This window comes from Dendrobates tinctorius, unplaced genomic scaffold (assembly GCF_039654945.1).
Source record: "Dendrobates tinctorius isolate UK_male_01 unplaced genomic scaffold, ASM3965494v1 ptg000145l, whole genome shotgun sequence".
In the NCBI taxonomy this organism is placed as follows: Eukaryota; Metazoa; Chordata; class Amphibia; order Anura; family Dendrobatidae; genus Dendrobates; species Dendrobates tinctorius.
The window spans coordinates 11,950,871-12,093,983 of record NW_027361812.1 but is presented as its reverse complement, the minus strand read 5'-3'; the positions used below and the strand labels follow the sequence as shown (position 1 = coordinate 12,093,983).

The 143,113-nt window shown below is 46.2% G+C and overlaps 1 protein-coding gene across 1 annotated transcript; it reads right to left on the bottom strand.

Moving 5' to 3' along the window:
• Window positions 1-21,768: 21,768 nt before the first annotated feature.
• On the bottom strand, window positions 21,769-134,571 carry ESPL1 (extra spindle pole bodies like 1, separase). Its single transcript, XM_073546193.1, has 31 exons — window positions 134,503-134,571; window positions 133,554-133,639; window positions 130,335-131,408; window positions 129,121-129,225; window positions 127,656-127,776; window positions 127,166-127,302; window positions 126,088-126,281; window positions 125,501-125,743; window positions 125,004-125,148; window positions 124,544-124,697; window positions 124,299-124,438; window positions 124,055-124,189; window positions 115,561-115,680; window positions 114,872-115,043; window positions 94,757-94,885; window positions 94,502-94,658; window positions 85,753-85,862; window positions 50,828-51,807; window positions 50,334-50,703; window positions 46,615-46,782; window positions 46,282-46,495; window positions 43,759-43,934; window positions 43,551-43,678; window positions 41,283-41,405; window positions 39,772-39,927; window positions 36,311-36,481; window positions 28,857-28,961; window positions 28,477-28,592; window positions 24,749-24,832; window positions 24,511-24,675; window positions 21,769-22,454 (listed from the first exon to the last, which is right to left on the bottom strand). Exons 2-31 carry the CDS (start codon window positions 133,632-133,634, stop codon window positions 22,253-22,255), a joined length of 6,375 nt encoding a protein of 2,124 aa, XP_073402294.1. The 5' UTR covers window positions 133,635-133,639; window positions 134,503-134,571; the 3' UTR covers window positions 21,769-22,252.
• Window positions 134,572-143,113: the final 8,542 nt, after the last annotated feature.

Below are 143,113 nucleotides of genomic sequence, written 5' to 3'. Positions count from 1 at the left end.
GTGGGGGCATCGTGCTGTGTGGCTTGAGCTATAGAGCATTGTACGTTGTAGGGGCATTGTACTGTGTGGCTGGGGGGACGTCCTACATTGCGGCAGTGTACTGTGTGTGGCTGGGGCTGTGGGGTAATCGTACATTGTGGGGGCATTGTACTGTGTGGCTGGAGCTGTGGGGGCATCATATATTGTGTGTGGCTGGGGCTGCTGGGGGCATCCTACTTTGCGGCAGTGTACTGTGTGTGGGGACATCGTACTGTGTGACTTGGGCTGTGGGGGCATTGTACTGTGTGTGGCTGGAGTTGTGGGGACATCATAAATTGTTGGAGCATTGTACTGTTTGGCTGGAGCTGTGGGGGCATCGTACCATGTGGGGCTATGGAGTAGGCATACATTGTGGGGGCATTGTACTGTGTATGGCTGGGGCTGTGGGGGCATCCTACTGTGTATGGCTGGGGTGTGGGGGCATCCTACTTTGTGGCAGTGTACGGTATGTGGGGACATGGTTACTGTGTGGCTTGGGCTGTGGGGGCATTGAGCTGTGGGGGGCATCATATATTGTGGGGGCATTGTACTGTGTGTGGCTGGAGCTGTGGCGGTATCATATTGTGGGGGCATTGTACTGTGGCTGGTGCTGTGGCGGCATCATATATTGTGTGTGGCTGGGGCTGTGAGTTAATCGTACATTGTGGGGGCATTGTGCTGTGTGTGGATGGGGCTGTAGAGTATTGTATGTTGTGGGGGCATCGTACTGTGTGGCTGGGGCTGTGGGGTAATCGTACTGTGTGTGGCTGAGGCTGAGGGGGCTTCGTACATTGTGGTGGCATTGTAATGTGGGAGGGCTGTGGGGGAATCATACTGTGTGTTGCTTGGGCTGTGGGGTCATCGTACATTGTGGGGGCTTTGTACTGTGTGGCTGGGGCTGTGAGGGCATCGTATTGTTTGTGGCTGGGGTTTTGGGGGCATCGTACATTGTGGGGGCATTGTGCTGTGGGGGCATCGTGCTGTGTGGCTTGAGCTATAGAGCATTGTACGTTGTAGGGGCATTGTACTGTGTGGCTGGGGGGGACATCCTACATTGCGGCAGTGTACTGTGTGTGGCTGGGGCTGTGGGGTAATCGTACATTGTGGGGGCATTGTGCTGTGTGTGGATGGGGCTGTAGAGTATTGTATGCTGTGGGGGCATCGTACTGTGTGGCTGGGGCTGTGGGGTAATCGTACTGTTTGTGGCTGAGGCTGTGGGGGCTTCGTACATTGTGGTGGCATTGTAATGTGGGAGGGCTGTGGGGGAATCATACTGTGTGTTGCTTGGGCTGTGGGGTCATCGTACATTGTGGGGGCTTTGTACTGTGTGTGGCTGGGGCTGTGAGGGCATCGTATTGTTTGTGGCTGGGGTTTTGGGGGCATCGTACATTGTGGGGGCATTGTGCTGTGGGGGCATCGTGCTGTGTGGCTTGAGCTATAGAGCATTGTACGTTGTAGGGGCATTGTACTGTGTGGCTGGGGGGGACATCCTACGTTGCGGCAGTGTACTGTGTGTGGCTGGGGCTGTGGGGTAATCGTACATTGTGGGGGCATTGTACTGTGTGGGGCTGTGGGGGCATCCTACGTTGTGGCATTGTACTGTGTGTGGGGGGGCATTGTGCTGTGTGGTTGGTACTGTGGGGGCATCCTACATTGTGGTATTGTACTGTGGGGGCATCCTACATTGTGGTATTGTACTGTGGGGGCATCCTACATTTGTGCATTGAACTGTATGTGGGGACATCGTGCTGTGGTGCGGTTGGAGCTGTGGGGGCATCCTACATTGGGGCATTGTACTGTGTGTGGCTGGGGCTGTGGGGTAATCGTACATTGTGGGGGCATTGTACTGTGTGTGGCTGGGGCTGTGGGGGCATCCTACGTTGTGGCATTGTACTGTGTGTGGGGGGGCATTGTGCTGTGTGGTTGGGACTGTGGGGGCATCCTACATTGTGGTATTGTACTGTGGGGGCATCCTACATTTGTGCATTGAACTGTATGTGGGGACATCGTGCTGTGGTGCGGTTGGAGCTGTGGGGGAATCCTACATTGGGGCATTGTACTGTGTGTGGCTAGGGCTGTGGGGTAATCGTACATTGTGGGGGCATTGCACTGTGTGCGGCTGGGGCTGTGGGGGTATCCTACATTGGGGCATTATACTGTATGTGGGGGCATCGTACTGTGTGTGGCTGGGGCTGTGGGGTAATCGTACATTGTGGGGGCATCGTGCTGTGTGTAGCTGGGGCTGTGGGGGCATCCTACATTGGGGCATTGTACTGTATGTGGGGGCATTGTACTGTGTGTGTGGCTGGGGCTGTCGGGTAATTGTACAGTGTGGGGGCATCGTGCTGTGTGTAGCTGGGGCTGTGGGGGCATCCTACATTGGGGCATTGTACTGTATGTGGGGGCATTGTACTGTGTGTGTGGCTGGGGCTGTCGGGTAATTGTACCGTGTGAGGGCATCGTGCTGTGTGTAGCTGGGGCTGTGGGGGCATCCTACATTGGGGCATTGTACTGTATGTGGGGGCATTGTACTGTGTGTGACTGGGGCTGTCGGGTAATCGTACATTGTGGGGGCATCGTGCTGGGTGTGGGGGCATCCTACGTTGTGGCATTGTACTGTGTGTGGGGGTATCGTACTGTGTGTATCTGGGGATGTAGAGCATTGTATGTTGTGGTGGCATTGTACTGTGTAGGAGGGCTGTGGAGACATCTTACTGTGTGTAACTGTTTTTCAAGGTACAATGGCTGAATAACAGGAGCACATGATTTATATATTTTATAAAAAGCAGTGAATTATATGGAGCTGATTCTCTGCTACAAGTAAGGAAGCGAGTGACAATCCCTATCATAACATGTAGCAGCGAGTCAGTACAACAGTCACAGACTCGTGTGGCCCCTTGGGAAAATAAATTGGCCACCGCTGGTGTAAAGAATACTAAAATCTCACTATGAGGGGATACTGGATCTTATAACGATGCTTCCATGTATGAATAGAGAACTTGTTTTCATCAGACGACCCCTTTATCACCTATCCAAGGTGATCGGTGTCCATCAGCTGGGACCTGCACTGATCGGCAGAATGGGGCACACTTATCTCTGTAAGGCCGCGCTCACACTGGCAAATCGGATAAGTGCAATTTGCTAAAAAAAAATTGGATTGCTCTTGGTCCAATGTTATAATGAGGCTGTGCAGATCTGTGCGTTTTTTTTCTCCGCTGTATTTAGCATGCTACGATTTCACTCTGAATTGTGATGGGTGTCACAAAAAATTCAGGTGCCATATGGACCATCAGGATATGGACCATCTTTATATGGACCACCAGTATGGCATCAGATTTTTACAGATATGTTACTGCGAAGAAACCAGATTATATCTTAATAACCCAGATGACAATGTTTAGCAATCCAAGAAGAATTGACTCTTTATCTGTATGTTGGCATTTGGATTTAAGTGTTGATTTCAGGTTGTCAAGAAAACAGAATTTTGTTTGTGTAAACATCAGGAAAACAGAGCCTATATCTCTATAAGGTTCAGTATAAGACCATGATAACAGATTGACTAATACAAAGTTTTATGCAAATTAGTAAGAAAAATTATTTTTATTGAAATACAAAATAGAGCCAAAATCCCAAAAATTGCATACAATAAACCCCATACAAAAAAGATAAACCAGACGGACCAAGATGATCAAGTCAGGGAACATAAGGGGCGTTATAAAAATAATTATAATAGCCCATAGTTCCACTGAGACGGGTAAAAGTAATCAGTCCGAAAGAGAAAAGGCATTAATTAGTAAAAATGGGGTCCTCCTGGTTAACGGTGCTGTCGGTGGCTGATATGATGGGTATGTTTTAACTCCGTCCATGATTATTTTACCGGGCTATGTGCAATAGGTGAATAAATACCTTTTTCATTCTATCACTCCACTTTGGTTACTTAGGAGTACTATATCGCCACATGACTTTATTAACTGGGGTCTAGAGAATTTTTTGTCATTATATAACACACCTTCCTTGCCAGCCTGTATTGAGGGACTTATATGTAACTTACCCTTATGTGCCATTGACTACACTGCACAGGTTCTTTTTTTGTATCCAGTGATATGACATTGTTTCCCTTCATCTGATTTTATTAGCGCCTTTACTTGTCCTGCTCTCAGTATTGTCTTGAAAAATAACTTTATTTATCTATGTAGCTTTGGACTCAGTTTCCCCTTTTTCTCATTGATTATTAAAAATGTAGAGAACAAGTTGAGGGAGAGGGTGACAAAAAAGTACTGAAGTGAAAGCTGCTCCTATGTGAACAGAGGAGACAGTCTCTTTATCATAATGTAAAACACTTCAAAAAATGGCCCCCACTAACCCCAAATAGTCAATGCTAATTAAGCCAATCAACAACTGAAAATAACAACCTGTAAAGAAAGGACTGATTGCATACCCATAGTGTAATGTCCGCCAGCCACGCCGAGGCCCCGACGTACGTTTCGCTTGTACTGCTTCCTCGGGGGGGGCAGTGTGTTCCAATGCCAGGTAGTTGCTTTAAATATCCCTTCCAGATCGAATGGACCAATCAGTCAGCCGCCCAGATTATGAATGATAATGCGCCGCGTCCAGTCAGCGCATGGATGCGAAATGTCCAGCCCCACTACGTCACCTCCAGCGTCAGGAACAAAGTTCCGATGACGTCAATGACACGCGGTGTCCCGGATAGACGCCACAGGGGGTGGAGCCATACTGGGAAGATCGCAGACATGCGCAGGCGCAGCGCTCACATAAGGGCATAAGGATAGCGGTGGCCATGACATCAGGGCTGCATCTAGTGTCGAGGACGTTGCATCCTTGAAGACTATTCTCCGCCATTTTAGAATGAAACATGCCTGTGACCCCGACTTCCTAAGGGTACGGAGAATGATCGTATTCATGGTGGGATTACGGGGGGAGATTTAAAGAAAAAACTCCCAATTAGAGTGTAGGTGGATAATTAAACTGGGTACTATGACCCCTATGGGTCTTAATGAAAAACTTAGTTTTTCATCTTATTTATAATGAGTTCCTGAGTAGTGGTTCAATTCTCTGGTTTACTGTTGGAATCATTCCCCCTGGTGTTTATTTTATTACATGATTTTAATTGTGTGTTCTTTTGTGTATTTTTCATACTTTTTAGTAACTGGATATTGCATTTGTTGGGCGTTCTACTTCCTTTTTGGATTGATGGCCCTCATCTCCCTATCTACCTTTTTGGTGGTCTTTTTTATATGCTATATCTTCCCAAAGCAATATTCAAGACATGGACCCACTACTGCATGGACTGGAATTATGCATCATTGTACTTATATATTTGATCTATTTAATATATTATTGTTGCTTATTTATATCTGATTATGTATTTTCTAACTAGTCTGTGCAGTGCTAATTTGAATTAGGGCTTTACACTCATTATTGCCACTTTTTGATGGGTTTTGATGAAACTTTATTTCTTTCCAACTGTTCTATGGAGAAATTAGAATTGTGGGCACCCCCTTTTTTTTCAATCTTAACCTGCTATATGATTAGATTCTATAACAGTGGGTTGATTTCCACATCAATCATGGCCACCGCTATCCTTATGCCCTTATGTGAGCCCTGCGCATGTCTGCGATCTTCCCGGTATGGCTCTGCCCCCTGTGGCGTCTATCCAGGACGCCGCGTGTCATTGACGTCATCGGAACCTTTGTTCCCGACACACGGCATTCCTGACACCGGAGGTGGCGTAGTGGGGTTGGGCATTGCGCATCCATGCGCTGACTGGACGCGGCGCATTATCATTCATTATCTGGGCGGCTGACTGATAGGTCCATTCGATCTGGGAGGGATATTTAAAGCAACTACCTGGCATTGGAACACACTGCCCCCCGAGGAAGCGGTACAAGTGTAACGTACGTCAGAGCCTCGGCGTGACTGATGGACATTACACTATGGGTATGCAATCAGTCCTTTCTTTACAGGTTCTTATTTTCAATTGTTGATTGGCTTAATTAGCATTGACTATTTGGGGTTAGTGGGGGCCATTTTTTTTGAAGTGTTTTACATTATAAGAGACTGTCTCCTCTGTTCACATAGGAGCAGCTTTCACTTCAGTACTTTTTTGTCCCCCTCTCCCTCAACTTTTTCTCTACATTTTTACTAATTAATGCCTTTTCTCTTTTGAAATGATTACTTTTACCCGTCTCAGTGGAACGATGGGCTATCATGATAATTATTTTTATAACGCCCCTTATGTTCCCTGACTTGATCATCTTGGTCTGTCTTGTCACACCATATTTGCATCATTATCTACCTGTTTTTTATCTTTTTTGTATGGTGTTTATTATATGCACTTTTTTGGATTTTGGCTCTATTTTGTATTTCAATAAAAAGAATTGTTCTTACTAATTTGCTTAAAACTTTGAGTCAGTATGTTATCATGGTCTTATACTGAACCTTATAGAGATATAGGCTCTCTCTGTTTTCCTGATGTTTGCATATGTTTCATAAAGGGTATCTCATTGCTCTAATATGTTCTCAATGCTAATCTTTAATTCTGGATATGTTCTCTTTTGTTTGTGTAAGCCTGGAATATTCACTAGTAAGATGATATTTGATATAGCATAGTGGGCTCTTATCCTTGATGAATAGTGTCTAGCCCAGATAGTTTGTTGATTTTTTAAAACAGTGGAGGAAAATCTATGCAAACAGATTACATAATCAAACAAGGCAACTTGGTCGTCACCATTCTTCTCCTTAACTGTGAGGGCGGACTGAAGGACACTGGGTAAATCTAAAAATAGGTTGCATACCTTTTGTATAAAGAAATTCAGAGACAGAGAGCGACACAGCCGTACATTCTGCAAAAACATCCAAAGAACCAGAGACAGGACAGCAGTCATGTTAACTCATGGCACCATCACGAGGGACACGGATCTATCGTTCTATAGGAAACAACCTAGGGGTTTTTGGCCCCGGTTGGAAGGATACCGATCTGCTCCATTGACCATCGCTAAACCATGGAAACGTTTGGAGAAAGCCAGGATTGGGACCCGCTGGTCGCCAGGTTCCATGGAGATGTTCGGATAAGCCAGGTGGTGACTCTCATGTCAACTGGCTTTGGACCTTGTATGGACTCAATGGATGGTCATCTTCCTACGCGTATTGTTACCCCCTCTCTGTGTGTGTGTGTACCACACATGGGGTAGCTGACCCTGGGAGCTCTGACGTTACATCTGCCATTATCCCAGCGGGTCAGCGGAAGGGTGAGACCATGTGCAACATCTTGGGGAATTTTGCTGAGACTGTTCTATGTGTTATCTGCCTGTTTTGTGGTTCAATAAATTATTGCCAGGCTGTTTTACCCTCACCCTATGTTGTCTGAGTAGCGTTATGCCCACGTTAATGGGAGAGCGGGAGTTGGACTGGGCGATCCCTGGTCCATGCGGTTCCGGCTAGTGGACTTGGGCGTCCGACGACCCCCTGTTTCCCCACAATTACAATTCTGTAAGATGTGAAACTAAATGATCCTGTAAAAGATTAATAGCTGCTGAGTAAAACAAAGATTGTTTCTCACTTGTCATCCGTAGTTAATCGTCCAACTGTCCTGGATGAGAATGGGACCGATAATACACTAGTGTGAATGAGTCCTTAGAACTGAGCGGCACAGTACATGCTCAGTCTGATCTCCATTCTTGCTCTATGGGGCTGCAGAGAGCTATTCTTCCAGCAGCTCATAGAATCGTAGAGTTGGAAGGGACCTCCTGGGCCATCTGGTCCAACCCCCCTGCTCAAAGCAGGATTCGCTCCATTGACTCTGTTTTGTAGCGGGGATATAAAGTCCCAATTTTGCCAATCGGTGCAGGTCCCAGCCTTCGCACACTCACTGATCAGCATGTTATCACCTGTCCCATAGGTGATAACTTATTTTCACTGCACGACCCCTTTTAAAGGACTTTGTTAGCACAGAATGATTATTCAAAGCAAGCACAGGTGCTTGGTGCACCCTTGTGGGCCAGACATTTGAATGGGTTGTCCACTACTAGGGCAACCCCTTAAACTAAATGTTCTGGCCCGGTAAAATCATAAACCAAATAGTGGTTTACCCCCACATATGGGGTATCAGCGTACCCTTGGGAAAATAAAAATTGGGGGTGAAAAGATCATATTTGTGGAAAAAATGATTTTTCAATGGTACGGCTGTACGTAATAAAGTTCTGTGAAGCCCTTGGGGGTTCAAAGTGCTCACCACATATCTAGATAAGTTCCTTGGGGGGTCTAGTTTCCAAAATGGGGTCACTTGGGGGGGGGTTTCCACTGATTAGGCACATCAGGAGCTCTCCAAATGTGGCATGGCGTCCGATCTGAATTCCAGCCAATTTTGCATTGAAGAAGTCAAACGGTGCTCCTTCCCTTCCGAGCTCTGCCATGCGCCCAAACAGTGGTTTCCCCCCCCACATATCAGGTATCAGGCTACTCAGGACAAATTGCACAATAACTTTTCCAGTCTAATTTCTCCTGTTACCCTTGGTAAAATAAAAAAAATTGAACCTGAAGTAATTTTTTTTGTGAAAAAAAAGTTAAATGTTCATTTTTTTTTTTTTTTTTTAAACATTCAAAAAATTCCTGTGAAGCACCTGAAGGGTTAATAAACTTCTTGAATCTGATTGTGAACACCATGAGGGGTGCAGTTTTTAGAATGGTGACACTTTTGGGTATTTTCTATCATATAGACCCCTGAAAATGGCTTCAAATGTGATGTGGTCCCTAAAAATAAAATGGTGTTGTAAAAATGAGAAATCGCTGGTCAACCTTTAACCCTTATAACTTCCTAACAAAAAAAAATTTAGGTTCCCAAATTGTGCTGATGTAAAGTAAATATGTGGCAAATGTTACTTATGCCATATCTGTGATTTAAGAGCATAAAAATTCAAAGTTGGAAAATTGTGAAATTTTCAATGTTTTCGCCAAATTTCCGTTTTTTTAACAAACGCAAGTTATATGAATGAAATTTTACCACTAACATGAAGTACAATATATCACGAGAAAACGTTGTCAGAATCACTGGGATCCATGTAAGCGTTCCAGCGTTATTACCTCATAAAGGGACAGTGGTCAGAATTGTAAAAATTGGCCCGGGCATTAACATGCAAGCCACCTTTGGGAGTAAAGGGGTTAATGGAGCTAGTGGAAGTCTGCTTCACTCGGCAGTGCTTGTTCCAATCACTGGTTCCTTTTCCACTCTCGTGATTCCTTCTGGACCTCTCGATAGATGCAGCGTGGGGAGCAGCAGCTGGCAGGAGACTCCTATCCATTTCCCTTCAGACTTGTGACTGCCTCGCACACCCTCCATACCGTTAGGTCCATATATATTTGGATAGAGACAACATTTTTCTACTTTTGATTCTAGACATTATCACAATGAATTTTAAACAAAACAATTCAGATGCAGTTGAAGTTCAGACTTTCAGCTTTCATTTGAGGGTATCCACATTAAAATTGGATGAAGGATTTAGAAGTTTCAGCTCCTTAACATGTGCCACCCTGTTTTTAAAGGAACCAAAAGTAATTGGACAGATTAAATAATTGTAAATAAAATGTTCATTTCTAGTATATGGTTGAAAACCCTTTGTTGGCAATGACTGCCTGAAGTCTTGAACTCATGAACATCACCAGACACTGTTTCCTCCTTTTTGATGCTCTGCCAGGCCTTCACTGTGGTGGTTTTCAGTTGCTGTTTGTTTGTGGGCCTTTCTGTCTGAAATTTAGTCTTTAACAAGTGAAATGCATGCTCAATTGGGTTGAGATCAGGTGACTGACTTGGCCATTCAAGAATATTCCACTTCTTTGCTTTAATAAACTCCTGGGTTGCTTTGGTTTTATGTTTTGGGTCATTGTCCTCCTGTAGTATGAAACGACGACCAATCAGTTTGGCTGCATTTGGCTGGATCTGAGCACACAGTATGGCTCTGAATACCTCAGACTTCATTCGGCTGCTTCTGTCCTGTGTCACACCATCAATAAACACTAGTGACCCAGTGCCACTGGCAGCCATGCATGCCCAAGCCATCACACTGCCTCTGCCGTGTTTTACAGATGATGTGGTATGCTTTGGATCATGAGCTGTACCACGTCTTCGCCATACTTTTCTCTCTCCATCATTCTGGTAGAGGTTGATCTTGGTTTCATATGTCCAAAGAATGTTCTTCCAGAACTGTGCTGGCTTTTTTAGATGTTTTTTTAGCAAAGTCCAGTCTAGCCTTTTGATTCTTGATGCTTATGAGTGGCTTGCACCGTGCAGTGAACCCTCTGTATTTACTTTCATGCAGTCTTCTCTTTATGGTAGATTTGGATATTGATACGCCTACCTCCTCGAGAGTGTTGTTCACTTGGTTGGCTGTTGTGAAGGGGTTTCTCTTCATCATGGAGATTATTCTGCGATTATCCACCACTGTTGTCTTCCGTGGGCGCCCATGTCTTTTTGCATTGATGCGTTCACCAGTGCTTGCTTTCTTTCTCAGGATGTACCAAACTCTAGATTTTGCCACTCCTAATGTTGTAGCAATTTCTCGGATGGATTATTTCTGTTTTTGCAGCTTAAGGATGGCTTGTTTCACCTGCATGGAGAGCTCCTTTGACCGCATGTTTCCTTCACAGCAAAACCTTCCAAATGGAAGCACCACACATCAAATCAACTCCAGGACTTTTATCTGCTTAACTGAGAATGACATAACGAAGGGATTGCCCACACCTGTCCATGAAATAGCCTTGGAGTCAATTGTCCAATTACTTTTGGTCCCTTTAAAAACAGGGTGGCACATGTTAAGGAGCTGAAACTCCTAAACCCTTCATCCAATTTGAATGTGGATACCCTCAAATAAAAGCTGAAAGTCTGAACTTCAACTGCATCTGAATTGTTTTGTTTAAAATTCATTGTGGTAATGTCTAGAACCAAAATTAGAAAAATGTTGTCTCTGTCCAAATATATATGGACCTAACTGTAGGTGCCTCCCTCTACTAATGTACCTATACCCGACATTGCCATTTCTGTGTGTGGTTCCACTATTACTCCCCAGCAACAGGCCCGCTGTCTTGGGGTCATACTTGATTCCGAGCTTTCCTTTGCCCCCCACATTCGATCACTGGCTCGCTCTTGTCATCTGCACCTCAAAAACATTTCTAGAATTCGACCTTTTCTTACCTTTGACTCTGCAAAAACTCTTACTGTTTCTTATTCATTCTCGTCTCGACTATTGTAACTCTCTTCTAATCGGTCTCCCTCTTACCAAACTCTCCCCCCTCCAATCTGTCTTGAATGCTGCAGCCAGGATCATATTCCTCACCAATCGTTACACCGATGCCTCTACCTTGTGCCAGTCATTACACTGGCTACCCATCCACTCCAGAATTCAGTATAAACTTATTACCCTCACTCACAAAGCCCTCCATGGCTCAGCACCACCCTACATCTCCTCCCTTGTTTCAGTATACCACCCTACCCGCGCCCTCCGTTCTGCTGATGACCTGAGGTTAGCATCCTCAATAGTCAGAACCTCCCACTCCCGTCTCCAAGACTTTACACGTGCCACGCCAATTCTTTGGAATGCACTTCCCAGGTCAATACGATTAGTCCCCAATCCCCACAATTTTAAGCGTGTCCTGAAAACGCATTTATTCAGACTGGCCTATCGCCTCAACACATTAACCTAATCTATCCCTGTGTGGCAGAGCCAAAAGTTTTACCATAACCAGGTTCCCCGCATCATGTTCCCACATGCTTTATGCATCCATTAGCCCTCTGTGTCCGTACTGTCACACACCTAACATTATGGCTGGTCCATACAATCAGGGCAACTGTTACCACCCACCTTTCGTGTCTACCTCTTTCCTCATAGACTGTAAGCTTGCGAGCAGGGCCCTCATTCCTCTTGGTATTTGCTATAATCTACTGTATGTGATTATTGTTATGCTGTAATGTCTATTGTCTGTACAAATCCCCTCTGAAATGTAAAGTGCTGCGGAATATGTCGGCGCTATAAAAATAAAATGTATTATTATTATTATTAGGTGAGGACGCTCACCAAATTGCCTCCATCAGTCCCAGTTGATCTGTGCAAGGTGCACTTTCTTTCCCTTTCTTAATAGATACCTTTAAGGCTATGGTCAGAATTTTATATCAGTAGTTGTGTGTTTCTATTGTTATGGTAAATATTTATTCTTTGCTTATTATTTTAGACAATTAAATCTACCTATATATCTGTGATAATTTTGTATTTTAGTAATGGCTTTAAAAGTGTTATTCATAAAAGCAATAGAAGGCATAGGAAGCTGGGTACAACTAGATTGAAAGGAAATTTGTCAGAATCCATAATTTACAACCTTGTTTTTTCCAACTAAAATACTTTCTGACTTAGGTAATGTAAAAATCCATTCCCCCTTTCCTTATCTCTGTGGTTGTACTAAAGACTTGTGACTGGGCATCTGAGAACCAGACAAAAATTGTACACTGACAGACACCGGCTGTGTGTTATTTTCTTGCCTCCGATTCACCTATTTAATTTGAACCAATAATGGCATATTGGAGATCATTTGGATCTCAACCCAAATTAGCTCTTCTTGGAAGGGACTATCACGACACTATTAGGGTGCGTGCACACGTTGCGGAATCTGCTGCAGAATTTTCCGCGAAGATTTGTATAAATCCGCAGGTCAAAAGACCTGCGGTTTATCTGTGGATTTATTGCGGATTAGCTTGCGGTTTTCCCCTGTGGTTTGACACCTGTCATGGAGCAGATGCCAAATCGCTGCGGAATCCGCACAAAGAAGTGACATGCTGCGGATTTAAAACCGCGTGGAAAATTCCGCACCGTGGTCACTGTGTTTTTCATTTTACATAGACTAAAAGGGTACTGTACAAAGTAGTAGAAACTGCTGCGGATCCGCAGGGCAAAATCCGCTGCGGATCCGCAACGTGTGCACACACCCTTAGGGTGTGTGCACGTTGCGGATTCTGCTGCAGATCCGCAGCATTCTCATGCGGTGTACAGTACCATATCAATGTACATGCTGCGATAAATTCTGCATGGAAACACAGCGGTTTATTTTCCACAGCATGTCAATTCTTTGTGCGGGTTCCGCAGCGTTTTTACACCTATTCCTTTATAGGAATCCGCAGGTGTAAAAACGCAGGCCAAATCCACACAAAATCCGCAAATCATTTTACCTGTGTAGTCTGCAGATTTTGCGCTGAAAAATCCGCAACGTGTGCACATACCCTTATACTTTTCCTCTGATTGTTTCTCTCCTGGTTTTGGCTTCTACATAATGAGGTAAATTACTGAGCAAATCCTGAAGGTGTGACCATGGCCTAAGACCGTCAAACTTATTAGATAACTGTCAAATCTATACTGGTGCTTCTCACAAAATTAGAATATCATCAAAAAGTTCATTTATTTCAGTTCTTCCATACAAAAAGTGAAACTCCTATATTATATAGAATCATTGCACACAGAGTGATCTATTTCACGTGATTATTTCTGTTAATGTTGATGATTTTGGCTTACAGCCAATGAAAACCCAAAAGTCATTATCTCAGTAAATTAGAATAATTAACAAAAACACCCGCAAAGGCTTCCTAAGCGTTTAAAAAGGTCCCTTAGTCTGTTTCAGTAGGCCCCATGTCATGATTGTGGTGTGCGGAACCACTGTGCCACGGCCTGCTTAGAGCCTGGAGGGGCGTGACTAAGCGATCACTTGACTATTCACTAGAGCCTCTGATGGTGAGGTTAGACTTGACTCCCGATGAACGCCAGGTGCCACTCCAGGGCAGGCCAACGGTCGCGCAGCAGCTGGACCCGAAGGACAGACTGGATGGAGCAGCAGGCAGAGCTTGTATCAGAGTACAGCTGGCCAAGTTCATATCAGAGTACAGCAAACAGAGTTTTGTGTCAGAGACAGAGTTTTTGCCAGAGTGCAGCAGGCAGGATTTTCTTCAGAGTGCAGCAAGCGGGATTTGCATGAGTACTACGGGCAGGATTTGTACTTAGTGTTCAACAGGCAGGACTAGCACTGGTATGCGACCTTACACAACATAGACTGAAACAGGAAGGTTGCTCAGGCACCTCCCCAGTGGAGAGGAAGCAATATATACATAATGCCTCAAAACCATTGGCTAGGGAGGAAATAGCAAGTGCATGCGCTGGCCCTTTAAGTGGGCAGGAGTGTGCCCGCACATCCCCTTGGAACATGGCCAGAGACCTGGCTGGAAGTGCTGCTGGGAGCATGCAAAGCAGGAGGAAGCGAGGGACCGACTGCAGAGCGAGTGAATGAACTGACACGCCAGGAAGCCGGCGTGGTGCTAACGCACCACAATCATGGGTGAGATGCTTAGCCTGTTTCACACATCAGCTTTTTGGGGTCAGTCAAAATCCACCAATTTTTTAAAAAAGCGGATCCGCCCTTTTTTCCCATTGAATTACATTAGTGGCGGATTTTGGCAGATGGTCGTCCGTTACATCCGCCATTCGGTGGATCCGCCAGATTTCTGGCGGATCTTGTCTGAGGTGGACGGACTTTAACTTTTTTTGTCTGCGTCAAAATGGCGGATCTGCCGCCGTCCGCCATTTGCTAGAATGGCAGCCTATGGGCGGTGGATCCGCCATTTTGCGGAATCCGCTTTTTCGCACTGAGCATGCTCAGAAGAATTGATACTTTTCCAGACAGTCCAAAAACTATATAAGGTGGGCTAATTACTCATTGGGCCCAGACATCCAGCACCAAAAGAGAAAAGAGACACAGCCGGCCACCACAAGCCACCAAGTCAGGACCAAGAGGCCTGCCAGTGCCAGCACCAACAGCCTGCCAGCAAATGGGCCTGCAACTGGGAGAATAACCTATTTGTGTGGGGCATGTCTGTGTGTGTCTGGCTCGCCTGCCTGTGTGTGTGTGTTGCCTACCTGTGTGTGGTCTGCTTGCGTGTGTGTGTGTGTGTGTGTGGCCTGCCAGTGTTCCTGCATGTCTGTGGTTTTTTTATTCTGCCTTATTATTTTCATACTTTACTTGTTTTTCTAAATGTGGTGTTGCATGTGTACTGCATTTTCTTTTCATACTACTGTAATTTTATTTTAATATTTCCAACTGTGCTGTGATTGTGTGTATTGTATGTGGTGTGACTGTGTAGCATGTGTTCAGCCATGTTTTTTTTGTTTTTCATGTACTGTAGATGTATTTAAAAGAGTAGAGTAGCTCCTACTTGTTAAAAAAAAAATTAAAAACAAAAAAAAATAAAAACATCCAAAAACTGTCCATAGTATTTAAAAATAAGGTCACTTTTGAAGTGTGGGTATACATGCAGTACAAATAACAGGGTTTTTTTTTTTTTTTTGTTTTTTTTAAAGGGGAACAGGAGGTGTAGGGTTGGGAAGGTTGCGCATTGCGCATGTCAACATTCAACGTTAACCGTTAAAGAGGAGGGGGAAACAGTCAAGTAACATAGTAACAGTTATTAAGGTTGAAGGACGACAATAACCCGGTAGCATATTTAAAACTGCCTTCGACCGTTCCTAAACCAATAATCATTAATAGGGGAACTAGGCAACGTTGTCCCCTATCCCAAGCCCTAGTCGCTATGGTAATGGAACCTTTGGCGCAAAAGATACATTTACACCCTAATATCTCAGGTCAAACTATTGGTAAACAGGAATACAAGGTCAGTCTGTTTGCCGACGACCTCCTTTTAACTCTGACAATCCCCCATGTATCTCTGCCTAATCTTATAAGTACACTTAAGGCCCTTTTACATTTAGCGATGCACCAGCGATCCAACCCGGTCAGGATCGCTGGTGCATCGCTAAATGATCGCTAGTGAGCTTTCATACAGAAAGATCTCACAGCGATGCAGCGCACGATACTTACCATTCACACACAGCGATCCTGCGTCCTCCCGCCCGCGTCCACGCGTCGCTGGACGTCACAGCAGGAAGCGCCCGACGAGAAATGGAGCCGGACATTCTCGCGTGATCAGCAGCGGGGGAGCCGGTCGTTGGTAAGTATCACACATAGCGATATCACTAGCAATATCGCTATAACGTCACAAAACCAGTGACGTTTTAGCGATATTGCTAGCGATATCGCTTAGTGTAAAACCCCCTTTAGACCTTTAAACCTGAAATTTCCTCAAAATGTTTATGTTGATAAATCAGAAATTATGTTCCTGAACACCCCTTCGGATGAACAAGCCTCAATAATAAAGAACTTCCGTTTCCGACCCACGAAGCGATATATCACCTACCTAGTAAAAAATCTTACGCCATCCAAATCTACTCTATTTAAGCATAACTATACCCCCTACTTCAAAAACTAACAATCCCTATCAAAATGGCCCTCTCCGTCTCTCTCGTTCCTGGGAAGAGTGCACTCGATAAAAATGGTCTCATTGCCTCAATTTCTATATTTATTCCGATCTCTACCCATCCCAATATCTCTACTGACCTTCAAAACGATAAATTCACACATTACACGTTTTATCTGGAACAATAAAAAACCTCATATCTCCTAGCAAATACTGTTCAGACACAAAAGATGGAGGAGCTTCGCTGCCGAACTTCACTCTTTACTATAAGGCGGCCCAGATTGCCCAGCTGGCAGGGGTTAACGCAGAACACCACGCGCCCATCTGGCCACAAATACAAAACTCCCATATAGCACCATACTCCTTGGAAAGCTTAATTTGGGACCTTTGCCAAAAGATCTAGCTCTGCATTTGCCATACACTTTTCATTCTCTACATGTCTGGAGAGCAAATAGATTCCAATTTGCATTACCACCCCTCTCCACTTCTAAACCTGTTTAACAATCCCATGTTCCCACCAGGAGTTACCTCCAGGAATCACGCATGGTGGCAACAGAATAAATTAACCATACTGGAAAGTCTATCTACTCACTTTAAACTAACGTCAAAACAAGAGTTCATCACAAAATATCAAGTACCAAGATCGGAAGCTTTCAGACTGGAGCAAATGTTGCATTTTTTACAAAATCTAACAGCAAACTCTACGAATACAAAGCCCACAACTTAACGAATTAAAATGTCTATATGACCCATTGGGTAACGGCCTTATATCTCATCAATATTCCAAATTTAACCAACCTAGAGATTGCTTGAAACTGAAGTCTATGGAGCAATGGGAAGCAGATCTACAAATCTCCCTCACACCACAAAGGTGGTACAAGTGCTACGAAAATATTGTGAAGCGTAGCAATCAAATTTCGCTTACCGAGACATCCCTTAAATTGTTCCATAGCATCCACTATGTACCTAGCTTTTTACACAACATCTACCACAAAATCCCAGGCAACTGTTTTAGGGGGTGTAATGATAGCGGGGACATGCTCCACACATGGTCGACTTGTCCGATAGTGAAATCTCTCTGGAAGGATGTGGTCAAATTAATGAATACAGCCCTAAATAGGAAATTATTTTAATCACGGTCGATATTACTGCTGGGGGACAGACCAGTCACTGCCAATAATAAGACTTGTCACCTTATTGATTATATTACTATGGCAACCAGGAACCACATAGCTAGCAGTTGGAAAACTAAGACGCTTTCAAAAACGCAGGTGAAAAGAAGGGTTAATTTGATAATGCTGTATGAAAAAATAGAAGCCATTAGATCCGATACTTTCCAAGGTGTATGGGAACCTTGGATCCAGGCATTCAATGGTGAGGACCTCTCAAGGACGATATCTTATCTATATAGTTTATCGACAAGGTAGTTACTGTCTATATTTGTATACTCTGAACCGCTTATGCTAGTATTTCACGTCGACTAATCTTATATTATTGACACTCAATGTATACCCCCCCTCTTAACCTAATTTGGTTATGTTAAAACTGTTTAGCAATTCTTTCAAACTAAGACGAAGCCAAGGATACTATATAGGTTTCCCATGCTTTTTCTTTAATATTTCCCCCTGTGAGGGGATCCTTGTACGCTAATGTGAATGTATGTCATGTTAAATGAGGTTTCTTTTCAATAAAAACGTTGAAACTAAAAACCAAACTGTACTTTACTCTCCCTGGGTCCAGCTACATCTGTCATGGTCAAACACAACAAGAAAACACAAAATGACAAATTAGCAAAAATACTCTGCAGTAAAAAAAATATGACTAATCAGCAAGTGCTGGATAACAAATACAGGGTATTTAGTCTATACATTTTTTGCAAAAACTGTATAGCAAGCTGCTCCACCACGTCACGGTAACCCTTCACGGAGCAGTCCCTATCTAATGTATTTAAAACCCAAACATGAGAACAGTGTCTAAATGAACAGGATACAGACAGGCGCCTCCTAGTATATGGGCTTGTGGTGCAAGACAGCTCATTTATGTGCATGTCCCACAAGAGAGGGGTGGGGTCTCCCAAATGATGCCAAGCAAGGAAAAAACGGATTAAAAACATATGTGACATGCATAAGTGTGAACAAGTCGGTCAGACACTGTTCACGCCACCCACTGGCTGAAGCCAAACTGTACTTTACTCTCCCTGTGTCCAGCTACATGGTCAGCAGCTCTTACATCACATTGACAGCGCTGCAGCTAATGACTGAGCTCAGTGGTGACAACTAGGCCAGAGCCACCGAGCTCAGATATTGCCGATGCTGCTGTCTATGTGACGTCAGAGCTCCCGACAATAGAAGGTATAACGTTTATTATGTGAGGTTTTTTTCACCTTGGGGAGTGTTCTTCTAGCAGGTCTCTCCACTCAAAATTACAAGTGAGAGAGTACAGTCATGGCCAAAAGTTTTGAGAATGACACAAATATATTTTCACATGATCTGCTGCCCTCTGGTTTTTATGTGTGTTTGTCAGATGTTTTTATCACATACAGAAATATAATTGCAATCATATTAGGAGTAGCAAAAGGTTATATTGACAGTTAGAATGAGTTTGCAGCAAGTCAATATTTGCAGTGTTGACCCTTCTTCAGGACCTCAGCAATTCTCCCTGGCATGCTCTCAATCAACTTCTGGATCAAATCCTGACTGATAGCAGTCCATTCTTGCAAAATCAATGCTTTTATTTTGTCTGAATGTGAAGGTTTTTGTTTGTCCACCCGTCTCTTGATGATTGACCACAAGTTCTCAATGGGATTAAGATCTGGGGAGGTTCCAGGCCATGGTCCCAAAATCTCTATGTTTTGTTCCCTGAGCCATTTAGTTATCACCTTTGCTTTATGGCAAGGTGCTCCATCATGTTGAAAAAGGCATTGTTGATCGCCAAACTGCTCTTGGACGGTTGGGAGAAGTTGCTCTTGGAGGACATTCTGGTACTATTCTTTATTCATGGCTGTGTTTTTAGGCAAGACTGAGAGAGAGCCCATTCCCTTGGCTGAGAAGCCACCCCACACATGAATGGTTTCAGGATGCTTGACAGTTGGCATGAGACAAGACTGGTGGTAGCGCTCACCTGGTCTTCTCCGAATAAGCCGTTTTCCAGATGTCCCAAACAATCGAAAAGGGGATTCAGAGAAAATGACTTTACTCCAGTCCTCAGCAGTCCACTCCCTGTACCTCTTGCAGAATATCAGTCTGTCCATGATGTTTTTCCTGGAGAGAAGTGGCTTCTTTGCTGCCCTCCTTGAGACCAGGCCTTGCTCCAAGAGTCTCCGCCTCACAGTGCGTGCAGATGCACTCACACCTGCCCGCTGCCATTCCTGAGCAAGCTCTGCACTACTGGTAGCCCGATCCCGCAGCTGAAACACTTTTAAGAGACGGTCCTGGCGCTTGCTGGTCTTTCTTGGGTGCCCTGGAGCCTTTTTGGCAACAAGGGAACCTCTCTCCTTGAAGTTCTTGATGATGCGATAGATTGTTGACTGAGGTGCAATCTTTCTAGCTGCGATACTCTTCCCTGTTAGGCCATTTTTGTGCAGTGCAATGATGACTGCACGTGTTTCTTTAGAGATAACCATGGTTAACAGAAGAGAAACAATGATGCCAAGCACCAGCCTCCTTTTAAAGTGTCCAGTGGTGTCATTCTTACTTAATCATGACAGATTAATCTCCAGCCCTGTCCTCATCAACACCCACACCCGTGTTAATGGAGCAAACACTGAAACGATGTTAGCTGGTCCTTTTAAGGCAGGGCTGCAATGATGTTGAAATGTGTTTTGGGGGATAAAGTTCATTTTCTAGGCAAATATTGACTTTGCAAGTAATTGCTGTTAAGCTGATCACTCTTTATAACATTCTGGAGTATATGCAAATTGCCATTAGAAAAAATGAAGCAGTAGACTTTGTAAAAATTAATATTTGTGTCATTCTCAAAACTTTTGGCCATGACTGTAGAGAAGGGGAGCAGCTGGAGAGCACATTCCAGCTTCTTACTAAGGGCCCCGTCATACATAGCGAGATCGCTGCTGAGTCACAAGTTTTGTGACCAACAGCGATCTCACCAGCGAGATCGCTGTGTGCGATAGCGATCAGCCCCCCTGCCGGTATCGCTGATCACTGCAAGAAACCTCTGGACAATCTTTTCGTCGCTTATTTCTCGCTGGCCAGCACGCATCGCTGCGTGTGACAGGCAGGAGACCAGCGATCAGCTGGTAACTAACGTACACATAGTGTACCCAAGGGACGCGCGTCCCTTGGATACCCTATGTGTACGTTAGTTACCAGCGAGTTCCAGGTGCTGCCACCTCACGCTGGGGACCAGGAACCCGCGGAGTGTGTACCTGCCGCCGCACGCTGGGGACCAGGAGGCAGCAGGACGCTGCCAGGAGAGGCCGGGGATGCAGGCGCGTCCTCTGCTGGTGGAGGACTGGAACAGCAGGCACACTTGTCCGCTGCTCCCGGGCTCGCTCCTCACCTCGGCGTCGACGTGCTGATCACTGGTGAAGCTGTCTGTGTGACAGCTCACCAGCGATCATATAGCGACTTACCAGCGATCCTGACACGCTGATATCGTTGTCGGGATCGCTGGTAAGTCGCTATGTGTGACTCCAGCTTAAGAGACCGGCTGTGAGCGCCAAGATGGGCCACAGATTTCCTCCATCTGCCTGTAAGTTCAACAGCCAGAGCACAGAGACTTCGGGGCTCCTTGCGATGCAATTTTATTCTACAGCGCAGCCACAAACAGGTGCATTGGCTGTCATTAATGGGGTTGTCCAGTCTAGTGGTAAAACACTGCAGTTACTCTGAATCCTTACTGCGTGCACACTGCACACTGTCAAGATTCTCTGGTGTTGCCGGTGAGAGTGGGTAGTCGCACGACAGATGCCATATGCACATGTATGTCCATATTCTGAATAGAGATGTTTAGACTTGTTCTAAATAAGTGAATTGAGGGAAGCAGAGCAGATCAAACGGAAGTTTGGTAGACGTATGCAAATCGCACAGTCGCGGTCACATGATCGCCTGCCCCCTGCCAGCCAATAATCGGAGAATCTCGACAGCGTGCTCATGCTGTAATCCAGTCAGAATGACCGAAGACTTATGAAAGGACCAGACAATGCCTTTAACTGAAAACTACCATTTAATAACTTTTTTCAGAAGCATATAAGGGGCTATTATGTACTGCTGACCAGAGGGTGGTTGGATCCTGAGACCCCCAAAAGTCAAAACACCTCTGGAGTATACAGGTGCTACATAAGCTGTATCATTTGTATATTTTTTGTAGCTGTCTGATCATCCAAAGCTAGACTAGATGCAGAGTCCAGAATACTGAAAGTGAGAACAAAGCATAAGAAATAAATACAAAAGAACATCTTTATTATGCAAGTTAATACATTTTCATGAACAATTTCATCCATTACAAATATCTTTAAGTCACACTCATTTTAAATCTTTTATAATGTTGTAGCCCATTGAACATGCTGCAGATGGACAAGGGTCTGGGCCCCGAGACCACGAACCCTGCACAGCTGTGTACGGACCCATAGACTTACTATTAAGTCCGTACAACACAGAGCAGTCCATTGTGTGATCAGTGAGGGTCTCAGAATGCAGACCCCGCCCATCTACAGCACAATTAACAGGCTACAACTAAAAAAAAAAAAACCCTTAAAATTATACTTTAAATTCTAAAAATGAAACCACATACATAATGTTTCAATACATAAAAGAGCCCGTGTGGGTGCAAAAATACTGTACATCCCGCCAAGTAATAAATATCTGAGCTTAAATAAACACGCGACTGATTGTAAGCGACCGCTGCATGGAGTGGTGGGGGGAGTTATTGCAGGGCCACGGGTAATCCATAAGCGACAGGAGCTGCACCAATCATGTACTTCAACTTTGGAGCCTGGCGAGACTTGTATAAGTGTTTCAGAAGTGTGGCGCCAGGCCCGGCCTTCAACCATCCCTGCAAGAAAGCCACCGTGTAGCGGTCAATCTCTCGGTCTGTGACGTCCCACAAGTTCCCGACAACCAGAGGGCTGTGAAAAAAAGAAAAGAAAAAAAAAACACATAAGAACTGAATACGCAATCATTCTAAGGAGAGTCCTTTTCCCCCCCTGAAAAAATTACTAGGTATTTGCAATCTGCTAGTATAAAATGGTAAAATAGGGGGGGACATAATGAGGCTGTTAGGTGCTGCTCGCTTCCCCCATCGGGAGATGCCAATGACGTGGTGTCTCCCACAATCCTGCTGTGAAGTGGACGATCAGTCACCTCCCAATGTGTGAAGTACGCCAAAAAAGCCTTCAAGAGCGGGTATGTTATAGCACGGTTCTGCACATTAGCGGTATTGCTGCTTGTGGGGTGGTTTTAACTACGTAGATATATGGTCCCTCCTGTTCCAGGGTTGCATCCAATTTTCTGCACCCTGTTCACTCTCTATATTGGCTGCTGACAGCCCATATATCACTCATGAGCACTGCAGTCAGTCCCTGGCCTCAAGGGTTATACAGCACGAGAACAGCAATTGACTGCAGCGGTCACGCAAGGTATACAGGTGATGACATCTGCAGGCAGTTTACCCCAGAGCCCACTGGCAAGAGTTGGGGGGGGCACATAGCCGTAAAACATTGACTAGATATTATGTTCTCCAGTATTGGGGTGATGTGTAATTAGCCTTAAGTCCCCGTCTATCCTTAGTCAGGTCCCATCCTCTAGCTGAAGAATGAGGGGTACCAGCAAGACAGACATTCCGGGCCCCGTTTCTACACAGCCATTTCTTTCAAAATCTTTTAGGCAGTGTTGTAAATCTTGTTTATTCGTTTCTATGTATCTATGTAATTTGTAGAGTTATGTTCCCTTCAAAGAAATATATCAATCACGTTAGGGCATGCCCCTAAGACATGCCACAATTTCAGCCCCCTTCACTGTGAAGACTATGGAGGTCCCACAGTTAAATTTACACCCAACCAACCTTAAAACAGTAAAAAAAAATATATATATATTATATATACAGAACAGTAAGGTGTGAAGAATCCTTAATCCCCCACTGATCACTGGAGGTCTGACCGCTGGGACTCCCACAGATCCTGAGAATGGGTCTCCAATATGCCCCGCTAAAATGCCGGCCGTGCATGTGAACACTGCTCTGGCGTCTCCGACAGTCCAATACACAAATCTAATGGAGCGATTCGCAGCCTCATTCGTGGGATTGAAAGTTAATGGATTCCAGCGTCAGGATCTTCAGATAAAAACGCTTTTGATTAGTTATTTAAAATCACATCCTCCATATAAGGATATCTGGCAGACGCGTTTCAGGCTGGCATGTTTAGTCATTGCAATGCATTAAAGACACCAGTCTGAAATGAGTTTGAGAGATTTCCCTACACAGGGGATGATAGCTAATAAGATCTTCAGGTATAATACTTGACGCTTCCTTTTCCTCTCCTTGTTTCTCCTGCAGTAACGCTCGTCTCCGTGCCTCGGCCCTTCATATGGGTGAGCTGATTTTTTTTCCTTTTTTGTTCATTCTTGGTATTGGCGTTTGTCCCAGAGGTGAATGAATAGATAAATTTACCTATGGAGATTTTTTTTTTTTGCATGCATTTTTGCTTTCCATAAAAAAGAAAAAAAAAAATATTGCAGTTTGGCTTTTAGGGACATTGTTTTCCTGCACATTCAACTTCGACATGGTCTGTGGTCATAAATCAAGCTGAGGTCGATCTCAGACAAAGACTTACAAACTCTATATGACCGGTAGAATGAGCTCACTGACCGATTCTCAGTTTAACCATTCTGCAGCCAGCAATAGACCATGCAGTAGAGCGGCTAGAGAAAGCCAACCATGAAAATTTTTTAATGAAACCAAATTACGAAAATTTTCAGCCAAAAATACATTCAATTATGAAAAAAGTGCCATAAAAAAAGGTGGAAAACCCTGACATGACCCCCCCCTCCCCATATTTTGGTTGAATACCGAATTAAGTATAACCATTATGCAAAACCCAACTTACCACACATTGGAATGATCTTGGGCAGTATATGACAACATCATACAGTGTACTATATGTAGAATGCAGTGGAACGAACACTTACCATCCAGCCATTAAGTACTTTAAGACCAAGCCTGTCCCTTCCAGGTCTCCTCGTACTGCTAAGGCAGCACTGCTACATCCAAACAGCAGCACCACCGCATTACAGTCCAATCGCTGCAGTGTCTGAGCGTCCAAGAAGTGTACGCCTGCTCCGTGCCCCACGTATCTGTACAGAGGACACGTTAGTCATGGGCTTGTCTGGTCCAAACAGGATCACAAGTTCTACATCATATACTCACATATAGAGATCCCGATTAGTCAGGGCAGACTGGAGCTCCTCAGACTTTGGAGCGGATCCGATCACGCCTTTCCATCCTGGCTCACTATAAAACAATTCAAAAGGTTACCGAGGGAGGTTTCTTTAATATTTACCTTAAAGGGAATCTGTCAGCAGATGCTTGCTATGTAAACTGAAGACAGCATGCTGTAGGGGTTAAAACACAGATTACCTCTTATCAAGCTCAGTGGTTTTGTTTGCTTGCAATGAATGTTTTAGCACCAGGAAATATCATTGCTGAGACACAGCAGCTGGTGCAGGCTAGTCCGACACACCCCCTCCTGTGATAGGCAGCTCACTGTCTATGGACATTGTATGTACAGAGCCTTGTGGGGGCGGGGTTAGCCAGGGTGTGGGCAGGGTTAGCCTTCTCAGCTCTGGTGTATTGTTAAATTTAAACCCCGATTGTGTCAGAATGGCTGCACCCAGTAATCTAAGGGATACATTGTTGGATTCAGCTTTTCCTTGACAACATCCAGCTGCTCTCAGAGGAGGTCACAAAAACGTGCTGACAGATTCCCCTTAAAAGAGATGCCCACTATATTTGTCTTAAGAGTGGTCCAGCTGAGAAAACACCTGCCTCTGTACATAGTGTTCTGGCCAAACTGGCATGTGACCGCCAATCACAGTCTGAGCTTCCTGTGGTGGGTCTGGCTAAGGCCGGAGTCACACTAGAGAGGAATACAGACAAGTGCTATGCTATATAAAAAAAAAAACAAAAACAAAAAAAAAAAAAAAACCACACAACATAGCACTCGGACCACTGTTAATCTATGGGGCAGCTTCCATCATCCATTTTTTTCCTCGGCCGTATTATACATGCAAGAGAAATTGCAGCATGCTGCGATTTGCACCGTATCTCGGCTGAGACTCCACAATGCAAGTCTATGGGTACAAAAAAAAAAAAAACGGATTACACACGGACCATCAGTGTGACTTGCGAGAAATACGCACCGGTGTCCTTAGAAAAGCCGGCAATTCAGTGCAGAATAAAAATCACACTGACAGCTAACAATAGAATAGAAATATATACAATATATATCTATAATCTCTTTATATTTCATAGAGAGATAGCAGAATAGCCGATAATTCATTTGTCGGCTTCTGTAAAATCATTGCAGAACCCGTCAGGATAGGAGACATGGTTTACATACAGTAAACCATTGCAGAACAGTAATCTTTATATATGTCCGTTGACTACTGCTGTTAGTATATGTGTGTTAAATTTGGGTGCTATACACTCCCTGACAGAAATTGTCGCTTATCCATGTTATGTAAATAAAAGCTTATAGCCTGACGTTAAATTCATCCATTGGTTGTATAAATTAATTCTTTTGAAAGCTGAAACCCTCCGAAATGTGGTTTAGGTTAAGAGAATAAACTGGCATCAATGCAGAAATATTGATCATTTAAAGGGCACAGAATGGGCAGATTTTGGCAAGACAAAAGTTGTCAGCCACAGAAAGTAATGTGATATTCAAACAAAAAATTACCTTAAAATACAAATATATGTTGCATAACATTGTGGTGCTGTTAGAGTCATATTTAATATTTTGTGTGACTTCCATGAGCTTAAAGGACTGCATCCATGCGGTTCAACAATTATTCATACAATTTATTAGTGAAGTCATCAGGAATAGCAAAGAATGCAGTCTTACATGCCTCCCAGAGTTCATCTGGATTCTTTGGTTTTGTCTTCCAAGCTCCCTCTTTCATCCTACCCCAAACATGCTCAATGATGTTCATGTCTGGTGACTGGGCTGGCCAGTCCTTGAGCACCTTGATCTTTTTTGCTTGGAGGAACTTTGTTGTAGAGATGGATGTATGAGATGGAGCACCATCCTGCTACAGAATTTGACCCCTTTTATGATTTGGAATATAAGAGGTAGCTAATACTTCTTGATATTTTAGGCTATTGATATTGCCTTCCACCTTGCAAATGTTTTGCACACCCCCATACTGAATGTAACCCCAGACCATGATCTTTCCACCACCAAATTTAACTGTTTTCTGGGTGTATTTTGGATCCATACAGGCTCCAGTAGATCTCCTGCATTATTTGCGGCGGCTGTGGTATAATTCTACTGAAGATTCATCAGAGAAATCCACCTTCTGCCACTTTTCCAGCGTCCATCTGTTTAGCAGGCTGTGGGACTTTGCAAATGCCACACGGTTTTTTATTTGCCTTTTGTTTAGTGCTGGCTTCTGGGCACTGATTCGACCATGGAGGCCATTTCGAGACAGAATCCTATTAACTGTTCTAGTTGACACAGGGACTTGAGGTGACCAGGTCTGTTGGAGCTCTGCTGCAGTGGAAAAGGGGCTTGCTTTGGATTTTCTAATCAACTACAAACGTTCCTCCTGAGCAGATGTCTTGCGGGGTCTGCCAGACCTGGGCTTGTCAAACACATCTCCAGTTTCTTCAAATTTTTTTTTTAATTTTTGTACTTGACACTGAGACACATTAAAGGTGCCAGCCACCTCTGCAGTGGATCTGGTCTTCAGCCTCTTGATAATCCAGGCTTTGGTCACAGGGTGGATTTTTGGCATGTTGTCAGACCTCAAGTTGCAACTCAAGTGATGGTCTGGGGTGCTGGGTTTCTTTTTATACACACCCACTAATTAAACCGACCATTTACTGAGCACAGGTGAGGATGTAAACTAGGATTGGGTGCATTATATGACCAGGCGACAAAACTTTTTTGTCTTGCCAAAATCTGACCACTCTGTGTCCATTAAATGATCAATATTTCTGCATTGATGGCAATTTTCTTAACCTAAACCACATTTCGGAGGGTTTCAGCTTTCAAAAGAATAATTTATACAACCAATGGATGAATTTAATGTCTGGTTATAAGCTTTTATTTACATAACATGGATAAGCGACATAACTTCTGTCAGGGAGTGTAGGTGTTAACTAAAAGAACTTTTTCACAGACAAAAACGGTGTTGGCTCCCACACAATTTTCTGCACCAGAGAGGGAAAGCCAGTGACTGAGGGCAGATCTTAAAAGCCTAGAGAGGGACCATGGTTATTGCCCCCCCCTCAAAAAAAAAAAAAAAAAATCAATCTGCCCCCAGCCACCACAGAAGAGGCGCATCTGTAAGATGTACCTATTCCGGCACTTAGCCTCTCTTCCCACTGCCCTGTAGTGGTGGCATGTGGGGTAATAAGGGGTTAATGTCACCTTTGTATTGTAAGGTGACATTAAGCTTGGTTAGTAATGGAGAGGTGTAAATAAGACACCTATCCATTATTAATCCTGAATTTAATAATCTGACCTTTCCCAGCGCCTGTGCACCGCAGTATTTTACTCTGCCCTCAACAGGGCAGATAAGTACGCCTGAGCAGAAGCGCGGTGTTGCAAGAAGATGGGAGACACCAGACCCAGACCTGCGACACCCATCAGACTGGACCCCAGAAGCATCCCAGAGTTATAACCTCAAAGTGACAGTGGTTCGACTTGTAAAAATTGGTCTTGTCATGAAGGTGAAAACAGGCTCAGGGGTGAAGGACTAAGGGGTTAAAGCCTAAACAGATTTAGTGGAATGGATGTTTGTAACAAGCTGAAGAAATGGTAAATGAATCCGGCAGACTTCTCTCTACAATGTGCAGGTTTTATATAGACATTTGTGGTAAATTAGTGAATGTGGTAGAACAGTCAAAAAAAAAAAAATAATAATACTTACTTCTTGAACCAATCCCTGAAGCAATCCTCTGTGCCAGGTAGGTTGGAGTGAGGATTGAGGACATAGAAGGTTTTCTTAGGATCAACCCCACGAACCAGGGTGCTCTGAGGCTGGTGCTGCAGGAAGAACACAGACTGTTAAACAGAAGCAAAGGCGCCGGACCAAAACCCACCGCCCTCATCAGAAGACAACGATGCCAACTTCTATTTTATAGGAGCCACAAATATGTTCTAGCAATAAAATGAAGCGTGTCTAAAGGCAGGCCGAGGACGTGGTGTTCTCAAAGCGCTGCCAACGTGTGCGACATCAGGGGGCTCCGCCAACTTTTCAATTTTTAAAATCCTAATCAATCTAAACAAGAAAAAACAGCAGCAATGTACCTTTTTTAGCAAACCATAGTTCAGGAGAAAATGAAGGGATGGGAGGCGAGTCACTGATCTGCTCAACAGGCAAGGCATGCTTTCCCAAGGCAACTTCTGAAGGTGCTGTCAGAGGATTATACAAAGAGGGGAAGCTAAGAGACTATGTACCATTTAGTTTCAAAGCAGGAATTGACTTTATGCCTAATTATTTTACATAAGATTTACAATAATATCAGTACCAGGTTTTTTTATGTTACAAAATAGTAGTGTTGCATACACAGATTGACCCATAACTCATGTGGTGGTCACTGGAGGGACCCTAGCTCAGGGCAGATTATTCCTACTGAGTTGCTTGCTTGAACAGTTTGCAATAAGCTCTCACTAGTAGTGGCTGTAGGTAAGCAGGGGATTAGTTATTAAAGGGGTCCTCCGGACTTCGTGATAGCAGACTTGTGATTACTCACATCACGCACAGCGAGCATTCTCCAGTGCCGGCAACAGGAGCATGTGACCACAAAAATATGATTTGCATACTTCTGGGCACATTCCGACTAGACTGTCTGGCCTTCCTCAATACACATGCATTGAGTGAGGCCACGGCCATCTAGTCAGCATGTGACCGCACGCATGTATGCAAATGGCACAGTTGCAGTCACGCACGTTGCTCTCAGCACCGGAGAATCCTCACACAACAGTGTGCCATGTGGGGATTCGCAAGTCTGCAGTCAAATAGAGCAACTGCAGACTTGTGCTCCAAGGCCGGACAACCACTTTAAAAGGGAGATGCCCAGTGAAAAAAAGTTGTGTTCACTCACTGATGGTTGGAATCCAAGTATTCTAGAAAAGGGAATATCATCCTAGCTACAAAATAGAGCAGCGGGTTGGATTAACGACCCCAGGTCCATTCATTCTCTGTGGGGCTTCCGGAAAAAGCAGAACAAAGCTGGGCATTGGTGCTACATTCTGAAAGCTTGTTCACACGTCATTTTTCATTAGTGTGAAACTTACAAAGAAAAACTTTAATTGAAAGATTGTCACCTGTTTGGTGTTTTGGAGACTCTCCTGGTTTTTGGCATATAAATGCTGATAAAATACTCTTCAAAAATACTGATGTGTGAATAAAGCTCCATGTGTGAATAAAGCTCCCTCATTCTTCTGAGTGGTGTGGGTGCCAGCGATCAATAAGTTGTCACCTATTTTACGTGCAGGTGAAAAACTGTCTGTACAGGGTATTTATGGCTTTTTATTTGATCCGATACACAACTTTGAAGATAGCCAGGGGGTAGGGGAGCGGTGGCTGCTTCTAGACATACTCTGGCTGGGTCCATGTCTGTGATATCAATTCACTTATTCTGTTCAATAATGGAAACAAAACTGAAACACATGCTGGGGACTGATGTGACACATGCCGGGGACTGATGCGTCATGTGACAGACATCAAAGGGGTAAGAACCACCCAGATTTCAGTCAATTTTCTTAATTTTACTACAAAAAAAAAAATAAAATAAAAAAAAAAAAGGGATTTTTGTGTACTCACCATAAAATACTTTTCTCCGAGCCATTCACTGGGGGACACAGACAGTGGATGTTATGCTGCTTGCCACTAGGAGGACCCTAAGTAAACCAGAAAAAAAAACTAGCTCCTCCCCTGCAGTATACACCCTCTCGCTAGATGAGATTTCTCCAGTTCAGTGAAAAAAGCAGTAGGAGCTTAAACAGTCAACAATAACCATAACTAATGTCAAAACCTAAGAATGCTACAATGAGCCAGTAGGCTAAACAGGGTGGGTGCTGTGTCCCCCAATGAATAGCTCGGAGAAAAGGATTTTACGGTGAGTACACAAAAATCCTTATTTCTCCTATGGCTCACTGGGGGACTCAGACAGTGGGACGCCCTAAAGCAGTCCCTGGGTGGGGAGCATACATCTGCTAAACCCCATGTACCACTGAGTCAACACGGAGGTACTGCCGAATGCAGGATGCGTCTGCCGAGAGCTGCATCCACAGAGGCCCGAGAATGAATTTGGTAATGTTTTGTAAAAGTATGCAGACTGGACCGAGTTGCAGCCTTGCAGACCTGTTCTGCCGAGGCCTGGTGCCGAATGGCCCAAGAGGCACCCACTGACCGGGTAGAGTGCGCCTTAATCCCCACTGGGACAGGTGCGTTCCTGACACGGTAGGATTCCTGAATCGCTGAGCGAATCCACCTGGCTAGCGTTGCTTTTGAAGCGGCTAGACCGTTCCTATGCCCCTCTGGAAGTATGAACAGGGCATCTGACTTGCGGAAGGGAGCCATCAGCGAGATGTACCGTCTCAGCGCCCTAACCACATCAAGGGTGTGAAGGGCCTTCTCAATGCGATGGACTGGCGCCGGACAAAAGGAAGGCAAGACAATTTCTTCGTTGAGATGGAAAGAGGAGACGACCTTGGGCAGGAAGGACGGGGACATCCTGAGAACTACCTTGTCCTGATGAAAATTCAGGAACGGAGAATGGCAGGACAGGGCTGCCAATTCCAAAACTCGCCTGATTGACGTAATTGCCACTAGAAAGACCACCTTCCAGGAGAGGACGGTCAGTGACACGTACTGCAGCGGTTCGAAAGGAGCTTCCTGTAAGGCCCCGAGAACACCAGGTTAAGGTCCCATGAATCCAATGGCCTTTCTTTAAGGAGGCGCCAGATGGGAAACTCCCTGAATGAGCGTCTTGACCTGAAGTTTGGTGGCAATTTTGCGTTGGAAAAGCACTGACAAGGCCGAAACTTGGCCCTTGAGCGAGCTAAGCGCGAGGCCTGATTTTAATCCGGATTGAAGGAATTCCAATATGGCCAGAATGGAAAACACCAGGAGGTGATCGACCATGATCCTTGCACCCCAAAAAGAAGGTTTTCCAGGTGCGGTGATAGATGAGCATGGAAACAGGCTTCCTAGCACTACTCATGGTGGAAATCACATCGTGAGAGAACCCAGCCTGTGCTAAAATCCAGGATTCAACGGCCACACCGTCAAAGACAGGGCCCCGGAGTTCTGGTGGTAAATCGGGCCCTGTGAGTAGATTCATGCGATCTGGAAGTCGCCAGGGGACGTCGGCGACTGGTTGTATTAGTTCTGCATACCATGCTCGGCCAATCTGGCGCGACTAGGATCACTGGTACTCCCTCCGCTCTGATCTTCTTGATGACCCTCGGAAGCAAGGGAAGAGGGGGAAAGAAAGATATATGGGAACCGGAACCGGTGCCATGGCAGAACTAGGGCGTGTGCTCCAATGGCACATGGATCGCACGATCGGGCAATGAACCGAGGCACCTTGTTGTTTAGTCTTGAGGCCATAAGGTCCACATCCGTAGTCCCCCCAATGATGTCAAATCTGCTGAAAGACTTCCGGATGAAGAGACCACTCTCCCGAGGCAATGCCTTGGCGACTGAGGAAATCTGCCGCCCAATTTTCTACGCCCGGGATGTGGATTGCTGAGATGGGCGAATGGTTGGTCTCGGCCGAATAGAGGATGTGACTCAATTCGTGCATGGCCATCCTGCTCCGGGTATCTCCCTGGCGGTTGATATACGCTACAGCCTTGGCGCTTTCGGATTGGATCCTGATGGGGTGACTTGCAAGGAGATGGTGGAAACTCCGTAGAGCTAATCTGATCACTCGTATCTCCAAAATGTTGATGGGGAAACGTGACTCTCGGGTCGTCTAACGACCCTGTGCTGTGTGGTGATGAGAGACCGCACTCCAGTCGAGGAGACTTGCGTCGGTGGTTGTTACTACCAACCATCTTACTGGGAGAAAAGACCTCCCTTGATTCAGGGAGTACCTCAGTGTCCACCACCTGAGGGCTTGCCAGAGCCGCAGGGAGAGAAGGATCCGACGGTCCAGGGAGAACAGGTTCTTGTCCCAAGCTAACAGCAACGCATGCTGTAAGGGACGGAGATGGAACTGCGCAAATAGAACTGTTTCCATCGCAGCCACCATCTTTCCGAGAACTCTCATGCTGAAACGAATGGAGTGAGAAACTGGTCGGGAAAGAGTCCGCGCTGCCTGTTGTAAGGCTTGGGTCTTTTCTGGAGGGAGAATGACCAACCCGCGGGAAGTGTCCAAGATAATTCCTAAAAGGAAATCTGCCGAGCCGGTTTCGGGAAAGACTTTCCGAAGTTTATCTTCCACCCTAGGCACGATAGTGTATTTACTGTTATATCCACAGATTCCTTGCAGGCTGGAAGGGACGGACCCTTGATGAGCAGGTCATCCAGATACAGTAACACTACTACTCCCCGAGAGTGGAGAACGGTCATGACAGCCGCCATGACCTTGGTAAAGACCCTGGGGGCGGTGGAGAGTCCGATGGGCAATTCAACGAACGTGTAAGTGTTCCTCGTAAATTGCAAAACGCAGGAACTGCTGGTGGGACGGGAAGATCAGAATGTGAAGGTAAGAGTCCTTGATGTCGATGGATGCTAGGAACTCTTTCCATGGAAGCGACAACTGATCGGAGAAATTCCATTTGGAATCGCCGTACCCGGACAAACTGATTTAACAGTTTGAGATCCAGAATGGTTCCCATCGTCCCGTTCTTCTTTGGAACCACAAAGGTTTGAATAAAATCCTCTGAACCTTTTGTGATGAGGAACTGGAATATGACGACTCCGTCCCTTAGCAGAGCCTGAACAGCCCAAAGGAAGGCTCTTGTCTCTTTCTTGGAGGGGAGAGGAAGGGAAAAACCGAGTTGGAGGCGGAGAGGAAAACTCTTGTATTCGGAGGACACCAGCTCCCTGACCCACTTGTCGTGGACAACCGCAAGCCTGGTGTGGCTGAAGGAAAGTAGGCGACCGCCTACTTTGTTGGTGTCCGCCGGATTCCGCAACAAGTCATTGGGTAGATCTATGAGATCTGGCTCCCCTAGATCCAGAAGCCCTAGCTCTGGGTTTCCAGGAATGGTTAGGTCTGTATGAGACCTGGGAGCCTCTGTCTCCACGCGGGGACCGACCTGATCCGGAAGAGAATGTAGAGGAGGACCAACCGGAATTGTTGCGAAAAGATCAAAAATGCGTCCGCTGTTGGTTGCGAAACGACTGAACAGCCTTTTGTTGAGGAAGGAATTTACTTTTTTCCCCCCGGTAGTATCAGAAATGAGCTGGTCCAGTTTCTCTCCAAAAAGACGACCCGTTTGAAAGTGGAGAGAAGTCAACGATCTTTTTAGATGTGGCATCTGCCCGCCAGAGCGGAGCCATAGGGCTCTTCTAATGGAGATCGCATTAGCGTCAATTTGAGCAGCGCAATTGGCGGCATCAAAAGAAGCGTCCACTACTAAGTCCGCTGCGTGACTCTGCCGCCTGGCGACAGTGGATGCCTCCGGAGGAAGACTGGTGCCCTGGAAGGAAGTAATCAAGACTTCTGCCCAAGCAGCCATTGCCTTAGTGACCCAAATTGCCGCGAAAGATGGAAAAAGCGCTGCTCCTGAAGCTTCAAAAACTGAACGGGCAAGGTAGTCAATTTGACGATTGGAGGGGTTTCTGATTGAGGAACCCTCAGAAACGGATAGGAGCGTTTTATAAGCAAGACGCGATACAGGAGGGTCCACCGGAGGGGACTGTAACAAATCCTTCATTATGTCTGGATCAAAAGGGTATTTCGCCTGACTTTGCCCTGTGAACCGTATATGTGGATGATCTCTATGATTCTGGACAATTTCCTTCAAGTACGGATGGCTGGTAAATAACCTGCGCACATGCTTGGTTTTCTTATATGAGATAGGGTGTGCTGGAGCGGGAATATTTTCCTCATCCAACTTCAGAATCCTGTTGACTGATTCTATAAGAGAATCAAGCGACTCTTGATCAGTTGGGGGATTCTGAGGAGCTGACGTGTCAGATTCGAATTCAGTCGTGCTCGCTGTGAACCTCAGGAGAGGGAGAGCGAGAGACAGGGTTTGCAGATGCTGAGGCGCGAACGTGACTAGCGGACGTGTCATGGGTCCGCTTTCTAGAGACCTGACCATCCTTTGAACGAGTATGGCCCCTGCTGGTGGACGGTTCCCGGCCAATGCCAGAGCCCTCCTGACGCTTTCTGACTTAAAGAGTCCTCCCGGAGGGAGGATATAGCCTGGGTCAGAGACTCCGACCGTGACAGGGACGCAGCACACTCCGAGGTACTAAAAGCAGGAGGCCCGTCAGCAGCGGCGGTGAAAGGTGTTTGGGCGCAGGCCGGGTCGCAGTCCGTGCATAACGGATTAGTCTGTGCACTGGGTAAGGCAGACTTGCAAGTGGTACACATGGTAAAAAAAAAAAAAAAAAAGAAAAAAAGTGTGCTTCTTAGCAGCCAGTTTAGCCTCCTTAGATTGAGACATAGCGCTCCTGAAAGGGTTAACGGCAGAGTGTCTGCAGCTGCAGGGAATGTGCCAGGAAAGGGTTAAGCTTTAATCTGAGGGCAGATGCAGCTTACCCACGGTCCTGTGCTGTGTCCCCCGGGAGGAAAGCGGTGGCCCTGTGGTGTGACCCGTGATCCTGCACGCCTCACAGCTCGTGTTCAGAGCAGACTGAGGTAAAAGACATGGTCCCCGACATTAGAATTGCGCGTCTCGTAAGTAATAAGGCGCCAAGAGGAGGGGGTCGGCGACGTTAGCGCGGGCGGCGCTATTCAAATTGCAGCCTAGTAGGCCGGAAAAGCCGGGGACTAAATTTTTGGCCTACCCGAGCGGGGAGGTTGGGGCAGGATCCAACCCCATAATTCCACTCCAATGCTTGGCAGGCCGCGCTGTCCGGGGCCATCCATGCAGGTCTTATCCTCCTGGCTGATGAAGCAGAGCTGGAGGAGTTATTAAAGGGGTATGCTCAATCGATCCTCCCTATAGCAGGGGGGATGGAGAGCTATGGGGCCGATTCAGGGCATTCGGAAGCGCTGTTCCAGTTTTCTTCATTGCACTCCATGCACTAGCCCTCGTATCCTTGGATTACCAGGACCGTAAGGATCATCGCCAGAGGAATCAGCCCTAAACGTCAAAGGAAAGTGTACGGGGAGGTATACTCCACGTGCTTGCCTGTTGTTGGTTCGGGGGAGAGCGGGCTGTAGAAAGGAACAGTCGCCCCCTTCACTCCGTTAATTAAAAAACAATTTACAGAAAAATGTAAAAATAAAATAAAACCAGTGGGGTCTGCAACCAGACCCAAGTGCCTCCTATGGACACCAAGCAAGAACTGGAGAAATCTCATCCAGCGAGAGGGTGTATACTGCAGGGGAGTTCACTTTTTTTCTGGTCTACTTAGTGTCCTCCTAGTGTCAAGCAGCATAACACCCACTGTCTGTGTCCCCCAATGAGGTGTAGGAGAAAAAAACATGACATGCTGCACCATGCAAAACATATCTAACCGATGTGAACCTAACCTTCTATAGCCTCACAGTGAAAGGGAGCCAGTTCTAAAAATTGCTCAACTGAAGAAAGAACGTATGTCATCTGCAGAAAATGTCGCAGCTCACCTTATCCAGTATGAGCACAAGATGGCCAACAGGAGGTTGAGTTTTCAGCTTCAGCCTGTCCACAGCTTTCTGAAGAAGCTCCTCTGCACGTTCAGTGTCTGAGGTACAAAATCCTTGGACAAAAGAACGGATGTGCTCTGGGGTTAAGTTTTGGCCTCCTCCTAAAATGACCTGTAATGAGAAAGCATCAGCTGTACATCAACAGTGTGTACGTTGTAGGGGTCAGTAAGGCTTAATCACTGTGTAAAGGAACAGATATACAATACTCTAATACACCTGGTGCTATGGTTTGCCGTCATTGATCACTTGTGTACATTCAGAGGTCGCACACTTGTACAGATACTCCAGCTATCAGCAAAGGAGGGGATACTACTATATTCAGGCTAGGCAATCATCAGTGACCTGCTCTGCCCGGGCTTGGACAGTTACTATTGATGTATTTAACTAGGAGAGCATTGTTATACGCAGGATCCAACAGCACGAACGCCTCGGCAGAGCGAAGGAAGAGACACGTAGGGGGTTTGCCGCCTCAGTGTAATAAAGACTATTCTAATTCAGACTATTCCTATACTCCGAAGGCAAATACGTCAAATTAACGAAGACAGACAAAACATTCAGAAGTTGTAGAACTTTTCGCCTACACTAAGATATAGATAGATATATTAGTAGAGTTGATTAAAAATAAAATCAAAGAAACTTGGTCCAGCAGCCACATTGATAGTCTGTGGCCAATGGACCAGAGCCCTGTGAACCTTTTACTTACATGTGGGCATCGCTGGCACCTCTTCTAATTAGTAGGCTTGGCGAGACAGCATGCACGAGTCACAACACCGGGACTATTAATCGGAAGCAGCACTGGGGGGGGGGGGGGGGGGGGAAATATGCACATGGGTAGGAAGAGGCTCGCAGGGCTTTAGGGTACCGTTACATTTAGCGATGCACCAGTGATCCCGACAACTATATGGATCGCTGGTGCATCGCTAAGTGGTCGCTAGTGAGCTGCCACACAGGCAGATCTCACCAGCGATATCGCTGGGGTCGGTGGTCGCTACTTACCTGCCAGATGCGGCGATCCTGACGTCCTCCCGCCCGGCTCCACGCGTCGCTCGCCGGCGCCACAGGAAGCGCCCGACAAGAAATGATCCAGGACCTTGTCGCGCGACCAGCTATAATCAGCGGGGGAGCCGGTCGGAGGTAAGTATCACATGTAGCGATATCGCTAGCAATATCGCTGCTACGTCACAAAATCGGTGACTTTACAGCGATATTGCTAGCGATATCGCAGTGTGTAACGGGGGCCTTAGTCCAACAGCCACAGATTACCAATGTGTCCACAAGGCGGGGGGGGCTGCAAATCTTTTTATTCTTATAATTTGATAACCATAAACCCATTAAAGGGAAAAAAAAAAAAAAAAAAGAAAAAAAAAGCGACTCTTAGGCTGTGTGCCCACGATGCGATTTTTAAGCGTTTTTTGCCATGATTATCAGCGCGAAAACGTTTAAAAATCGTGTACAGAACGCCCCCATGCATTCCTATGGCATTCCGCACATGCTGTGCTAATGCTGCGCTTTTTTCCACGGCGGAATCGCATCGCGGGGGAAAAAAAAAAAAAAAAGTCGCAGCATGATCATTCTTTTGTGTGGAATCGCAAAGAATTGCCGCGATTCCGCACCCATAGGAATGCATGAGAATCGCTTACTTCCCGCATGTGGCTATGCCCACCATGTGCGAAGTTAAGCGTCTCATGTGCGGTTGGTACCCACGGTGTGGAGGAGAGGAGACTGTCCTCCAGGCCCTGGATACCATACCCCTGTAAAAAAAAAAAAATGAATAAAATCGGGGTATATTTACCTTCCGATGTCCTGCGCTGCCATCCCGGGCCTCAGCGTTCCCAGTAATGCCTTGCGGCAAGGTTCTGTGATGACGTAGTCTCGCGAGATCGCTATAGCAACGCGAGACTACGTCATCACAGGTCTCGCAAGGCATTACTGGGAATGCTGAGGCCCGGGATGGCAGCGTGGGACGTCGGAAAGTAAATATACCCCAATTTTTTTTTTTAAATTATTTTTTACATTCTTTCTTTTACTATTGAGGCCGCATAGGCAGCCTCAATAGTAAAAACCTGCTCACACTTGTCAAACACTATGTTTGACGAGTGTGACCAACCTGTCAATCACTTTCCAAGCGATGCTTCAAATCGCTTGGAAAGTGCTTGAATATCACACGCAAAAATCGCGGCAAAATTCGCGAACACAATCGTGAAAAAAAACAGCTCAATTTCTGGGAAGGAGTACGGTTTTCAGTGTCCAGAATAAAACGCTACGTGCACACAGCCTTAAAACAATCTTGCACTCTGATCCAACATACTAAATAGATACTCTTGTTGAATTAGGTAGGGAGGGGAGGGCGGCAAGCAAAGATATATGAACAAAGCATCCACCGGCTTTCCGACACTGCTATGTTACATCCTATCCAGACATTTGTGAAATGTTTAATGCATTGCACTGTTACCCAAACAAAATTAAAAAGGGAATAATGGGACCATACCCTAAAATTTAGTTTGGTGCAGCTGTTAATCCATTAAGATTTTACAGAGGAATTCCCAAGATGGTAAGTACCATATTTTTTGCTTTATAAGACGCACCCCAAATTTTGAGGAGAAAAATAAGAAACATTTTTTAATAAAATGATTGTGCTTTTTATAATCCATGCATCTTATTGGTTACCAGGGGTGGTGGCTGTGGTGAAGCGGGGTCCCAGAGTCGCTGCCGGAGGAGGCAGGTGTGGGGTGATGCCGCAGGAAGGGATGAGGGGGTGCTCTGATGTGCAGCGCGCTGCCAGGGGGTCTTATGCTGCTGCCGGGGGGGCGGAGTCCATCACACAGAGGGAACCGAGAAAGTGCCCCGGGGCTCTGGCCCGTCACAAAATGTCGGCAGAGACCCAGCCGGAGACACCGCTGGGCACCCGGAAACACCCCTGCAGTGCGGCCTACACCCAGTAAGGCATGACCGCCTTATAGGACGCACCCACATCCCCCCCCCCCCCCCCCCAAGTTTAGGGGAAAAAAAGGGCATCTTACGAAGCAAAAAACACGGTAATCTCATTTTAGAATAGGGAATAACTTACTGATGACTGGGGGTCTCTGACTGCCAAAATCCTAAATGATCCTGAATCCCAGGCTCTGAAACCCACCTCTGCAGTATTGACTATAGTGACTGTGCACATGCTTGACCACTGCTTTAGTCATCATTTATGGGAGGGATGAAGAAAGCCAAGCAGCCATTTCTCACAGTTCCATAAGCAATAAAGGGAGCAGAGATCAAAAGTGTGCACCCCACACCACTAAAGATGGGGCTCTGCAGAGACAGGTTCCCTGGTTCCGGAGCCTCAATAGTCAGATCCCCAACAATGAATAATGGACAACTAAGTTTTGAGGAATAACCTTTTAACGAATAGTTACCTTCAGAAGTGCAGCGTCTGGTCTCCTCCAGCCACAAAGGGTGAAGGCCTTGGAGAGTCCTTTAGCCTCATCCTCTAATGCTGCCATAGAGCATGGTGGAGACAGCAGACTCTTCCAACATCCGAGCACATGATCATCAAGTGACTGTATTAAAGCCTACATGGAAAAACAGCGTGAATGTATGAACATGACCCCCAGTACAGCAGGGGGGGGGGGAGAAATCTCAACAGGGATGACATACACCAAAACACTAATACTACTAATAAAGCGCGTCTACCTGCAATCATAGGGTGCTACAATGGGGGCAATTAAAACTAGAGAACTGAAACTTGCACCTTTCCATCCCACCTGAAGTAACTATTGCATCAGATGGATCACGTAATGCGTGTCCTCAGGGGGTGCGGAACGCGCGTTGGTGAAAGTGGGGAGGACGCAAGGTCAGCTTGGTACAATTATACAGATGCCCCCTGCCCACATGGGCCTCTGGAGGCACGGGGAGTGAGGATGTGGCACCACACTTGCTCACAACCCTGACCGGCCACTTTCAATAGCCCCAGTGGTATCAGCCCGGTCGGACTGCCACCAGTTCCCCATTGGATATAAGCCCGGTCGGTTAACAGTATTATATCGGGGCAGAAACCAGCCCCTGTAGCATGGAAACGGACATGTGGATCGAGGTAAAAGAGCAGCCCCAAGGTTAGATTATATATTTAATCAACTTAAGGGCACACTAGACAATACATTATGTAGACGCTTGTTATACAATCGTCAGATATGCAAATACAATGGTGGTAGGACAAAAAGATATGAGCAGATGGATCATGTTTATATCTAGGTTGATGTTCGACCGTGTGTGCTGGGTTGCAGGGGGCATGGGCTGCCAGCCAGCTCCTAGGTCCTTCACAGCAAGTTACTCAACATGACCCCACTTTCGAAGTGGGCCGCATGCATAACATAGAGAGAGACCGACCACATGGTCTTACACTAACCTTTATTTCCTTTGGGTTACTCCTCTCTGGGCTGAACCTAAATCCCCACCCCTTGATTGTAGCAGGTATAAACTCCATAACCTAAGAGGAGTCCTAACTCATTAATGGATGGTCCTAGGGATGCGGGTTTAGCACCATTGGATCCGGCCGGGTCCCTGCTACGCGCCAAGCCTAAACACATCTTTGCTATCTGGTTACTTCTAGCCATTCTACTTATGTCCCCTCCCTAGGGTGTTAGAATGGATGACTCCAGAGATCTCGAAAATGTACACGATGTATGGCCTTTTGGGCTAGGTTTTCTCCTACAGCTGCACACTTAAGGGGGCTTTATAATCCTATGCCCGATATGATATAATTGATTGGACGTGAAATTAAATCTCCCATATTCTTCACAACCACGCTCTGTCAAGTTGATGGTTCCATCAATCAAGAATATACAAAGGGTTCCTCATACTCGCCATTTTTCAGAAGATAGTTTACACAACTTTAAAAAATAAATAAATCCACAGCTGAAGTGTGTACCTTCATGCGGCTGTCCAGAGCTGTGCGTCCTTCCCACCATTCCTTTTTGTCAGTCAGATAGTTGACAGTTTTCTGCACTTTCTGAATTTCATCAAACTCTAGTAGTGCAGAGCTCAGAGGAACCTATTGGAAAAACAGTAGCGGTATAATATTTATATGTGAAAGTAGGTAAAAGGCAATTTTCTCATATCAAAAGCCTAAAACATAGCCCTATTACGCTCAATGGACAAGACGGACCATGTGGTTCCAGATGTGACAACTTTTTAGGCCTAAGCTCCATGGCCATAGCCTTATTTGCTGACTCGCACCATGTTGTAGAGAGCTATTTGGGATTAATATCCACAGCACCAGTTTTCAGGGGTATTCCCATATCGCATATTTATGGCATACGCATGGGGATATGCCATAGGTATATGGTAAATCTGGGTTACGGCAATTTATCTGACAATTGGGCCTCTTCCCAAGCTGTTGTCAGAGGTCCCATATACAGTATGTCAGAAAAGTACACCCCTCAAAAATGGTCACTCATCTCTTTTCATGAGACAACACTGAAGCTCTGACACTTTGATACAGTGTAAAGTAGTCAGTAGCTTGAATAACAGTGTAAATTTGATGTGCCCTCTAAATGACACAGCCATACATTTCTAAAATGCTGGCAACAAAAGAGAGTACACCCCTAAGTGAAAATGGCAAAATTGTGCCCAAGTGTGTAAATATTTTGTGTGGCCACCATTATTTTCAAGCACTGCCTTAGCTCTCTTGGCATAGAGTTCACTAGAGCTTCCCTGGTTGCCACTGGAATCTTCTTCCACTCCTCAATGACGACATCACGGAGCTGGTGATGTTTAGAGACCTTGCGCTCCTCCACCTTCTTTTTGAGGATGCTTCATAGATGCTGAACAGGGTTTAGGTGTGGAGATATGTTTGGACAATTCAGTACCTTCACCCTCCATTTCTTTAGCAAGGCAGTGGTAGTCTTGGAGGTCTGTTTGGGGTTGTTACGTTGGAATACTGCCCTGCAGTCCTGTTTCTGAAGGGGGGGGGGATTATGCTCTGCTTCAGAAATGTCACAGTACATGATGGCATTCATGGTTCACTCAATGAACTGTAGCTCCCCAGAGCCAGCAGCACTCATGTAGCACCAAACAGTGACACTGCCACCACCATGCTTGACTGTAGGCCAGACACTTGTCTTTGCACTCCTCACCTAGTTGACACACGCGTGACACCATTTGATCCACATTAGTTTATCTTGGCCTCATTGGACCAAAGGACATGGTTCCAGTAATCCATGTCCTCAGTCTGCTTGTCTTCAGCAAACTGTGAACTTTCTTGTGCATCATCTTAGGAAGATGCTTCCTTCTGGGACAACAGCAATGCAGACCAATTTGATGCAGTGTGCAATGTATGGTCTGAGCACCGACAGGCTGATCCCCTCCCCAACCCCTGTAACCTCTGCAGGACTCAAATGTCTATTCTGAAAAGAACCTCTGAATATGGCGCTGAGCGCATGCACGCAACCCCTGTGGTCGACCATGACGAGCCCTGTTTGAGTGGAACCTGTCTTGACCACCGTGTTGGCAGCTCAGTTTCAGGGTGTTGGAAATTCTCATTTCCTGTGTCATCTTTATGTAGAGCAACAAGTCTTTTTTTCAGATCTTCAGAGAGTTCTTTGCAGTGAGGAGCCATGTTGAACTTCCAGTGACTAGTAGGAGAGCAATAACACCAAATTTTACACACCTGCTCCCCAGTCACACCTGAGACCTTGTAACACTAATGAGTCACATGACACCTTAGGGGTGTACTCCCTTTTGTTGACAGTGGTATAAACATTAATGGCTGTGTGGCAAGTTATATAGCGGGCACGCCAAATTTACACTGTTATTACAAGCTGTACATTGACTACTTTAAATTTGATCAAAGGTTCACCTTTCATTAGATAAAGAACGTGAGGGGTGTACTCATTGTTGTGTTATACTGTACGTGTGTGGCTCTTGCCATTCATTTGTATGGGACTTCCAGCCACCTGTCCACTGACCATGAGCAGCTGACCTCATAAGTTAGATGACAGGAACCTGCATCCACCAGCGATATTGGATATGGCAAAAATGTACGAGGTAGGAGTACCCCTTTAAGTTTAACTGAGACATGGGCACATCTAACAGTAGAATGTCAGTCCCCCTGATAAACCCATGCGTGTCCTAATCCCTGGTATTTAGTCTTCCATTTCGGGCATAATCATGTACTATTCAGAGACGTGATTGTTACCTTCAGATGTGATGTAGGTATTTGTACAGTAACGGGAGCATTTCCCTGTTCGAGCCTACACAGTAGCAGGGTATCTCCGGAATCCCTGGTCTGAGAGTCCGCTAATGTCAGTATGCACACTGCGGTGTCTGCAAGATAACAGGTCCGGGTTAGCCCTTGTACCACAACGGTGAGAAGACAAGTCAGGCTCCGGAATAATCAGACATACTTGCTGGGATCTGTGCGATCTGCTCCTTGAGTGAATGTGCTTGTATGGACTGTTTTGGGAACTGGAAGAGAGCCTCAAGTTGAGAGAGATACTGAACCCTGGGGTCCTTGTGATCATCTAGAGACAGGCACTGTAACTTGTCAGTCACATCGCCCAAACCCTCCTTCTTTAATTTCCTAAGATATATAAACATAAGAGGATAAAAACCATAAAACATTAAAATTCCAAATATAGTATCATGGCTGCTTTATTTTGGCAAGGGTGACACTGCGGTCTATGGGCAGTGAGTATTGTGGCTTGTTTCCTTTCTCCCATGAGGCATGGACAAGAGTGACACTCGAAAAAACAAGCAGATTTGCTTTTGAGATCTAACTGAACTGTAAAAGAGATCATTTAATCTGATAAACTGTTAGATGGGGATTACTGCTGCTGCATCCTCTCAAGCCTGTACTTTTATCCTGCAGGTCTGCATATGTTAAGAACAGACTAGTCCTGCCGCGGATCTTTTGAAGATCTCCCTAAGCGTGATTGACAGCCTACAGGATGGTCCCCACCATAACAGGGATTCTACGTAACCCCTCAATCATCCCCAAGGAGGTGTGGCTAGAGTTTCTGATGCAGGACTAGTACTGCAAAAGGGATGCCCCAAAAGGCTAGTCCTGCCTCATTAGCATATGCAAAGTTGCGGTATAACAGCACATTATAGTAGAATTTGCAATCCACATCACACTTTTTTTTAAGAATTTCACCCCCCCCCCGTACTATTTATATGTGCATGTAGTACTTACAAAGTCAAGACCAGCAACACCTTTACCTGGTCAATCCATTCTTCCATTACTGAGAAATCAGTTTGAATTGGTATGCAAATGAAGCTGAAGAGCTGTTTGTAGCTATGAAGCCCCTGTCACTCCAGCTCTATTCACCACCGCCTACTACTGTATATACTCGTGTATAAGCAGAGATTTTCAGCCCTTTTTTTCTCCGGGTCCTCCTCCATTCAGGTCAGAGGGCGGGATGGAACAGGAAGCGGTAAATATCGCCAGTCCCGGGGGCTTAGGACACCGGCACCTGGGGGGTATTTATGGAGCAGCATTAACCCTTGTGCAGCAGCATAAGGGGGTATTTATGGAGCAGCATTAACCCTTGTGCAACAGCATATGGGGGTATTTATGGAGCATTATCCCTTGTGCAGCAGCATATGGGGGTATTTATGGAGCATCTTCTTGGGCCAGCATTAACCCTTGTGCAGCAGCATATGGGGGGGGGGGGGGTTATCTATGGAGCGTCTTCTTAGACCATTAACCCTAGGCTTATACGCGAGTCAATACGCTTTCCCAGTTTTTTTGTGGCAGAATTAGGGGGTGGGGCTTATAAACTAGTATATACGGCACTTTACAAAAGACTCCTTTGCCTAAAGCCACAAAGCATAGAGTCTGCTAGTCTAGCATAAGGTAGAGGAACTGGGTGGGGAACAGAGCTGGAGTGACAGAGGCTTCTGATCTACAAAAGTTTTTCAACCTCATTTGCATATCAAGTAAAATGCTGATTAAGTAATGCAGAAACGGACTGGCCATATAAAGATATTGCTGGACTTCTCTTAGAAAGAACTACATGCACATATAAATTCTGTAGCTTGGTGGGCAAAATCCTGCTGACAGATTCTCTTTAAAGAAATGAGTGCATACAGGAGCAGTAACAGTTGGAGACACAGAGGACCTGACAAGTTCCCTTTAAAGGCCATCTGCCCTACTGATATTTTGTAAAGCAAACCCATTATTAAATTGCCATAAAGTTTCCGAAGCATCCTTCTGTCATCTGTGTTGTGCAGTTTGTGTTATTGCTCCGTGAAATATATGAGGGAGCTGACAGCGGAGCATTACCCCTTTGGCTATACGGTCAGTGTGGGAACATGACCCTAACACACTGAATGTATAGACAGCATAAATGGTAACATCCAGTTCATAGTTTATTCATACGCATTAAATTAGGAGGTATAACAGAGAAACGGCACAATTTAGAGTTCTAAGGAAAGTGGTGGAAAAAAATATGAGAAAATCAACTATTTAGGGCAATAGCCATGTTATGAGGGCAGATGGGAAAACCTCATGCCAGAAAGAGATTGCATAATGCTAGGATATACCATCACCTCTACTGATTACTGTCAGCCTCACTGCAGGAGCCTGCGATGGCAGGATTGAAGCTTGGCGGCCCTAGTTTAGCACAGCAGGACCCCGCAATGGCAGGAGTGATGCTGCACTGGTTTAGCACAGAAGAGAGCGCCACTGTCAGGGATGGGGAAGACTGGTAGTCTGGTCAGAAAGCGATTGCACATCCTTTACATAGGTCATCTTTCTGGAGTTTTTTTTTTTTTTTTTGGAAAGATAACCAAAACATGGCCCCATAATAACTAGTATTTGATAGTACAAAGATTAGTTCTGCTCTGAGGAAGGGTTATTAACAAATGTTCCCATTTTCACAGCAAAAGCTATCCAAAGTTACACACAATTTACCAACGCTTGTTACCTTAGCTTCCGATGAATGTCACTAAGTAACTGATGACGTAACGTGACAGAAACAGATTCACTAACTAACAGGGCAGTCATGTACGGGTCTTCTCCTCCAGAGCAAAAGGCGAGAAGTCGGCATAATCTGGAGTATAAGGCACAAGGAGGAAAATGGGCTACAGCCTCCAAAGCTTCCCAAAGAAGAGACGAGACAGATCTCAGATCAGAGATACCTGAAAAGAACAAGCCATTAACAAAAGGAAAACTGGGACTATTCCACGGGTAAGATTAAGGACACTTGTACCAATGCCAAATTCTCTACTAGTTCCCATTTCAGGTGATTGTTACTTACTGAATGTATCTGGTAGTGAAGATGAAAGTCCGGAGAAGTTGAACACATTTGCAGTTGTTTCCCGCTGTCGTGTTCCTGACGTCCAGCTCTGGAGATCCCGTCCAATGTCTTTTCTAAGAATTTCACACTCTGCCGCCTTCTTTTTTGTGGATTTTTGCCCCTTGTGACCTAATTTATGGGATATTTAATCATACAAAAAAAAAATCTTAGATATTAAATATTACAAGATTAGGTACCGTATATACTCGTGCATAAGCCTAGATTTTCACCCCTTTTTTTGGGCTGAAAGTCCCCCTCCCTCGGCTTATACACGAGTCATAAAACCTGGGGGGGGGGGCGGCGGGGGAGTCACAGATCATACTTGCCCCCCCGGCGTGGTTTCTGCAGCCCTGCTTCTCCACGGTCTCCCTTCCTGCCTTCAGCGGTCAAGTGGTACCGCTCATTAAACTCATGAATATGCGTGTAATGAGCAGTATCACATGACTGGTGAAGGCAGGAAGGGAGAGTCAACTATGGAGAAACGGGGCTGCAGAGAGAGCGCCAGAAGGGGGTAAGTAGGGCGATATTCACCTGTCCCCCGGTCCATCGCTGCTCACCGCTCTCTGCTGCGTCCTGTCTGACGTTTAGCCAGCAGAGGGCGCGGTGACATGGCTTATACGCGACTAAGTTTTCCCAGTTTTTTTGTGGCAAAACTGGGGGGGGAGTGTCTGCTTAGACACGAGTATATACAGTAATCCGAAGACAAGCGGCTCTCCTAATCCAGTGTTTTATTGAACGCAGCCATCTTTCTAGCTGAATAAAGAGTGCCAGGTCCTATCCCTACTATGGGAGATGCAGCGGACAGCACAGAAAGTGAATATGGTCCAGTGAAGGGAACCTCCGGATCTTTACCTGCACGGTGTACAACATATTGGCCATTTCTGCAGATTTGGGGAAAGGAGTAAAAACATCACAAACAGTTGTTGGTCACGTGCGTACAGTGAGGGTGAAGGAAATCACAGCTCACAAATGGGGACTAAGGGGAGATCCATTTGGCTGGTCCACATTAACCCTTAGTATCAGACCTTATTCACACGTTCAGTATTTTAACTCCTCTGCCGTTGCACTGGATAAGTGGAGGTATAACCCAGAGACTGGATCACAACCATTCCTATAAGGCCACATTCACACGTTCAAGTACTGACTTACAAATACTGGAGTTAAAAAAAAAATAAATTAGATTTTTGTGTACTCACTGTAAAATCCTTTTCTCTGAGCCAATCATAGGGGGACAGACAGTGGGTGGGGACGCTTTCGAGCCTGACCATCCCTTAAGCGAGTACAGCCCCTGCTGGTGGACATTTCCCAGTCATTGCCAGAGCCCTGCTCGGGCGGTAAAGACGCTGACTTAAAGAGGCTTCCCGGAGGGAGTCTATGGCCTGGGTCAGTGACTCCACCGACCTTGATGCAGCCCACTCAGGGGGACTAAACGCAGGCAGCCCCTCAGCAGCGGCAGCGAAGGGCACTGGAGCGCAGTCCGGGGAGCAGTCAGTGCATAACGGATTAGTCTGGGCACTGGGCAAGGCAGTCTTGCAAGTGGTACACGGTAAAAAACGCAGTGTGCTTCTTAGCAGCCTGTTTAGCCTCCTTAGATTGAGACATAGCGCTCCTGAAAGGGTTAAAGGCAGATTCTAGGCTGTAGCTGCAGGGAATGTGCCGGGAAGGGGTTAAGCTTTGTTCTGAGGGCAGATGCAGCTTACCCCGGTCCTGTGCTGTGTCCCCAGGAGGAATAGCGGTGGCCCTGTGGCGTCACCCAGTATCGGGCAGAGTGCGCGCCTCACAGCCTATTTCCAGAGCAGGCTGAGGTAAATTTCATGGCCCCCCGAGACTAGGATTGCGTCTCTCGTAAGAGACGAGAGGCGCCGAGGGGGGGGGGGGGGGGGGGCGGCAGCGCTAGCGTGGGCGGCGCTATTTAGATTGCGGCCTAGTAGGCCGGAAAAGCCGGGGACTAGACTTTTAGCCTACCCTACGTAGAAAGGAACTGTCGCCTTCACTCTATTAAAAAAATATAAAATCTACAGAAAATTCAAAAATAAAAAAAAAAAAAAAACGGTGGGGTCTGAAACCAGACCCAAGTGCCTCCTATAGACACTAAGCAAGACCTGGAGAAATCTCATCCAGCGAGAGGGTGTATACTGCAGGGGAGGAGCTAACTTTCTGGTTTACTTAGTGTCCTCCTAGCGGCAAGCAGCATAACACCCACTGTCTGTGTCCCCCAATGAGGCATAGGAGAAAAACTGACCAAATACTGAAGTGTGAACGAGGTATTATAGGAATGGTTGTGATCCAGTCTCTGGGTTATACCTGCAATTATCCAGTGCAGCAACAGATTCTCCAGACAGGTGGGAACCATCACACTGCAAACAATGGGATCAGCTCCTTAATCAGTTTAGCCGGCATTTTTGTTAAATGCCAGGTGGAAACCTCTATGCATTCCCAGTTATATGTACATCCAGCCTTACGCTGCTTTGATAGAGAGATATATATATATATATAGATATATATATATATATATATATATATATATATATATATATATATATATATATATATATATATATATATATATATATATATATATATATATCTAACAGACCAATATTCACAATAGTGCATGGTTAAAGGGGTTGTCCGGTCCAAAATGATACATCTGCAGACAATGTGTGACTGCAGACTTATGAATTCCGCCAAACACAGTATTGCAAGGATTTGCTGGTTTCTGAACCGGGAACTGAAGTTATGTTTGCGTTATACATACTCCAGACCAGAATATGACTAGTGGGCGCAGCCTCGCTTTATATACTTGCATTGAGCAAGGCTGTGCGCCATCAAGTGATGCAGCCGTGGCTTTGCTTCATACAAGTGTATGGAACGAGGCCGCAGCCTCTAGTCAGGTTCCTGTCGGGAGTATGCATGACGCATACATCATCGTTCCCAGCTCAGAAACCAGCGAATCCCCTTAGCCCACAGTGCGGGTGCTGGGGGAGTTTATAAGTCTGCAGAGTTTTAACACTATTCGGGACATCCTATTCCAAAATCAATCGATTTCCCCCTTATTAAATCATAGCAACTATACACCCCTCTGGTGTGGGAGTTATTTCTGTGGTATTGGCTCTTCCAGGGTTTGTGTGACATTAGGTAATGGGATCCATACAGCCAAATAGTCATTCCACTCTCCTCTTCTGTGGAAGTGACAGACATCTGGAGGTCGTCAGACCTTCGGCTGCTTTCAATTCCTCTGAACGTCTGATTTGTCCAAAGGATGGGAGAGTGAAGTGACCGCCGATCATGACGCGATATCTGCAACAAATCAGATATTTGGAGGAAGTGATAGCAGCTGCAGCTCCGAATCCCACCAGAGGTCAACTAAGTCAGAAGTAGAGCAGAGTGAAGACAGCACCAATTGGCTGCATGGTTTATGCGACATGTTACGCGATTCCCTGGGAAAGCCGGTGCCAACACTGCTAGCACGGCATCTATGCGAGAGTTGAGTATCTGTTATTTTATAAGGGGGAACTCAGTGATTGAGAATGGATTGTCTGAGCAGTGGACAACTCCCTTAACTTCTCTATATTTGCCCAATTACCAAAAATTAATGTTCAGAACAGGGTATTTTCATGTCATAACTTGCAATGCAGAACATCAGACTAAATCAGAATTTTCAGGTACCAACTCTTTACCTTTTGATGGTTTGGGGTCCTCAGTATCAGACGCCCGTAGATCATCAATACTAAGATCTAACAACTCAGGTTCTTCCTCTATGGATCGTAATACTTCCAGAGAAGCAGCATCTAATTTTCCTTGTGGACGCTGCCGTTGCATGCCAGGAGAGCTGCCCTCTTTTGGAGCCTTTTTTGTGCTTCCTCTTCCTTTTCTGGCCCGACTTTTTGTGGTCATGTCATCCTCATCAGACTCTGAAACAGCCTGTGCTACAGAGCTCCTGGTTCTTCCTCGGGTACCAGGCTTTGCGTGATTCATTGGCTTATTATTCCAAGTTGGATCATTGTCAGTGTCATCTGGCATTTCCAAATCACTGTCACTGAAATCAACCTGAAAAACGTGCAAAAGTTTAGAGAAGCCTCCAACAGTAATCCTTGTTACCCAGAGACATGAATAGTATTGTTACACAGTGTGTATTGGGTGAATAGGACCCAGTGTGACGATTAGGCCTTACCTTGATCACTGCTCTAGTCTTCCGTCTTCTTGGAGCTCTCGGCTCCAATTCCGGCTGGGCAGACTCTTCATTATAGATGGTAACAGAACTCTTTTTGGAGATGGTCGAAATCACAGGCTTGGTTTGGGAGTTCAGACGGTCCTTTCGCATCGGAGTCTGAGCCTTGCTAAGCGCAGAAGGAAGAGTGGAATCAGATTCCTCCTGAGAAAATATATCATTAAAATCTGCTGAAATCAGGCGAGATCCCTTCCGTTTACTGGTAGAGGATATAGAAGAGGTGACGTTGCTCTTGAGACTGGCAGCTTTTTTTGCCTCTTGCTGAGGTTTCCAGCCCCATACCTTGATGAAGAGATCTGCAATGATTCCACCATGTTTGGTTGCCAGCTTGTAAATAGAGTCCAAAGCTTTCATTAGTAGAAGACTCGCCATCCAGTGCTTGGGAAAAGTAGCTGGACGAGAAGAGACAAAGCATAGACCGTCTTCTAGCATCCTCTCGGGAATATCAGGAGGGGACACTAGATCCTGATACACCCGAGCGGTGAGCGTATCAGCAATTCCCAACTCTGTATACTTTGTACATAGGAGCCCATTCAAAATTTTAGAAAATCGGAGTGTTATGGACTGACAACGCTTTAGAGCCGATCGTAACAAGGCTCGGTTCTGGGGGTCATTTTCTGCATGAGCAACCTGCCACCTTGTGCAAAGCAGTGAGAGGACAAGGTCTGAGCACAAGGCACACGTGCACTCTAGTGTATGTGACACAAACTGAGGAAGGCTCTTCAGAGATGAAGGTGCATTGGTAGGAGATTCTGGAGGTTTCGCCAAGTCTCTGGTTTCCACAAATTTAAACTGAACACCCTTCAGAAAGTCATCTGTTGGAGGGCTCGGTGTGATCTCAGGAGCCTTCCCTTTTTTATTTGACCGCTTCCCTTTGGAAAGTTTTATTTTTACTTCTCTTTGTTGAGACTTTGTAGAGAAATCTATCAAAAAGAAAGTTTATATTTTACTTTTGAAATTTAACTGAAGATTAAATCTAACAATTGTCCCCCCCCTCCAAAAAATCAACAACCCCGTTGGATTATTGGTTGTAATGGACTTTGCTACCAGACAGCAGAGTTGTGCACAGGAACCTACAGTGTCAGATCATACTGATTACAATGATAACTGGTGATGAAATCCATCTTGTGGTGGTTGTTTGAGCTGTATTTGTAGTTTTCAGATAATGATATGCTCGTGCTCCCTGTGGGGGGGGGGGGGGGGGGTCTTCATGTGGCGCTCTGCTTAGATATACGTCTGTACAGAGCTATGACAGGTCCCTCACTTACCTGCCCCTACTTTGCATACTATTATACACTACCTTTTTGGAAAAAAAAACAAAACAGGATTTTTGGTTGCTTACTGTAAAATCTGTTTCTTGGAGCCTTCATGGGGGGGGGGGGGGGGGGCACAGGAACCATGGGTGCATGCTGCTGCCACTAGGAGGCTCACACTAGGCACATTAAAAAAAAAAAAAAAAAAAAAAAAATAACTCCTCCCCTCTTGCTGGCTGGGAATTTCCCAGTTCGGTGAAAAAGCAGTAGGTGCATTAAACGAATGACAATCATAACTCTGTCAAAGCCTAAAAATGCTACAGTGAGCCAATAGGCCAAACAGGGTAGGTGCTGGGTCCCCCAATGATTGGCTCGTAGAAAAGGATTTTACGGTGAGTACACAATAATCCCTATTTCTCCTATGCCTCATTGGGGGACACAGACAGTGGGATGTCCTAAAGCAGTCCCTGGGTGGGGGGCATACAACTGCTAATACCCCATGCACCACTGACTCAACACTGTGGTACTGCAGATTGCAGGATGCCTCTGCCAAAAGCTGCATTCGCAGAGGCCTGAGAATGAATTAGGCAATGTTTGTAAAAGGTATGTAGGCTGGACTAAAGTCGCCGCGCTGAAGACCTGTTCTGACGACGCTTGGTGCCGAATGGCCCAAGAGGCGCCGCCCACTGAGTGAAAAGAATGCGCCTTAATCCCTGCTGGGACAGGAGTGTCCCAGACACGGTAGGATTCCTGAATAGCCAAGCAAATCCACCTGGATAGCGTAGTTTTTGAAGCGGCTAGACTCTTCCTATGCGCCTAATAAATAATAAATTTTAGCGACGACATATTCCGCAGCACTTTACATTTCAGAGGGGACTTGTACAGACATTACAGCATAACAATAATCACATAGATCATAACAGATACCAAGAGGAATGAGGGCCCTGCTCGCAAGCTTACAATCTATGAGGAAAAAGGTAGATACAAAAGGTGGGTGGTAACAATTGCCCTGATTGTATAGACCAGCCATAATGTTAAGTGTGTAACAGTACAGACACAGAGGACTGATAGATGCAAAAAGCAAGTGGGAACCTGGTTATGGTAAAACTTTTGGCTGTGCCACACAGGGATAGTTAGGTTAATATGTGGATGGGTAGCCAGTGTAATGACTGGCACAAGGCAGAGGCATCGGTGTAACGATTGGTGAAAAATATGATCCTAGCTGCAGCATTCAAGACAGATTGGAGGGGGGGGGGGGGGGGGGGGAGAGAGTTTGGTAAGAGGGAGACCGATAAGAAGAGAGTTACAGTAGTCCAGACGAGAATAAGAGAAACAGTAAGAGTTTTTGCCGAGTCAAAGGTAAGAAAAGGTCGAATTCTAGAAATGTTTTTGCGATGCAGATAACAAGAGCAAGCCAGTGATCGGATGTGGGGGACAAAGGAAAGCTCGGAGTCAAGTGCGACCCCAAGACAGCGGGCAAGTTGCTAGGAAGTAATAGTGGAACCACACACAAATGGCAGTGTCGGGTATAGGTACATTAGTAGAGCGAGGAAACACAAGGAGTTCAGTCTTTGACAGGTTCAGTGTCAGATATAGTGAGGACATGATGTTAGACAGCGTTTAGACAATCACTGGTGTATTCTAAAAAGGCAGGTGTGATGTCAGGAGAAGCAGCATATAATTGGGTGTCGTCAGCATAGAGATGTAACTGGAAACCAAATCTACTGATCGTTTGACCAATAGGGGCAGTGTACAAAGAAGAGGAGGGGGCCTAGAACCGATCCTTGAGGAACCCCAACAGTAAGGGGAAGATGAGAGAAGGAGGAGCCAGCAAAAGATACAGTAAAGGAGCGGTCAGAGAGATAGGAGGAAAACCAGGAGAGAACAGTGTCCTTGATGCCAATGGAGCGGAGCATAGTGAGGAGGAGTTGATGATCCACCGTGTCGAATGCTGCAGAGAGATCCAAGAGAATTAGCATGGAATAGGGACCGTTAGATTTAGCTGTTAGTAGATTAGAGACTTTAGTGAGGGCAGTGTCAGTAGAGTGTAGAGAGCGGAAACCGGATTGGAGAGGGTCGAGAAGAGAGTTATCAGAGAGAGATAGCGGATCAGGCAGGAGAGGACCAGGCATTCCAGGAGTTTAAAGATGAAGGAAAGATTAGAGACCGGTCTATATTTAGCGGCACAGTTTTGGTCGCGGGATGGTTTTTTAAGTAGTGGATGTATGATGGCATGCTTAAATGAGGAGGGAAAGATACCAGAAGAGAGAGGGGTTAAATATTTTAGTTAGGTGAGTGGTGACAGCAGGGGAAAGGGACTGGAGATGTGACGGAAATGGGTCACTGGTGCAAGTGGTTGGGCAAGTGGTTGGGCGAGAAGATGCAAGGAGCCTGCTTACGACTTCTGAGACTGGTTCAAAATCAGAGAGTGAGCTAGATGCAGTGGGGGAGGGAAGACAGTGCATGGTAGGAGGTGATTGGGAGATAATTTCCTGTTGGATATGGTCAATTTTTCCTTTGAAGTAATTGGCCAGATCGTCAGCTCGAAGCTCCGTGGTTGGGGCCTGCACTCTTGGGTTGAGCAGGGAATGAAAAAAGTGTCAGAGACGTTTAGGGTTATTGGACAGTGAGGTGATGAGGGTGTTGAAATAGGTTTGTTTAGAGAGGTGAAGGGCAGTGTTGTATGTTCTAAGCATAAACTTAAAATGGATGAAATCTTCGTGTAGATTGGATTTTCTCCATAGACGTTCGGCACACCTGGAGCACCGCTGCAGGAAACGTATTTGCAGGGTGTGCCAGGGTTGTCACTGTCTTTGTCGTGTTGTTCTATGTCTAGGAGGTGCAAATTCATCCAGGGCAGTTTGAAGTGTTTCATTGTAATGCTTCAGTGCAGAATCAGGACATGAGAGGGAGGAGATAGGGGCCAATGAAGACTGCAAGTTCTTCATAAGTTTTTGGGTGTTAATGGCCTGTATGTTTCTAAAGGTATGGACAGCGGGGGTGACCTGAGCGGCCTGGCAGTACTTGATAGAGAATGAAAGAAGATTGTGGTCAGAGAGCGGGAGAGGGGAGTTAGCGAAATCATCCACTGCACAAAGCCAGGAGAAGACCAAGTCGAGGGAGTTTCCGTCTTCATGCGTTGGAGAATTAGTAAGCTGCGAAAGGCCAAACGAGGAGGGTAGCAGATGGGGAGAGGGGAAGAGCAATGGGGATGTTGAAATCGCCCATGATGAGGGTAGGGGTCTCACAGGAGAGAAAATGTGGAAGCCAAGTGGCAAAATGATCCAGAAACTGATGGGAGGGGCCGGGAGGACGATACACCACCGCCACTCACATGGAGAGGGGGATGTAGAGTGACAGCATGGACCTCAAAAGGGAAGACTCGTGAGGGTACTTGAGGGATAACCTGAAAGGTACATTTTGGTGATAGGAGCAGACCAATGCCTCCACCTGCTCTTTTGTCTGATCTTGGGGTATGAGAAGTGTAATACCCCATATGAAAGAGCAGCAGTAGTGTCTGACTGCTGGATCCAGGTTTCAGTAAGAGCCAGGAGGTTAAGAGACTTTAAAAATAAGTCATGGATGAAGGAGAGTTTATTACACACTGAGTGAGAATTCCAAAGGGCACAATTAAGAGAGACAGAAGGCATGCAGGGAATATTAATAAGATTAGAGGGGTTTCTGAGTGTAGCAGTTGGGGGGTTTAACTTTCTGTAACATGGGGGACCAGGGTTGGGAGCAATGTCTCCAGCAACTAGGAGAAGGATAGTAAGAGTGAGCAGATGGTTGAGTGATTTGTGAGAGCGTCTCTGATGTTGAATGGTGGGACTGACTGGATCTGTGCAATTTAACAATGTGAAAAGAGCGTGAGTGCTATACATAGAGGAAAGGAGTGAGGGGCCGATATGGATGGAGTGTAGAGTGTGTTAATGCCAGGGCGGTTGATGTGTGTGAATGCAGCGGCCAGGATATAAATTATACAAATGCATATGGTATATATTTGTTGTAATCCAAATGTACAGGGAGTAGATGTATGTAAAGGTCTTACCTGTCTCCTGACCTGTTTAACTGCCATGATATAACTGCCTTGTACTTTGATAAAAATGTACTTCGATTAAATGTGCATAAATGCCCCCTGCATAAATGCTCCCCCAAGCTAGGTCTGAATATATAGCAGGATAGTTCTCAGATCTTGGGTTTTTTTTCTCCTCGTTACCAATCAATCAAGATAAAACTGAGACAGCAGGACCCAATGAATGGTGTGGTCAGAAACAAATGTCCAGCACTACATGGATCATAAAGCACTTTGAAAAGTTACTTGACCTCACTACATAAGGGGACAAAGAGTAAGTTGAAATAACTATATATCAGATATAAACTTGCTAAGATGAAAGACATATAGCATTCAGGATTAACTGCTTGCTGACATTGAATGGAGTGGTGACACAGGAGGAGTTGATTCAGAGCAGAGATTGAAGAAGCTGGTTACCTCAGGGTCACGTCTCCCACCTGTCCTGAATCACAGACAGCGTTCTGCCTCACTGACCGCACACCTCTGGAAGTACGAACAGGGCACCTGACTTGCGGAAGGGAGCCGTCCAAGAGATGTACCGTCTCAGAGCCCTAACCACATCCAGGGTGTGGAGGGCCTTCTCAATGCAATGGACTGGTGCCGGACAAAAGGAGGGCAAAACAATTTCCTCATTGAGATGGAAAGAGGATACGACTTTGGGCAGGAAGGGATGGGGGCAGTGCTCTAGAATCACTGCGTTGAGAAACACGTGATGGTGTCTCCGCAGTGTCGGATGTTGATCTCCATGAGTTCATTCAGCCTCCTCTTCATAGTCTTTTTACTAGGCATTGCTCCTACCAGCCAGTTTCCTACTCCACACTGATGAGGGGCAATACCCCGAAACAGCTGTATGTGGATGGATACCATGTTTTGGCATAGGTGGTTTCCTTCATTGGAGACTGCCCTTCCCGTGGTTGTTCCTTCCCGGACAAAGACCTGGCTGGTCATTGCTTGCGTTGAGAAACACGTGATGGTGTCTCCGTGGCTTCTGTTTTGCATGTTTTGCATATTTCCCATAAGGGATGGGGGCAGTGCTCTAGAATCACTGCGTTGAGAAACACGTGATGGTGTCTCCGCAGTGTCGGATGTTGATCTCCATGAGTTCATTCATCCTCCTCTTCATAGTCTGAGAACTGCCTTGTCCTGATGAAAATTCAGGAACAGAGGACAGCAGGACAGGGCCGCCAATTCCGAAACTCGTCTGATTGACGTAATTGCCACTAGAAAGACCACTTTACAAAAGAGAATAGCTAGTGATACGTCCTGCAACGGTTCGAAAGGAGCCTCCTGTAAGGCCCCGAGAACCAAGTTAAGGTCTGATGATTCCAATGGCCTTTTATAGGGAGGCGCTACATGAGAAACTCCCTGAATGAACATCTTGACCTGAAGTTTGGTGGCAATTTTGCGTTGGAATAGCACTGACAAGGCTGAAATTTGGCCCCCGAGCGAGCTAAGCGCGAGGCCCGACTTTAATCCTGACTGAAGGAATTCCAATACGGCAGGAATGGAAAACAATAGAGGGGATCGACAATGATCCTTGCAGCACGAAAGAAGGTTTTCCATGTGTGGTGATAAATGCGCATGGACACGGGCTTCCTAGCACTAATCATGGTGGAAATCACGTCGTGAGAAAACCCAGCCTGTGCTAGAATCCAGGATTCAACGGCCACGCCATCAGAGACAGGGCCCCGGAGTTCTGGTGGTAAATCAGACCGAGAGTAGATCCATGCGATCTGGAAGTCGCCAAGGGACGTCGCCAACTAGTTGTACTAGTTCTGCATACCATGCCTGGCGCGGCCAATCTGGCGCAACTAGGAACACTGGTACTCCCTCGGTTCTGATCTTGATGACCCTCGGGAGTAAGGGGAGAGGGGGAAAGATGTACAGGAGCCAAAACTGGTGCCACGGCAGAACTAAGGTGTCCGCTCCGATGGTGCATGGATCGCGCAAATCGGGCAATGAACCGAGGAACCTTGTTGTTTAGCCTTGAGGCCATGAGATCCACATCCGGAGTGCCCCAACGACGGCAAATCTGCTGAAAGACTTCCGGATGAAGAGACCACTCTCCCGAGGCAAGGCCTTGGCGACTGAGAAAGTCTGCCGCCCAATTCTCTATGCCCGGGATGTGGATCGCTGAGATGGGCAAGCGGTTGGTCTCAGACCAATGGAGGATGTGGCTCACTTCGTCCATGGCCATCCTGCACCGAGTACCCCCTTGACGGTTGATATACGCTACAGCTGTGGCGTTGTCGAATTGGATCCTGATGGGGTGACCTGCGAGGAGATGGTGGATACTCAGTAGGGCTAATCTGATCGCTCGTATCTCCAAGATGTTGATGGGGAGAAGTTACTCCCGAATTGACCAAGGACCCTGTGCAGTGTGAAGAAACACCGCACCCCAGCCCAGAAGACTGGCGTCTGTGGTCACCAACCATCGTACTGGGAGAAAAAGACCTCCCTTGACTCAGGTAGGATTTCAGTGTCCACCACTTGAGGGCTTGTCTGACCTGCAGGGACAAAAGGCACCGACGGTCCAGGAAAGATGGGTTCTTGCCCCAAGTCAACAGCAAGGCTTGTTGCAAAGGGCGGAGATGGAATTGTGCGAATGGCACCGCTTCCATTGCTGCCATAATCTTTCAGAGAACTCTCATGCTGAAACGAATAGGATGAGAGACCGGACGGGAAAGAGTCCGCGCTGCCTGTTGCAAAGCTCGGGCCTTCTCTGGGAGGTAGAATGACCAACCCGCGGGAAGTGTCCAAGACCATTCCCAAAAGGGAAATCTTCTGGACCGGTGTTGGGGAAGACTTCTCGAAGTTTATCTTCCGACCCAGGCGAGAAAGTGTATTTACTGTGATATCCACAGATTTCTCGCAGGCTGAAAGGGATGGACCCTTGGTCAGCAGGTCGTCCAGATACGGCAGTACCACCACTCCCTGAGCGTGGAGAATGGCCATGACAGCAGTCATGGCCTTGGTATAGACCCTGGGGGCGGTGGCGAGACCGAAGGGCAAGGCAACGAACTAGAAGTGTTCTTCTTGAATTGCAAAACGCAGGAACTGCTGGATGATAGGGACTCTCCCTTTTGCATGGAGGAGACACCAATCAGAGGAATTCCATTCAGAATCGCCGTACTTTGACAAACTGATTTAACAGCTTGAGGTCCAGTATGGATGGCATCGTTCCTTCCTTCTTTGGAACCACAAAGAAAGTTTTGCATAAAAAAACCGCTGAACCATTCGTTTCGGAAGGATGACTCCGTCCCTTTGCGGCGCATGAACGGTCCGAAGGAAGGCTGTGATGGAATGACAGCAGATGGTCGCCTACTTTGACGGTGGCTGCCGGATACCACAACAAGTCATTGAGTAGAGGATCCAGATCCAGATGCTGTCGGCCTGGGTTTCCAAGAGCAGTTAGGTCTGTGAGAGACCTGGGAACCTCTGCCTCCATGCGGGGACCAACCTGATCCGGAAGAGAAGGTTGTGGAGGACCAGCTGGAGCTGTTGCGAAAAAGGTCGAAAAACGAGTCGGCTGTTGATTCCGAAAACGGCCAGGCAGCCCCTTGTTGGGGAAGAAACCTACTCTTCCCCCCCCCAAAGGTGTCAGAAATGAGCTGGTCTAGTTTCTTGTTCAAACAGGCGACCAGTCTGATACGGCAGAGAAGTCTTTAATCTCTTAGAGGTGGAATCTGCCCGCCAGTCGCGTAGCCATAGGGCTCTGGTAATGGAGACTGCATTAGCAATTGCCTTAGCAGTGCAATTAGCGGCATCTAAAGAAGCGTCTACTGCAAAATCTCCTGCGAGAATTATCTGCTTGGAAGGCAGTAATTAAGACTTCTGCCCAAGTGGCAGCGAAAGGTGGGAAAAAATGCCACTCCTGAAGCTCCAAAAACTGAACTGGCGAGGTAGCCAATTTGACGATCGGAGGGGTTTCTGACTGAAGAGCCCTAAGAAAGGGATCAAAGCGTTTTAGGAGCAAGGCACAATACAGGAGAATCCACAGAGGGGGACTGTAACCAATCCTTCATTAGATGTGGAGTAAAGGGGTATTTAGCCTCAATAAGCTGTTCACAGGGCAAAAGCCTATGTGGTCGGTTCCTACGTTTCTAGACAATGTCCTTCAACTCCGGATGGCTGGCAAATACCCTGCGTACACGGTTTAGTCTTCTTAAAGGAGATAACGTGTTCCAGAGCGGGAATATTCTCCTCGTCCAACGTCAGAAACTTGTTGACTGACTGTCAGAGAATCCAGCGATTCATGGACATTTGGGGAATTCTAAGGGACTGACGTGTCAGACTCGAATTCTGCGAACATTAGGAGAGGGAGAGCGAGAGACAGAACTCGCCGATGCTGAATCGCGAGCGTGACTAGGGGACGTGTCATTGGTCCGCTTTCTAGAGACCTGAGGATCCCTTGAACGAGCACGGCCCCTGCTGGCGGAAGGTTCCTGACCGTCGCCAACGTCCTCCTCGGGCGATCAAGACGCGTTCTGACTTAAAGAGGATTCCCGGAGGAGTCGATTGTCACGGTCTGTGGAGTCACTGACCAAGGCCAAGATGCGGCCCACACAGGGGGACTAAACGCAGGGAGCACCTTGCAGCGGCGGTGGATAGCGTTTTAGCACAAGCCGGGTCGCAATCAGTGCATAGCGGATTAGTCTGGGTACTGGGCAAGGCAGTCTTGCAAGAGGTACCAGCGGTAAAGAATGCAGGGCGCTTCTTATTAGCCCCGTTTGCTTCCTTATACTGAGACCGTGCCCGTGAAAGCGTTACAAGCAGAGCCTGGGCTGCAGCTGCAGGGAATGTGCAGCTGTAATGTAAAATGTCTGTAAGATCTGTATGTTAGAACCTTCTAGAAATCTCCCATTGCTACACACTGAGGAGATGAGCCTGTCATGTAGCTGCAACCCTCCCTATCAGCTCTGTGCTTGCTGGTAACATGAAACAGTCCATTTTTCTCCCCCCGTCTCCCCCCCCCCCCCCCCCTTGCAAGGGAAAGCATGGCTTTGTTCTGAAAAATGCGGCTTGCCTACAGGTATAGGAAATTTTAAAAGAAGCTCCAGCACGCACTTCGCTTGTGACAGATATGAAACTCACATTTCTGCGAAGGGCACGAAGCCAGCATTCTAAACCTTTAAGTTTCACGATTCTCGGATTTCCTTAAAGTATTAAGTTACGCACCGGTAACGGTATTTTTCGGAAGCCCATGACAGCACCACGAGAGAGGGGATCCGCCCTTCGGGAACAGGAAACCTACAGATACAAAAGGGCGGCACCTCTCCCATGCATCAGTTGGATTACAGAGCTTGAGAGGCTACCATGGTTAGTACACCGCATATACACAATATATACAACCTATCTATCCTATTTACAATTCTTTAAACCATCTCCCACATAAGGTGAACTCGCGAAAACAATCCTCTAAAGGGGTGCACCCTTATACGTGAACAAGGGAGGGAACTAAGGGTGCTGTCATGGGCTTCCGAAAAATACCGTTACCGGTACGTAACTTAATACTTTATTCGGACTCCCATGACAGCACCACGAGAGAATTACAGAGATGTAAACTAATTTAGGGAGGGACTACAGCCTGCAGCACCCTTAGCCCGAAGGTGAGATCTGAGGAGGCACCCATGTCTAACCGATAGTGGTTAAAAAAGGTGGAAGGAGATGACCAGGTGGCCGCCTTACATATCTGGTCAATTGATACTCCCGATCTCTCTGCCCAGGATGATGCCATGGCACGAGTGGAATGCGTCCTCAGGTTCTGTGGAGCCGGACCGCCACCTGCTGTGTAGGCAAGAGAGATAGCCTCCCTAATCCACCTCGCTAACGTGCGCTTTGACACTCTATACCCTTTCCTGGGACCTTGGAAGGATAAAAATAATGCGTTCTCCTTCCTCCAAGGATATGTGGCTGCTAAATATTTAAGTAGACATCTCTTAACATCTAGAGCCTGAAGATTTTGTTCTTTAGGATTGGTTGGATTAGGGAGGAAGGAAGGCAGAACTATTTCTTGTGTCCTATGAAAATGAGATGCTACCTTGGGAAGGTATGCCGGGTCTGGCTTTAGGAATACTCTATCCTGTAAGAATTCTGTGTAAGGGGGCAATCTGGAAAGTGCCTGTATGTCGCCTATTCTACGTGCAGATGTTATTGCTACCAAAAAGGCTGTCTTAAGTGATATTTTTAGTGAAGCAGAATCCAGAGGTTCAAACGGTTTCTCTGTCATGGCTGTCAGGACTAAATTTAAGTCCCAAGGCATACACCCATCTTTGAGTATGGGTCTCGATCTGGTAACTGCCTTAATGAATCTCGCCACCCAATGGTTACTGGCAATGTCGCATGCAAATAGGGCCCCTAAAGCTGAAACCTGTACTTTCTATGTACTAGTGGAAAGGCCCAACTCGAGACCCCTCTGGAGGAATTCTAGAATCTGTTTTACGGGTATTCCATCCCTGATATTAAACTCACAGGTGGACAGGAATCGCCTCCAGGTTCTAGCATAGATACCTGTGGTGGTTGTCAAACGGAGTCCCGCTACTTGTGGGTGGTTGACTGGCCCCTGGTAGAGGAGATCTGGAAGGCAGTACCCAAGGATCGCTCACTGACATGGTCCTCAACCATGCAAACCAGGTCCTTCTGGGCCAGAAGGGGGCAATCAATATGACTCTTGCCCCGTCTTCCCTGATCTTCCTCTTTACCAGAGGTATAAGGTTCAAAGGCAGAAAAGCATAAGCCAGCGAGAAGTCCCATTTTATTAGGAGGGCGTCCACAGCCAGTGGATTTTCCCTGGGATTTAGGGAACAGAAAGTTTTTTCCTTCCTGTTTTCTTTGGTGGCAAAGAGGTCCACCTCCGGTTGACCCCATTTGCGGACAATCTGGTTGTAGATGTCTGAGTTTAAAGACCATTCTCCCTGCCTTAGGGCCCTGCGGCTTAGAAAGTCTGCCTTCATGTTGTCTTTTCCGCTGATGTGGAGCGCGGTTAAAGATAGAAAATTTTTCTCTGCTATCTGAAGGAGACGTTCCGTTATCCGCATCAGGGCGTTGGAGCGGGTTCAACCTTGGTGGTTGACATAGGCTACCGCTACCTGGTTGTCCGAGAGTATCCTCACATGATGGCCCTGTAGATACATAATGAGTTTTTTAATGGCCAATTCAATCGCCAGCAGCTCCCTCTGGTTAGATGAGGTCTCAGCATCGGAGTCCCACTGTCCCTGTACCACTATGTCCCCCATATGGGTCCCCCATATGGGCCCCCCAACCCCAAGGACTAGCGTCTGGTTATTACGCGGGTTATCACCCAGGGCACCCCCAAGGCTAATTTCCGACATCGAGCCACCACCTAAGAGATGTAATAGTTGAGGGGCTTAGCAATACTTGACCCTGCAAGAAGCCCTCTAAGGTTCTGCTATTAACCAGGACGTCTTTCTGAAGGGCCCTAGTGTGGAATTGTGCCCACTTGACCGCTGGGATACATGAGGTTAGGGAGCCTAACAGGGACATGGCCTGCCTGAGGGTCATGGAGGGTCTATCGATTGCCCGAAGAACCTGCTGCTGTATCTGCTGTAATTTATCTACGGGTAACAGACACTGCTGAGCTTCTGAATTTAACAGCAAGCCTAGAAATTTCTGGACCTTTAAGGGCTGAAATCGGGACTTCTCGTAATTTATTATCCATCCGAGGTTCTCTAATCTGGACTTAGCTTTTTTTTTTATCTGAGATAGACAATGGTCCACTGAATTTCCCACAATCAAAAAATCATCCAAGTATGGGATAATTAAGATGTCAACTTCCCGTAAATGAGCCATAACTTTGGCCACTATTTTTGTAAATACCCGGGGCGCTGCTGAGAGACCAAAGGGAAGGGCTCTATATTGATAATGACGGATAATACCGTCTATTGATACCGCCACTCTCAGGAACTGCTGGAAATCTGCGTGGATGGGCACATGATAGTATGCGTCTTTTAAGTCCACAACCGCCATAAAACACCCTTCAAACAGCATCTTTATTGTAGAACTAGTGGATTCCATTTTAAAGGTGCGTTTAACCAAAAATTAATTAAGGAAACGTAAATTAATAATTGTTCTGAATGTTTTATCCGGCTTTTGGATTAGTAATAAGGGAGAGTAGAACCATCTTCCTCTCTCAGACTCTGGAACCTCTATCAGAACGTTTTTCAGACACAGGTTCAAGACCTCTGCTTCTAAAGCCGCTTGCTCGAGGGGTGAAGACCTTAAGGATGTTGGTTTAAAGGTATCCCGTGGGACTTGAGTGAACTCCAACCCGAGTCCGGTGGATATCACATTCCGTACCCAGTCACTATTGGTGACCTGTAGCCATGCTGGGAGGAAGGATGACAGTCTACCCCCCACGGGAATTGCTAGTCATTGGTTCTGTCTTTTTCGCTCTCTCGACGAGCGTCTGAACATGAAGCCCGTACCTCTTCTCCTTCTATCCTCCCATCTGGGACGGTCTCTATTAGGTGAATGGTTACGCCTTCTCCCTTGACCGAATCTCCTTCTATTAAACGGATGTCGGTAAGATGCGGACCAAAGATTTGGGAATTTTTTCTTATCATCCCCGGCCTTCTCCAGCAGTTCGTCCAGGACTGCTCCGAATAAATATTCCCCCTCACACGGGATAGTACAGTTTCGCCCTGGACTGAATATCTCCCGGCCAGCACTTTAGCCACAGGGCTCTCCGAGCCGCATTAGAGAGACCTGCTGCCCTGGCGGCCATTCTGACTGCATCAGCCGAGGCATCTACTAGGAAGGCTGCGCCATCCAGGATTATTGGTAGGGCCCCCAAGGATTGCCTGTCTAGATGTTCCTTGTTTTAACTGCGACTCGAACTGGTCCAATTAAGTAAGTCATGTCAGACTATCTTAAGTCATGTCAGACTAACTTAAGTCATGTCAGACTAACTTAAGTCATGTCAGACTAACTTAAGTCATGTCAGACTAACTTAAGTCATGTCAGACTAACTTAAGTCATGTCAGACTAACTTAAGTCATGTCAGACTAACTTAAGTCATGTCAGACTAACTTAAGTCATGTCAGACTAACTTAAGTCATGTCAGACTAACTTAATTTCCTTCTATGACGGTATCACTGATTGGGTGGATCAAGGAAATGCTGTAGATATAGTATATCTTGACTTCAGCAAAGCATTTGACAAAGTCTCTCATACAATCCTTATTGAAAAAATGACTAAGTATGGAATGGACAAGGCAACTGTTAGGTGGATTCATAGCTGGCTTAGTGATCGGACCCAAAGAGTGGTCGTAAATGGCTGCACATCCAGTTGGAAGAATGTCTCAAGTGGGGTACCACAGGGCTCTGTCCTGGGCCCTGTATTGTTCAACATCTTTATCAACGATTTAGATGAAGGAATTGAGGGTAAACTGATTAAATTTGCTGATGACACAAAGCTAGGAGGGATAGCTAATACTAGAGAAGAGAGAGAGAGGATTCAAAAAGATTTAAATAAACTGGAGAAGTGGGCAGTAACTAACAGAATGGTTTTTAACAGGGAGAAATGCAAAGTACTACATCTGGGCAATAAAAATGAAAAAAGCATATATAGAATGGGAGGAATAGGGCTAAGTGACAGCACATGTGAAAAAGACTTGGGTATACTAATAGATCACAGACTGAATATGAGTCAACAGTGTGATGCAGCAGCAAAAAAGGCAAATGCAGTTCTAGGATGTATTAACAGAAGCATACAGTCTAGATCACGTGAAGTCATTATTTCCCTCTACTCCTCTTTGGTCAGACCTCATCTGGAATATTGTGTCCAGTTTTGGGCACCACATTTTAAAAAAGACATCAACAAACTGGAGCAAGTTCAGAAAAGAGCGACCAGAATGGTGACCGGTCTGCAAACCCTGTCTTATGAGGAAAGGTTGCAGGATTTGGGAATGTTTAGTTTGCAAAAGAGAAGACTGAGAGGAGACTTAATTGCTGTCTACAAATATCTAAAGGGCTGTCACATTGTAGAAGGCTCAACTTTATTCTCATTTGCACAAGGAAAGACTAGAAGAAATGGGATGAAACTGAATGGGAGGAGACACAGATTAGATATTAGAAAAAACTTTTTGACAGTTAGAGTGATCAATGAGTGGAACAGGCTGCCACGAGAAGTGGTGAGTTCTCCTTCAATGGAAGTCTTCAAACAGAGGCTGGACAGACATCTGACTGGGATGATTTAGCGAATCCTGCTTTGAGCAGGGGGTTGGACCAGATGGCCCAGGAGGTCCCTTCCAACTCTACGATTCTATGATTCTATGATCATGGACCTGGCCGTGCAAGTCGATGCTACTGCTGGTCTTAAGGAACCGGCTGCCATCTCCCAGGTATTTTTAAGGAAGCTATCTGCCTTCCTGTCTAGAGGATCTTTAAGGGACCCCATGTCCTCAAAGGGTAGGGAGGATCTTTTCGATGCTTTCGCAATAGCTGCATCTAATTTGGGGGCCTTGTCCCAAGTATTCATTGCTGAATCGTCAAAGGGATTTCGTTTAGTGGGAAGACCCTACGCTTCCTCTGCTCCAGCCCACCCGAACATCACATCCTGCATGGATAATTGAGGCTTCGGCTCCTCCACCTCCATTGTCCCTCTGACTGCTTTTACCAATTTGTCTACTCGGTCGAGCGGCAGGCAAAACCGACCAGAGTCCTCTTCTTCTGAGGAGGACGAGGGAGATGAAATATGGGAGTCCTTACTTCTCCTCCACTCTGTCGAGGAGTCCGACTCCACCGGGTCCTCGCCCCTTAAACTCTCTGGTTGGGACAGGGATTTTAGGGTTTCCTTCATCTCTGCCCTTACTATATCCCTTAAACACGCCGCTACTGCGGGCGACTCCTCCCCCACTGTCTGCTGGATACAGGGGGGACACAACTTTTTTGGGGCATGAGTTTGGTAACGGGCATGCAGAGTGCGCATTCCCTGTGTTTGGTTTTACTAGTAGCTTTCTTCCCCTAGAATAAAACACAGAAGGAGGCCCCGTCACTGAGTGAACATTCACGAAGATCACTTACCAGTGCCACAATCAAGTACCGGAGAATGAGGGGGGATTTTTCTCAGTCGATGCTCCTGTCCGCCTAGATGAGCTTTTATGACTGGACTGGTCACTTCATCCCGGACGCTCCTTACTGTCACGGGCCTCTTCTTCTGTTTGACCTGCCTAAGGTCATCCAGGGGCGGCAGTGAAGATTGTCGCTGTTGCTGCTGCTTTTGCTGCTGCTCCTGATCGCTCTCCATTACTGCTTGCAATAATGTGGCCCCCATCTAGGGTCCTGCCTATATACCCCTCCTCCGGACAGCAGATTTCCTCCTGCCGCGCCCTCCCCCTAATAGGGCCCCCCTCCCCAGCTGGCGCCGCTTTGGGCAGGGGAACCGGAGCTTACCGGCGTCCTCCCGATGGGCACCGCCATCTTGGGTCCCCGCGCCTGCGCAGTGGCACCGCCGACCCGGGGAAGCGCCCCCAGGCTCCGCCCCCTGACGTCACCGCGACTCCGACGTGACCGGAAGTCACGCGGGACGCCCGGGCGCTCCACCATGGAGCCCTCCCCGGCGCCCTGCAGCTGCGCCGGCCTCCCCCAACCTCCGCGATCGCGCCGCCGGAGCTGGGAGCCCCGGGGGGCATACTTACCGGCGGCGGCGCACATATGGAGACGGACCTCCTCCGGACGCCGCTCCCTGCTGTATCCACCACCGCCGTGCCACCCATCCTGGGTCACCGTGGCGTCCTTCAGGAGCTCCGCACCAGGCCGAGGTAGGAGACCCCCTCGCTACCTATACCCTCAGGAACAGGAAACCAACTGATGCGTGGGAGAGGTGCCGCCCTTTTGTATCTGTAGGTTTCCTGTTGCCGAAGGGCAGATCCCCTCTCTCGTGGTGCTGTCATGGGAGTCCGAATAAATTGAGATATGGATTGCTCCCAAATGGAGTGTCCTAAGTATGGCATGCATGGTGTTGTTCTATTCTATGCGATAAATCACAAACCATGATGCCCTATGTTTGTTGGTACGGGCGTTTCTCGTTTAGATAGTTATTCTAAGTTTTGTAGCCAAATCATAACTTGGAGAGAGGGAGGTTGGACCTCACAAAATGGGCGGTCTGGTGAGTTCACAGACCCTAGGATAGGTATTCCCTACCAAATTCCAGTCAGTTGGAGCTAGAGTCCGTGCTGACAAGACGTGCAGATGAGTGGAGACGTGTGGTTCCGCCTTCTCCCTCCACATGGTCTGCCTGATACTGACTGAACACATGTGAGTGTTACTTTCCGTCTTTTAATCCCTTTATGTTATATTTTATTTGTACATATTCAATGTCTCAATTTTGTAACAATTCTTTATCTATGTAATCACTGCCCTTTTGGGAATAAATGATAGAAATCTATTAGTTCGTTTCTTAGAGCATGGAGGCAAACTATGCGCTTTTTTAGATAATCGCTATTAATTTGGGGTTTGCCGTGGACCCTCTTAATTAACTCTTTGATTAAGTAAAGCATGGCTGGTGGCAGCGTGGTGTGCACGGCTGGCTAGGCTAGCTGGCAGTACAGACGGGTCTTACATGCTGAATGAGGGGCTGCAGCCACAGCATTGATAATTCCCTTACTGCAGTAGTCTAGCAGCCCGTGCACAACAAGCAGCCCGTCCGGCGACTAAATTATCCTAGGTGCAGTTCCCTGACTGACCTGAGGGTAAGGGGGGCGCCGGGGAGCTGCGAGTTTCAAAGTGGAACTGAGAAAGTGGGATATACATAAATCCCCGCAGTTGCTAGCAGTGGTGGGGCATCCAAAATACCTCCCTGCGGTAAATTGTTAGAGGAAGATTAGCTTGCTGTTTTTGTCACGTGGTGCCGGTTGTGGGATAACTAAGATAAGCCCCCACAGAGCCCGAGGAGCAGTGAAGGGGTTAAGGACATAGAATCATAGATTCTTAGAGTTGGAAGGGACCTCCTGGGCCATCTGGTCCAAACCCCTGCTCAAAGCAGGATTCGCTAAATCATCCCAGTCAAATGTCTGTCCAGCCTGTTTGAAGACTTCCATTGAAGGAGAACTCACCACCTCTCATGGCAGCTTGTTCCACTCATTGATCACTCTGTCAAAAAGTTTTTTCTAATATCTAATCTGTGTCTCCTCCCATTCAGTTTCATCCCATAGCTTCTAGTCTTTCCTAGTGCAAATGAGAATAAGGTTGATCCTTCTACAATGAGACACCCCTTTAGATATTTATAGACAGCTATTAAGTCTCCTCTCAGTCTTCTCTTTTGCAAACTAAACATTCCCAAATCCTGCAACCTTTCCTCATAAGACAGGGTTTGCAGACCGGTCACCATTCTGGTCGCTCTTTTCTGAACTTGCTCCAGTTTGTTGATGTCTTTTTTAAAATGTGGTGCCCAAAACTGGACACAATATTCCAGATGAGGTCTGACCAAAGAGGAGTAGAGGGAAATAATGACTTCACGTGATCTAGACTGTATGCTTCTGTTAATACATCCTAGAATTGCATTTGCCTTTTTTGCTGCTGCATCACACTGTTGACTCATATTCAGTCTGTGATCTATTAGTATACCCAAGTCTTTTTCACATGTGCTGTCACTTAGCCCTATTCCTCCCATTCTGTATATGCTTTTTTCATTTTTATTGCCCAGATGTAGTACTTTGCATTTCTCCCTGTTAAAAACCATTCTGTTAGTTGCTGCCCACTTCTCCAGTTTATTTATATCTTTTTGAATCCTCTCGCTCTCTTCTCTAGTATTAGCTATCCCTCCTAGCTTTGTGTCATCAGCAAATTTAATCAGTTTACCCTTAATTCCTTCATCTAAATCGTTGACAATACAGGGCCCAGGACAGAGCCCTGTGGTACCCCACTTGAGACATTCTTCCAACTGGATGTGCAGCCATTTACGACCACTCTTTGGGTCTGATCACTAAGCCAGTTATGAATCCACCTAACAGTTGCCTTGTCCATTCTATACTTAGTCATTTTTTCAATAAGGATTGTATGAGAGACTTTGTCAAATGCTTTGCTGAAGTCAAGATATACTATATCTACAGCTTTTCCTTGATCCACCCAATCAGTGATTCCGTCATAGAAGGAAAGTTAGTCTGACATGACTTATTAGTTACAAACCCATGCTGACTCTGTTTAATCACTTCATTCTTATCCAGGTACTGACATACATGTTGTTTAATAATTTGTTCAAAGATCTTTCCTGGTATAGAGGTCAAACTCACCGGCCTATAGTTGCCTGGGTCCACCTTCTTCCCCTTTTTGAAGATAGGAACAACATTTGCTCTTCTCCAGTCTTCTGGGACTTCTCCTGTTCGCCAAGAATTTTCAAAGATTATGGAGAGGGGTTCAAAAATTTCTTCTGCTATCTCCTTCAGTACTCTGGGGTGTAATTCATCTGGACCTGGAGACTTGGATTCATTTAGGTTAGCTAAGCGTTTCCTCACTATCTTTCTGTTTATAGATATCCTGGATTCTTCTATTCCCTTAATAGGACAGTGAAGAACAGTTGATGTTACATTTCCTTTCTGAGAGAAAACAGATGCAAAATAGGAATATAAAAGTTCAGCCTTCTCAACATCCTGTCTTACCATTTCATCATTTTCATCCTGTAAAAATCCTATAGTATCTTTGACTTTTCTTTTACTTTTGACATATCCCCAAAACCCTTTATTATTGCTTTTAACATCTCTTGCAAGCCTCAATTCATTTTCAGCTTTAGATAATCTGATTTGTGACCTGCAGGTTCTGCAGACAGCATTATATTCTTCTTTAGATATGCCTCTCTTTCCATTTTATAAACATTTTTTCTTCCTTTTTAGCATGTGCTTAAGTTCTGTGTTCATCCATCCTGGTTTCCTTAAATGCTTCCTATTCTTCCCTCTTTTCGGAATGGTTAACAACTGTGCTTTGAGAATTTCATTTTTCAAGATTTCCCATCCTTCCTGGACATTTTTGTCTTTAAGGATATCCAGTCATTGGATCCCTCCAATTCTCTTTCTGAATCCCTTAAAATCTGCCTTTCTGAAATCTAACCTTGACGTCTGAGTCTTCACAGGTCTTCCGCCTCTAGTTATCCAAAATAGCATGGTCGCTACCTCCTAGGGTCCCAGCCACTTTTACCTCCTCAACCATTTCCTCCCTGTTTATAAGGATTAGATCCAAGGTAGCAGTTCCCCTTGTTTTCTCCCCTACCTTTTGGAAGATAAAGTTGTCAGCAAGAGAGGATAAGAATTTCCTTGACCTGTTAGTATTGCCTGAGAGAGATTCCCAACAAATGTCTGGATAGTTGAAATCTCCCATGACGACTGTGTCATTTTTTGGAGAACTTGGCCATTTGATGCATAAAGAGTTCATCCATATCTTCAGCTTGCACAGGCGGCCTGTAGTAAATGCCTACAATGATGTCCTTTCCATTGTTCTGTCCTTGTATTCTTACCCAAACAGTTTCCACAGAACTCCCATTCTCTGAAGCTTCAATCTCTGTGCAGATATACGCGTTTCTAACATACAATGCGACACCTCCTCGTTTATCAAGTCTGTTTCTTGCAAATAAGTTGTATCCTTCTAGTCTTGTATTCCAATCATGTGTATTGTCCCACCAAGTTTCAGTGATTCCAATGACATATTTCTTTTCCTGTGTTAGTAGTTCCAATTCTCCTTGTTTGTTGCCCATGCTTTGTGCATTAGTATAGAAACATTTTAGTTTGTGATTGGTTTCTCTTTCTCCAATATTTTTATTAGATTCTTTTGTCTTTGTTCTTCCTTTCCACTTCTAATAGCACAGTTCTCAATAGCATTTGTCAGGTGTATGGCTTTTTCTGGTCTTTTGCTTCCCTTCCCATGTTGTTCTAGTTTAGAGCTCTCCTTACAAGTGTAGCAAGGCGACTTCCAAATACATGCTTTCCAGTCTTCGTAAGGTGCACCCCATCTCTAGCAAGTAGTCCATCGTATAAGTAATTCACTCCGTGATCCAGAAATCCAAATCTTTGCTGATGGCACCATCGACGTAGCCAGTTGTTCACCTGCAGAATCTTATTCCACCTCCTTGTTCCATGGCCTTCCACTGGGAGGATGGAAGAGAAGACCACCTGCGCTCCCAGTTCTTTCACTTTCTTGCCTAAGTCTTCAAAGTCTCTGCAGATGGTTTCCAGGTCATTTCTTGCGGTGTCATTGGTCCCCACATGTAGTAGCAGGAATGGGTAGTCATCTGTAGGTCTGAAGAGTCCTGATATCCTGTCAGACATCTTTTTAATTTTTGCACCTGGAAGACAGGACATTTCTCTTGAAGTTATATCCGGTCTGCAGATAGCGGCCTCTGTTCCTCTCAACAGGGAATCCCCCATGACCACCACTCTCCGTTTCTTCACAACATTTTTCTCTTTCTCCATCCAGGAGGACTCTGAAGGTGTACAAGGTTGCTGTTTGTTGGCAAAGTCTTATCCAGATGTATTTCTTCATCGTTTTCCTGCATGAAAGCCTGGTACTGGTTCCTGAGAAGTATGGGTGCTGACTGCCTCCTGATCCTCCTGCTTCTCTGGGTCACATGTCTCCATTCCTCTGTTTCTTCAGGTGCACTTCGAATTTCTTCTCTTTCTGTAACATGAAGAGATAATTCTGCTCTGTCCAAGAACTCTTCACCTTCCTTAATGATCTTCAACGTAGCTAACCTCTCTTCGAGATTTTGCAACTTTTCCTCCAACAGGGACACAAGCTTGCATTTGTGGCATGTGAAGTTTGGCTTTTCCACTGGTAAGTCTGTGAACATGTAGCAAGAAATGCAGCTCACCAAATGGCTCCTGGCCTCTTCCATATTGAGATTTCTTAAAAACGATGAAAGATGAGCCAAAACTCTTTTCAGCTGCAACGGCCAAAACCCAGTGATCGTTGAGCTCGCGGAGACTCTTCACTTATCCCAGAAGGCACTGGGAATATGCAAAAGATCCCCCCCCCCCCCCCCCGAGACTAGCAGTGCGCCTCTCGTACAGAGCAAGAGGCGCCAAAGACGTGGGCGGCAGCACTAACAGTGGGCGGCGCTATGTAAATTGCGGCCTAGTAGGCCGAAAAGCCAGGGGGGACTACATTTTTGGGTCTACCCGCGGTGAGCGCCAGTATGCCACCGCTGAGACTCAGTCAGCGCGTTGCCCAGGGACCATGACCCGACCCCATACCTCCAATCCGGTGCTCGCGCCATCTGCGCTGTCCAGGAGCCTGCAGGTTTCATCCCATTTCACATCCTGAGGTAAAAATCGTAGTTACTTTTTCTCCTTCCCCCATGACGGCACCACGGAGAGAGGGGATCCGCCCCACGGGGACAGGAAACCTACCGATAAAAAGGCGGTACCTCTCTCCCGCATCAGTTGTTTTACAGAGCATTAACGGAATTTCAGCCTAAGGCCTGTTTCACACTTCCGTTTTTGTGTCCGCCAAACGGATCCGTTTCCGTTTTTTTGACGGAAACTGATGCAAACGGATCCGTTTTTTTTAAAAACGGATCCGTTTTGACGGATCCGCGGTAACCGTAATGGAAGTCTATGGGACAAAAAAACCCGGATCCTGCAAAAAATGGCGGATCCGTTTTTTTACGGAAAACAACGGATTTTGACGGATTTGAAAAAACGGAAGTGTGAAACAGGCCTAATACTAACACAACACTTTAAGAAAAAGGAATTTCTATAATCAATAAACTGCGTAGAGTAGACACCACATGACTTTTTGACTAAACTGTTTTTACAATAAGTGCGCACCCCACGTGTGTAGGGAGGGAATATACGGGTGCCGCCATGGGCTCAGAGAAGTACCGTTAACGGTAAGTAACTGCAATTTTCTCCTTCCCCCATGACGGCACCACGGAGAGAATTACAGAGACTATTAGGTGGGGGGGGGGGGGACCACTGCCTCCAGCACCCTTCTACCAAAGGTTAGATCTGAGGAGGTGGTTAGGTCCAGCAGATAGTGGTTGAAGAAAGTTGAAGGAGAGGACCAAGTAGCGGCTCTACATAACTGCTCAATGGAGGCGCCTGCTCTCTCTGCCCAGGAAGTTGACACCGTTCTTGTGGAATGGGCCGTTATTCTGCCTGGAAAGTCCGCGCCTTGTGACGAGTACAAGGTGATGGCGTCCCTTATCCACCTTGCCGGCGTGCTCTGATGCCCTTCGCCCTCTCTTTGGCCCCTGGAAGCAGACAAAAAGAGACCTATCCTTCCTACACTCCCTGGTGGCAGCTAAGTATTCCATTAGGCATCTCCTGACATCTGTGTGCAAGGTCTCTTCTCCCTTGTTTTTGGATTGGGGCAAAAGGAGGGGAGGGAGATTTCCTGAGTTCTGTGGAAACGGGACGCTACCTTCGGCAGATAGGCTGGATCTGTCCCAAGTACCACCATGTCATCCAGAATCTGTGTAAATGGAGGGAAGGCTGACAGGGCCTGGCTGTTGCTAATTCTACAGGCCGATGTGAGGGCTATCAAGAGGGAGGTCTTGAGAGATTAATTTTAGTGGTGCTTCCTGCAAAGGCTCAAGGGGGGCTTGGTCAGGGCTGAGAGTACCAAGTTTAGATCTCAGGGAGGGGTGTTTAGGGAAGACACGGGACAGGATCTACTGGCTGCCTTAGTGAACCTGGACACCCAACGATTCCCTGCCAAATCACAGTTGTATAGGGCCCCCAGGGCTGCCACTTGAACCTTTAATGTGCTGGCAGCTAGGCCTTGCTCTAAGCCCTTTTGCAGGAACTCTAAGATCTTTGATATGGGTACCTTCCCCTTTGGACTGGCCTTTGATACTGAAAGGAACTTCCTCCAGACCCTCCCATACTGTTTAGTGGTTATCGGCTTCCTGCTTCGTAGTAGAGTTGATACTAAATTTTGGGAGAAGCCTCTGCTGATTAATAGAGCTCTTTCAAATGCGAGGCCGTCATGTGTAGGTTCTCCACCTGAGGGTGCAGTACTGGGCCCTGGGAGAGTAAGTTTGGGATATCCGGGAGGACCGTAGGATCGGAGATGGACATTTTCCTCACCCAAGAGAACCACGTCCTTCTCGGCCAGAAGGGGGCTATTAATATTACCCTTGCTTTGTCCTCCCGAATCTTCCTAAAAACTGATGGAATTAAGGCTATCGGTGGAAAAGCATATGCAAGGGAAAAGTGCCAGGGGATCATGAGGGCGTCCAGGGCTATCGGGTCCCCGGATGGGTCTATGGAACAGAATGTTTTCACCTTCCGATTCCTCTTGTTGGCGAATAGGTCTATGTTGGGTTTCCCCCATAGCTTTGTGATCTGATTGAAAACTCCCTGGTTCAACTCCCACTCGCTCCTCCCAGTGGTGCATTGCGCTGGCGGCAGCGTCTCTCCTGGCTGACGGCGCGCGTGGGGGATACCTGCGCCCGCTGGCGCTCTCCCACCCCGGTACCTGCTCCGGCCAAGGGCCGCCATGGAGGAACCTATCCTTGGAGAGGACGGATCTTCTTGCTTCTACTGCCTCTCCCCCGCTCACCCTGGAGGCCCACTGACCCCAGCGGTGGCGCCACGGGTAACCGCCCCAGCTGGGACAGGGGGCTCCCGCTGCCATCTTCCAGACTGGTCGGCCCCGGCATCCGATGGCAAGTCTGTAGATTCTCTATGGGGACAGGAAACCAACTGATGCGGGAGAGAGGTACCGTCTTTTTATCGGTAGGTTTTCTGTCCCCGTGGGGCGCATCCCCTCTCTCCGTGGTGCCGTCGTGGGGGGAAGGAGAAAAAGCTCCCAGGCAATGTAGCACAGCCAGAGAGGTTGTTACAGGGGTATTTCTCAATCGATCCACCCTATCGGCAGGGGGACGGAGAGCTATGGGGCTGATTCAGGGCATCCGAAAGCGCTGGTCAAGTCTTCTCTGTGCGCTTGCCCTCATATCAGTGTTGGGTACCGGGACCGTAAAGCAGGGGTCCCCAACCGCCGGTCCGCGGCCCAGCACCGGGCCGCTGCAGTGCCCTTGCCGGTCCGCGGACACAAGGGGAGCCAGGGGCGGTCAGTGGCGTAGCGGGGGCTGGGGCGGCGCGCAGCAATTCTTAAACTGCATGTTGCGGCGGGCAGGGAGCGATCAAGCAGCTCCGCTGAGGGCAAGAGGGAATAGCAGAAGCGGAGCTGCAAGGACCCGTCCAGCTTCCTGCCCGCCGCCCGCGCTTCCTGTCTGACTGACACAGAGAGGAGCGCGCCGCTGCTGTGTCAGAGAGAGGAAGCGCGGGCGATGCTGCGACAGGTGAGAGGTGGTGTGTGTGTGTGTGTGTGTGTGTGTGTGTGTGTATGTGTGTGTGTGTGTACGTACAGTGGGGCAAAAAAGTATTTAGTCAGTCAGCAATAGTGCAAGTTCCACCACTTAAAAAGATGAGAGGCGTCTGTAATTTACATCATAGGTAGACCTCAACTATGGGAGACAAACTGAGAAAAAAAATCCAGAAAATCACATGGTCTGTTTTTTTTTCATTTTATTTGCATATTATGGTGGAAAATAAGTATTTGGTCAGAAACAAGCAATCAAGATTTCTGGCTCTCACAGACCTGTAACTTCTTCTTTAAGAGTCTCCTCTTTCCTCCACTCATTACCTGTAGTAATGGCACCTGTTTAAACTTGTTATCAGTATAAAAAGACACCTGTGCACACCCTCAAACAGTCTGACTCCAAACTCCACTATGGTGAAGACCAAAGAGCTGTCAAAGGACACCAGAAACAAAATTGTAGCCCTGCACCAGGCTGGGAAGACTGAATCTGCAATAGCCAACCAGCTTGGAGTGAAGAAATCAACTGTGGGAGCAATAATTAGAAAATGGAAGACATACAAGACCACTGATAATCTCCCTCGATCTGGTGCTCCACGCAAAATCCCACCCCGTGGGGTCAGAATGATCACAAGAACGGTGAGCAAAAATCCCAGAACCACGCGGGGGGACCTAGTGAATGAACTGCAGAGAGCTGGGACCAATGTAACAAGGCCTACCATAAGTAACACACTACGCCACCATGGACTCAGTGCAGTGTCAGACGTGTCCCACTGCTTAAGCCTGTACAAGCCTGTACATGTCCAGGCCCGTCTGAAGTTTGCTAGAGAGCATTTGGATGATCCAGAGGAGTTTTGGGAGAATGTCCTATGGTCTGATGAAACCAAACTGGAACTGTTTGATAGAAACACAACTTGTCGTGTTTGGAGGAAAAAGAATACCGAGTTGCATCCAAACACCATACCTACTGTAAAGCATGGTGGTGGAAACATCATGCTTTGGGGCTGTTTCTCTGCAAAGGGGCCAGGACGACTGATCCGGGTACATGAAAGAATGAATGGGGCCATGTATCGTGAGATTTTGAGTGCAAACCTCCTTCCATCAGCAAGGGCATTGAAGATGAAACGTGGCTGGGTCTTTCAACATGACAATGATCCAAAGCACACCGCCAGGGCAACGAAGGAGTGGCTTCGTAAGAAGCATTTCAAGGTCCTGGAGTGGCCTAGCCAGTCTCCAGATCTCAACCCTATAGAAAACCTTTGGAGGGAGTTGAAAGTCCGTGTTGCCAAGCGAAAAGCCCAAAACATCACTGCTCTAGAGGAGATCTGCATGGAGGAATGGGCCAACATACCAACAACAGTGTGTGGCAACCTTGTGAAGACTTACAGAAAACGTTTGACCTCTGTCATTGCCAACAAAGGATATATCACAAAGTATTGAGATGAAATTTTGTTTCTGACCAAATACTTATTTTCCACCATAATATGCAAATAAAATGAAAAAAAAAAAACAGACAGTCATTTTCTGGATTTTTTTTTCTCAGTTTGTCTCCCATAGTTGAGGTCTACCTATGATGTAAATTACAGACGCCTCTCATCTTTTTAAGTGGTGGAACTTGCACTATTGCTGACTGACTAAATACTTTTTTGCCCCACTGTATGTATGTATGTATGTATGTATGTATGTATGTATGTATGTATGTATGTATGTATGTATGTATGTATGTATCCGTGTCGGTGGAGCCTGCCCCTGGAGGAGATGGGGACATGAGGAGAAGGCCATGAGGCCTGGGGTAATGGGAGAGCAGGCCATGAGGCCTGGGGTAATGGGAGAGCAGGCCATGAGGCCTGGGGTAATGGGAGAGCAGGCCATGAGGCCTGGGGTAATGGGAGAGCAGGCCATGAGGCCTGGGGTGATGGGAGAGCAGGCCATGAGGCCTGGGGTAATGGGAGAGCAGGCCATGAGGCCTGGGGTAATGGGAGAGCAGGCCATGAGGCCTGGGGTAATGGGAGAGCAGGCCATGAGGCCTGGGGTAATGGGAGAGCAGGCCATGAGGCCTGGGGTAATGGGAGAGCAGGCCATGAGGCCTGGGGTAATGGGAGAGCAGGCCATGAGGCCTGGGGTAATGGGAGAGCAGGCCATGAGGCCTGGGGTAATGGGAGAGCAGGCCATGAGGCCTGGGGTAATGGGAGAGCAGGCCATGAGGCCTGGGGTAATGGGAGAGCAGGCCATGAGGCCTGGGGTAATGGGAGAGCAGGCCATGAGGCCTGGGGTAATGGGAGAGCAGGCCATGAGGCCTGGGGTAATGGGAGAGCAGGCCATGAGGCCTGGGGTAATGGGAGAGCAGGCCATGAGGCCTGGGGTAATGGGAGAGAAGGCCATGAGGCCTGGGGTAATGGGAGAGAAGGCCATGAGGCCTGGGGTAATGGGAGAGAAGGCCATGAGGCCTGGGGTAATGGGAGAGAAGGCCATGAGGCCTGGGGTAATGGGAGAGAAGGCCATGAGGCCTGGGGTAATGGGAGAGAAGGCCATGAGGCCTGGGGTAATGGGAGAGAAGGCCATGAGGCCTGGGGTAATGGGAGAGAAGGCCATGAGGCCTGGGGTAATGGGAGAGAAGGCCATGAGGCCTGGGGTAATGGGAGAGAAGGCCATGAGGCCTGGGGTAATGGGAGAGAAGGCCATGAGGCCTGGGGTAATGGAGAGAAGGCATTGATGGGAGTGATGGAGAGAAGGCATTGATGGGAGTGATGGAGAGATGTCAGTGATGGGGTGAAGGCAATGATGGGGAGAAGGGAGTGATGGGGTGAAGGCAATGATGGAGAGACGGCAGTGATGGGGTGAAGGCAATGATGGGGAGAAGGGAGTGATGGGGTGAAGACAATGATGGAGAGACGGCAGTGATGGGGTGAAGGCAATGATGGGGAGAAGGGAGTGATGGGGTGAAGACAATGATGGAGAGACGGCAGTGATGGGATGAAGGCAATGATGGGGAGAAGGGAGTGATGGGGCAGGCAAGAATGGGGTGATGGAGCACTCATTCAAAACCTATGGTGAGTTGAGTCACATAAATGTTATTTAATTATAAGTATGCACTGCTACACTACAACCGCGTCCATAGCTCCGCCCCCTTATGACCAAAGGCCCGCCCCTGCCACACCTCCATCCCCGCCCTGCCGGGCCATGGAAGAATGGTCTTGCTTGAAACCGGTCCCTGGTGCAAAAAAGGTTGGGGACCACTGCCGTAAAGGAACCATCGCCAGAAGAATCAGCCCCAATCGTTGCAGGAAAGTGTACAGGGAGGTATACTCCACTTGCTTGCCTGTTGTTGGTTCGGGCGAGAGCGGGCTGTAGAAAGGAACAGTCACCCCCTTCACTACGTTAATTAAAAAACAATTTACAGAAAAATCAAAAATAAAATAAAAATGGTGGGGTCTGAAGCCAGACCCAAGTGCCTCCTACAGACACTAAGCAAGAACTGGGGAATTCCCAGCCAGCGAGAGGGTGTATACTGCAGAGGAGGTGTTAACTTTCTGTGTTTACTTATTGTCCTCCTAGTGGCAAGCAGCATAACACCCACTGTCTGTGTCCCCCAATGAGGCATAGGAGAAACAGATTTTGCGGTAAGCAACCAAAAGTTCTGTTTTCTCTGTCGCCTCATTGGAGGACACAGGAACCATGGGACGTCATAAAACCGTCCCTGGGAAGGGGAACAGCCTAAAACTACATTCAGGTCGGAGAACTCACCACTGCCGCCTGCAAGATCCTTCTGCCTAGGCTGGCATCTGCAGAAGCGTAGGTATGGACCCTGTGAAATTTGGCAAACGTGTGAATGGAAGACCAGGTTGCCACTTTGCAAAGTTGTAACGTGGATGCCCCATGGTGTACTGCCCAGGAGGCGACCACTGCCTGGGTAGAGTGAGCCTTAATCCCAGGGGGAGGCACTCTGCTCTTAACCCGGTAAGATCGAAAATTGCAGTTCTGATCCAGCAAGCAATCATAGCCTTGGAGGCCGGCAGGCCTCTTCGTGCACCATCTGGAATGACAAATAGGAAGTCAGTCTTCCCAAGAGGGGCGGTCCAAGCCAGATAGATCCTCACCGCCCTGATCAGGTCTAGGCTGTTCAGTGAACGCTCCAGAGAATGAGCCAAAGTAGGACAAAAAGGAAGGGAGGACAATCTCATTCAAGTGAAAGGTGGACACCACCTTGAGAAGGAACACCACCTTATCCTGGTGAAGAACCAAGAAGGGGAGGGGGAGACAGGAAAGAGGCACCAACTCTGAGACGTGCATGATGGGAGGCAATGGCCACAAGAAACACCACTTTCCAGGACAGAACGGACAGGGAGACCTCTGAGAGGTTCAAAAGGGAGAACCCTTCAGAGCCTCCAGAACAAGATTGAGAGATTGAGGTCCCAGGGGGTCCACGGGAGTCTGGTACAGGGGAGCCGTATGCACCACTCCTTGAAGGAAAGTTCTAACTTGAGAAAGGGAGGCTAAGGACTTCTGAAAGAGAACGGAGAGGGCTGATACCTGACCCTTTAGAGAACTAAGGGCAAGGCCAGCCTCAAGTCCTGCCTGGAGAAAAGCCAAAATGGAAGGAAGTAACAATGTCTTTGGCGGAAATAGGCTTTCCAGGTCTGATAATAGACCCTGGAAGACTGCTTCCTAGCCTGGATCATGGTGCGTATTACCCAATCAAAAAAAAGGGACACTCTCAGAACCACGGTTTCAACAGCCACGCTGTCAAATTGAGCGACCGAGAATTCTGGTGGCAGATCAGTCCTTGTAACAGAAAATCTGACCTATCTGGGAGCCTCCAGGGGGCGTCTGTGAGAAGACTGACAGTCTCTGCAAACCAGGACTTTCTGGGCCAATCCGGTGTGATCAGAATTACCGGCACCCCCTCCGCTTTGATCGTCAAACAGCCTGGGAAGAAGGGGAGGAAACAGATAGGGAAGCAAGAAGAATTGTGACCAGGGAATAGCCAGAGCATCGGCGTCCTCCGCAAGAGGGTCACGGGACCTGGAAACGAACCGTGGAACCTTCATGTTGAGCCAGGACACCATGAGGTTCACATCCGGAGTTCCCCATCGAAGGCAAATCTGACGGAAGACCTCCTGATGCAAGGACCACTCTCCTGCTGCAAGAACATCGCAGCTGAGAAAATCTGCGGCCCAGTTGTCCACATCGGGGATATGCACTGCGGAAATGGCTCAGCCATCCCCAGGAGACTACGGGTCCCTTCCTAGTGATTGAGACATGCCACTGCTGTTTGAATTCTGACTGGCAAACCCCCGAGAAGCCCTTCCCAGTGACGGAGGTACAGAAGGATGGCCCATATCTCGGGGGATGTTGATCGGTAGAGAGGACTCCTGCGCTGACCAACGCCCTTGGACGGTCGGATGGTGAAACCCCCCCCAAAGCCGAGAAGGCTGGCGTCAGTCATCACCACCTGCCAGCGGATAGGAAGGAAGGACTGGACCTGGAGGATGAGGGGGATGACAGCCACCAGTTGAGAGACCGCTTGAAAGTGAGACAGCGAATGACCCAGCGACAGCACAGACCTGTCCCACTGTGAGAGGATGGCCTGCTGAAGTGGTCTCGAGTAGAACTGCGCAAAAGGGATTGCTTCCAATGCTGCCACCATTCTGCCCAGGACCTTAATTGCTGAGCGGAAGGAAGCAGAGGGCCTTGCAGAGAGCCGCTCTCTTCGGTGAGAAAACCCCTCGCCTGACGGGTGTCGAACAGCATGCCTAAGACAACAAGGCGCCGAATCGGAACAAGGCAGGACTTTGTTCTGTTGACTAGCCACCTGAACCTGGCCAAGGAGTCGAGCACGATGGTCAGACTTTCCTGGGCCTGAGAGACGGAGCCTTGATGAGGATGTTGTCGAGGTACAGGATAAGCACTAGGCTCCTGATCCTCAAAATTTTTGAATAGAAACCTGTGAAGCGTTTTCGTTCTGGGACAGGAACGATAACCCCCGAACTGTGAAGGGAGGTGATGGACGCACAGAAACCCGGAACCAGACAGGATCTCTCGAGGGACAGGAATCGAAGAACAGATCTTGGGGCCGCGAAGCAAACTATTTTGTATCCTGAGGATACCACCTCCCTGACCCATGCGTCCTCCACCAAGGCGAGCCACATATCCCTGAAAAACAGGAGACGTCCACCCAGCCTAGGAGATACGTTGGTTCTTGACACGAGTCATGCCGAGTTAGATGTGCCAGGTCTGGGCCTGGTGGACCTACCGTTGAAGCTTTGAGGATGCCATGAAGGAATGGGCTCGAAGGAAGCCTTTTTCCTGACCTGGTGAGTCTGCGGCCTGCGCTGACTGGAGGAATCCTCAGTCACCGCGGAACGGCCGAAAGGAGCGGAACTGCCGCTTCAGGGAAGGCAGGCGAGGTCTGGACTGGGGAAGAAGAGAACTCGTGCCCCCTGTAATAATCTGGTCCAACATGGAACTGTTGTGAACTCATTTTCTGGTTTACATCTGGCTTCTGGTGAGGGTGGTGGAGCTGATGTGTTGACAGAGGAGTCGTGAGTTCTCCATCCAGGCTCCCTCTAGTGGTAACAATAGGTAATGAAGCTGATCTAAATGGCAGAGACCTGCCACCTGAGGAGGAGGACTGAGTGGACATCAGGAGTCTGACTGGATTTAAGACAGCCGACTCCCTAATTTTGTGCTGGTGATTTTTTCCTGCCCTGAGGTTCTAGTTTCCAGTTCTGTTCCTGCCTTCAAGCTAAGTGTGCTCAGCTATTTTTTCACATGAGATTTGGTCTTGTTTACTCAGTTTTTGTGGTCAGCCAGCCCCTGCTGGGGCTGTGCTGAATTTCCACTCTTATGTCGGTTTATGCCAGTTTGCTTTTTGTCCCTGATCAGATTGGTTTATTCTGAAGACAGAGCAAAAAGAGACCAGAGTGCTCATATAGGGAATTGAAGTCTAGTGACTTCAGGGTTTTTTTTTTTATCAGAAAGTGTTGGACATTTTTTGGCAGGGTTTTGTGCGTGATTGCAGACAGCATCTTTCCTTTCCTGTCCTTTCTAGTTAGTGTGGGCCCATTGTTTTCATCTTGTCTCACCGACAATACATGTTTGGGGGCTGTCTATTGCTTTGGGGCAGTTTAGATTTCCCCTTGTCTTGCTTTAGGTTTATTTAGTTCTCCAGCTGTGACTAGGCGTCTAGGATCATTGTAGGTACGCTCCACGGCTACTGCTAGTTGTGTGGATAGGATCAGGGGTCTGCAATCCGCTTAGTTCCGCTTAAAAGGGCCAACAAGTGCTAAGTATTCTCTGGAAACTCGTTCAAGACTGTTGGAAGACCATTTCCAGTGACTACCTTTTGAAGCTCAAGAGTATGCCAAGAGTGTGCAAAACAGTAATCAAAGCAAAAGGTGGCTACTTTGAAGAACCTAGAATATATGACATATTTTCAGTTGTTTCACACTTTTTAATTATATAATTCCACATGTGTTAAGTCATAGTTTTGATGCCTTCAGAGTGAATCTACAATTTTCATAGTCATGAAAATAAAGAAAACTCTTTGAATGAGAAGGTGTGTCCAAACTTGGTCTGTACTGTATATATGTAATAGATATTACATATTTACATTTTATTACAGTTGTGTTCTAAAGTTGCATTCCAATAAATATATATTATGTTCTGTCTAAATATCTTGATTATTGTATCATAAAAATGATTAAATGTCTGATGGTTCACAATGTACTACAATAAATTTTTCACTTAAATATAAGCAATATATGTGGGAATCGGAGTAGTGGAGTCGGAGTTGGAGTCGGTGTAAGGGAAATTGAGGAGTCAGAACCACAGCCCTGCCTACAACACCACAATACGAGGAGGCACCGAGACTAGGCTGCGGGGAACAAAGTGAGGTAGGCCAAGTGCCCGGGTACACACAGTGTTAGGTAGTTTATTTGGGGCACTAAGCCTAAGAGTCAGACAAAGGGAAGGAACACCCAGATCCTAGAGGGACCGTTGCATCAAAGAAGCAAGGGAGGGAATGTACTCTTTTTTTAATCTTCTATCTTCGCCGGCACCTGGGGGAGATCGGACGTCCGAGAATCCCGAGTAGTGGGACATCTACGTCTCCTCAAAACGACGAGCTCTGGTGGGCGAATGGGTAGGAGACAGGGGCAGGACCGGATCACCTGAACACGCTTCTGTGTTGGGGCTGTGGTCCTGCCGGCCAGACCCATGAGGATACGGGGTGGCAGTACATGCCGTACTCATTGTCTCTTTGTGGAAGTACAGTTGTGACTATTCACACTGCTTCCCTCCAGGTACCTGTAAAGGAACGACACACACTGAGGTAGATCATGGTCTAATGAAAGACCCGTGTCTACCTCCTACTGACACCAAGCTAAAACGGATTATCTTCGTTTGGTGTATACTGCAGAGGAGTAGCTAACTTATGTGCAGAGTGTCAGCCTCCTAGTTGCAGCAGCATACACCCATGGTTCCTGTGTCCCCATTTAGGTGATAGAAAAAAGGAAAATACATTTATCACAAAGGCAGTGTAGCATGATTGGATCTATAATAACCATATATTTATTTTATTTAGGGATATAAATTTGTTCAGAAAAAAAGGTCTTCCTTGAAATGGCGCCGACTGCACTGTGCAGTTGTATAATTCGCATCACAATAAATGCTACTGCACTGGAGCCATTTTGCTAGAGGAAAAAAATATTTTACTCCACCACTATGGTGCCTGCACAGTAGCATAATTCGGATTGCCGACAGGTGCTACTGTGCAGGCGCGGCCAGCACCATCTTGGTGGAGACAATTCCCCCCCCCTCTCTAGCAAAGTGGTGCTGGCAGTGGTGCCTGCACAGTAGCAGCTATCACGTTCCAAATTATGCTACTGCGCAGATGGCACCACTTTGAGGAAGAAATGTTGCTTTCTCTCAAATTTATATAATTAAATAAAATTAACATATGATATTATAGATATGATCATGCTAGAGCGCAGGCGGCTCCTGCATGATGAATGTGATTTTTCCCCAAACAATAAGATATACAGTATGAAAAATAGGGGGCAGGTCAGTGACCTGTCATAAGCCCATAAGGATGAAAGTTTAAGCAGGGCACCACATGCAGACCCCCCACAGGCCGAGCTTAAGCATATCATTAAGCGAAAACTACAAATACAGATTAAACAATAACAACCACAACACGTATCTAATCAACCCAGGTATCCTTTTAATCAGTATAAGACCAGCCTCCATACAGTCCCGGCCTACAGGCCATCTTACCTGTACAAGACTCCATAAGAAAAGCCACATGCTGCAAGTCATCTTCGCACTGTTGAGGTTCAGCACGTAAAGTCTCTAGTTCTGCCTTCCTGACCAAGAAGTCGGCACAGCTGCAACATGAACGTTTTCAGAAATTTAGCGGGATAAAATAATTATGTTAATAAAAAGAAAATTAATCTTGCTAGAAAAAGCAAAGTCCCAGTGAATATTGCAATTTAAAAGGATTGTCTTCCTTTCAGGCTGCAGTCTATTAAAGAAATAACAGATCAAAGCGAAGCAACAACATTCAAGGTAAAAAATTGGAATGTCTATTAGTACATCACACAATATAACGAGACAGTAATGTTTTGACCCCAACAAACATTGCATGAGAAGTGTACACCCATGTGTTTAAAAGGAGGCTTATGGCTTCCTTTTTTCCCCCCTCAAGGTGGTGTCCTCTCTTTATGTAGAGGTTAGCCCATTTATCCCCTGCTCCTCTCTAATTACAGGGGATAATCCCCCATAGACAGTTGTTTGATCGGCTGCTTGCTATTCCTTCCACACAATCTCAGTCTTCATGCTGCTTGGTTTTTTGCACTAACAGGTGCAAGTCTGAGAAGAACAGCTCTACGGTTAGTTTTGGCTGCTGTCTCAAAGCCCATTTTCTAATCTTATTACTCACCCAAGAGAACTGCTTAAAGGGAATCTGTCACCTTTTTTTGGACTATGAGCTGCCGGCATCGACATCAGGGGCTTATCTACAGCATTCTGTAATGCTGTAGATAAGCCCCCAATGTAACCTGAAAGATAAAAAAAAAAAAAGTTAGATTATACTCACCGGAGGGGGCGGTCCAAGCCGATGGGTGTCGCCGTCCAATCCGGCGCCTCCCATCTTCACACGATGCCGTCCTCCTTTTCCCTTCCTGTCGTGGCTCTGGAGCACTGCTCTGCCCTATTGAGGGCAGAGCAGAGTCCTGCAGTGCACAGGCACCAGACCTCTCCCGGTACCTTCGCACTGCAGGACTCTGAGCAGTGCGCCTACACCAGAGCCACGACAGGAAGGGAAGAAGAGGACGGCATCGTGTGAAGATGGGAGGCGCTGGACCGGACAGCGACACCCATCGGACCGTACCGCCCCCTCCGGTGAGTATAATCTTTTTTCTTATCTTTCAGGTTACATCGGGGGCTTATCTACAGCATTCTGTAATGCTGTAGATAAGCCCCTGATGTCAATGCAGGAAGCTCAGTGACAGATTCCCTTTAAGGCCGTCCTATGGTTCCTGTGTCCCTCAATTAAAGTGATTGAGAAAAGGAGATTTTTGTGTACTCACCGTAAAATCTCAGCCTCTAATTGGGGGACACAGAACCATGGTGTTATGCTGCTGTCCACTAGGAAGCGACACTATGCATAATCTGAAAAAGATTAACTATGGCTCCTCCTCTGCAGTATACACCCCTGGACGGCGTCAGCCTTCTCCAGTTTTGTGCAAAAGCATTAGGAGGAACATAACAGAAACATAACCATGCCTGTAAGAAGGCCACTATGTACAAGCTCAAAGAACAATATGAAAACTCAACCATAACAACGGCCCGTAAGGGCAACAGAGTGGGAGCTGTGTCCCCCAATTAGAGGCCAAGAGAAAGAATATACGGTGAGTACACAAAAATCTCCTTTACTCTGTCGCCTCATCGGGGGACACAGAACCATGGAATGTCCCAAAGCAGTCCCTGGGTGGGAAGCAATGGATGAATAATGTGCTGACAGGTCCCTAAACTTGAGGCACTGCCGCTTGCAGAACCTATCTATCCAGGCTCGCGTCCGCTGAGGACTGGGTATGAACTCTAGTGTTTCGTAAACGTGTGTAGGCTAGTCCAAGTGGCCGCCTTACACACCTGTTGTGCCGAAGCCTGGTGCCGAATGGCCCAGGAGGCCCCTACCGCCCGCGTAGAGTGCCGTGATACCGGCCGGAAGAGGAGAATTGTTAAGGCGGTAAGCCTATTGTATGGTGGACTTGATCCACCGGGCAAGGGTAGCTTTGGAAGCCGGCAGACCCTTGCAAACGCCTTCCGGAAGAAGGAAAAGGGAACCAGACTTCCGGAAGGGTGCAGTCCTAGACACGTATATACGCAATGCCCTGATGAGGTCAAGCGTATGCAGAGCCTTCTCCACTATGAACTGGAACCGGGCAAAGGGATGGCAGTGAAATTTCCTCATTGAGGTGGAAGTTGGACACAACCTTCGGAAGGAAGGATGGGACTGTACGGAGAACCACCTTGTCCTGGTGAAAGGCTAGGAAGGGCCGTCTGCAGGAGAGTGCTGACAATTCAGACACCCTGCATAGCGAGGTGATTGCCACCAGAAAAACCACCTTCTGTGATAGAATGCGGAGTGTGACTTCCTTAAGGGGTTCGAAAGGTGGTGCCTGCAATGCTGTCAGGACCAGGTTGAGGTCCCACGTTTCCAGTGGACGTTTGTAGGGGGGGGAAACTAAATCGGGAAACTCCCTGGAGAAAAGTCCTTACTTGTGGCTTGTTAGCAATGCGCCTCTGAAAAAGCACTGAGCGCTGACACCAGGCTCTTAAGTGAGCCTAGGGATAGCCTGGCGTCCAGGCTCGATTGAAGAAAACCAAGTACCTTTGGGAGGGAATAAGGGAGTGGAATCTGGCCGTGAGATTTGCACCAGATAAAGAAAGCTCTCCAGGTACGGTAATAAATCTTGGCGGAGGCTGGCTTCCGTGCCCTGATCATGGTCTTATTGATGTCCGGTGAGAGCCCTGCCTGGGTTAGAACCCAGGTCTCAAGGGCCACGCCGTCAAATTGAGAGCCCCTGAGTTCTGGTGGTAGAACGGGCCTTGAGACAGAAGATCGGGACGGTCGAGGAGACGCCAGGGGGCGTCTGCTGTAAGTTGTACAATGTTGGCGTACCATGTACGTCTGGGCCAGTCTGGCGCGATCAGGATGGTTGGAACTCCCTCTTGTTTGATCTTCCTCACGACTCTGGAGAGCAAAGGGAGGGGTGGAAAAATGTACAGAAGCTGGAACTGGGTCCAGTCCTGAACCAGTGCATCAGCTCCGAGCGACAGCGGATCGCGTGTCCTGGCCATGAAGTTGGAGACCTTGGCATTGAGATGGGATGCCATTAGGTCCACGTCCGGGGTCCCCCAGCGACGGCAGATCTGGTGAAAAATTTCGGGATGGAGAGACCACTCCCCCGAGTCCATTCCTTGTCTGCTGAGGAAATCGGCTTCCCAGTTGTCCACACCCGGAATGTGGACCACAGAGAGTACCGACCTCGTGTCTTCCGCCCAGTGGAGGATATGTGCCACTTCTCTCATCGCCTGGGTACTGTGGGTTCCGCCTTGGTGATTCACATATGCCACCGCTGTGGCATTGTCCGACTGTATTCTGATACGAGAGGCTGCCAGCAAGTGATGAAAAGGCTCAGTGCCAGGAAGATGGCCCGAATCTCCAGGACGTTGATGGGCATTGGTCGCTTCCAGTGTTGACCACTTGCCTTGTGATGTAGGTGCACCGCACCCCAACCTGACAGGCTTGCGTTGGTGGTCAGAACCTTCCATTGACCTGAGAGAAAGGATTTTCCCCTTGCAAGCGAGGTTGGCTTGAGCCAACAGTGCAGGGACCTCCTGGTTTTCGATGTTAGCCGGAACTCCCTGTCGAAGGAGAAAGGATTCCTGTCCCAGGACTTGAGGACCGCCTCCATTGCTGCTGCCATCCTGCCGAGGACTCTCATGGCAAACCACAGGGATTGCGGAGGAGTATGCGAACTCCCAGATGGAGAGCCAGTGCCTTGTCCCTGGGAAGGAGCACCAGACCCCTGGGAGGTGTCGAATAGCATCCCCAGGAATGTCAGAGACTGACTCAGGGTAGTCGATGACTTCTGCAAGTTGACTAACCAGCCCAGGCGACTCAGTGTTGATTGTGATTGAGACGCTGAACTCGCAGTCCTTGAAGGTGGGAGCCTTGATAAGAAGGTCGTTCAGGTATGGAACGACTACTATGCCTCTGGAGTGTAGAACGTCCATGGTGGCTGCCATGATTTTTGTAAACGTCCTGGGAGCCGTGGCGAGTCCGAACGGGAGAGCCACAAACTGGTAGTGATCCTGGTCGATAGCGAACCTGAGAAATATCTGATGGGCGGGAGCAATCGGTATGTGCAGGTATGCGTCCTGTATGTCTATGGAGGCGAGAAATTCTCCCTGCTCCATGGACGCAATGATGGACCGAAGTGACTCCATGTGGAAATGATGAACCCATACATATTTGTTGAGTTGTTTCAGGTCCAGTATGGGCCGTACGCTGCCTCCTTTTTTGGGGACTACAAATAGATTGGAGAACCCCCAGAAGCGCTCGGTTGCGGGAACCAGTACTATGATTCCTGCTTGACAGAGGGAGGAAACCGTGTGGCGGAAGGCACGAGCCTCGTCTGGCGGCTTTGGGGGGAACCCTTTAGGAAGAACCGGTTTGGTGGGCTGGAAGTGAACTCTATCTTGTATCCGGAAGACACTATTTCCCTGACCCACCTGTCTTCTGTAATAGGCAGTCAGACTTGCTGAAAGAGTAACAGTCGTCCGCTTACGGGTGGGGTGTCTTCCGGAGTTTGTGAGTCATGATGAGGAAAAAGTCTGAGGTTTTCCTGCTTTTGGCTGCCAGGTCCTGTCCGGCCTCTGTGGTTATGATTTTGTGCTGGATGCGAGACGGACCAGCCTGAAGAATTCCGAAAGGATCGGAATCGTGTTTGGTTATGCCTCTTGAACGTGAGTTTAGGTTTTAGTTGAGGGAGAGAGGTACTCTTCCCCCCAATGGCATTGGATATCATTGTGTCCAACTTTTCACCGAAAAGTCGCCCACTGAGGTACGGGAGGTGTGAGAGGGACTTTTTCGAGGCCGCATCCGCTTTCCATTCCCGTAGCCAAAGGATACACCGGATTGTGATGGCGTTTGATGCTATTCCCGCTACACCTTTTGCGGAATCCAGAGCTGCATGAAGCATGTAATCTGCTACCACTGCTATTTTAACCGCTTGGTCCGACAGCTCAGGATTGGAAGCTTGGAGGCCATCCTGCAAATTTTTGGCCCAAGCCAGAATGGCTTTGGCCGCCCAGACTGAAGCGAACGCGGGAGCCAGGGAGGCCCCTGCCGCTTCGAAAATTGAATGAGCCATGCGTTCTACCTGCCGGTCTGCTGCGTCTCTAAGGGTTGAGCTATCTGGCAGTGACAGGAGGGTCTGGGCTGCTAGCCTAGAGACTGGAGGGTCCACTTCGGGCGGATCTGTCCACTCCTTGGTGTCCTTCTGTGGGAAAGGATACCTTGCCTCCAAATATTTGCGATTGGTGAATTTCTTCTCGGGCTGTGAAAACTGCTTAGTAAGCATCGCCTGAAATTCTGGGTGATTAGAGAAGACCTTAGGCGGTTTCAGAACACCTTCAAAGCAAATCTTGTGTTCTGGGGCTTCCGGGGGTGGATCAGAAATGTCCAGCACCCGATGTATGGAAGAGATAATGTCCTCAACTAGCGCTGCATTGCTAGGGGTACTGGAACCAGAGACCTCTCCGTTTCGTTGTCTCAGTCGGAGTCACAGATGCCTTCCGAATCCTGCGTATTGCTGAGGCGTTCCCTGGTGGGCGAACTGGGGCGGAGGTCTCCTGTGGTCGGGGATCGCTGTGGAGACCTGCGTTGTCTGTCCCTAGTAGGGGACAGTCTAGGTGACCTGGAACTACGGTGTCTCTCCCTAGAGGGGGATGACCGTGTGCTATGGGATGACGCAGATGAACGCGACCTGTGGGTCCGCTTACGTCTGGGAGAGCCAGAAACGGCCTGTCCCTGAGTGGAGCTGTCCCTCTGCTGGGTAACGCTCATAGCCGAGACATGACCCTGCAGAGCCTGGAGTAATGTGGAGGTCAAGTTATCTATGGATTGCGTCATAGACTGCGACATTTGAGTAGCCCATTCCAGCGTGGTAGCAGACGCTGAAGCATTGGTAGGAGCCTCTTGGGGTTCTGACCCAGTATTTTGGATACAATCCCGGCAGTGCAGGTACATGCTGCCACTGGGGAGAGTGGTTTTGCAGAATGCATAAAAGCAATCCTGCCTGGTTCTCTTGTACCTTGAGCCCGGCATAGTGCACAGAGTGCAGAAGGGCTGGCTATGCAGAGGAAACCTATAGGGGAGCCTTATAGGGAATATGGATTCACAGCCGAGTAAGAAAACCCAGCTGTGATCTTACCCCACCAGCGTGCCCCTAGGTCCAGCGCCGTAGATTCACAGACCTGTGCCCCCCGGACACTGGCTGACGTGCTGCTGTCACAGTGCCTTCTCCTACAGCAATTCTGACCCAGAAATGGCCGCTGAGAGGACGAGGAGGAAGAGGAAGGGTGGCGTAGAGCTGAAAAGGGCGCACAGAGCTATGTAAAAACGCACCCTGTCTCAATCCGCCCCTTCTATGACACTGTAAGGTATCATATTTGTCATCCGAGGGGCGGGGAGGAGGCGGCGGCTTCAGCTAGGCCGAAGCCACGGTCTAAATTTGAAGTCTGATGCCCAGAAGGGCTCCAGGCCGGCGCGGATGTCCAGGAGGGGGTCGGATCTGAACCAGACCCCCCCGGATCTAAAGGCAGGTTAGCGGTGGGGCTAGTAACAGGAGCGGGGCCCTGAAGCACTATGGAGCTAGCGCTGCCGCAGAGACAGGGGCACAGGAGCCCTGTGTCTGTGTGTGCTATGCCTGCATGCACTCTCCCCCGCCCCTACAGGAGCCCGCAGCTGGAGGTCCCTGGCTTTGGAGCCGTAGAATGCTGCCTTGTACAGGCCCTACCTGAGGGGTCTCAACTTAATGCCCCCAGAGGGGTATTAGGGAGGGTGCTGCTGTCACCATCAGGGGACTTCATCCTTGCCTCAACCATCAACCCAGAACCCAAGGGAATTGGGGAAGGAGGGGGGTCTCGACTTCGAACCAGTACCCGAGGGACTGGGGAAGGAGCGACATGGGGAATAGCCACCTCAACTTTAACCGGGCACCCTATAATAGGGGCCGAGGAAGGTGCCATGCCGGGGGTCTCACAGGAGACCCACTTTTCTTCATCTGTAGTCCGTCAGGAAAAAAAAAACGGGGAAAAAAAAAAAAAAAAACGGAAAAAAAAAAAAGGGGAAAAAATATTTAGGTGTGCCTCCTATGCGACACTAAGCAAAAACTGGAGAAGGCTGATGCCGTCCAGGGGTGTATACTGCAGAGGAGGAGCCATAGTTAATCTTTCAGATTATGCAGTGTCGCCTCCTAGTGGACAGCAGCATAACACCATGGTTCTGTGTCCCCCAATGAGGCGACAGAGTAAAGGAGATTATTGGTACTCACCATATAATCTATCATAGCCTCCATTGAGGGACACCACACCCACCCTTATGACCCTTAAGGGTATGTGCACACATTGCAGATTCTGGTGCGGATCCGCAGCGGATTTGGTCCTGTGGATCCGCAGCAGAATCTCCTGCGTTGAACAGTACCATTCTAAACAAAAAACCCTGTGCACATGGTGCGGAAAAATACGCAGCATAAACACTGCGGGTTCATTTCCGCAGCATGTCAATTCTTTGTGCGGATTCTGCTGCATTTTACACCTGCTCCATTATGGGAATCTGCAGGTATAAAAACGTAGGTGAAATCCGCAGGTAAAATGCAGGTCATTTTACCTGCGGATTTAGCAAAATCCGCAACATGTGCACATATCCTTAGGACGTTTTATTTCCATTGTGGCCTATGACTTCTTGCTATGTTCTACTGTACTCTTCTTAGCTTATCAATTCTCCTACTACTTTCCCAATAAGTCATTTAGTTTAGTATCTGAGTGTAGCCAACATTTTCTGTAAGTGTAATTCTTAGTGTCAGCCTCCTTATGGCAGCAGCATACACCCAAAGGGTCTTGTGTCCCCCAATAAAGGCAGCAAGAAAATGGACAAAAAAAAATATTGCATTTTCTATGGCAATAGAATTTCTACGATATATTTATGCATTATATATTACTGTATTCTGTGATGCATTAGAAGAAGTTCCATTATTCTACTTTGGATGTGGTCACCACCTTTTCATTATTTGACTTTAATGCCTGGTGACATCACGACGACAGTTACGGCAATAAAATAACTTATTAAAATAAAAAGGAGCTTGTACCAAGTCTAAGTTCTCACTTAAGCATGGATAATAACTTGCTGATTACTGGGATTTTGACTGTTGGAACCCCTGCGGATCTCCAGAAAGAACAGCCCTGCCTGTATAGGGTGATGTTTAGGCATGCACTGACCCATTCTCTGGGACTGCTGCAGAGAGCCAAGCACCATACATAGGTGATAACTTAGAATTTGTTCCAAATTTGTAAGGCTGAATCTTCAGTAACGCGCAGATAAAACCGCATAAGCTGATCATCAGAAGGTTGATACCACTGAGGACTCTCAAATAGAAAAATATTACAGTCTACTGGCCAATACTGTACAAAAATATCAATTTTTATCATACAGGAAAAATATACATCTATAGGTCTGCACTATAAATTGTTGCAACATTTTTTGCATAACAAATGTTGGCCTAGTGGTATCTCCACCTCGTTCTGCTTGTCCAAGCCTTTGGGGTTTTTTTGCAACATTTCAAAAAGTGACTAGATGAGGACGAGGTGCAGATTATAGGCCAAATATGACGACGCAAAGCCATTGATAAATTCCCCCAGAGTTTAGTACAGAGGTGAGGTGGGAATGGTTACTTACTGCCACACGCTATTAAGACGCTTAGCTAATCTTAGTCCCTCTAAACAAAAAGACTTGGCTTCGGAAACACTGCCAAGATGGCTCAGGGTGCTGATGAGATCCTGGGAGCAGCTCAGCAGGTCGGAGAGTACCTGCCACTTTTGGAGGAGGTTGTCTCCTAATCGAGTGAAAAAAGTACATGGAATGATAAGTTTGGAGCACTGAGATCAGGGCAGGTTTACTCGCTTATTCACATCCCCCATTATCCATAATTACCATTATCCACAAAGCAGGCATCCGATGAGGCTTTCGGAGTGGTCAGAGCATCGTTTCCAAGCAAGAGAAGAACAATGCTCCTGAGCAACTTATGGGCCTCTGTTAGAGCCGTTTCTGGGTTATGCCATCCTGGAAATACAAAAGATTAAGCGTACGTGCAGGAACCAGACAGGAAAGATCAGCCTGTGCGAATGTAACCTATGACTTGAGATAACAGAATGACCTCAAAAACCCAACAGAAATATTACAAAAAAAGATGTCCAGTCCTGCAATGACTACATTAGTAGGAACTCTGGCAAATAAAGCATTGTTAATTTTCTGCCGACTTTCAGAAAGTGCCCTTTTAAACCCCTTTAGGACTGGCTGATTTTTTTTTTTTTTTTTTTTTGGAGCTTTTGTTTTTCCTCCAAGATGCATATCATTTTCCTTTGTAATAGCTGTATGAGGGCTTGTATTTTTGTGGGACAGGTCGTAGCTTTCTATGACACTTCATTTAAAGGCAAGATCGTGAAGGGAAAAAAAAAAAAAAAAAAAAGTGCAATTCCACCACACCATGGTTTTTTGGGTTTTGGTTGTACAGAGTTCACTGTGCAGCAAGAATGACCCGGCAACATGATTCTCCAAGTCAGTACAATTATGGTGATCCTAAAGGTATCTAGAGATACAGATAAATAGTCCTAGGGTGCATGGTGTGGGCTCAGGAACTGTTGACTCCATACAGGAAAGATGATGACCATATTACTTAGAGATATACAGGTGCATCTCACAAAATTAGAATATCAGAAAGTGAATTTCAGTTCTTCAATACAGAAAGTGAATCCCAAAAGTCATTATCTCAGTAAATTAGAATACTTTATAACACCAGCTTGATAAATAATTTTAAAATCCAAAAATGTAGGCCTACTGAAATGTATGTTCAGTAAATGCACTCAATACTTGGTCGGGGCTCCTTTTCCATCAATGCGGCGTGGCATGGAGGTGATCAGCCTGTGGCACTGCTGAGGGGTTATGGAAGCCCAGGTTGCTTTGATAGCAGCCTTCAGCTCATCTCATGTCTGGTGTCTCTCATCTTCCTCTTGACAATTGCCCATAGATTCTCTATGGGGTTAAGGTCATGCGAGTTTTCTGGCCAATCAAGCACAGTGATAAATTTATAATAAATTTATTAACTGTATTTCTATAGCGCCGACATATTCCGCAGCACTTTACATTTCAGAGGGGACTTGTACAGATGATAGACATTACAGCATAACAATAATCACATAGATCATAACATAAGAGGAAAGAGGGCCCTGCTCGCAAGCTTACAGTCTATGAGGAAAGAGGTAGACACGAAAGGTGGGTGGTAACAATTGCCCTGATTGTGTCTGTTCTGTTACACACTTAACATTATGGCTGGTCCAAACAGAGGGCTAATAGATGCATAAAGCATGTGGGAACATGATGCGGGGAACCTGGTTATGGTAAAACTTTTGGCTGTGCCACACAGGGATAGTTAGGTTAGTGTGTTGAGGCGGTAGGCCAGTCTGAATAAATGCGTTTTCAGGGCACGCTTAAATTATCTACCAATGTCCTTTTTTTTGGGACGCCTAATCTTTTGCTTCTAGCAACTAAGATTTTAGAATTAGGTCCAATTTTTTGTGTTGTGTTTGTATAATGAATGTTTTTAAAACAGGAAATCGTGTTAGTCATTTTTAATTGAATATTCTTCCACCCAGAGAGCTTTCAAAGCACCTATTTGAGGTTTTTTCAAAATTAGGATCATAAGCCGAATTATTTAAAATCACAGTTCTGTGATCACAAAGTTATTAGAACTATTGTTTATACTTGAAGGAAGTTATATAATGCAATGGCATTGATGTAGATTTACCAAGGCCAGAGTTATATTCGAGTGAAATTGCGGTCCAATTTTTGGGACATTGGCAGAATGCACTATTTTCGATGTTTTTTTTTACATGGAAATTTTTGTTTGATTCGCTAGTTTTTATACATAACCTAAAATCATTTACAACTGATATGGCAGGCAAAGGTCTTTTAGTTTTATTTCTTCCTTCTTACCAGGTAGCCTGGAAATCCCTCACCCCTCCACCCCCCTTCCTCAGTACCTTTCTGACTATATATGCTTTGTGAAACCTGATATCTCAGCTGTACTGGAGACACTCAGGAGAACAGACCCTGTAAATTGCTGTCTTGTCAGACATTGTTTACGATCACATCACAGTATATAAGGTTGGTATTTTATGTTTTTATTCATCACAATTGTGTATTTAGCTTGTTTTATGAATGGATAGTGAAATGTATATATATTTATCTATAGTTTTCTAAATGTTACTATACTAATTTTTGTTGTATCAGCAGTAAGAACATGGCTTATCGATATAAAAAAGGACTTACTGTTGATGAAATACTAGGTTATCTTGAGGAATTAGATGACCAAGAAGAGGAAATTTCTGATGTTGAAGTAGTGATTGTGCCCCCTGACCCTGATGAGGCAACTGATGAGGAAGATTTTCAGGAAAATGAGCTTCTTGCTCATGAATTGAATGATGTAGCAGGAACTTTGGAGGTATTGCACACTTCAACAGAAATTGAAGAGGATCCTGAGGTGGCATCAACTGAGAATTTACCATCCACCTCAGCAGGAACTTCAAGTACCAGTAGCAGAAAACGACCAAGGAATCAAAATTCAAAACCAGTTGTGAGCAAGAAAAAAAAAAAATGCAATAGAATTACTACAATGTGCAGCAACTCCAAAATGGAAAAAATGTCAACCAACATATGAAAGCAGTGCGGACCAGGATACATCCGAAATAAGCTACATTTGTGACCTTTTAGAAAATAAAAATGAAGTTGAAGTATTTGAAGAGTTTTTTACCATGATGTTATGGATATTATTTTGACCCAAAGCATGCCATATGCAAACCAAAAAAATAAACCTTCCTTTTCCATCAGCGAGGAAGAATTACAAGTTTTCTTAGGCATATTATTACTGTCTGGATATCATTCTCTCCCCCAAGAGGACATGTACTGGGAACAAGCTCAAGATGTGGGAGTTCCATTGGTGTACAAAGCAATGTCAAAGAACCGTTTTAGGGAAATTAAAAAATATATACACCTAAATCACAATTCTAAAATTGACAAGTCTGACATTTTGTACAAAGTTAGATTATTCTTTGAAGTACTGGGGAAAGAATTCCTGAAATTTGGTGTATTCCACCAGGAACTTTCCTTAGATGAAATGATGGTCCGCTACTATGGCAAACACCCTACAAAAATGTACATGTGAGGTAAGCCAATAAAATGCAGCTACAAAATTTGGTGTCTGCAGTTCCAATGGCTACCTCTACAAATGTGTGCCATACTGTGGTAAGTCTGACAAAGAGGAAGGACCGTTCGGCTTGAGAGTAATTTCACAACTTACAAATGTAATTCCTAAATCCCAGTCATTCAGTTACAAGTTATTTTTTGACAATTTCTTTACAAGTATTGATGCTCTGGTGATGCTGAAAAACAAAAACATCCAAGATACTGGCACTATGAGAGAAAAATCGCACAAAACAGTGTCCTCTTATGCCAAGCAAGGAGATTGAAAAACAAAAGGAAAGAGGATTTTGTGATTACCGGTGTGCTAAAGCAAATAACATTCTTGTGGTGAAATGGAAGGATAATAAGGTTGTCACGTTCGGCACGAACTTCAGCACAACAGAGCCTTTGTCAACAGCTCCTAGGTACTCTCAAAAACAGAAAAACATGTCCAAATCTCAATGCCGCTGATGGTTCAGGAATATAGTTCCCACATGGGGGGAGTTGATTTATTGGACAAACAAATCTCCCTGTACCGTGTTAGAATCCGTTCCAAAAAGGGGTGGTGGCCCCTTTTCACTCAAATGATAGACATTGCCATTGTCAAAACCTGGAGGGCGCATCAAAAGGCAAATCCAGAAGAAAGTGTGCCACTGCTAAGTGTAAGGCGGAGGACTGCATTGGCCTATCTAAGCAAAAGCACACAATCAACCCCAAAGCGATGTGAATCTCAACGGAGTAAACTATTAGGTGGCCGAGTTAGTGATGACGTCAGATTTGATCCTGGTAATCATTTGATAGAGCCAATTGCTACACAAAGAAGGTGTGCTTTATGTAAGAAAAAAACAACCAGAATTTGCAAACGGTGTGAAGTTCCCCTTCATGCTAAGTGTTTTGCTGTATTCCATTCCCCTGAGTTATTTGGAGAATTTTGTAATATAATATTTTGAAAAAAGTGCAGAAACATATTGTTTGCATAATTGTTTGTAAGCAAAAAAATAGAGTTGAATAAGTTCTATCTTTTCTGAGTTTTTGCTATCACTTTCTGCCAATGTCCCAAAATTGGGACGCCCTTTTCTGAAAAATCCGTACTTGTAAAAAATTTGGCAAATTATGTTTCTGATTCATTAGGATTAAAAATATTAAAAATCTGTCATTTATAAAAAAAATTAAGAAAATTGCTAATTTGGCAAGTAATGGGTTAAAATTGTAGGGATTGGGGACTACTCGTATTGACCTGGGAAGTGCATTCCAAAGATTTGGCGCAGCACGTGTATAGTCTTGGAGACGGGAGTGGGAGGTTCTGATTATCGGGGATGCCAACCTCAGGTCATCAGCAGAACGGAGGGCACGGGTAGGGTGGTATACTGAAACGAGGGAGGAGATGTAGGGTGGTGCTGAGCCATGGAGGGCTTTGTGGGTGAGGGTAATAAGTTTGTACTGGATTCTGGAGTGGATGGGTAGCCAGTGTAAGGACTGGCACAAGGTAGAGGCATCGTTGTACAGTTGTTTGTAAACCAAGTATTGGTACTTTTGGCAGTGTGGACAGGTGCCAAGTCCTGCTGGAGAATGAAATTTCCAACTTCAAAAAGCTTGTCAGCAGAGGGAAGCATGAAGTGCTCTGAAATTTCCTGGTAGACGGCTGCGCTGACTTTGGTCTTGATAAAACACAGTGGACCTACACCAGCAGATGACATGGCTCCCCAAACCATCACTGATTGTGGAAACTCCACACTAGACCTCAAGCAGCTTGGATTGTATGCCTCTCCACTCTTCCTCCAGACTCTGGGACCTTGATTTCCAAGGACTAATATGTGGTGTAGGTCCACTGTGTTTTATCAAGACCAAAGTCAGCGCAGCCATCTACCAGGAAATTTTAGAGCACTTCATGCTTCTCTGCCGACAAGCTTTTTGGAGTTGGAAATTGCATTCTCCAGCAGGACTTGGCACCTGTCCACACTGCCAAAAGTACCAATACCTGGTTTACAAACAGTATCACTGTGCTTGATTGGCCAGCAAACTTGCCTGACCTTAACCCCATAGAGAATCTATGGGGTATTGTCAAGAGGAAAATGAGAGACACCAGACCCAACAATGCAGATCTTTTTCAGGATCTGGTGGTCAAGGATGTGGAGGCATTAGTCTACCAGACACAGAATAAGAATCTATCAGCAGCACAATTTAAAACCGTGAAGGAAATGCAGTCATGGGATGATCTTTTTTCGAAAAGCTGATAAAGGGTGGCAATATAGTGTTGTTAGAAAAGGAATACTATATTTGTGAAGGGTTATCCCAATTAAGTAATTTGGATACATATTTACCATTAGATTATAATCCAATTCCTAAATTTAAAGATAAGCCAAAGATCTTCTTTTTTTTTTTCTCAAAAAGTTGCGAATGGTGTTTTGACTAAAAAGGAAGCGCAGAAATTCCCAGATTACCCCGAGATTCCACACTGGTACAGCATTCCGAAAATCCATTTCCCCAACCCCCAGGATGTCCCATTGTGTCTGGGAAAAATTCTGTTACCGAACCATTGTCGCAGTATCTAGATTGGCTTTTAAAAAAAACAGCTTTTGTCTCGGATTCCTTGTTTTGTGAAAGATTCAGGCGATTTTTTGTTGGCCTTGGAGTCGACTGAGTGGCAACCTAATTTTGCCTTAACATCTATAGAAAAAAAACACCGGACTTTATTTCTTGAAGGTTTACATTTCGTTTTGACACAATTTTAAAATCAACGGCACTTGCAGAAGGTCGGTACCGCTATGGGTACGCCTGTAGCTTGTGTTTTTTTGCCAACTTGTTTCTAGCGGTATTTGAAGAAAACCGGATTACTTACCGGTAATACTCTTTTGTAGAGTCCACGACAGCACCCACTGAGAGAGGGGATCCGCCCCAGGAACAGGAAACCTACAGAGATAAATGGGGGGGTCCCCCTCGCTCCCTCAGTTTGTATTACCGAGAACAACGGAGGAACCGCCATACATGTTTTAGTCATTTTGTTTGGGCGATTCATATATCTTACCCATATAGCCTTTAGATTCGCCAAGTTTAATCATATATTAAATTCTAATTACAATCTCCACCACCAAGGAGACCCATGTGTGAAAAATTTTTACGGGGGGGAAGTGAGCGGGTGCTGTCGTGGACTCTACAAAAGAGTATTACCGGTAAGTAATCCGGTTTTTCCTCTTCGCCACGACAGCACCTACTGACAGATTTCCAGAGATAATCACTTGGGAGGGCACACCGTGCCAAGGACAGATCTACCAAAGGTCAAATCCTCTGTAGAGGACAAATCTAGTCTATAGTGACTATAGAAGGTAGATGGAGAAGACCAGGTTGCAGCCTTACATATTTGTTCAATTGGGACGTTTGCCCTCTCGGCCCAGGAGGATGATATGGCTCTAGTAGAGTGCGCCTTAATCCCCAGCGGAGGTTCTTCTCCTTTGGCCAAATATGCCATTGTGATCGCATCTCTGATCCACCTGGATAATGTGCCTGTTGTGACTCCAGACCCCTTTCTGCTGCCTTGGAAGGAGACAAAAAGACCTACTCTGCCTCCAGGGACTGGTCCTATCAAGGTAGGCTAGTACCGCTCTTCTTACATCTAAGGTGTGATATTTCACCTCGTCCTGGTTTGACGGGTTCTCATAGAAGGAGGGTAGGCATATCTCCTGAGACCTATGAAATTTAGTTGCCCGTTTGGGAAGGTAGGACGGGTCTGTCTTCAAAATCAGTCTGTCTCGTGTTATTGACAGGAACGGAGCGTCTACTGATAGAGCATGAAGATCACTTACTCTTCTAGCTGACACTAAAGCTACTAATGTAGCAGTTTTTAATGAGAGGCACTTCACTGATGCCGAGCTTATGGGCTCAAACGGGGCCTGAGTAAAAGGCATCCAAAACCAGAGTAAGGTTCCATGCCGGAAGCCGAGGAATATGCACCGGTTCTGACCGTTGACAAGCTGAAACAAAACGGTTTACCCATCTATTTGCTGCCACGTTATAGTTAAATAGGGCTCCTAGGGCCGATATATGGACCCTTAGAGTATTAACTGAGAGGCCCAATTCTCGGCCTCTTTGAAGAAACTCTAAGATGGGCGTAATGGGTACTTCACCGGCTAGCTCTGCTGGGTGAAAGGCCAGGAATTTCCTCCACACCTTAGCGTATATTCTTGTAGTAGACTCTTTCCTACTTTGTAGCAGGGTATTAATTAGGTTTTCCGAAAAGCCCTTCTGCTTCAATAGTTCCCTTTCAAATTCCAGGCCGCTAGGTGTAGGGCTTTGGCCTGTGGATGGTAGCAGGGTCCCTGTGAGAGAAGATCCTGGTGCAGCGGCAGGATCCACGGGTCGGTTATGGACATGGCTCTCAGCCATGAAAACCACGGCCTTTTGGGCCAAAACGGGGCTATCAAGATGACCCTCGCCCTCTCTTGTCTTGTCTTATTTTCCCGATTACCGTTGGAAGTAGAACCATTGGAGGGAAGGCATAGGCTAGCCGGAATGCCCAGGGTGCTTGGAGGGCATCTAGAATGTCTGGGTTGTCTGACCTGTAGAGCGAAGCGAACCTCTTTACGAGTCTGTTGGCTCTGGTAGCAAACAGGTCTATTTCCGGTCTGCCCCATTCTGTCGCTATCGTCTCGAAGACGTGCCTGCTGAGGACCCACTCGCCCTGATATAGGACCTGGCGACTGAGATAGTCTGCTTGAAAGTTGTCTACTCCTCTTATGTGGAGTGCCGACAAGGAGTGAGGATGTACCTCGGCTATCTCTAGGATCTCTTCCGCGATAGACATCAACGGTCCCGACCGCGTACCTCCCTGTCGGTTTATATAGACCACTGCGGTGGTATTGTCTGTCTGGATTCTCACGTGGGTTTCTCTTAACTGCGGGAGAAATTGAGATATCGCATAGTAAATTGCTTTTAGCTCCTTTACATTAGAGGAGGTTTCTATCTCATGTTTACTCCACCGGCCTTGTATCATGTGCTCCTCCAGGTGGGCCCCCCAGCCCCAGGGGCTAGCATCTGTGGTGAGCACCTTGGAGGGAGTTACCCACCATTGCACTCCCTTAGACAAATTGGTAGGATTTAACCACCACTTTAGGGATTTAACAACTTCTGGCGATAGGGACATCCTCCCTTCCAACCGCCCCTGCAGTCTGTTTCCTGCAGAATAGCCCACTGTAGTGTTCTAGAGTGGAACTGGGCCCATTGCACCGCTGGGATGCACGATATCAGGGACCACAGCAAAGACATACCCTGTCTCAATGATATTACGGGTCTTCCTGTAGTATTCCGTATCTTATTGATTATGGCCACTGCTTTAGCGTCTGGCAGAAAGCACTTCTGACTTACAGAATCTACTTGCAGGCCTAGGAACCTCTGACAGGTAACTGGTTCTAGTCTGGACTTCTCCCAGTTGATTAGCCATCCTAGCGTTTGTAGGGATGAGATAATCTCGGCCATTCTTGTTTTGCACTGAGAAAAAGAATTCCCCACTACGAGCAGGTCGTCCAAGTAAGGGACCACTAGTGTGTCATTCAGCCTTACATACGACATCACTTCCAGCATCAATTTGGTAAATACCTGAGGAGCCATGGATAGCCCGAATGGCATTGCCACAAACTGGAAATGTTGAATCCGACCCTTGAACCAGACCGCTACCCGCAGGAACTTCTGGTGCTCTTGGTATATGGGTAGATGGTAATAGGCATCCTTTAGGTCCAAAACTGCCATGTAACACCTGGGAAACAAAAGTTTTATTGCAGAATTTATTGACTCCATCTTAAATGGTCTCAGCCTTAAGAAGGTATTAAGCTTCTTTAAATTTATTATGGTCCTAAAAAAGCCATCTGGTTTTGGGACTAAAAATAGAGAATAAAAGCCCATTCCTTCTTCGTCCCATGGGACCTCTATTAGGACCTGTTTAGTTAGTAATACTGCAATCTCCATCTCCAGTGCTTCCTGCTGTATCTGGGACCTTATGGGAGTCAATAGGAAGAAGTTCGGTGGATGCCGAACAAATTCTAGTTTTAGGCCTGATGAGACGATATCAATGGCCCATGGGTTTGATGTTACCTTCCCCCATTGGTGGCTGAATTCCAGTAGTCTGCCACCTACCGGTGTACTGGTATTAGCGGAACCTGTCTCCTCTGAAGGGACGCTTCCCGAATAGATTGCCCCTCTGTTTGGGGTCCTTATTTGCCCAGCGGTCCTGGGGTTTAAAGTCCTTCTTTTTGCCAAACGGCGGCTTTCTGTAGGACCTCCTATTGAAGGGAATATACGGGTTAGGAAAACCTTTTTTCTCTCGCCCGCTTTTGTTAAAATCTCGTCCAGTTCCGTGCCAAATAGGTACTTACCCTGGCAGGGTATAGCACACAGTTTAGTTTTTGTCTGCATGTCCCCTTTCCACCCCTTCAACCATAAGGCCCGCCGGCCTGCATTGGTTAGCCCCGCTGCTCTAGCCGATAAACGGAGAGAGTCCGCCGAGGAATCGGAGAGGAAGGCCGCTGCTCCTTTAATGAGGGGCAGAGAGGACAGGAGTTTATTCCTGGCCACTCCGTTTTTAATATTGTCCTCTAGGTCATTTAGCCATACCAACATTAATCTTGCTGTGCAAGTGGCTGCTATTGCGGGCTTAAAAGCTGCCGCACATGCTTCCCAGGATCGTTTAAGGAGTGTATCGGTCTTACGATCTGATGAGTCGGCCAAAGTTCCTGAATCCTCTACCGGCAGGGAGGATCTACGAGAGGTAGAGGCCACCGCCGCATCCACTTTGGGGGCTCTCGACCAAGCTGTCAATTCCTCATCGTCAAACGGATATTTACGCTTTGACGTTAAGGGGAGGAAGGTTTTCTGCCCCTGTTTTCCCACTCCCTTTTCACCAGCTCTTTTATAGCTGGGACCACTGGGAATGCTCGGACCTTTCTACGGGAAATGCCTGCAAACATTATGTCTTGTGGAGTCTTGGGGTCCTTACTCTCAGGTAGCCCCATGGTATTTCGGACAGATTTAACTAAGTTACTGACGCTGTCCGTAGGGAAACACGCCTGCTCCTCGTCCTCTGAGGAAGGGTATCCCTGGGATCTATCAGAGTCTAGCTCCCCGGATTCTGATGGCGACCTTGACGCCTGCGAAGTTCCTCCTCTTGGTGAACTTATCTGTCTCACGGAGGAGTGACCCCCCAGACTACTGGTGCTGCCCAAGGCCCGTAACTCTTCCCTAATTATCGCTCGGATATCCTCTTTCTTCCGTGAGGATTCCTCCTGTAAGGCCTCCTCAATACACGCTTGGCATAATCTTTTAGGGTGGCCGTCTGGGAGGGGCTGAGAACATAAGGCACTCTCTATTTTTCGCCTTCTCTGTTCTTTTGGCCTAAAAAGGGGGTATGGACCAGAAAAAAGAAGGCCATCAGCTATTTAATCTGACTAAAAACACTCACCCGTGAGTCTCGTCAGCAAACTACCGGCTGCGGGGTCCGCGCCTCAAGCTGAGGCGAGGCGTGGGATGATTTCTTCTTCCGTTTTTTCTCCAGGGGCTCAATTTGCCTGGAAGGTCCACTAGATTCCTTCCTGGAGCTGTCACTTCTTCTGGTGCTGCTGCTTCTCCTAGTAGCACCGCTTTGTCTGCTGCCATGTGGGGATTCCACTGGCTGACTTAGCGGGAGCGAAGCTGGGTCATCTATGGATGACATGACTGCGCACTGGCGCTGCCTCCGTGGCTTCCTTTTAGAACCTTACCACACTTTTTTTTTCCCCCCCGTCCTCCATTTTTCCCCTCTTTTTTTTTTAGCCCCTTCTGCGCATGCGCGGGCGTTCTCTCGCGAGCGCCGCCTCCTGCACTGATCCTGGAAGTCTTCCATACCCTTACTTCCGGGTTGCCTGCCTGGGAGCGCCGCTGGAAGCGCTGATGCCGTGGCCCCGACAGTGACACCACGCACACGGCCCACACGTTAGCCCCTGCAGGTATGACCTCCGGTAGCGCTGCCTGGCACAAACGCTCAGGCTCTTCTGTTTCTCTCGGGGGAGGGGGGGGGGGGGGCGCGGCCACCATCCATGATATGCCTAATGGCATTGTGTAATGCGTTCGTCCCCCTCCTGGGGGGGGGGGGGGGGGGATATACGCCTCTGTCCCCTCAGTGAGCCTTGGCACTTTCTTACCTCCGGCCTCACCTGCATTACCAGCTCTGGGGGGGGAACCATCACCTCTCCGCCCGACGCTGCCTCCAGTCCTGGGGCCCCTGCTGCTCATATTATGCACGCAGGCGGCTACCAGACCAGGTATCCTCTTCTGCGGGTTCCTTCCTAGGAACAGGAAACCAAACTGAGGGAGCAAGGGGGACCGCCCCATTTATCTCTCTGTAGGTTTCCTGTTCCTGGGGCGGATCCCCTCTCTCAGTGGGTGCTGTCGTGGCGAAGAGGAAAAAAATACATTACCAATGCTGTGAATCCGTTTTTGAAACACATTCGGTGTTTGCAAAGATTTGTGGATGACATTTTCATCATTTGGGATGGTTTGGAAGTGGATTTTAAGGATTTCGTTTTGTATTTCAATAACTCCAATACTGAAAATATGCACTTCACTTCTTGTTTTGGTTGTGAAAATTTGGAATTTTTAGACATTATCGTTATTTTAAGGGATGGCTCTATTGTCACGCAGGTTCATCGAAAATCAACTGCTACAAATTCTATGTTGCATTTTAGTTCAGCACATCCTTATTATACTAAGCTTCCCTTACAGAAAAATGTGGAGGTTGCGGAAAATCAATAATGACATCATATTTGAACAACAATTGAAGGATTTGAAGTTGGGTTTTTTGGATAGAGACCATCCCTTGTCGTTATTAGATGAAGCGGCAGAACGTATTGCTAATTTGTCAGAATACCACTATGCACTCTGGGTGTGGTGGAAGATGAAAAGGCAGGGTAACTGACGAAAGAGTGTAACTCCGAAACGTGCGTCGGGGCACGTTTTATCAGCACTTTATTTCTCTGCTGGCTCATCAGGTAAATTGGCCTTTTAATCGTGTAGTGTTTCACTGAATCACTGATGGTCATTCACTGGCTATTTGTTAGCACTATCACAATTTAACTTTAATGCAAATATTGCTCACAGTGATTAGTATTATTTGCACAATTGCACTTTTTTTCTGTGGTTGTTTACTTTATGGCAATATATTTACCTGTTATTAATTGAGCTAGTTTATCATGGCTATTGGGAAAGCTTTAACCCCTTCCTGACATCAGACGTACTATCCCGTCCATGGGACCGGGCCCCTATGCCCATGGACGGGATAGTACGTCTAGCGCGATCAGCGGCGCCCACGTGGTGAGCGCCGCTGATTATCACAGCTGACACCCGGCACTATGTGTCAGGGGCGGTCACAGACCACCCCCGACACGTTGATCGCGGTGTACCGGGAGTTAAAGGGAAGCATCGGCAGGGAGGGGGCTCCCTCCGTGCTTCCCTGAGCCCCCCACGGCAGCGCAATGTGCAGCGCTGCTGCGGGGGACTCCTTTCCTCCAGGCCCCCGGATCCAAGATGGCGACGGGGGCCGACGGGGGCCTGGAGGAAGCTGGCTTCCTCAGTGCCTGCAAAGCGCAGGCATGAGGAAGCCTTGTGCACTGCCTGTGACAGATTGCTGATCTGTCACAGCGATCTGTGATGTGACAGATCAGCGATCTGTCACAGGACAGTGATGTCCCACCTGGGACTATGTAATAAAGTAAAAAAAAAAAAAATTAAAAAAAGTAAAAATTAAAAAAAAAAAAAAAAAAAAAAAAGCCAAATAAATTAGTTAAAAAAAAAAAAAAAAAAGCCAAATAAATTAGTTAAAAAAAAAAAAAAAAAAAAAAAAAAAAAAAAAAAATATTCCCCAATAAATTCATTTTTTGAAAATAAAAAAAACCCAAAACAATAACAGTACACATATTAGGTATCGCCGCGTCCGTAACGACCCGCCCTATAAAACTGTCCCATTAGTTAACCCCTTTAGCGAACCCCTAAAAAATTAAAAAACGAAGCAAAAAAATAATGATTTATTATCATACCGCCAAACAAAAAGTGTAATAACGCGCGATCAAAAAGACGCATATAAATATCCATGGTACCGCTGAAAACGTCATCTTGTCCCGCAAAAAACGAGCCGCCACACAGCATCATCAGCGAAAAAAAAAAAAAAGTTATAGCTCACAGAATAAAGCGATGCAAAAATAATTATTTTTTATATAAAATAGTTTTCATTGCATAAAAGCGCCAAAACATAAAAAAACGACCTAAATGAGGTATCGCTGTAACCGTACTGACCCGAAGAATAAAACCGCTTTATCAATTTTACCGCACGCGGAACGGTGTAAACGCACTCCCCCAAAAGAAATTCATGAAACGCTGGTTTTTGTTCATTCTGCGTCCCAAAAATCGGAATAAAAAGCGATCAAAAGATGTCACGTGCCCGAAAATGGTACCAATAAAAACGTCAACTCGTCCCGCAAAAAATAAGACCTCACATGACTCGGTGGGTCAAAATACGGAAAAATTATAGCTCTCAATATGTGGTGATGCAAAAACTTTTAACAATAAAAAGCGTCTTTTAGCGTGCGACAGCTGCCAAAAATAAAAACCGCCATAAATAGTAAATCAAACCCCCCGTTATCACCCCCTTAGTTAGGGAAAAATAATAAAATTAAAAAAATGTATTTCCATTTTTCCATTAGGGCTAGGGTTAGGGCTAGGGTTAGGGCTGAGATTAGGGTTAGAGGTGTGTTGGGGTTCGGGTTGGAGTTAGAATTGGGGGTTTCCACTGTTTGGGCACATCAGGGGCTCTCCAAATGCAACATTGCGTCTGATCTCAATTCCAGCCAATTCTGAGTTGAAAAAGTCCTATGGTGCTCCTTCCCTTCCAAGCTCTGCCATGCGCCCAAACAGTGTTTTACCCCCACATGTAGGGTATCAGCCTACTCAGGACAAATTGCAAAACAATTTTTTGGGTCCAATTTCTCCTGTTACCCTTAGGAAAATAAAAAATTGGGGGCAAAAATATCATTTTTGTGGAAAAAAATGATTTTTTTTATTTTCACGTCCGAGCGTTATAAACTTCTGTGAAGCACTTGGGGGTTCAAAGTGCTCACCACACATCTAGATAAGTTCCGTGGGCGGGTCTAGTGTCCAAAATGGGGTCATGTATGGGTGTTTCCACTGTTTAGGTACATTAGGGGCTCTCCAAAGGCAACATGACACCCGCAGACCATTCCATCAAAGTCTGCATTCCAAAACGTCACTACTTCCCTTCCGAGCCCTGACGTGTGTCCATACAGTAGTTTTCTCCCACATATGGGGTGTCAGCTTACTCAGGACAAATTGGACAACAACTTTTGGGGTTCAATTTCTCCTGTTACCCTTGGGAAAATAAAAAAATTGGGGAATAATTGATCATGTTTGTGGAAAAAATACGATTTTTTTATTTTCATGCCCTGGCATTATAAACTTCTGTGAAGCCCTTGGGGGTTCAAAGTTCTCACCACACATCTAGATAAGTTCCTTAGGGGGTCTAGTTTCCAAAATGGTGTCATTTGTGGGGGGGGTTTCCACTGTTTTGGTACATCAGGGGTTTTCCAATCGCGACATGATGTCCGATCTCAATTCCAGCCAAAAACGTCAAATGGCGCTGCTTCCCTTCCGAGCTCTGCCATGCGCCCAAATAGTGGTTTACCCCCACATGTGGGGTATTAGCATACTCAGGACAAATTGCACAATAACTTTTAGGGTCCTGTTACCCTTGGGAAAATAAAAATTGGGGTGAAAAGATAGTTTTTGTGGAAAAAAGATGATTTTTTAATTGTACCACTGTACGTTATAAACTTCTGTAAAGCCCTTGTGGGTTCAAAGTTCTCACCACATATCTAGATAAGTTCCTTGGGGGGGTCTAGTTTCCAAAATGGGGTCACTTGTAGGGGGTTTCCACTGTTTAGGTACATCAGGGACTCTCCAAACGTGACATGGCGTCCGATCTGAATTCCAGCCAATTTTGCATTGAAAAAGTCAAACGGCGCTCCTTCCATTCTGAGCTCTGCCATGCGCCGAAACAGTCGTTCCCCCCCCACAAATCAGGTATCAGCGTACTCAGGACAAATTGCACAATAACTTTTGCAGTCCAATTTCTCCTGTTACCCTTGGTAAAATAAAGAAATTGAACCTGAAGTATTTTTTTTGTGAAAAAAAGTTAGATGTTCATTTTTTTTTTAAATATTCAAAAAAATTCCTGTGACGCACCTAAAGGGTTAATAAACTTCTTGAATGTGGTTTTGAGCACCTTAAGGGGTGCAGTTTTTAGAATGGTGTCACTTTTGGGTATTTTCTATCATATAGACCCCTCAAAGTGGCTTCAAATGTGATGTGGTCCTAAAAATAAAATGGTGTTGTAAAAATGAGAAATCGCTGGTCAACTTTTAACCCTTATAACTTCCTAACAGAAAAAAAATTTTGGTTCCAAAATTGTGCTGATGTAAAGTAAACATGTGGGAAATGTTAGTTATCAAGTTTTTTGTGTGCCGTATCTCTGTGATTTAAGGGCATAAAAATTCAAAGTTGGAAAATTGCGAAATTGTCAAAATTTTTGCCAAATTTCCGTTTTTTTCACAAATAAACGCAAGTTATTTGAATGAAATTTTACCACTAACATGAAGTACAATATGTCACGAGAAAACAATGTCAGAATCACCGGGATCCATAGAAGCGTTCCAGAGTTATGACCTCATAAAGGGACAGTGGTCAGAATTGTAAAAATTGGCTCGGTCATGAACGTGCAAACCACCCTTGGGGGTGAAGGGGTTAATATATAGCTTATTTACTATATGAGACCATGTATAAAGTTTGTACTAATTGTTGCGCCATTATTATTGATATTCTATGTTTTATTATTTATTTTTTTATCTATAAAAAAAAAATATATATATATATATATATATATATATATATATATATATATATATATATATATATATTTTTTTTTTTTTTTCATTGATGCCTACCCTGCCTTTTCATCTTCCACCACACCCAGAGTGCTTAGTGGTATTTATACCGGATGCTCTGCCATCCATTCATTCCAGAGGGGTTTGGTATTTTAAATGTGTATCCAATTATATTTATTTTGATAAAATAAATCACTGTTTTTTCCCCCTACTGGTTAACTTCTAATTTGTCAGAAGCAGATATTTTGAGAACAAGTGTTAATAATAGTCGTAATAAGGGTGATAAAACGGATGCGGTCCAGGGCAAGCGGTTTATTTTTTGTTTCAAACATAGCCCTCTTCACAGAGCTGTTCATGCGTCAATTAGGAAGAATTGGCATGTGTTGAAAGCAGATAAAAGATTTGAATAAATTGTGTCAAATTAAACCTCAATTTGCCTACAAAAGGACCAATAACCTCACTGATCTCCTGGTGCAAAATCAGATTTCAAAACCGCATAATTGGCTAACAGCGAATCCTCCAAAAGGGAACTTTAAATGTGGGGATTGTAGTTTTTGTCATTTGCATATGACTGGGAATTTACAGGTCGGTCACATTCAGTATATGGTACGTGATCTAACTACATGCAAAACCAAGTTCGTAGTTTACATCGTGTTCTGTCCATGATTTTTCTTTTACATTGGAAAGACGATAAGACCTTTATTCATGCGTTTTCGTAACATTTTCGTTCTATTTCAACAGGAAAGGGGTCTTTAAGGTTGATAAAACATATACAGGAGAAGCATGAAATCAATCCACAATGTTTGCGCTTTGCAGGTTTGGAAGTGGTCAAGTATCCACCGTGCGTTGGAGATCACAACAAATTACTTCCGAGACGTGAAGCAAAATGGATTATTAAGGCAAATGCGCAAGGTCCATTGGGACTAAAAAAAAAAAATTGTGATAAAATGTATTTTTTGCAATCAGCGATTTATGTATACAATTACGGTTGTCTTTTTATGCTTGTTTTTACATTTGATATGTTGTTTTTGGTATGCCAATTTTGTAAGTCGTGGCCTTTATAAGGAAAGGACGTAATTTGCACACCTGGACCCGTGGAAGCGTGTGTAACGCGAAACGGCCGTCATCCTGCTCTGTTCACTGCATGCCTGCACGTACCTAGCCAGATTTAAACCTTGTCCATATCACTGATGGCTTAATAAAGGACTGTGGTTTTTTAAACTCATCCAGTGAGTGCTGAATTTTTCTCTTCTTGGATGCTGGATTCTTGTATATGTATTATCTTGCAAGCACCGTTTAACTGGTTTTGAAACACCGATGTGTTGTGGACTCAGAGGGATCTGTCTCCACTAGCGAGTAGTTTTTCTTCTAATTTTTTTTTTATACATTTCAATAGGCCAACATTTTGTATTTTAAAATAATTTTTTTCAAGCTGGTGTTATAAAGTATTCTAATTTACTGAGATAATGACTTTTGGCTTTTCATTGGCTGTAAAGGCCCTTTTACATTTAGCGATGCACCAGCGATACGACCCGGTCAGGATCGCTGGTGCATCGCTAAATGATCGCTAGTGAGCTGTCACACAGGAAGATCTCACAGCGATGCAGCGGACGATACTCACCTTTCACACATAGCGATCCAGACGTCCTCCCGCCCGCGTCCAGCGTCACTCGTCTCACACAGCAGGAAGTAGACGACGAGAAATGGAGCCGCGCTATCAGCGATGGACAGCGGGGGAGCCGGTCAGAGGCAAGTATCACATAGCGATATCGCTATAACGTCACAAAATCAGTGACATTTTAGAGATATTGCTAGAGATATCGCTATGTGTAAAACCCCCTTAAGTCAACCATCAACATTAACAGACAAACACTTGAAATAGATCACTCTGTGTGTAATGACTCTATAGGAGTTTCACTTTTTGTATTGAAGAACTGAAATAAAAACTTTTTGATGACATTCTAATTTTGTGAGCATACATACACTGCTCAAAAAAAAAATAAAAGGGAACACTAAAATACCACATCCTAGATATCGCTGAATGAAATATTCTAGTTGCAAGTTTTTATTCATTGCATAGTGGAATGTGTTCAGAACAATAAAACATAATCAATGTAAATCAAAATGAATATCCCATGAGGTCTGGATTTGGAATGATACTCAAAATCAAAGTGGATAATCAAATTCCAGGCTGATTCAACTTCAGTGGAATTGCCTCATGACAAGGAAAAGATGCTCACTATTGTATGTGGCCTCCGCGTGCCTGTATGACCTCCCTACTGTACAACGCCTGGGCATGCTCCTGATGAGGTTGCAGATGGTCTCCTGAGGGATCTCCTCCCAGACCGGGACAAAAGCATCTGCCAACTCCTGGACAGTCTATGGTGCAACGTGACGTTGGTGGATGGAGCGAGACATGTCCCCCCAGATGTGGTCAATCGGATTCAGGTCTGGGGAACAGGCAGGCCAGTCCATAGCTTCAATGCCTTCATCTTGCAGGAACTGCTGACACTCCAGACACATGAGGTCTGGCATTGTCCTGCATTAGGAGGAACCCATGGCCAATCGCACCAGCATATGGTCTCACAAGGGGTCTGAGGTTCTCATCTCCGTAACTAATGGCAGTCAGGCTACCTCTGGCGAGCACATGGGGGGGTTGTACAGCCCTCCAAAGAAATGTCACCCTACACCATTACTGACCCACTGCCAAACCGGTCATGCTGAAGGATGCTGCAGGCAGCAGATCGCTCTCCACGGTGTCTCCAGACTCTGTCATGTCTGTCACATGTGCTCAGTGTGAACCAGATTTCATCTGTGAAGAGCACAGGGCGCCAGTGGCGAATTTGACAATCCTGATGTTCTGTGGCAAATGCCAAGCATCCTGCACAGTGTTGGGCTGTGAGCACAACCCCCATCTGTGGACGTCAGGCCCTCAGACCATCCTCATGGAGTCGGTTTCTAACCGTTTGTGCAGACACATGCACATTTGTGGCCTGCTGGAGGTCATCTTGCAGGGCTCTGGCAGTGCTCCTCCTTGCACAAAGGCGGAGGTAGCGGTCCTGCTGCTGGGTTGTTGCCCTCCTACAGCCCCCCCCCCCCCCACACTTCTCCTGGTGTACTGGTCTGTCACCTGGTAGCACCTCCAGCCTCTGGACACTACGCTGACAGACACCGCAAACCTTCTTGCCACAGCTCACATTGATGTGCCATCCTGGATGAGCTTCACTACCTGAGCCACTTGTGTGAGTTGTAGAGTTCATCTCATGCTACCACGAGTGTGAAAGCAGAACCAACACTCAAAAGTGACCAAAACATCAGCCAGAAAGCATTGGTACTGAGATGTGGTCCCCGCCTGCAGAACCACTCCTTTATTGAGGGTATCTTGATAATTGCCAATAATTTCCATCTGTTGTCTATTCCATTTGCACAACAGCATGTGAAATTGATTGTCAATCAATGTTGCTTCCTAAGTAGACAGTTTGATTTCACAGAAGTTTGATTTACTTGGAGTTATATTCTGTTGTTTAAGTGTTCCCTTTATTTTTTGAGCAGTGTATATAATTAGTCGTCATCTTCCCTGTATGGAGTGAACAGTTCCTGAGCCCATACCATGCACCCCAGGGCTGTATAGTCCGAGTTGTAGAGTCAGAGTAAAATGGACCGACTCAGACTCCCAAGATATATAATAATTTGGGAACGTTATGAAGTGTCCTATTTTAGTGAAGAGGAATCTGCATTATGCAAAGAGGTTGAGAACACAACTTTAGGTACACTTGTCTATGCCAGGTCCGGCAATGTCAGCTTACATACAATAAATCTGCACAATAACTATAAATTACATTACCGTGCGAACAGAGCTGCCTGTAAAGATCCGGGAGCAGAATTGAAGGTGGAAGCTGAAGAAACAGGTAAAGCTCCTGCAAAATGTGCACTTTCAGGAGGTACCAAGCTTTGGAAGACTTCTGCAGAGATGGGTGTTGGAGAAGACTTACAAGGAGCTGTACTCCTTTATCAACCTACAATGCAGAAAGGAAAGTTAGAGTTAAAGGAAATCTGTCATCAGGTTGTTGCTAAGAAATCTGACAGCAGCATGAGGTAGGGAAAGAGACCCCGATTCCGGTGATCACAAAAAAAAATAAAATAAAAATAATTTCTCTGCTGCAGAGCTCAGTTGTTGAGCTGTGTACACATTACAGCTTTGTGTACATTGTATAGTGACAGCGAGCTGCTAATCAGTGCTGGGGCCGAGGTTGGACTAGGAGGCACGAGGACAGTTGTCCTCTAGTGATAATCTCCTGCTGATAAAACACTGAAACAGCAACACATAGCCCAGTAAGAGACATCACTAATCAAGGTCTCAGACCCTACAACATGCTGCTCTCAAACACAGCAAAACCCTAGTAACAGATTCCTTTTAATTGGGCTGAAGGACATTAATTACAGGTTTAACATTTTTACTGAAAAGACATAAAAGGTAAAATGTGATTACCAGCACACTATATTAGTAAGGAGGATGGCAATCACCCAGTGTACCTGGTTCGTCACCCTAAAAAGATGACTCTGATGCAGTTGAAACCAGCAGGTAGTCAATATATAGACTTCAGAGGAATTGTCTGCTTGCAGCAGAGTCGCTTCTGCCTCCTGAAGGGTGACCTAAGAAAATAAGATTACCATATATAAGAGCAGGTAAAGAGTTCGATACAGCAACCACAAAAGAACGACATGCAGGACTGTGACCACGGACAGCAATTCACCTTTCAGCAGGAGAGCCAGTAAGCATGCTCTCCCAGGAACATTACCAGAGGAAAACATCCCCCTCATATACAATACTGATGGGTGGGAAGTAGAAGATTAATAGGGTCAGGTGGGTCTTCATACACCCATCAAGGAAAAGGATTCAGATAAGGTGCATAATCCAGCAACTAGCGAGGGGCATTTTCAGGCCTCTAAACGTTAAAACTGAGTCTTAATGTCCCAAGAAATAAATCAGAATGTAATAAATAGTGTAATATCAGTGGGTCACCAGAAACTGAGAAGGTTGGTAGACATCAGAATGGAGCTGTAGGAAGTGTGGTGAGAATATAAAATTTTTTTCCAGAATAGACGCATGTGACGTTAAAGGCGACATGTCACCAGATCAAAAAGGTGCCAGTTTTCACTCTTATTCCCCTGCCCCCGACTATGTCGCCAGCTTTAGAGATGTTGGAGTTATCTTTCAGTGCCAGTTTTATTGTCTTTACTCAGGGGACGTGGCTCACAGGGTAAGAATGAAGAGCAGCCTAAAGAAACGCCCCAGAGAAAGCTGCGAGTGACGCCCCTTAGGAGGAGAAGGCCATAAAAGAAGAGCGCCAAATAAAAAGGCACATATCTTGAACTGTACAGAGAATTAGAAGAAAAAGCCGGATTACTTACCGGTAATGCTCTTTTAATGAGTCCACGACAGCACCCACTGGAGGTATCGGATCCGCCCATTTGGAACAGGAAACCCTACAGGAAAGATAAAAGGGGCGGTCCGCCTTTCCTCCTCAGTTTTACGTTTCAGAGTACCAGAAGGACCGCCAAGGATTAGGCAATGTTCTCTTATTTTAACATCTTTCTTATCCATTATTTGGTTAATATACTTTAACTATTGATATCCTTAGGGGGGGAAGTGAGCGGGTGCTGTCGTGGACTCATTAAAAGAGCATTACCGGTAAGTAATCCGGCTTTTTACTCTTCGCCACGACAGCACCCACTGGAGAGATTCCAGAGACCATCACCTGGGTGGGACCACCGTGCCAAGGATAGTCCTGCCAAAGCTTAAGTCAGAGGTTGATGAAAGATCAAGTCTGTAGTGGTTATAGAAGGTAGAAGGGGATGACCAAACTGCCGCCTTACATATAGTTTCAATCGGAACATCTCCCTTTTCCGCCCAAGAGGTTGCCATTGCCCTGGTGGAATGCGCCCTGATGTTCCCTGGAGGATCTTCGTTTTTTGCGGAGTAGGCTAAACGAATGGCCTCTCTGATCCACCGGGAAATGGTGCTCTTCGTGACTCCATACCCCTTCTTACAGGCCTGAAATGAAACAAATAGGGCCCTACTCTGCCTCCAACTGTTGGACCTCTCAATACATTTTAGGACAGTTCTTTTGACGTCCAGAGTATGGAACTTCTGCTCTTCCGGAGTAGAGGGATTTTTATAGAAGGTTGGGAGGAGTATCTCCTGAGATCTATGGTATTTTGTTGCCACTTTTGGCAGGTAGGCAGGGTCTGGTTTTAATACCAATCTGTCTTGGTATTCTTGGAAAAAAGGTGGATCTATTGACAAGGCCTGGATATCACCCACTCTTCTAGCTGAGGTCAGTGATACTAAGAGGGCCATTTTAAGTGCTAAGTATTTGAAGGGTATTGTGTCGATCGGCTCAAAGGGGTCTACCGTTAGGGCGTCTAAGACCAGATTTAGATCCCATGTAGGGACGGAGGGTATGTGGATTGGAGCTATTCGTTCACATGCTGTAATGAAACGAGTTATCCACTTGTTGCCTGCTATATTATGGCCATATAGTGCTCCTAATGCCGATATTTGTACTCTCAGTGTATTTACTGCTAAGCCTAAGTCTTTCCCCTTCTGCAGAAATTCCAAGATTGGGATTATCGGAACTTCTGCTGTATGAGGTACTGTATGGAATTGAAGAAATTTTTTCCATATTCTAGTGTAAATTTGGGTTGTGGACTGTTTTCTACTTTGTAGTAATTAAGGACTCCGAGAATCCTCTTGTCCTCAATAACTGCCTCTCAAATTCCACGCCGTCAAGTGCAAGCTGAGGGGCCTTGGGAGAGTAGATTGGCAGTCGGAAGGATCCAAGGATCTGTTATTGACATAATCTGCAGCCACAAAAACCACGGTCTTTTTGGCCAGAACGGTGCTATTAAGATTATTCTTGCTTTGTCGTCTCTGATCTTCCGAATTACTTGAGGTAGGAGGATCAATGGAGGGAACGCATACGCCAGGCTGAAATTCCATGGAGCTAGAAAGGCGTCCAGTATGTCTGGGTGATCTGACGGAGATAGGGAGGCAAATGTTTTTATCTGCCTGTTCTCCTTTGTGGCGAAAAGGTCCACCTCAGGTTGTCCCCATGAGGCTACTATGTCCCTGAAGACCTTCTGATTGAGGCACCACTCTCCTTGTCGTAGAGTGTGTCGGCTTAGGAAGTCTGCCTTTTGTTTGCTCTCGCCTCTGATATGAAGGGCCGAGAGGGACAAAAAATAGTTTTCTGCTAAGTTTAAAATTCTTGCCGCTGAAGACATCAGAGTCTCTGATCGAGTTCCTCCTTGTCTGTTTATATATGCCACTGTGGTGGTGTTGTCCGATAGGATCCTTACATGCTTCTGTTGGAGCTGCGGAAGGAAGTTGTATAGAGCATAGAACACTGCAGTCAGTTCTTTTAAATTAGATGAGTAATCGCATTCCTCTTTACTCCACCTTCCCTGATGAAACCCATTCTCCATGTGGGCTCCCCAGCCCTGGGGACTGGCATCGGTGGTTACGATACAGGATGGAACTATAACCCATGGAACTCCTGAACATAAATGGTCATCGTCTAACCACCACTCTAGGGAAGTCAAGACTTCTTGTGACAGGGTTATTTTGCTCTGCAAATGACCACTATGTCGCTTATCCTCTTGGAGGATCTGGTGTTGTAGCGTACGGACATGGTACTGGGCCCACCGGACTGCCGGGGTGCAAGAATTTAGTGATCCTAATAGTGACATTGCTCCTCTCAAGGATACACGTGGTTTATCTATAGCGGCTTGTATTTTTTGTTTTGTGAGGGTGATTTTTACCTGAGGTAGTAGACATCTCTGGGTCAAGGAATCTAGTTGAAATCCTAGAAATGTCTGGAGAGATTGCGGATCGAGTCTGGACTTTTGGATATTGATGATCCAGCCAAGGCTCTGAAAAGAGGAGATTGCGTCAGTCACGCGTTCAGTACATTGTTTGACTGAATTCCCAATTATTAGGAAGTCGTCTAGATATGGCACAATTAGTGTGTCCTTTTGGCGAAGGTAGGCCATCACTTCTGCCATCACCTTGGTAAATATTCTTGGCGCCGTGGAAAGCCCGAAGGGCATTGCCGCGTATTGGAAATGACGAATCCTTCCCTCGACTTCCACTGCGACTCTTAGGCATTTCTGGAATCTGTTGTGTATAGGGAGATGATAATAAGCATCTTTTAAATCAATCCCTGCCATTACGCAATTTGGGAACAGAAGCTTTATAGTGGATCTAATTGATTCCATTTTGAAGTTATAATTTTTTATAAATGAATTTAGCTTCTTTAAATTAATAATGGTTCTAAACGTACCGTCTGGTTTAGACACCAAAAACAGGGGAGAGTAAAAGCCTCTACCCTGTTGTTCCTCAGGGACGTCAACTAAAACTTTTTTAGCTAGTAGGACTCGAATCTCGTCTTCGAGAGCCTTTTGCTGAAGTGAGGAATTAAGGCGAGTTATAACAAAGAACTCATAGGGGATCCGAAGGAATTCAATCTTTATTCCTTCCTTGATTATGTTCAAAATCCATGGGTTTAACGTAATTTGTTCCCACTTGGTAAAAAAAAAATTTTAATCTACCCCCAACTGGTGGGTCTAAACTCTTAATTTTTATCTCTCCTATATGTTGGCCCTCTGAAGATGGTACCCTTCTGCTTTTCGTCTTTCGTGGCCCATCTCGTTCTGTCCGATTGTCTTCTTCTCCCGAATGGCCGTCTCTTAAAGGTTTTCCTATAAAACGGAATGGGAGAATCACTGAAGGCCTTTTTCCTTTCTTTTGCCTTGGTGAGAATTTCGTCTAAGGCTTTTCCAAAGAGGAACTCACCCTCGCATGGGGTTGCACTAGTTTTGGATTTTGATTGTGCATCCCCTTTCCAGCTCTTTATCCACAGCGCGCGTCTGGCGTTATTCACCAGGGCTGCCGACCTCGCTGCCAGTCTTAGGGTGTCCGCTGAAGCGTCTGCCATAAAGGCAGCTGCACCTCTTATCAACGGGATGGCTGCACGCAGTTTCTCCCTTGACACTCTTTGCTCAATCTGCTGGTCTAATTGATCTAGCCATACCAGCATTGACCTAGCAGTACATGTGCTGGCTATTGCGGGTTTGAATACCCCGGTGGTGGATTCCCAGGACCTTTTGAGCGAAGATTCAGCCTTTCGGTCTAATGGGTCTGCTAACAATCCTGCGGCCTCGACCGGGATCGAGGTCTGTTTGGAAGTGGAGGATATGACGGCATCCACCTTTGGTACTTTAGTCCATTTTAATAGATCATCAGTGAACGGGTATTTCCGTTTTGAAGCTGATGGGAGAAAACCCCTCTGGTCGTGTTTTTCCCACTCTTTTGATGAGGTCCTTATTTGCCGGTATCACCGGAAATGATCTCCTCTTTTTCTCTGCCAATCCCGCAAACATAATGTCCTGCGCGGTTTGGGCTCCCCTTTCCTCTTCACACCCCATAGTATTTCTAACCGCTTTTACAAGGTTATCTACGCTGTCCAGTGGAAAACATGCGCGTCCTTCCATCTCCGAGGAGGACGATGAGGACGTGGATGCGGAGTCTGAGTTTAACTCCTGTTCTTCCTCTGACTCTGAACTAACAATGACCTGTTTCTTATGACTGGACTCTGCGGGAGTGCTGGCGCGGTTGATGGCTTGTATTTCCTCCCTAATTATGGCTCGGATATCTTTGGAAGATATCGTCGACCCCTGCCTGGTCTCTTTCATGCATTGTTTGCAGAGTTTTTTGGGGTAGGAGTCAGGGAGAGGATCTGAACATAATGCGCATTCTTTATGTTTAGTTTTTTCTTTTTTCTTTGACTGAAGTGAGAGGTCAAAGGTAAAGAGAGGGGGGGGGGGGGGGAGGGAGGAGGTTAGCTTAATAGGTAGAGTATATACTTTGCACACTCACCCAGTGAAGCTTAATACCGGGTCGGATGGCTGAGACGGTCTGGATCGGGTTTCTGCTGCCTCGCTCCTGCGGGCAGTCTCTGTCCTGGCGCTGCGGCCCTGGTGGAGTTGCCCCCAGCTGAATCCCCTGCTGGGGTTTGCGACTCTGCGGGGGACGACATGGTTCCAACGATGTAGCGCTGTTTTATCTTTATTCTTGTCGTGCCCCCCGGAAGTCGCCCTGTCACAGGGCGCATGCGCCGCGTCATCGCCATCCTACCCCGGAAGTTCAACCATTACTTCCGGGGTATAGGAGCGTCGGGCGCCGGCCGGCTCCCGCGCCACCGCTACCCTCGCGCGCTCATGGCCTCACCTCCACGCTATATCCCCACCGATGGGGGGGGGGGGGGGGGGATCCCCCGGATGCCGGACCAGCCCGGCCCGCTCCCTGGTAAGACCGGGCGGCCCTCCCCGGACCCGGTCATTACCACTATGCCACCAGACGAGGGGGGAGCCGTCAAACGGAATCTCCCCCAACGCTGCTTCCGGACCGCAGCCCCTGCCGTTCCCGAGGAGACCGCACAGGCGGATGCATGGCCCGGGTAAGATCCTGCAGGATCCTGCTCCATTTGGAACAGGAAACCAAAACTGAGGAGGGAAGGCGGACCGCCCCTTTTATCTTTCCTGTAGGGTTTCCTGTTCCAAATGGGCGGATCCGATACCTCCAGTGGGTGCTGTCGTGGCGAAGAGTAAAAAAAGAAATCTGCCCACTTTTGACATAGCGACGAGTCCTATTTAAAGAGGGCTTCCCCAGAAAATTATCTTGTGGATTAGTACAGGGCAGAGTATTTGCATAGGTATGGTGGACTCCCATCAGCCTCTGAGCTGCTTCTACGGATCCATGCTGGCTTTCTACATCTCATGTGACCAGAGCAACAATGTTCCAGCGGTGACCAGAGTAAAGCAGAGAGGCCAACAGGAGCCCCCATCATACAGTGCCTTGTGAAAGTATTCGGCCCCCTGGAACGTTTCGAGTTTTTCCCACATATGTTTCAAACAAAGATACCAAATGTAAAATTTGTGGTGAAGAATCAACAAGTGGGACACAATTGAGAAGTTGAACGAAATTTATTGGTTATTTTAAATTTTTGTGGAAATTCAAAAACTGAAAAGTGGGGCGTGCAATATTATTCGGCCCCTTTACTTTCAGTGCAGCAAACTCACTCCAGAAGTTCATTGTGGATCTCTGAATGATCCAATGTTTTCCTAAATGACTAATGATGATAAATATAATCCACCTGTGTTTAATCAAGTCTCCATATAAATGCACCGGCTCTGTGATTGTCTCAGGGTTCTGTTTGATGCACAAAGAGCATCTTGAAGACCAAGGAACACAACAGGCAGGTCCGTGATACTGATTTCCAAAACTTTAAACATCCCAAGGAGCACTGTGCAAGCAATCATATTGAAATGGAAGGAGTATCATACCACTGCAAATCTACCAAGACCCAGCCGTCCCTTTAAACTTTCATCTCAAACAAGGAGAAGACTGATCAGAGATGCAGCCAAGAGGCCCATGATCACTCTGGATGAACTGCAGAGATCTACAGCTGAGGTGGGACAGTCTGTCCATAGGACAACAATCAGTTGTACACTGCACAAATCTGGCCTTTATGAAAGAGTGGCAAGAAGAAAGCCATTTCTCAAAGATATCCATAAAAAGTGTCATTTAAAGTTTGCAACAAGCCACCTTGGAGACACACCAAACATGTGGAAGATGTGCTCTGGCCAGATGAAACCAAAATCAAACTTTTTAGCAACAATGCCAAACAATATGTTTGGCGTAAAGGCAACACGGCTCATAACCCTGAACACACCATCATCCCCACTGTCAAACATGGTGGTGGCAGCATCATGGTTTGGGCCTGCTTTTCTTCAGCAGGGACAGGGAAGATGATTACAATTGATGGATGGAGCCAAATACAGGACCATTCTTGAAGAAAACCTGTTGGAGTCTGCAAAAGACCTGAGACTGGGATGGAGATTTGTCTTCAAACAAGACAATGATCCCAAACAAAGCAAAATCTACAATGGAATGGTTCACAAATAAACGTATCCAGGTGTTAGAATGGCCAAGTCAAAGTCAAGACCCGAATCCAAATCGAGAATCTGTGGAAAGAGCTGAAAACTGCTGTTCACAAACGATCTCCATCAAACCTCACTGAGCTCGAGCTGTTTGCCAAGGAAGAATGGGCAAGAATTTCAGTCTCTTGATGTACAAAACTGATAGAGACATACCCAAAGCAACTTGCAGCTATAATCACAGCAAAACGTGGCGCAACAAAATATTAAGTTAAAGGGGCCGAATAATATTGCACGCCCCACTTTTCAGTTTTTGACTTTCCACAAAAATGTAAAATAACCAATAAATTTCGTTCAACTTCACAATTGTGTCCCACTTGTTGTTTCTTCACCAAAAATTTACATTTGGGATATTTATGTTTGAAGCATGATATGTGGGAAAAGGTTGAAAAGTTCCAAGGGGGCCGAATACTTTCGCAAGGCACTCTAATTGCAATTCCTGTAAAGACCAACAAATATTAGGGGTGTCCATATAAAGACAAGATAGCAACCTTGCTTGTGAATACATGTGGTGAAAGGGAATCTGTCCCTAGGTTTTGCAGTCTCATCTGGGAGCAGCATAATGTAGGCAAAAAGACACCGATTACAACAATGTATCACAGATTACTGGGTGCAGCCGTTCCGACACAATCAGAGCTTTTAGAATCAGAATGAAGCAGAGCTGAGAAAGCAAACCCCGCTCACACCACAGCTAACCCCGCCCCCCACCAGTCTCTCTGTGTACATAGTCTATAGACAGCGAGCCTCTCACGGGGGGGGGGGGCGCATTGCTGGACTAGTGTAGTTCGGCAATATTAATTTCTGTGTGATAAATCCTTCGGTTAGTGCCCAATAGCAGTGCTGTGACAAGTTACACATCCCTTAATTCCATATCTCAGCCGCTATCTCCTGCTGTCTCCAAGTTACATAGCAAAAATCTGCTGAGATTTAAAATAAATGGTGTCCAAAATGGTGCACACAGACATACCTTTGCATACTCTGGACCCTCCAGATAAAACAAAAGTTTGGCTAAATGACACAGGGCTCCGGCCGCCTGGATGTGATCACTGAGGGAACTGCATAGGTGTCTCAGAAGCAGAAAGCTCTGTAAAGCCTGCAAAGGCTGAGAAAACACAATCTGTGAGGTTATGTACTGGGTGGAGATGATCAGTAATCTTTCCTCTGCTATTTAACAAAAATAGCAGCAAATGGGAAGAGCAATTGTGATTCACCTTTCCTATGAGTCGAAACAGAGATCCCAATAGATGCAGCGAGAAAATAGTCTGTTCACTGCTATGGAGAGATGGAACTTCGGGGCCTGAGAGGAGAGATTTCCACAAGTCCAACGCTTCATTCAGGTCTTTCATGGGTCCTACTCCCCAGAAAAAAAAAAAAAAAGAAAAAAAAAAAAAAGAGCATAGCATATAAAACAGACTGGGTTGTATATTTTTTATTAAAATGCAAAGTGATTTCTTACCTGCTTCCCCGGCCAGCGTGAAACAGATGCCATCCCTGGCAGACAGGTCATCCAGGAGTTTGTCTTCATAGTTGAGGTCATTGGGCTCGTATTCTATACCCGACCACTGGCGCTGGGAGTCGAGTTTTTCTTTCCTTTGTTCCTCCTCCAAACTCTGCACAGCAAGAAAAGAAAAGAACAAGGGACATTTACATCATTTAACAGTCATGTATTTAAAGTATCTCACGTCTAACAGAAGCCCTACAATAATCCTGTGCTTCACGTAGATACAGGTAAAACATGTGATTTTTGCTGCAAGACACTACCGCCCCACTAGTGACACGTGAGAGCAAGAAACTTCTCTCCACTACATCCACATGGCTCCACGAGGCATACAGGCAAGTGTCGTCTTAGGCGGGCGGGGGGAGGCTACATGGTGACGTGTTGTGTGGAATCGCATATAAAGATTTCCTTCACGTACCTCACGCATGTTCGCTTCCAACGTGCAGATATATTGCCACAGCAGCGCCTGCGCCTTTATATCAAGAAAGTGATTTTGGCTTTCTGAACTTTGCAAAGCAGAATCAAGAAGTCGGAGGCATTTTTGCACAGCATCCAAGGCCGTACTGGGGAGAGGAAATAAGAAAAAAAATATTGACACGTGAATGGTTGCATTAAAAAAATGGTTTGATAAGTTTAAAGAGTTTTATTGTCACAATCATACGCCAACTTCTCCAATACTTGCTTAATGGAGGCATAGTAGCTAGGACTGGTGCCCTGCTATCCCCCTGACATCAGTATCAGACATGCGGAGCAGGGACTTGAACATATCTGGAGTCCACTGAAGACACTTGGTTAGCACACTCAGACAACCCCTTATTCCAGCATGTTCACTCATCACCCTTACCTATCCCTAACAGCAAAGTCATAGATTTGATCAGGACAATATATAACTGCATTTCGCGTGTTCCACTTTACCATTCAATCTGCCCAGAGTAGTCGTGATAACAGAGAACTTGAGCAAGCTCAAGAAGGAAGGGTGGCCGGCGATTGGCGAGGCTGCTCTCTTCAGCGCAAAGTTCCAGGAGGTCACAGATTGTATTGTAGCGCTCCTGTCCGGTGTCACCATGGACAGATTTATAACCCTTCAATTCTGCGGCCAGGAGTGAAACCATCAGTTCAGGGTCGAATGGATTATCTGCAAGTCCATCTTTCAGGGTACTGTCAAAAAGTAGAGAAAAAAAAAAAAAAAAACTTCATAAGAAATTATCAATTGTATCCACAGGTTTTATTAACAGTGGTAAAAAAATGAAAACTGCACCAGATTTATCAAAATGGACCAGAGAAGTCTGAAGTACACATGTTAGATATTTTTTCATTAAATTTTTTTGTTTACACTTTTGTGCCAAAAAAAAAAAAAAAAAAAAAATTTATTTATATAGGACACCCCACAACTAATTCCCATTGGCAAAGTTGGGGCAAAAATCTCTACAATATGAACCGAAATATGGGCTCATTTTGGTGAATGTCTCCAAAGTCCAAAATTGCTTAGCGGTCTCACTCACTGCAAACGCAGATCTTCATCTCCATTCCTCGCACCATCAATTTTAATCCTGACCCACTGGGCGACCGGCTCCATCATCTGCTGGGAGACTTGAGAACGCAGAGCTCGTATCCAGAGAGTCACAGCTTCCAGTCCGAGGGCAGCGTGCCCGGCCTTCCTGCAGCTCTCTACATGTAGTTTAAAGCAGCGGTGAACCTGGGGAAAACCAGCGTCATATGCGGAAAATCTTCACGTATAAACAGAAAGGGCAAACTACAAGGCATTAAGATATTTAAAGGGAACCTGAGAGCGGAGACATGCATCTCGCCCAAGGGACAGCACACATCAGACGCCGGCTGCATGATTTCAGCCATATAAGGTTTCACTCAAACGCTGAGGTGCTTCAGAGAAAACCTGTTTAAAGCTGCACAGGACACTGGTTGGACAGACTGATCCCCGGTGGCTTTCCCCCACCCGCTGCCCAGGCTTTCCGCATGCAGGGAGAGAACTGTCACTCAAGGGGATAGAAGCCATCGAGGAAATCGCTGTCCGGCGGGCTTTCCATGCGGATCGGTTCACGACGGATTTTAAAGTACGTTCTCTGTAACGTCAGTGTTTTAGAGTCAAAGATATATGACGGAAATCAGAGCCTGTGCCTGATGCACGCTGCCCCTGGATCGGTCAGCACTTAGCTGCTGTCAGGATCCCTTTAATAACAGTTGTATTTCAGTTATAGACTTCCATTTGTAAGATGGGCATTTAACACCTTCTAAACCCACTTGTGATGCCCACCGATGTGCGCACATGTGTCTCCAATGGAGGTAGAGCATACGGATCAAGATGCATAAATCCACCACGGGACTCTACATCTGAACTCCCCAACCTCACAGGCACATATACTCTGACCCCGAGACACTGAGGTGTGAACACGGCCTTACACCTCATCCAGAAATCACTGATGAATGGTAAAACCGATTGCGTTTTTACGTATGTTTAGAATCACTGATGTTGGGTGTGAGCTCTACGTGTTCATGTTAGTCAGTCACATTCTGCATTACAGGACAATCCCGGTAAAAGGCTGGATGAAACCAAAGCTTTACCCTTTCCACAGCCAGCTCAGGATCACCCCCAGGACCTCCGGCTGCAAGTCTCTCACAAAGCGGAGACATCAGATCTAACGCCTCTTTGTATTTTCTCTGGCAATAGAACCAATAAGCCATATTATGGACCCGGGTAGCTGAGGAGAAAGATGCAATCACAACGTTACCACTTGGAAATAGAGATACGAGAGGGAAAACCAGAAATGCAGATTTTCATTGGCTGCTATTAGAAAAAACATGCTGCTGCCCATCATCTCTGCTGAGCCTTGGTGAGGACCACAGCCAGTAGAGAGCAGAGCCTGCCACATACCTACACAACAGTGTCCCTAGACATCCCTGAACACGACTTCAGGAGACAATTTCATATCAATGCAAAAAAAAAAAAAAAAGTGACCTGGCCCCTAATCTAAAAAGTAACAACTTTTGTAAACTGGAACGTGTATTTTTGTTAACATATAAAACATGATTAGAGAGGTGGCGAGTAACAAACCTGTAATATTTAGAAACTCTGTGGAATCTGAAGCAGAGAGGCCGTGCATGGAGATCAGCATTCGGGACACCCACACCTTGCAGGCTCCTAGCAGTCGCTGTAACTCGGCACATTTCATATCCTACAAAGGAAACCAGTACTTATAGAACTGCTGCAGAACCTCATCTGTGACTTACACATACAAGAACCTGGACCGGCTGATGCATGATCACTACACTGCCTTAAGGAGGAATGCATCACGGTACCATCCATTGTCACGTACATATTGGGAGCATGACGCCGTTCTGAACTTGGATTAATATAGGGCTCCATGATGAGCCAAGTTTGGTTTAGTACAAGGTAGGGGTCCAGCATCTTGTCTAAAGGTACTGTCACACTTAGCGATGTACCAGCAATCCCGACCAACGATATGACGCGGTCAGGATCGCTGGTACATCGCTAAGTGGTCGCTAGTGAGCTGCCACACAGGCAGATCTCACCAGTGACATCGCAGGGGACGGGGGTCGTTACTTACCTGTCACACTAGGTGATCCTGCGTCCTGCCGCCCGGCTCCACAGGAAGTTGACGACGAGAAACGGTCCAGGACGTTCTCGCGCGATCAGCGATGAGCAGCGGGTCGTAGGTAAGCATCACACACAGCGATATAGGTAGCAATATCGCTATAACGTCACAAGTTATAGCGATATCGCTTAGTGTGACAGTACCTTAATACCTGCCTTAAGGATTAAACACACATTAGACAAAAGGCTTCCGAATCCACCGATATTGGTGGGATCAGCCAACCATCAATAATATGTATGGGGGCCTCTTGACACTTAACTGACAGATCTAGAGGGAGAGAAAGATCAGCGATCCTCTTGTTTGGCTCGGAAGTAAACCGCTGCCAGAGGTGGCTCATACAGCACAGGATGGCTTAGTCAGGTCGAGCGTTCCTCTATTTATTAGTGGACTGTAAATCCAAAGACCTTGGCACAACTATCGCACCATCTGGGGACAGTGCCATGGTTTATTCAGAAAATGCATGCAAGTGGAGTAAGTCAGAAGAGATTTCTGTATAATCATTATTCATGCCACAGCAGCTTAAAGCGTACAACCAGCTTTATTGTGGCTGTTCCAAGACCCTGATTAGTTTCCGCTAATCTATTTCTGCCCGCTGGAGCCCATCTATAGTCCCGAATCCCACACTACTCCACAAGCTCAAACCCAATGGCACTACCATGTCTGTTCCATAATGTGGTGACATCTCTGGTCGGGACAGCTGAGCCTTTCTGCCATCTTGTCGTTATCGACAGAAGCTACCCTATGAAACGTCTACATATTTTATCCAGATGATTAACAAAGAAAACAACTAATAAATGCCAACACAGATCAGGCAGCTTACATGGCACAGTTCACACCAGTGGGTACAATCCTGGACCTCAGCATACAAGTCATCACAACCAGTATAAACCTTATTTCTGGTACCTTGGTGCGTTGGAGAAACGAGCAGGCGACGTCTGTAAACTGCTGGAAGCCACAAATCTGCTGCAGTTTTAAGGATCGAAGCTGACGAGTCTCATCTTTAGGGACCTGAGGGAAAAGAAACTCACATACATTAGTGCTAAAAATGAATAAGTATGACACCAAAAAAATCTAAGATTTTTTTTTATTGACCATTTTATTAGTCTGCAGGAGACCCAAAAGGTCACCATTAAAGGAGTTGTCCAATACTTAAGACAACACCTTTTCGATCCCTATATTTCACCCCAGCAAAATAACACATACACCACTCCGGTATTGGTGCAATTCCAGAGCTGTTGGCACTAGCTCTCCTGGATATTGTGTCACACGATCCCTGCAGTCAATCAGCGCTGCTTTCACTCTCACCTCTTTTGGGCAAACCACACAAATCTGGAGGAATTGAGAGTAGATGCAGAGATCACTTCCTTCGATTGTATGCGATTTGCCCAAAGGCAGGAAGAATGAAAGCAGTGCTGATTGACCACAGGGATCGGATGACAATGTCATGCAATATCTGGGAGAGCTAGAGCAGAATGGCTCTGGCACCAGTGTAGAGTATAGGTGTTATTTTACTGTGAGGAAACAGGGACTGAGAAGAGGCCGAGTAGACGACAAAAAACAAACCACAAAACAAATGCTATTTAAAACTAACAAAACCTGAGCAGTCTGCTAAACAGTAGGGGATAGATGGGAGGTATTATAGGGAAATGCCCCATTCATTGGTATAGGCTGGCAGCCAATTCTCACAATGAATGGAGCAAACGCCGACCCTGTGCACATATGCTCCATTCTGGATGGGTCCGTAGAAACCCATTCTTCAGGTTTCGGTGTCCCCCCCGATCTCAGGATCCCTGGGAGGTCCCAGTGGTCAGATCTCCAATGGTTAGTAAAGTTAACACCGATCCTATAGATAGGGGAAAATTTGGTTTTCTGAGAATAACCCTTTAATGCCTGCATATTGGACTACACAGAGGTACCATGGGGAGACTGCAATCTGCATTGGAGCTGTAGACCCACATCAACATTCTGTAAATCAAGACTATCTGCAAAATTGCTTCACGTTTTACTTTAGATACATTGGTGAACTACATACACACATCACAAAGCATATCCATAACTCCTACTAATAACAAAAGAGAAATTCACACTACTACCCTCATCCTGATGAAAGTACATACCACAGAAACATGCTTCTCCAAAAGTTTGAAGTGCGCCTCCAGAAACATGTCCAGACTAAGAACAGCATCTGCTCTGTGCGTCGCCGAATCTGGAGTATCCTTGAGGTGGCCGTCCAAACACGAAACTGTAAACTGACAGCATTCACTTACTGCCTGGCACTGCCAACCATCGTCAAGGGACGAGACACCATCTATAGTCTCTGCCATCTGCATCAAACTCTTTGTAATGTCAAAAGTCTTCCTGTCCTCTTGAACTTCAATGGCAAAGCTTAAAATTGCTAGTGCAGACTGGCAGCACCCGCCAGCCTCGCTCAGACATGCAACAACTCCATGCGCCACCTCCTTTGCCTGGCGGAAGCAGCCGCTTTTACAAAGCACTCGAATCCTCTGTAATGTCATTTCTACCAGGGAACAAGCCCATGCATGGGTTAACTTCTTGTACGTCTGTAAAGGTTTAATCAACAGGTTCTCGAAGGATTCACTAAGGAAACAGGCGTCACTTTGGCTGCAAGAATTTCCTTTGGCATCAAAAGCCAAAGCTGCAGATTTGGCATGCCGAGATACGGTGATGGGGGCGTCAGCATGGGAACTGGACATTTCCTCCAACATGAGGAACCGCAAGGCATGTAATCGAAGACCTAGTGCCTCCCGAGTACACGGAGCGGCCCCCGGCTTCTGCTCTCCGGCCAGATTCCACAAACACTGAAAGCTGTTCTTAGTGATAGCACCAAAGTCACACACGGCTTGCTGCTCTGAAGGACAATTATTGAGGTAATGATATAGGAGGTCCGAGAGCTGAGCGCAGGCCTGGTATGAAGATTCACGTGCGGACATATTTTTCAGAACGTGAAATAGTATCTTCTCCAAATAGAAAGGTATCCGCTCCAGACTCGACACACAAAAGCCCCGACTTGCCAGCTCTACCAAGGGCACCAAGCTTTGTAGATGTTGTCCATTGCAGGTGGACTCAGCGGCCCAGTGGTTACAAGCCCGCAGGAGACGATCGCAGACAAAGCGCTCATCAAATAACTGATCTGGACGTGACTGATAGCAGGGAACATCTTTTAAAAATGACTGAAAAGCAAGACATGACAGATTAGTGTTACCATCCATGTACAAAGAACCAGAGGCAGAAATGGGAGAAAAATAATGAAGGAGACCCATCAGGTAACAAATGGCAGCGGAAGCTCTGTAGAGAATCTAAATGGTCGTTTTGCTCTCAGACAACTTAATCTCATTTAAAGGGTTTGTCCGGCCTTGCGGTAAATGTGAATCCTTATAGTGCACACTGAGAATTCTCCGGCTCCAGGAACGGGCGGTCATGTAACCACAAGTGTGATTTGCGTACTCCCGGCCACACGTTCAGACTAGATGTGCCCAGCATTGCTCAATACACTTGCATTGAATGAGGTGGCGCACGTCTAGTTGGCAAGTCAACACATATATGCAAAGAACATACTTGCAGCCATGCCCCGCGGCTCCCAGACAATCCTTACAGCGCACAGTTACTGCAGAATAGTACCCCAAGGCCGGACAACCCCTTAAATAATGTGACAGACTATCTGCATAGCACTTTATGTTTAGCCATTGGACAATGTCAAGTGCAATGTATTCTGAGACGCGAGAGTAAGGAAGTTCCATCACTTATAGTGCTGGGAGAATGCAGATGTAGATAAGCCACTCACTTAGAAGTTACAGAGCATGAGAATTATCACATCTCCTGGACATATTAGACTGACACATGAAGCAAATGTGGTTTTAACTGTGTGTGGGATTAGGGCAACAGGACAGTTATTCTACAGGAAGCGAAATAGATTCTCCCATATATACGTCTACCTTCATCACAATTTATTCTTGAAATTGGCTATAAAAACAGTATAAAAAAAAACTGCATCAAAATGCCACATGTAAATACACCCCAAGGATACATTCCCATTTGGCTGTTGCACAGACTGCAATACCAGGATCAACTGCAACTCTTCTGGATTAACCCATCAGATTCATGAGACAGGCGGTCACTCCAGGTATTACAATCAGTACACGAACCATATGAAACCCTTGTGGAAATGTCACCAATCTGCAGAACGTGGGGCTTTCATCCCAGCTAGAATGGAGCAGAAGTGCTCGACCGCTGCTCCATCCATTCCCTATGGGGCTGCCGAGCGCCACACTTGGCTTTCTCCTGCAGCCCCAAAGAGAATGAATGGAGCAGCGGTCGGTTGCCGGATCTGCTGCTCCATTATGTAACGAGGATGAGGCCTCATTCAGACATCCGTTTTTTTGCATACGAGCGCAATCCGTGATCTTCAAAGATGGTGCCAACACCTATGATTGTCTATTGGGCCATTCACGTCAGATTTTTCTTCCTCGCAGTGAGTGGTCAGCGGAAAACATCGGTAGACATGTCAGATTTTGATCCATGGGTTGAATCAAAAGCGGCAATTCAAGTCAATGGGTCCGTGAAAACAGACTGCACCTGGATTACATTGAGACACTGAGTGCAGTCCAATTTTCACGGACTGTCAGAATGGAGAAGGTGGAGAAATTTTTTTTTTTTTGTTAAAATTTCTTCATGTGTGAGAAAAATTGGATGAATATATATATTTTATATCTCCATCCTAAAACTTTCAGTGATTGAACACCCAACGATCAGTAAAGCATTGCCTATCCTGCAGATAGGAGATATCCAGTGAAAACAAGTTAACCCACTAGGGTACTGGACAGCAGCTTAGCTCCAGTCGCTCACATGCATGCTCAGGAGAACCAGTTGCCATATTTGTAGAGTAGTGGGTGACCATGGTACGACTGACCAGCTGTCCACAGGTTTCCCAGTACTTCTATATTAATGCGCCATTGTCTGGATAGGTTCTTATTGAGATCGGTAAGGGTCTGACACCTGTCGCCCCCACTGTAAGCCGTTGACTCAGATAGAGACCGGTTGTAAATGAATGAAACACTGGCTGGTGGCTGCTGCCAGGTACGGTGGGTCAGCTCTTACTGAAAAGAATATTAGCTGATCAGCAGTAGATACCTAACAGTGTACGGGCCGTGCTGGACAACCTGTTCATAACGATGCCTTGGTCTAGACAAAGATGTAACGTATATGTCAACATATCATGTGTTGCCTGAAAAAAGGAGCAAAATTACAACAGGACGACTGCGTGCAGCCAGCACCGGCTGAGAAGGATGGAAGATCCTCCGGCCATCCCAAATTTTTACCTTTAGCTCTGCTTGCAGTTTCACTACACTCTCCAGCGAGGAGGTCAACTTTATAAAGTCTGCGCCTCTATAGGCCTTCATCTTACCTGCAAGGAAAGAAAGCACAGCGGATTAACATGTCGTTTGTTAGGTGCAGATTTTCTCTGCGGATGTGCATGAAGACGACCCGCAGCGTAATCCAGGGACAGTTAAGGGAACCAGATGTTACAACGCTCATCTACACGGTTGTGTGAAGTCTTTTTGCCTCCGCCATGTGCCATACAAACCCCCATACCCCTTACACTAAGATCGCAGGATGTGAATGGCGGTCTCTAGACTCTCCACAACGGATGATGTCGGGGGGGGGGGACCGAGCTGCTGAATTTCAATGGCGGTTTTTCTTTGCGCCCTTCAAAAATAAGCGGAGGCTCTTACATAGAGACGAGACAGAGGCCGGAGATTTAGGTCTCGTTCAGGCATCAACGATGTTCATTGTGCGGGGGAAAATACAGACGTGGATGGGGGCCGTCACAGTCTCTCCGACCCTCAGATTTGCGTTGGAGGGGGGCTGACTCTGAGGGAAACCAAACACGTCTCCATTTACCTTGCAGATGCGCGGTTTGCAAAAAAAAAAAAACAAAATTGAAAACCCGGAGAGGCGATCGGCCCCACAGACTATAATGTGAACACGTCCTGCGGATGACAGAGGTCTGATTATGGCGCTATAGCGGCCGGGGAGCAGCTCTGATCTGTGGCTGTCACCTTCATAGATGGTATTACGGTCAGGATGACCGCTGGAGCATCCGACCCTAGCGGATGATTGTATGACCGATCTGATCGCAGCTAGAACAGTAACGTCGGTCCAATAAATCTCAATATGGCATCTCCTGGCTGCACGGTCACAGTGACGCCCCGCACTGGCAGTTACACCCAGCCATGGCGGGACACGCCGCCTCTCCTGTACCCATACCGCTCTCCGGTCAGCAGGCTCCGCTCTCGCAGCTCACTCGTCCGTATTGACTTCCGTCCCGGTATCCCGCCGGCACTACTTTCAAATACAACTCACCGGCCAACCAGCGTCCGCTATGGACAGTGCGTCATCATGTGCGACCAGTTGCGGTGCACGCCGGGAGTTGTAGTCTCCGAGCACACATGCGCAGTGAGCGATTCTGGTCATTTGGGGGAGTTGTTTGCAGCACTAAGTGCACTGCTCCTCCATTTCTTATCCCAAGGCTGTGTTCATGTACTGTGGGGGGATTAGGTCCTGGCCAGGGATGACGTAGCCGCAGATGAGCTGGTTGCATTGCTAGATTTTAATTTGTATTTATAGTTAACCCATACTTAAAAGGGGGTTTCTCATCTTATTAAATAGCTACAATTGCAAAGTGCTCCTGAAAAATAACAGCTTTGCGATATACCCCTTTTATAAAAATCCTCTATGGTCTCAAGAATTAAGGGATTTTTGATTTTATAGTGTGCAGCTAGTTGCCAAGGTTACCGACCATCACTACAGTTTATGAGAGTAAGGCTAGTTTCAGATTTGCGTTTAAGGCCGCAGCATCGGCCTGCGCACGGCCGCCGCTAAGCCCCGCCCCTGCCGTGCGCATGACGCTGTATGCATCCTGTGTCCCCTATCTTTAGCACTGGGGACGCAGGCCGTGCGCAGGTATGCGTTTGGCGGCGCATGCGTCCTTTTGACGCTGCGTCGACCAGCGCCAAACGCAACAGGTTGCAATTTGGTGCGCTCGTCATGCAGCGTCATGTGCCCGTAGGCGGAGCTACTGGCGGAGGCACGGCAGGGGGCGGGGCTTAGCAGCAGCCGTGCGCAGGCCGACGCTGCGGCCTTAAATGCAAGTGTGAAACTAGCCTTACCCCTTAATGATAGAGCTAACTTTCACCTTCCTGACCTGGCCAAATTTTACAATTCTAACCACTGTCCTTTTATGAGGTAATAACTCTGAAACGCTTCCATGGATCCCGGTGATTCTGAGAACGTTTTCTTGTGACATATTGTACTTCATGATAGTGGTAACATTTATTCGATATGACTTACATTTGTGAAAAAATTGAGAATTTTGCAAAAAAAAACCAGATCGAAAATGTTGCAATTTTCAAACTTTGAGGCTGTGTGCACACGCTGCAGATTTTTCAAAAACTGCAGGTAAATCCGCAGGTCAAAAGGCCTGTGGTTTATCTGCAGTTTTTCTGCGGTTTAGGCTGCGGTTTGACATCTGCCATGGAGCAGGTGCCAAACCGCAGCGGAATCCGCACAAAGAAGTGACATGCTGCGGTTTTGAAACTGCAGCAAATCCGCACTGTCTGCACAGTGGTTTTCATTGATTTTAATGGTACTGTACACCGCAGCAGAAACTGCTGCGGATCCCGCAGGGCCAAAACCGCTGCGGATCAGCAGCAGAATCCGCAGCGTGTGCACACACCCTTAAACGGAATGCTGTAGATAAGCCCCCGATCTAACCTGAAAAAAAACCTCACCCGGGGGCCGGGCCGGTCCGGTCCGATGAGTGTCGCGGATCCAGGTCCGGCGCCTCCCATCTTCATGCGACACCGTCCTCCTTCTTCTTCATCGCTCCGGTGCCATAGCGCTTCTGCGCAGGCGTAGTTCTCTGCCCTGTTGAGGGCAGAGTGAAGTACTGCAGTGCGCAGGCACTGGGCCTCTTTGACCTTTCCTGGCGCCTGTGCACTGCAGTACTTTACTCTGCCCTCAACAGGGCAGAGAACTACACCTGCGCAGAAGTGCTATGGCACCGGTGCGATGAAGTAGCAGGAGGACGGCGTCGCATGAAGATGGGAGGCGCCGGACCCGTGACACCCATCGGACCGGACCACCCCCTCAGGTGAGTATAATAAACCTGCTTTTCTTCTCTTTCAGGTTGGATCAGGGGCTTGTCTGCAGCATTCTGTAATGCTGTAGATAAGCCCCGAAAGGAGGTGGCCGCAACTCATAACATAAAATCGAGGTGACAGATTCCCTTTAATTTTTGTGCCTTTAAACCAGAGAGTTATGTCACACAAAATAGCTAATAAATATCATTTCTCACATGTCTACATCTGCACAATTTTTGAGACATCATTTTTTTAAGGAAGTTTGAAGGCAGTTGATCAGCAATTTCTAATTTTTCCAACAAAATTTCCAAAACCATTATTTTTAGGGACCACCTCCTGTAATGTATAATAATTAGATCTGTCTCTTTAAGCAAGCCAGACTTATGGGACTTGGGGGGTGGAGACAAGAGGGATGAGAAGGGAAGTTTCACTTTCACTTCTGTGTAGCATGGGAATGCAACTGTTATGCTGTGTGCTGGAGGACGAAGAATAAAACATATCTAAAGTTTAATACCTTGAATTCGTCATAACGTGTGGATATTACACCTCCCACTTGAAGTGACTTTGAGGGGTCTGTATAACAGAAAATACCCAAAAGTGACACCATTCTAAAAGCTGCATCCCTAAAAGTACTCAAATCTACATTCAAGAAGTTTATTAACCCTTCAAGTGTTTCACAGGAATTAAAGGCTTGTGGAAGGAAAAAAAAATTAACATTTTCCATTTTTTCACAAAAATTTTATTTTAGTCCTACATGTTTTTACTTTCAGGTAAGAGGAAAAAATGGACCCCAAAATTTATTGTGTAAATTTTCCTGATACCCCATTTGTGGGAGAAAACTACTATTTGGGCGCACAGCAAGGCTCGGAAGGGAAGCAGCACCATTTGACTTTTTGAACACAAAATAGTAGGAATCAAGGGCGGACGCCATATCAAGCTTGGAGAGCCCCTGAGGTGGCGAAACAGTGGAAACCCCCCCCAAATGTGACCCCATGTTGGAAACTAGACCCCTCAAGGATATTATCCAGCAGTATAGTGAGTATTTTGAACCCAAAAGGTACTACACAGAATTTAATAACATTTGGTTGTCACATTGAATATGTAGTCATTTGTTTTGAGCATAAGCGCATGCTTCCAGAGTTGCATCTGGCTTTTGGGTCTGCACCGAGTATTGCGGGTGCTCGAGTGACATGCTTGAGTCTCCGCTCTGCATGAATCGCGGCTGTTAGACATCTCCCCCCAAAAATGCATGGATTGCCAGTGTATGGCCACATTCACACATTCAGTATTTGGTGAGTTTTTTACCTATGTGTTTGTAAACCAAAACCAGGAGTGGGTGAAAAATGCAGAAGGGATGCAAATGTTTCTATTATGCTTTTCCTCTGTCCATTCCACTCCTGGTTTTGGCTTACAAATACTGGGGTAAAAAACTCACGAAATACTCAATGTGTGCACATGGGCTATGGCAGGCTATCACCGCATTATTTTTTTTTTTGCTAACAGCTGCGATACATGCGGGGCGGAGACTCGAGCATCCACGATACTCAGTGCATACCCGAACAACTAGCTACACTAAAATGGTATCAATGGGGCGCTGTGGAATTAATGGCGCTATATAAGTGAGTAAAATAAATAAATAAAAACTTCAACTCGGCTCGCAAAAAATAAGCTCATTTAGCCCCCAGATCACGAAAAACTGGAGACGCTACGGGTTTTGGAAACTTTGAAATTTTTTTTCACCACTTAAAAAAGAACCTATACATGTTCGTAGCTACGAACTCATAATGACCTGGAGAATCATAATGGCGGGTCAGTTTTAGCATTTAGTAAACATGGTAAAAAAACAAACAAACAAAAAAAACAATGGTGTCCTTCAAAAGTACAACTCGTCCCACAAAAAAACCAAGCCCTCACATGGCCATATTGACAGAAAAATAAAAAAGTTATGGCTCTGGGAAGGAGGGGATCGAAAAACAGAGATGCAAAAGTAGAAATATCCCTGGTTCTTAAGGAGTTAAAGGAATTTCCCACTTTCACAAAAGTTGTGCCCAAACAATTGCACAGAAATAAAACAACAGACATAGGTTGTATTTACTTTTCCTCCCTACAGCACAGGCTCTCCGCCGCTGGGTATTGGCTGCCAGGTTGAGGTCATGACTGCAGAGCACATCACAGCCGATGTAGACATTATGAGCTGCTGAACTCTTTAACTGGCTACAACATGGTGATGCTGCGCAGTCTGTCTCTTTTTGGTGATCTGGATCATTTGGCGCTGCTCACCTAAAATAGCTGGCTCTTTTGGATCTCAAGCGGATCATCATCTAATATGTATGGTACAATCAACGTAGTCAGATGACGTAGAAACTCCATCCACTTACAGGCAGCCAGTAGCAGACCACTTTCTAGGAGGGCTTTTGTTTTTCTTTGGCATCTGAACATGTTCATTTTACCTCCAGTGAAAGTTATTCACAGACTGCAAGCGGCTCTCAGTGGGGTGCCGACTCCCATCATTCTCCGACGACAGACGGCTCTTAGTGCCGGATTGCTTGTGACGACCCATCACTACTGAAGCGGTGATATGCGCTGTAGGCAGGATGTCACCGATACGGCCCAGAGAAAGGAGCAGAGGCGTAATGTCGGCGCTAGACAAAGAGCGAGTGCTACTGTGTTTGTTGTTTTAGGACTATGCAATTGTTTTGGCAGCACTTTTGTGAAAATGGAAAAAAAAATTATATTATTTGGCACTGGCTTTTAGACCTGAAACCAACATGATGATTTAAAAATATCATTTCACTTTCAGCTTCGGTAACACTTTCAGACTCGTGAGTCAGGACCAGAGGATGTCTCAACATTAGGAGGTAATCTGTCAGCACGTTTTTTGATACGTAATCTGAGAGCTGCACGATATAGTGACTGAGACTCTGAATCCAGTGATGTGTCTCACTGGGCTGTGTTTTTCCTGCGTCAATATAATCAATTTTCTATGAGCAGGAGATTATCACTAAACGACTAGTTGTCTTATACCTCGTTGTCCAACTCCACCCCCGTCACTGATTAGCAGCTTTCTGTCAGTATACTTTGTACACATAAAACTGCCAATCACAGTGGTGTGATCTGGGCTACGTATACAGGACTTAGCATTCAGATAGATCTGCAGCAGAGAAAACTGATTCTAGAACATTATGTGGCAGTCATTTTTCATATCCATACTTTCAAAATATTGTCATGTAGAACTCCTCTGAATGATTATAATACTGCTCATTATATAACCAATATGTTTCACATCCAGTAACTGTATGGACATTATCTCTCTATGAAGTGTTTTTTTTTATTTGACACACCGTTTCTCACACAGGTTTTCCCATGAACAAAGTACATTTTACAGTTGTGGCCAAAAGTATTGACACCCCTGCAATTTTGTCATAATACTCAGCTTCTTCCTGAAAATGATTGCAAACAGAAATTCTTTGGTATTATCTTCATTTAATTTGTCTTAAATGAAAAAACACAAAAGAGAATGAAGCAAAAAGCAAAACATTGATCATTTCACACAAACCTCCAAAAATGGGCCAGACAAAAGTATTGGCACCCTCAGCCTAATACTTGGTTGCACAACCTTTAGCTAAAATAACTGCGACCAACCGCTTCCGGTAACCATCAATGAGTTTCTTACAATGCTCTGCTGGAATTTTAGACCATTGTTCTTTGGCAAACAGCTCCAGGTCCCTGATATTTGAAGGGTGCCTTCTCCAAACTGCCATTTTTAGATCTCTCCACAGGTGTTCTATGGGATTCAGGTCTGGACTCATTGCTGGCCACCTTAGAAGTCTCCAGTGCTTTCTCTCAAACCATTTTCTATTGCTTTTTGAAGTGTGTTTTGGTTCATTGTCCTGCTGGAAGACCCATGACCTCTGAGGGATACCCAGCTTTCTCACACTGGGCCCTACATTATGCTGCAAAATTTGTTGGTAGTCTTCAGACTTCATAATGCCATGCACACGGTCAAGCAGTCCAGTGCCAGAGGCAGCAAAGCAACCCCAAAACATCAGGGAACCTCCGCCATGTTTGACTGTAGGGACCGTGTTTTTTTCTTTGAATGCCTCTTTTTTTCTCCTGTAAACTCTATGTTGATGCCTTTGCCCAAAAAGCTCTACTTTTGTCTCATCTGACCAGAGAACATTCTTCCAAAACGTTGTAGGCTTTTTCAGGTAAGTTTTGGCAAACTCCAGCCTGGCTTTTTTATGTCTCGGGGTAAGAAGTGGGTTCTTCCTGGGTCTCCTACTATACAGTCCCTTTTCATTCAGACGCCGACGGATAGTACGGGTTGACACTGTTGTACTCTCGGACTGCAGGGCAGCTTGAACTTGTTTGGATGTTAGTCGAGGTTCATTATCCAACATCCGCACAATCTTGCGTTGAAATCTCATGTCAATTTTTCTTTTCCGTCCACATCTAGGGATGTTAGCCACAGTGCCATGGGCTTTAAACTTCTTGATGACACTGTGCACGGTAGACACAGGAACATTCAGGTCTTTGGAGATGGACTTGTAGCCTTGAGATTGCTCATGCTTCCTCACAATTTGGTTTCTCAAGTCCTCAGACAGTTCTTTGGTCTTCTTTCTTTTCTCCATGCTCAATGTGGTACACACAAAGACAGAGGTGGAGTCAACTTTAATCCATGTCAACTGGCTGCAAGTGTGATTTAGTTATTGCCAACACCTGTTAGGTGCCACAGGTAAGTTACATGTGCTGTTAATTACACAAATTAGAGAAGCATCACATGATTTTTCGAACAGTGACAATACTTTCTTCCACCCTCTTTTTTTATGTTTGGTGTGGAATTATATCCAATTTGGCTTTAGGACAATTCTTTTTGTGTTTTTTCATTTAAGACAAATTAAATGAAGATAATAATACCAAAGAATTTGTGTTTGCAATCATTTTCAGGAAGAAACTGAGTATTATCTGACAAAACTGCAGGGGTGTCAATACTTTTGGCCACAACTGTATTTAACAAATCTTAGAACAAAGATAAGTTCCAAAACTAGAACACAATTGAAATATTTTTCCTTAACAGAAAACAGCATCTGTGATCCCATGCTGTCCTGTCTGTATACTCTTTTGCTTCCTCAACATCCAATTTTTATTCTAAAATCTATTGATTAAACAATGATTTAATCCTAAATGTCTCTATCTGTAATGTAATAGTATAATCACTTGTCTAATATACTTTTATTAAAAAGTCCATACTTTTCCCTTTCTACTCTCTTTAACTGCTTTTTTTTTTAACTACTTTTGATTTGATGACATTTCATTTGAGAATCCTCAGTGCATAATGGGTTTCTAAAATAAGAAGTCCCTCCATTGTCATGTGCAATATTACTTTCAATACACAGTGACAGTGCGCTCCCTTGCTGCTGTCAGTGCGGATTGTAATGAGAGAACCCGACGAGATGCCAAGGAGAACAGAGACCAGCCCCACACCCAATACAGACATCACTGTTGGAGCGAAGCTGGTCTCTGCTTTTCCTGCTCTCTGTGTTCTCTCCTTACAATGGATACTGATGGAGCACCCTCTTATTGGCTCATCACTTCCCATTAGAGCTGGTGAGGGAGCGCACTGTCATTGAAATTTATATTGCATAGTGACAACAGAGCTCATACTGAGCATTAGTTGGAATTGACAACCAATGCTTTCTCAGTATAGCAGGGACTATCTTAGCCCCTGAAACGGACATCACAGATAATGCTTCATTTCAGGATGGGGACAGAGGTTGCGGCAGTGACCGCAGCCTCTGTCTCCTGATGAAGATTTGTTTGAGTATTAAAGGGGATTTGAAAACAAAATGTCTTTAAACTGGAAGTAGGTAAAAAAATAATGAAGCAGTTAGAGAGTAGAGGAGGGATGACAAGCACTTTTTAATTAAGATATATTAGATTGCTTATTACATTAAATAGACATTTAGGATTATTATTATTTATTTATATAGCACCATTGATTCCATGGTGCTGTACATAAGAAGGGGTTACATACGAATTACAGATATCACTTACAGTAAACAAACTAACAATCACAGACTGATATAGAGGGGAGAGAGGATCCTGCCCTTTCGGGCTTACATGCTACAGGATGGTGGGGAAGGAGACAGTAGGTTGGGGGGTTGCAGCAGCTCCAGTGATTATGAGGCGGTAGCTCCAGTAGTGGTGAGGAGGCAGCGGGGGTCATTGCAGGCTGTAGGCTATCCTGAAGAGGTGGGTTTTCAGGTTCCTTCTGAAGGATCCGAGTGTGGACGTGTTGGGGCAGGGAATTCCAGAGGACAGGGGCAATTCAGGAGAAGTCTTGGAGGCGGTTGAGTGAGGAGCAAATAAGTGTGGAGGAGAGAAGGAGGTCTTGGGAGGACCGGAGATTACATGAGGGGAAGTACTGGGAGATTAGTTCAGAGACATATGGGGGAGACAGGTTATAGATGGCCTTGTAGGTCAGTATTAGTAATTTGAATTGGATACGCTGAGGGAATGGGAGCCAGTGAAGAGATTTGCAGAGGGGAGAAGCGGAGGAGTAGCGAGGAGAGAGATGAATTAGTCGGGCGGCAAAGTTGAGGATGGACTGGAGAGGTGCAAGGGTGTTAGCAGGGAGGCCACAGAAAAGGATGTCGCAGTAGTCGAGGCGGGAGATAATGAGGGCATGCACAAGTAGTTTAGTAGATTGAGGGTTGAGGAAGGGACGGATTCTGGAG

Bases quoted from the DNA above. Each gene is read 5' to 3' on its own strand.
- ESPL1 (XM_073546193.1), bottom strand. From the start codon at position 133,634: ATGAAGGCCTATAGAGGCGCAGACTTTATAAAGTTGACCTCCTCGCTG. The intron at 50,704-50,827 runs GTAAGGCCTAAT...CACGTTTTTCAG, and splicing joins AGACTAGAGCAGTGATCAAG to GTTGATTTCAGTGACAGTGA. The intron at 24,676-24,748 runs GTGAGTATATGA...TCCTCTGTACAG, and splicing joins ACTAATCGGGATCTCTATAT to ATACGTGGGGCACGGAGCAG.